Source organism: Dromiciops gliroides, chromosome 2 (genome assembly GCF_019393635.1).
Source record: "Dromiciops gliroides isolate mDroGli1 chromosome 2, mDroGli1.pri, whole genome shotgun sequence".
In the NCBI taxonomy this organism is placed as follows: Eukaryota; Metazoa; Chordata; class Mammalia; order Microbiotheria; family Microbiotheriidae; genus Dromiciops; species Dromiciops gliroides.
The window spans coordinates 279,103,324-279,247,502 of NC_057862.1; the positions used below are offsets into that span (position 1 = coordinate 279,103,324).

General features: G+C 37.8%; 1 protein-coding gene across 1 annotated transcript; it reads right to left on the reverse strand.

Annotated features, from left to right (window-relative positions):
* Positions 1-26,975: 26,975 nt before the first annotated feature.
* On the reverse strand, positions 26,976-93,242 carry SLC25A48 (solute carrier family 25 member 48). The gene is made up of 8 exons (XM_043987098.1): positions 92,899-93,242; positions 88,923-88,966; positions 80,812-80,883; positions 76,145-76,397; positions 51,344-51,601; positions 46,322-46,455; positions 39,025-39,191; positions 26,976-27,376 (listed from the first exon to the last, which is right to left on the reverse strand). Exons 1-7 carry the CDS (start codon positions 92,927-92,929, stop codon positions 39,063-39,065), a joined length of 921 nt encoding a protein of 306 aa, XP_043843033.1. The 5' UTR covers positions 92,930-93,242; the 3' UTR covers positions 26,976-27,376; positions 39,025-39,062.
* Between the last annotated feature and the right edge of the window lie 50,937 nt (positions 93,243-144,179).

Consider the following 144,179-nt stretch of genomic DNA (forward strand, 5'->3'; position numbering starts at 1 on the left):
GTCTCAGCTGGGTCTTCACTGCTACTAGGAGATTCTGCTATACTTTCCTTAAAAACTCATTATCCCTAGGGGCAGCTAGGTGGCACAATGGATAAAGCACTGGCCCTGGATTCAGGAGTACCTGAGTTCAAATCTGGCCTCAGACACTTGACACTTACTAGCTGTGACCCTGGGCAAGTCACTTAACCCCAATTGCCTCACCAAAAAACCCCCAAACAAACAAAACAAAACAAAAATACCTCATTATCCCACTCACTACAGCTCCTCCTCCAAATCTTTCCATTTCTCTTCAAACCTCTAGTGGCTCTCCTTCCTCTACCATCTCAGTTGAGAGCCTCATATTTTACAGAAAAAAAAAATGAGGCCATTTGCTGTGAGATCTCTCTTCTCCCCTCTTCCTTATCTCTATTTTAAAAATTTAATCTAATTTAAATTTTTTAATTTTTTTCCCAATTACATGTAAAGATTTTTCTTGAGTTCCAAATTTTTCACTTACTTGCCCTTTCCTCCCCCTTCCTGAGGCCAGCAAGTAATCTGATATAGGTTGTACATTACAATCATGTTAAACATATTTCCACATTAGTCATGTTGTGAGGGAAGGATCAGAACAAAAGGAAAAAAAATGCAAGAAAGAATAAACAAGAATGATAACAACAACAACAACAACAGAAACCAACAAAAGTGAAAATAGTGTGCTTCAGTCTGCATTCAGACTCCATAATTCTTTTTCTGGATGTGGAGAGCATTTTCCATTGTAAGTCTTTTGGTATTGTCTTCGATTATTGTATTGCTGAGAAGAATCAGGTCCACCACAACTGATCATCACACAATGTTGTTGATACTTTGTACAGTGTTCTTTTGGTTCTGTTCATTTCACTCAGCATCAATTCATGTAAGTCTTTCCAGATTTTTCTGAAATCTATCTGCCGGTTCATCATTTCTTACATTACAATACTATTCCATTACATTTATATAACACAACTTGCTTAGCCATTCCCCAATTAATGGGCATTCCCTCAATTTCCAATTCTTTGCTCCTATAAAAAGAGCAAGTATAAATATTTTTTGTACATGTGGAACCTTTTCCCTTTTTTATGATCTCTTTGGGATACAGACATGGTAGTGGCATTGCTGGGTCAAAGGGTATGTATGCACAGTTTTATACCCTTTGGGGCATGGTTACAAATTGCTCTCCAGAATGGTTGGATCAGATCACAACTCCACCAACGGTGCATTAAGTATTCCAATTTTCCCATATCTTCCCCAACATTTATCATCTTTCTTTTTTGCCATATTAGCCAATCGGATAGGTGTGAGATGGTTCCTTAGAGTAGTTTTAATTTGTATTTCTCTAATCAGTAGTGATTGAGAACATTTTTTCATACGACTGTAGATAGTTCTAATTTCATCATCTGAAAACCACCTGTTCATATCCTTTGACCATGTCTCAATTGGGGAATGACATCCTTATATATTTGATTCAATTCTCTATATATTTTAGGTATGAGACCTTTAGCAGAAACACTGTCCGTAAAAATTGTTTCCCAGCCTTCTGCTTTCCTTCTGCTCTTGTTTGCATTGGTTTTGTTTGTACAAGAACTTTTTAATTTAATGTAGTCAAAATGATCTACGCTGCATTTCATAATGCTCTCTATCTCATCTTTGGTCATAAATTCTTCCCTTTCCCCATAGGTCTGACAAGTAAACTATTTTTCTAATTTGCCTATGGTATTACCCTTTATGTCTAGATCTTGTACCCATTTTGAGTTTATTTTGGTGTACAGTGTAAGATGTTGGTTTATGCCTAGTTTCCGCCATACTATTTTCCATTTTTCCCAGCAATTTTTGTCAAATAGTGAATTCTTATCCTGAAGGCTAGAGTCTTTGGGTTTATCAAACGGGAGATTGCTATATTAATTTACTGCTATATTTTGTGTATCTATCCTATTTCATCTATCTACCTCTCTATTTTTTTAGCCAGTGCCAAATAGTTTGATGATTGCTGTTTTATAATATAGTTTTAGATGTCATACAGGTAGACCACCTACCTTGGCATTTTTTTTCCATTAATTCCCTTGATATTCTTCAATGTTTGTTCTTCCATATGAATTTTGTTATTTTTTTTTAGCTCTATGAAATAATTTTTGGTAGTTTGATTGGAATGGCACTGAATAAGTAAATTAATTTAGGCAGAATTGTCATTTTTATTATATTAGCATGGCCTATCCATGAGCAATTTATAATTTTTCCATTTGTTTAGATGTGATCTTGTTTTTGTGAAAAGTATTTTGTAATTATGTTCATATAGTTCCTTAGTTTGCCTTGGCAGGTAGGGTCCCAAGGATTTTATATTGTTTACAATTACTATTATTATTTTTTAGTCTATATTCAATCAAGATCATTTCTTTCTCTGGAAGTGCATAGTATGCTTCATCATTAACCCTTTAGGATTGTCTTGGATCATTGTATTGCTGAGATTAGTTGTTGTTCACATTTGCTCATAGAACAACACTGTTGTCACTGTGCACAATGTCCTCCCAGTTCTGCTCATTTTACTATACATCAGTTCATATGAGTGTTTCCAGGTTTTTCTGAAATCATCCTGCTTGTCACTTCTTATAACACAATAATATTCTATTACAATCATATACCACAGCTTGTTCAGTCAATCCCCAAGTGATGGACATTCCTTTGATTTCCAATTCTTAGCCACCACAAAGAGTTGCTATAAATATGTTTGTACACATTTTTTCCCTTTTTTCTTTTTCACAGTTCCTATTGTTGACTGTTTCCTTCCATCCTATTCCCTTCCCCATTATATTTACTCTTATATCTATCTTCTTTCACCCTATTCCTCCTCAAAAAGGGATTTGCTTCTGACTACCCCCTCCCCCAATCTGTTCTTCCTTCTTTGACCCTTCCCTCCTATCCCCTTCCCCTACTATTTTCCTGCAGGGTTAAATAGATTACTCCAGCCAATTGAGTGTGTATGTTATTTTCTCCTTGAGCCAATTCTGATGAGATTAAGGTCTTTGAGCCTATTCTGATGAGTGTAAAGGTCATTTACTGTCTTGTATGACCACAGGCATGTCATCCAACTCCAACCATCCCACAAAAAAAGATAAACAAAAAATAAATACTTTGTAAATATCATCAATTCATAATCAATTCCCACCTGTGCCCTCTGTCTAAATTTATTTCTATCATCTTCCTTAATACTAAGAAAGTTCTTGACTTAGAAGTATTATCTTCCCATGTAGGAATGTAAACAGTTTAACCTTTTAACATCTCTCTTAATTTTTTTTTCCTGTTTACTTTTTCTCTAGGGTCTTGTATTTGAAAGTCAAATTTTCCATTTAGTTCAGGTATTTTCATTACAAGTACCTGAAAGTCCTCTTTTTCATTCAAGTCCCATTTTTTCCTCTGAAAGATTATACTGTTTTGATGGATAGGTATGTAAGATATAATGGGCTTTTTGTCAATGCCCAAAGGCCCTAATGAGAGAAAATTTATCTAGACTGATTGAATTAAGTGATAGCAAGAGCTATTGACTTTTCTGATTAGCCTACTTAAAGTTAATTGAATTAAAACCACACCTGTCTGACTCTAAAGAGGGAGTGTTCTCAGAAGCTGTGGACTAGACATCAACTTGAAGGCCTGCCCCTTCTGGGGGACGGAGACAGGAAGTAGGAAGTGAGGCTGGCTCCCTGGATCTGTCCTTTTCATTCCAGAACTTCAGGTTGGTGACTGAAGAGAAGGAGGAGTCCAATCTGAACCCTTGGGTAGATAGGCTTTGCTATCTTTCTGAACTCCACATGTTCTCTCTGTACTAACCCATAATATATTTTAATAAATGCTTAATGCCCAAACTGCTGCTGAAGCTTCTAATTTATAAGTAAATCCTAGCTAGTTCCCCCCCCCCCCCCACACACACACAAACACACACCCACACTGGGGGCAGAAAAAGGTGACCACACACATTAGATTTTAAACATCACAGTTGATTTTTGGTTGTAGTCCCATCTTCTTTGGCCTCTGGAATATCATATCCCATGCTCTCTGGTCCTTTAATGTACAAGCTGCTAGATCTTGTGTTATCCTGACTGGGACTCCACAGTACTTGCATTCTTTCTTTCTGGCTGCTTGCAATATTTTCTCCTTGACCTGGGAACTCTGGAATTTGGATATAATATTCCTGGAAGTTTTCCTTTTGGGATTTCTTTATGGAGGTGATCAGTGGATTCTTTCAATTTCTATTTTACCTTCTACTTCTAGAATATCAGGGCAATTTTTCCCTGACAATTTCTTGGAAGATGATGTCTAAGCTCTTTCCTTGATCATGATTTTCAGGTAGCCCAATAATTTTCAAATTATCTCTCCTGGATCTATTTTCCAGGTCAGCTGTTTTCCAACATTTGTTTTTGTTGTTTTTGCTTTTTGTGGGGCAATGAGGTTTAAGTGACTTGCCCAGGGTCACACAATTAGTAAGTGTCAAGTGTCTGAGGCTAGATTTGAATTCAGGTCCTCCTGAATCCAGGGTTGGTGCTTTATCCACTGTGCCACCTAGCTGCACTGCAGGTCAGCAGTTTTTCCAAGAAGATATTTCACATTGCTCTCTATTTTTTTTATTTATTTGGATTTGCTTTATTGTGTCTTGGTTTCTCATAAAGTCACTAGCTTCCATTTGTTCAATCCTAATTCTTAGGCGATTTTTTTCATCAGAGAGCTTTTCCATTTGGCTTTTCAAGCTGTTGACTTTTTTCTCATGTCTTTCCTGCATCACCCTCATTGCTTTTTCTGTTTTTTCCTCTACTTCTTTGATTGTATCTTCAAAGTCTTTTTTTGAGCACCTTTATATCCTGAAACCAATTCATATTTTTCTTGGAAGCTTTAGATGTAGGGGCCCTGATGTTGGTGTCCTCTTCTGAGGATACACCTCAATCTTCCTTGTCACTAAAGGAGTTTTCTATAGTTCACAATTTTCTCTGCCTGCTCATCCTGCCCGTATTTCATTTGACTTTTAACTCCTTCTTAGTGTGGGGTCCTGCTTCCAGGATACATAGTCCCAAGCTTCAGGGGGTTCCAGGTGTTATGATTTAATGAAGGGCAGTTTCTTCACTTGCCTGGCCCTTTCTCTGATCTATAGATAATCCAGGCCAACTTGTCAATCAACCAGGCATCAAAACTTTATGTGCCTTGGTTGCTGTCTCCTGTGAGCCTGCACCCCTCCCTCATCTGGGGCACCACCACTCAAGGTTTCTTCCTGGTTCTCTGCTGTGGTAGAACATCCAAATCCCCCCTTAGCTCCAGCACATACTCCTGTAGACTCCAACTTGGCCAGTTGTTCAGCCCTCTCACCAGACTGTGAGCTTAGTTCCAGAAGACCCAGGCACTCCAACTGATTCGGAGGCTCTGGGGCAGCCTGCCTGGGGCTGTATCTGTGTTGGTACAATTGTGGGGCTGGACTCCATTCCCAGCTCAGGTCCCCCTTCTGCCAAATTTCTAAGGTGTCTTTAGCTGGAAAATAATCTCAGTTGTCTTTTTGTGGGTTCTGCTGCTCCAAGAGTTGTTTTCTGGCTGTATTTGGAGGGTTTGGGGTTTTTTTTGAGTAATTGTGTCAGGAAGTCTGAGTGGTTACTGCCTTTCCTCCTCATTACCTCTTTCTACAGTTACTTAAAATGGAATTTCTCTTATATCTCTTGCTGCTGGACTTTGTTGGCCATTTATAAAAATATTTTGATGATTTATGTTGGGTTTATTTTATATCCTGCAATTTTGCTAAAGTTGTTAATTTTTTAAAGTAGTTTTTTAGTTGATTCTTTAGGATTCTCTAAGTATGTCACCATATCATCTGACAAGAGTGATAGTTTTGTTTCTTCCTTGCCTATTCTAATTCCTTCAATTTCTTTTTCTTCTCTTATTGCTAAGGCTGGCATTTCTTGTATAATATTGAATAATAGTGGTGATAATGGACATCTTTGTTTCATCCCTGATCTTACTGGGAATGCCTCTAACTTATCCACATTCTATATAATGCTTATTTATGGTCTAAGATAGATACTGTTTATCATCTTAAGGAAAGCTCCATTTATTCCCATATTCTCTAGAGTTTTAACAGGAATGGGTGCTGTAGTTTGTCAACAGCTTTCTTTGCATCTATAACATCAATAACAAAACTAACCAAAATCATACGATTGTCTCAAATCATATGATTTTGGTTAGTTTTGTTACCGATGTGGTCGATTATGTTGCTAGTTCTCCTAATATGGAGCCAGCCCTGCATTCCTGGTATAAGTCCCATCTGGTCACAGATGTATTATCCTGGTCATAAATTGCTGTAATCTCTTTGCTAATATTCTATTTAGAATTTTTGCATCAATATTCATTAGAAAAATTGTTCTATAATTTTCTTTCTCTGGTTTTGCTCTTCTTGGTTTAGGTATCAGCACCATATTAGTCTCATAAAAGGAATTTCATAGGATTACTTCTTCACCTATTTTTCCAAAAAGTTTGTATAGTATTGGAATTAATTGTTCTTTAAATGTTTGGTAGAATTCATTTGTAAACCCATCTGGCCCTGGAGATTTTTTCATAAGGAATTCATTGATGACTTGTTCAATTTCTTTTTCTAAAATGGGCTCATTTAAGAATTTTATTTCTTCTTCTGTTAATTTGGGCAGTTTATATTTTGTAAATACTCATCCATTTCACTTAGATTGTCAAATTTATTGGCATACAGTTAGGAAAAAGAGCTCTTAATTATTGCTTTAATTTTCTCTTCTTTGGTGGTGAGTTCATCCTTTTCATTTTTGATGCTAGTAATTTGGTTTCTTCTTTCTTTTTAAAAATTAGATTAACTAAAGGTTTACCTATTTTATTGTTTTTTTTTCATAGAACCAGCTCTTAGTTTTATTTATTAATTCTATGGTTTTCTTACTTTCAATTTCATTAATCTCTCTTTTAATTTTTAGAATTTACAAGTTGGTATTTAATTGGGGATTTTCAATTTGTTCTTTTTCTAGTTTTTTTTAGTTGCATGCCCAATTCATTGATCTTCTCTTTCTCTATTTTATTCATTTAGGAATTTGGAGATATAAATTTCCCCTAAAAACTGCTTTGGCTGCATCCCATAAGTTTTGGTATGTTCTTATCTCTATTACTCATGTTTCTTCTGCCACTATCTCCTCCTTCACTCCTGTCTCACATGATGAAGTAGCCTAACTCTTTACCATTACCAAAGCCAACCCCTTCTACTTGTTCAAGTGATCCTATTCCTTCAATAGAATGACCCCCTCTATCATTCCTACTCTGTCCCTTTTCTTCTTCTTCTTCTTCTCCTTCTCCTCCTCCCCCTCCTCCTCCTCCTCCTCCTGCTCTTCCTTCATAGTAGCAGCAGCAGCAGCAGTCTCTCCCTGTATACTATGTTATTTTAAGGTGATATACTACAAATGTGCCCATGTTTCCTCCATCCTGGAAAAGCCATCATTTTATCTTTCCATGCCTGTTAGCTATGATCTTATATCTCTTCTGCCCTTCATAGCTAAAATCCTTGAAAAGGCTATCTACAATAGGTGCCTCCACTTTCTTTCTTCTCACTCTTATTTAACCTCTTATAATTTGGCTTCTGACTTTATCATTATTATAACTATACAGAGCAACACCATCCTCTCAGACCCTCAAACTCACAACCTAAGAATCATCCTGGAGTCCTCACCATCTCTCACCCCACCATATGCAGCCTGTTGCCAAAAATCTGTCAATTTCACCTTGGCCAGATCTCTTTAATATGCTCCCTTCTCTCTTCTGAGACTGCTACTATCCTTGTATAGTCCTCCATCACTTCACATCTGGATTATAGCAATAACCTGATGTTAGGTCTGCCTGCTTCAAGTCTCTCCCCACTCCAATCCATCCTCCATTCAGTCACTAAAGTGATTTTCCTAGAGTGCTGGTCTGATCATGTTAACTTCCTATTCAGTAAACTCCAATGGCTTCCTATTGTCTCCAGGATCAAATTCAGAATGTGCTGACTTTCAAAGCCCTTTAGAGCCTAGTTCCCCACCTCCCCCAACACACACACATACATGCCTTTACAGTATTCTTTTTTTTTTTTTTCAGGATAATGAGGGTTAAGTGACTTGCCCAGGGTCACACAGCTAATAAGTGTCAAATGTCTGAGGCTGGATTTGAACTCAGGTTCTCCTGAATCCAGGGCCAGTGCTTTATCCACTGTGCCACCTAGCTGCCCCCTCCAGTATTTTTATACTTCATTCCCAGATGTGTACTCTTTGATCTAGTGACATTGGCCTTCTGGCTGTTCTATAAACAAGACACTCCATCCCTCAGCTTCTGGATTTTTCTCTAGCTATTCCCAATGCTTGGAACATTCTCCCTCCTCCACTCTGCCTAGGGGCTTCCCTGGCTTCCTTTAAGTCTGTACTAAAATCATAGGATTTCTTCTATAGGAAGCCTTCTCAACCCCTCTTAAAAGTGCTTTTTCTTTGTTAATAATTTCTTATTTATCCTGTGTCTGTACATGCATGTGTATGCATGTGTGTATGTGTGTACATGTATGTGTGCATGTATATGTATATATGTTATTGACTCCCCCTTTAGATTGTCATTTTCTTGATGGCAGGAACTGTCTTTTACCTTTCTTTTGGTATCCTCAGTTCTTAGCACTGTACCTGGCACATAGTAGGCACTTTATAAATGTATATTGATTGATTGGTTAGTCTCCCTATCACAGGTCTCTCCCCACTCCAGTCCATCCTCCATTCGGCTCTTCCTAAATCACAGATCTGACCATGTCTCCTCCATACTTAAACTCTATTGGCTCCCCATTACCACCAGGATAAAATACAAAATCTTCTCTTTGTCATTCAAAGCTGTTTATAACGTGCCCCACTCCATTTCCAGTCTTCTTACACCTTATATTATCCCACACCACATACTCTATGATACAGCGACACTGGCCTCCTTCCTCTTCCTTGAATAAGACACTCTCTAACACTAGGCATTTTCAATGGTTCTCCCTCTTCATCCCCATTTTCTGGCTTCTCAGACTTTCTCTAAATCTCAGTTAAAATCTCTACTATAAGAGACTTATCCAATCCCTTTTAGTTCTTGCCTCTATTGATTATTTCTCACTTATCCTCTTATATATGTATGTATGTATATGCATATATGCATGTTTTTGTTTTAGTTGCTGTTCATTTTTTTCCGTCATTTCTGACTCTTCAGTCATGTCTGACCCCATTTGGGGTTTCCTTGGCAAAGATACTGGAGTGTTTTGCCATTTACTTCTCCAGGTCATTTTACAGATGAAGAAACTGAGTCAAACAAGGGTAATTGATTTTTCCAGGGTCGCACAGCTAGTAAGTGTCTGAGGCTATATTTAAAGTCAGGAAGATAACTCTGCAAGCCCAGCACTGTATGCACCTATCTGCTAGATAGATGGATAGATAGATAGATAGATAGATAGATAGAGATACACATATACATATACACTCTATACAGATATACACATATATAATATGTATGTATGTATGTATGTATGTGTACCTTGTTAATTACTGTTATTTGTGTGTTGCATTTCCCATCAGATTGTGAGCTCCTTTACTGTCTTTTACCTTTCTTCCTATCTCCAGCATTTACCACACAGGTCCTGGCACATAGGATGCATTTAATAAATGTTTATTGGCTCCCTAATTTAGTTTAAAGTCATTGATTGTTGGAGGTGTATTCTAACCTGATTAAGGTATAGATAAGGTCTGGCATCTTATCACTTACTTTAAGTGGGGTGATATAATTGTTAAGCCTGACCCTCACTCACTCATACTTATTACACATTTCTTCCTTTAAAGAATTCTTATTTTGGCCAAATTGGCCATCTTGCTGCCACTCACATATGCCATTCAACCTGATATCTCTGTGCATTTGTACAATCTGTCCCCATGCCAAGAAACCTCCTCACCTCTGTCTCTTTAGAAGCCCTTCTTCAGGGCTTAGCTTGAGTGTTTTCTTTTACAGACTTTTCCTGATCCTCCCAGGAGCTAGTACCTCCTCCTTTCATCCCATCAAAGATTATCTTATGGTTATTTTTTACATGCTTTTCTCTACTTCTACATGTACACGTTGTCCTCTCCTGCTTCCCCAAATAGAATATAAGCTTCTTGATGTCAAAGAATACTTCATTTTTGTCTTTGTGTGCCCAGGACCAGGCACATAGTAGGTTCATGCATATAGATTGATAACTACAGGAAAATTCCACAGCACTTAAAATAAAGGATAAAGGTACAGAATTCTAACCAGGAACAACAGTCTCCCCTTTCTTTTATAACAAAATAGATTTAAGTCCTTGCTTTATCACCCCCACCCATGCAATATCCTCTAATTGCCCAAGGTAGGATAATAGCAAGTCCCATGTAGAATGAATTTTCATCCACCTTAGAAAAAAATTCAACACTTCTTCAGACTAAGCATCCCTTCACACCATGGAGGAAGGTGATATGAGGACACTTCTTATACCAAGTATGTAAGAAAACAGGCTAAAGTTAGCCTGTAAATAGAAATAATTTTCAGGGTATTTGAGAATTGCTTTTAAAAGAAAAGAAGTCTTTGATCACTGGGATTATCTGCTTCAAGCTGGCTGGTTCAGATCACCTCCATCACTTTCCACTATGAGTAGATAGTAGCTTAGAGTTGTGTCATATTAAATAATGTGCCCACAGAAAAATCCCATCATAAATCTTCCTATGAAAAAGAAAAAGGTCAAAATAGAAGATGAAGTAAATTACCATATTATGACAGGAAATAATACACTTGTGGTTAACAAGTGTTTCCCGAATAAAACTGGTGTCTTAATGGAAGTAAAGATAGGCATCTAAAACATACTTTTCACTGCAATACATGAATCATCATTGAAGATACTATTTTTCCTGCCATATGCCCTTTTACTCGATTATTATTGCTTTCAGTAACATTATTAGTGCTGGGAAAAAATTAAGATAAATTTAGGGGTCTAAAATGTCACTGATCTGAGAGCGGTAATTATATTATGAGATAGATCATCTGACTGGTAAATATTTAGCTTTAAGGTTTAACAAGAAGTCACTTTCAGAGACTGCCACTCCTGAGGACATAGGAAGTAGGGAGCATAGGTGAGAAAAAGGGCAAACACAGTCAGAGCAAACTTCCACTAAACAAGATAACACTTAACCAGGAGACCAGAACACCAGGTATGTGTCCCCACAGGTCCATCCCTGCCCCCAGAAACCACTGCACAGGCCTCCAGGGAAGTTAGTGCAATGGAAAGAACACTGGTCTTGAGAGTCAAAAAGTTTGGGTTCTAGTCTTCTTTTCTATCACTAAAACTCACTGTGTGACTTAGGGTAAATTGCTTCATGTCCTTGAAAGATATTGTGGGGTAGTAAATAAAATGCTAGATTCAGAGTTAGGAAGACCTGGGTTCAAAACCTGACTCCAACACTTAATAGCTATGTGACTATGGGTAAGTCTTCAAATTTCCCCCTTCTCATTTGGAAAATGGAGAAAATAATACCTATGGACCCTACCTTACCACGTTATTACATGGCTCAAAGGAGTCAAATATTTACATTACAAATGTCTGCAAAGTGCTTTGCAAACATGAAGTACTGTAATTGTCAGTTATTCTTTCTGAGCTTCAGCTTCCTGCTTATAAAATGAAACTGTTGGCTTTGATGATCTTTAAGGGTCTTTTCTAGCTCTAGGATTCATTCCATTTTACCGGTGGGGTATCCACTTTTTAAATTATCTGTACAAATAACCTCTGAGGCTTTGCTGGCCTAGTGATAAGCACAGAGGTAGGCAATACTGCTCAACGTCTTCACTGAAGTCAGTGTCAGTTACACACATGTGACAAGGAAGGGTTAAATGAGATAATATAAGTAAAACACTGCATACTTTTAGGCTAGGGATGATGATGAGGATGAAGATGAGCAGCTATGGTTCAGAATTAGGGTATGTGATCTCTCTGGGTTCTTGGCAGTAGTATTAGTTGTAGTTGTAATAATAGTTGTTGTGGTAGTAGTACCAGTAGCAGTAGTAATAGTAGTGGGTGTTATGGTTCAAAATTTGGGTGCATGATCTCTCTCGGTTTTTCTTCTTATTGTTATTATTTTTATTACAGTGTGCTATGGTTTAGAATTGGGGCTTGTAATCTTACTGGATTCTGGTTAGATTGATTTTTAGGTAGTGTTAGCCTGTTTGGTGGCTATAAAGACCCTGTCTTATTCCTTTTTTTTTTTTTTTAGTAAGGCAATTGGGGTTAAGTGACTTGCCCAGGGTCACACAGCTAGTAAGTGTTAAGTGTCTGAGGCCGGATTTGAACTCAGGTACTCCTGAATCCAGGGCCGGTGCTCTATCCACTGTACCATCTAGCTGCCCCCTATTCCTTTTTTTTTAAAACTCATTCTAAACATGGCAGCTCTATTCATTGAAGAGCAGGACATGAGTTATCAAACAGGAGTATCTCCTGATATGACCATGATGTAAGGAATGATAGACATAAGAAGTCTGAGAAGACTTATGTGAACTGATGCAAAGTCAGCAGAATTAGGAAAACAATATATGTAACAACTACATGATTGAAAAAAACAACAATGAAGCAATTGAAACTGAATGTTGCAGAATTATAATGCATCAGCTTGGTCCCAAAGAAGAGCTCTGAGAAGGCACTTCTCCCCCCACTTCTTTTTTATTTCTTCGTTTTTTTGTGGGGCAATGAGGGTTAGGTGACTTGCCCAGGGTCACCCAGCTAGTAAGTGTCAAGGGTCTGAGGCCAGATTTAAACTCAGGTCCCCCTGAATCCAGGGCCAGTGCTTTATGCACTGTGCCACCTAGCTGCCCCCCACCCTCTTCTTTACAAAGAGAATATCATGGGTGTGAGATACTGCATAGAGTCAGATTTTTTCAATATGATATTTAGTTTTGTTGAATTTTCTTCTTTTAAAAATTATTTATTATAAGTAATAGCATGGGGAAGGAAGAATACAATGGGAATATATATATTTTTTGTAAAACAAAAGATATCAATGTAAATTATTTTTAAAAGGAAGTGCTGTATAGCCCTCTCTAGTGGTATTTATCTTTTTGTTTCTTGCTTTTTTCCTCAATACAGTTATCTTAATGAGATAAAATAGGTTTGTTTTCTTTTTTTCAAAAACAAGTGGATAGAATCATAGAATGCCAATGCCGGACAAGCACGGTGACTTGGATCATAGACTGTGAGAGAGAAAAGTCAGAGATCCTTTAATCAAACCCCTATAGTTTCTATCGTAAATGAGGAAACCAAGACCTACGGAAGAGAAGTATAATCTCTGGCCACACAGTTCTCATGACTGGCTTCATCCTTATTTATTGGAAACATTTTAAATGTTGGCAAAATGGGAATGATTTTCAAATCCTAGGACTGGGGCTATGTTTATTTGTTCTGCTCAGAGCACAGGAACCCAAAACAAACAGATTAATACTCTAATGAATCCTTTTTAGGTGTCTATTTTGCACTTCAGACGGAACTGACAACATTTTCCCATCTGTCTGTCAATTCACACACAAGCATTACTGGCGGAAGGTCAGAAGGAGTTATATATTTGTGAAAATACCTTTTGGGAACAGGACCTGCAAGAACAATACTTAATAATCACAGTGTTACCTAGAGATAGAAACATATAAGAAAGACAGAATATCTCATGATATTCTTGTGGTAAAGATGGAGGAATATGGGTCTGGATGATAGTACAATTTCAGCTCTAGTATGTGTGTTGTTGGGCAAGGCACTTAACTCCATGGCCCTCAGTTTCTTCATCTGTAAAATAAGGGATTTGTATTAGATGACCTCTGAAGTCCCTTTCACCTCTAAATCTATAATCCCATGAGCCTATAGTTTTAGAAATGGTTGGGGCGACTAGGTGGCGCAGTGGATAAGCACTGGCCCTGGATTCAGGAGTAACTGAGTTCAAATCTGGCCTCAGACACTTGACACTTACTAGCTGTGTGACCCTGGGCAAGTCACTTAACCCCCATTGCCCCGCCAAAAAAAAAAAACAAAAACAAAGAAATGGTTGAAAGACTGAAAACCTGAATTGTGTTAAAATTGACATTCAGGGATTTGCTCTTTTATATCATAAAAAAACTGTTATAAAGGTGATCCAGTGGATAGAGTGCTGGGCCCAGAGTCAGGAAAATCTCAGTTCAAATTTGGTCTCAGGCATTTCTTGACTATGTGACCTTGGGCAGGTCACTTAATCTCTGCCTGCCTCAGTTTCCTCATATATAATTTGAGGATTATAATAGCACCTACCTCACAGGGTTGTTTTGAGGATCAAAAGAGATATCTATGGGGGCAGCTAGGTGGTGCAGTGGATAAAGCACTGGCCTTGGATTCAGGAAGACCTGAGTTCAAATCTGGCCTCAGACAATTGACACTTACTAGTTGTGTGACCCTGGGCAAGTCACTTATGAATTTATGGACATCATATGTCTTCCACTCCCACTTGCTCTATAGGGCCTGTCCCTAGAGGATAGCTGAGTACTTATCTCCTCAGGAGTCTAGAAGGAGCTGTTTTCTGTTTCAGTCTACAATGTTGAATGGGCTACTTTTTTTGGCTCTGAATTCCTCTAGAACTCTTCAAATGGAGTCTGTGATCACTTGTTGAATATGCTTTGGAGGTGATTTTTGTACAAAATTATGCTGGACTAGATTGTCCCTTGCAACTGAATTTCAGCACTTATGGTGTGGCTGCTATGTGGAAAATGCGATGAGAGGTGTTGGGGGCAAAACTGTGATTCTATGATGCAGAGATATTTTACACAGAGGCAAAACCCCAAGACTTTCATTGTAGAAAGGCAAGACAAACTGAGAAAAGCACAGAGACAAAGAAACAAAAATACAAAGAAAGAGATGGTGACAGAGATGGAAAAAAAATGAATCAGACTCATACTAAACCACAGTGAAGATGATTCAGGAAAAAAGGAAACCGAAAGAGAAATGTTGACATGTATATCAAAAACAACCATCAGCAATGAGACTTAGTCTTTACTTCCTTTCTTGCCCTGTATGAAAATGCCAGCCTTAAGCAGCTGCTCCCTTTAGATTTTGGTGCCACCATGTGGTTATTTTACAGAATCTAAATAACGGGTCAATTTCACATAGATTTTTGGCAACTTTACTATTCTAATTTTACAATATTTTATTTCATTTATTATTTTGTTATTTTCAAGTATCAAACATTTACTTTTTCCTTGCTCCACTCACTGGGGAAGAAGATAAATAGAAATAAATGCTGTATCATATAAACACAGTCACACAAAACACATTCCCATATTGGTCACAACCAAAAACATATTTTTTATTCTATGTATTAGTGTATCATCTTTCTGTTATGAGGTGGAAAGCATTTTTCATCAATGCACTAGAATCAGATGATCAGACTTCTTATTTCTTTCACATTTTTAATAATATTGATGTTGTGTAATTTAAGATTCTAAATGTGGATTCTAATGTGTTCCCCCAGTTTGGGGGAAACTGACTAAATAATAAACGAGTTTAGGTTTTTAAGGGTTTATTGGAAAATAGAAAGAAAAAGATTGAGAAAAGAATTCTAACAGCCTGGCATTCCTATCTTTCCTCAAATTTCCTGTGAAGTCCTCTGCCGCCACCACCATCAAGTCCGGAAGCCAAAAAGGCCCGCGCTCTCTGCGCAGGCTCCCCTTTCCTCCTTCCTGTCTCCTCCCAGACCATAGGAGGCTCCTCCAGTTGATTGGCTGGTAGACTTGATAGACAGCACCCATGAGCAAACATCATTTCCTGACACCAAGGAAAAGCCACAATGCCTCTGAGGCATTTTCCTCATGGTGGAGCTCTCCACAGCAAGTCTCCAGTAGGTGGCGTCATTCCAATCATTCCAATGTTATGATATAAATATTTCTTCTCTTTCTAGTCAGTTAATCAGTTGACTGGCATTAAGTGCCTACAATATGCAAGGAGTTTTGTTAGGAACTTCTCTCTGCATCTGTTCAGAAAAGTCTTTCCATGTCTTTTTGAAACCATCTTGTTCCTCATTTCTATAATATAATATATTATAATTGATATGACACAAGATAATATTATGCAACACAACATAACCTGACACAATGTAGCACATGATATAATGCGATATTATATGATACAATACAATATAATCAATATAATATACATAATGTAATGTAATATAATATAAATAACATAACATAACATAATATGATATATAATAGTATCATCGTATTCCATTACATTAATATACGACAATTTTCTCAACCATTTCTGGAAAGGTGGGAAACCCCCTAGTTTTATTTTCCAGTTCTTTGCCTCTACAAAAAAGGTTCTATTAATTTCATGTGCACATGTACACACTTGTGTGTACAAGTATATGCTTGTATATGTATGTATGTGTATATATGTGTCTATGTGTGTATACACAGAAACACACACATTTTTCTTTCTGTGACCTAGTAGCAGTAACTTTCTATGAATGATTCCAGATAGCTTTACAGAATGATTGAATCAAGTCAATTCTACCACCAATATTTTAGTGTAAGACTGTTTTCCTAGTCCCTTTAACATGTCTCATCTTTTTTGTAGCTTTGATAATCTGATGAGTGTAAGGTTAAATCTTGTAATTACTTTAATTTGTATTTCTATAATAGTCATTTGGAGTATTTTTTCGTAACCTGAAATTCTTCCCTTGAGAATGACCTATTCATAGTGGGCAGCTAGGTGGCACAGTGGATAAAGCACTGGCCCTGGATTCAGGAGGACCAGAGTTCAAATCCATCCTCAGATATTTGACACTTACTAGCTGTGTGACCCTGGGCAAGTTACTTAACCCTCATTGCCCCACAAGACAAAACAAAACAGAGAATGACCTATTCATATTGTTAGACCATTTATTAAAGAAAGAAATGACTCTTGCTCTTATAAATTTGAATCTTATTGTTTATGTATCTTGAAAACCAGAACTTTAGCAGAGAAACTTACTGCAAATATCCACGTGCATACCCCAGTTGTTTGTTTTCTAACGTTAGTTGTATTGGATTGTTTGTGGGATAACTTAATTTTTTTTTTTAAATCAGGAAGACTCATCTTTATGAGTACAAATCTGCTCTCAGACAATTACTAGTTGTGTGACCCTGGGCAAGTCACAAAACCCTGTTTGCTCCAGTTTCTTATCTATTAAAATGAACTAGAGAATGAAATGGCAAATCACTCCAGAATTTTTGTGAAGAAAAGTCAGACACAATTGAAAAGATTCAACAACAACAACAACAACAACAAAATTTGTCCATTTCATTTAGTGTGTCCATTTGATTAGAATATAATTAGGCAAAATATTTTCTAGTGATTTTCCTTTATTTCTTATTCATTTCTTATGAATTTAAATTTTCATTTTTGATACTGGTGATCAGATTTTGCTTTTTCTTTTTAAAATAAAATTAATGGTTCATCTCTTTTATTTATTTTTTTTTACAAAAAAGCTCTCATCTTTATTTATTAATTCAATATTTTGGAGTGATTTCAATTTTATTAATGCATTCTTTGATTTTCAGGATTTTGTTTTTTAATTGTTGGTTTACTATAGTCATTTTTTTCTGTTGCATGCCCAATTTATTGATCTGTTATTTCTCTATTTTGTTGATGAAAGTGTTTAGAAATATGAATTTCCCTTAAGTACTACCTGACTACATCCCCCAAATTTTAACACATTGTGTTATTGTTTTCATTATATCTATTGATTTTATGATTTGTTTTTTGACTCACCAATTTTTTAGTCTTTAGTTAATTAGTCTCAAATTGATTTTAATACTTTTTCACTGATTGTTACATAAAAGATGTTTAATATTTTTCAGTTTTTTCGGTTTTATGAGTATTTAATAGCCTAACACAGTCAATTTTTGAAAAGGGTACTACACACACAGCAAGGAACACACACACACTACATATATATATATACATATATATACATATATATAATATGGGTTACATGTTATTACATATAATAGATATTAAAATGAACATTCAAATGCATAATAAATAAATATTATGATAAATATGTATGTGATATATTATATGTGAATATATTATATATTCTTATATACTGTGTGAATTATATAATATGTGAATATATATTATGTTTTTATATATAATATAAAATATATTCCTTAATGTTCATGGTACCTTTGAAACGGAATAATATGTGCATGAATATATACATATATGTGTATATAGTAGAGGAGCAGCTAGGTGGTACAGTGGATAGAGCACCGGCCCTAAAATTTGGAGGACCATAGTTCAAATCTGACCTCAGACATTTACTAGCTGTGTCACCCTGGGCAAATCACTTAACACCAATTGTCTTAAAAAAAAAATCTGGGGCCATCTCCAATTGTCCTGATAATATATTTTGCTATTGGACCCATGTGGCTCTGGAGGAGAGAATGAGGCTGGTGACTTTGCACAGCCTTTCTTCACTGCAAGTCACGACATCTGTCATGGTCCTCTACGAGAATGAAGGACAAACAACAATGACAACAACATATACACACAGTTTATTAGAATATATGGTATATTTGAAAGTAAGTTTAGTACTTTATATAATAAACATGTATATGTGTGTGTGTATGTGTGAGTATTCTTTCTTATTCCCATTCAGTAGTTACCCAAAATCTATCATATCTAAGTTTTCTAAAATTCTACTCAGGTCCACAACTTTTTTTTTGGGTGGGGGGTGAGGCAATTGGGGTTAAGTGACTTGCCCAGGGTCACGCAGCTAGTAAGTGTTAATCTGAGGCCGGGTTTGAACTCAGGTCTTCCTGAATCCAGGACTGGTAGTTTATCCACTGTGCTATCTAGCTGCCCCCACAACTTCTTTATTGTTTATTCTTTTGGTCAGATCTCTGTATATCTGAATGGGATACATTGAAGTCTCCACTATCATATATATACTATTTTTTTCTCCTTTTAATTAATTTAGCTTTTCCTGTAAGTATTAATATGCTATACCATTAATTTTTTGTTTTTGTTTTTGTTTTTGTTTTTGTTTTTGTTTTGTTTTTGTTTTTGTAGGGCAATGGGGGTTAAGTGATTTTCCCAGGATCACACAGCTAGTAAGTGTCAAGTGTCTGAGGCTGGATTTGAACTCAGGTACTCCTGAATCCAGGGCTGGTGCTTTATCCATTGCACCACCTAACTGCCCCCCCCCATTAAGTGCATTTTTGTTAAATACTGGTATTGATTCATTGTTTATGGTACATTTTAACATATTGTAGTTTGTGCGTGTGTGCGCGCGCGCGCGTGTGTGTGTGTGTGTGTGTTTGCATCTTGAACAGATGTGGCATTTGTTCATTGGGCTCAGAATTGAGCTAGAAAAGGGCACCAAACTAGAATGTATTTCTGTTTTAATTTTAATAAACATTTTTATGTAAAGTTTTAAGTTCCAAATTCTATCCCTCTTTTCCTCCATCCCCACCCTCTTCCTGAGGTGGTAAGCAATTAGATATTGGTTGTACACATGTAATTATGTAACACATTACCCTATTAGTCATTTGTATAAGAAAAATAGAAGTAAAAGGAAAGGGAAAATAGCATGCTTTGGTCTGTGTTCAATCAATACCAGTTTTTTCTTTGGAGGTGGATAGTATGCTTCATCATTAGTTCTTTCGGATTGTCTTGGATCCTTGTATTGCTGTGAATAATTAAATCATTAACAGTTCTTCATTAAACAATGTTGCTGTCACTGTGCACATCATTCTCCTGGTTCTGCTCTCATTATTCTACATCAATTAAACTAGATTGTATTTTTAAAATTATCTAGCACTTTGAGTGATACCAAGTTGTTTCTTGTGGAAGCAGTCCATCACTTTAACACCAATATTCTCCTAGTGATACTTCATTGCTGTGAGTCATGAAATGAGAAGCATAGGAGAAAGAACATTGACTATAAAGTCAGAGGACCTGGGTTCAAAACTCACCCGTCACTTATTCCCTGTGAGAGCAGACATATCATAACAGTACCAATAGTGGTGCATATGTGATAAGTCGTATGAGAACTCTCTGAAGGTATATATGACTAAAAAAGGAAGTGAGTTAGTCATGTATAATGAAGGAGAAACACCAGTTAGCCACTTTGAATGATGCTTTTTTTGTTATTTTGATCCAGATTTGGGATTTGAATGGTATTCCTTAACTCCTGACCAACAAACTTATGCCCCTAATGCAAACAAGCCCCTGTTCTGTAATGCATAATCTGAGAAAGTTGTTTGTCATTTCTACTTTCAAAACATCACCCATATATACCTACTTCTCTTCTCTGATGTACCACCCTGGTCCCTCATTACCTCATTACCTCTACCTTATTATTTTATTTGCTGATTAGTCTCTCTGCCTTGAATCTGTCCCCACTCCAAACTATCCTCCACTCAGCTATCAAATTGATTTTTTTTGTTTTTTCCTTTTATTTTTACAAATATATGTAAAGACAATTTTTAACATTCATTTTTACAAAATTTGAGTTCCAAATTTTTCTTCCTCCCTTCTTCCCCTCCCTTCTTCCTAAAATGGCAAACAATTTGATATAGGTTTATATATGTTCAATCACATAAAACACATCTCCATATTAGTCATGTTTTGAAAGAATAGAACAAAAAGAAAAAAAGCACCAAAAAATTTAAAAAGTGAAAATAGCATGCTTTGATTTGCATTGAATCCATCAGTTCTTTTTCTGGAGGTGAATAGCATTTTCCATCATGAGTACTTTGGAATTGTCTTAGATCATTGTATTGCTGGGAAAGCTAAGTCATTCATAGTTATTCATCACACAATATTGCTGTGTTTAATGTTTTTCTAGTTCTGCTTATTTCACTTTGTATCAGTTCATGTAAGTCTTTCCAGGTTTTTCTGAAATCAGGTGTTCATCATTTTTTATAACAATCAAATTGATTTTCCTAAGATGTAGGTCTGACCACAACACTCCCCTACTCACTAAATTCCAGTGGCTCCCTGTCACTTCCAGGATCAATTATAAAATTCTCTGCTTGATTTTCAAAGCCATTTATAAGCTGGCCCCTTTTTACCTTTTCCACTGTTCTCATACCGTACTCCTCTCTATGTACTCTTTGATCTAGTGACATTAGCTTCTTTCCTTTTCTTGAAACCCATCTCATAATTCCAAGTAATTTCACAGATTATCCACCATGTATAGAATGCTCTCCTTTATCTAAGCCTCCTAGCATCACTGGATTCCTTCAAGTCTCAGCAAGAAACCTTTTCCAGTCCTTGATCTTACTGCCTTCCCTATGAGACCACCCCAAATTTATCCTGTATATATTGTATTTATACAAAGATGTGCTGTTTGCATAGTTCTCCTTTATTAGATTGAGTTACTGGAGATCAAGAACTGTTTTTCCCCATCACTTAGCACAGTACCTGGTATGTAGTAGGCATTTAATAAATGCTAGTTGATTGGCTTAATGATTGTTACTACCTCTGGGGTATGGCCCAGTATAAAACAAATAAAGAAGATCCTGGGGTTGGAATATAGTGGAAGGAGCTGGTCTAGTCCAAAGCTTCTTAAACTGTCACTACCTATATGGGGGTCACAAAACTGAATGTAGAAGGTCACTAAAATGTTGGCAAAAGTAAAACTACATATATTTGTGTGTGTGTGTATGTATCTATGTGTATATATGTATATATAAATACACACACATATACATATGTATAGTGTGTGTATATATATGTCTATATTGTATACATATATACCTGGGTTGTGTAAAAATTTCTGAGGCGAAAAGGGGTGGTAAATGGAAAAAGTTTAAGAGGCCCTGATCTAGAATGTTAGGGGCAGAGTCAAGATGGTGGAGGAAAGGCAGTAAATGCTCAGACTTCCTGACCCAATTACTCAAAAAAACCCTCCAAATACAGCCAGAAAACAACTCTTGGAGCAGCAGAACCCACAAAAGGATGGCTGAGATTAACTTTCAGCCAAAGATAGTTTGGAACTTTTGCAGGAGTGGGAGCCGGGCTGGGAGCAGAGTCCAGCCCTGCAAAAATGCCAACACAGATACAGCCCCAGGAAGGTTGCCCCAGAGAAATTTACCCCTGAGCCTCTGAATAAGCTTCAGTGTCAACATCTTCTGGAACTAAGCTCACGGGCTGGTGAGAGGGCTGAATAGCTGGCCAAAAGGGAGTCTACAGGGGTATATGCAGGAGCTAAGGGGGAATTAGGTTATCCTACCCCAGTGCGGAACCAGGAATAAACCTTGAGCCATGGTGCCCCAGGTCGGGGAGGGGCACAGTGTTATCTGAGTTAACAACCAACAGCACACAGTTTTGCTTCCTGCTTAATTAGCAAGCTGGCCTGAGGTTATATATGGACAAGAGAAAAGGCAAGGCATGTGAAGAAACTGCCCCTCATTAATTCATAACACCTGGGACCCCCTGAACCTTAGGACAGTATAACCTGGAAGCAGGACCCCACACTAAGAAGGAATTAAAAGTCAAGTAGGGCAGCTAGGTGGCTCAGTGGATAGAGAACCGGCCCTGGATTCAGGAGGACCTGAGTTCAAATCCGGCCTCAGACACTTAACACTTACTAGCTGTGTGACTCTGGGCAAGTCACTTAACCCCAATTGCCTCACTAAAAAAAAAAAAAAGTCAAGTAAAAGACAGGCAAGATGAGCAAGCAGGAAGTTATGAATCATAGAAAGCTTCTTTAGTGACAAGGAAGATTGAAGTGCATCCTCAGAAGAGGATAGCAATGTCAGGGCTCCTACATCTAAAGCTTCCAAGAAAAATATGAATTGGTCTCAGGCCATAGAGGTGTTCAAAAAGGACTTTGAAGATAAAGTTAGAGAGGTAGAGGAAAAAATGGAAAGAGAAATGAGGGTGATGCACGACAGTCATGAGAAAAAAGTCAACAGCTTGAAAAACCAAATGGAAAAGGAGATACTAAAACTCTCTAATGAAAATAATTGCCCAAGAATTAAAATTGAACAAATGGAAGCTAGTCACTTTATGCGAAAACAAGACACAATAAAGCAAATCCAAATGAATAAAAAAAATGGAGGGCAATGTGAAATATCTTCTTGGATAAACTGCTTACTGGAAAATGGATCCAGGAGAGATAATTTCAAAATTATTGGTCTACCTGAAAACCATGATCAAAATAAAAGCTTAGACATCATCTTCCAAGATATTGTCAGGGAAAATTGCCCTGATAGTCTAGAAACAGAAGGTAAAATAGAAATTGAAAGAATCCACCAAGTAGCTCCCGAAAGAGATCCTAAAAGGAAAACTTCCAGGAATATTATAGGTAAAATCCAGAGCTCCCAGGTCAGGGATAACATATTGCAAGCAGCCAGAAAGAAGTAATTCAAACACTGTTGAGCCATAGTAAGGACAGCACAGGATGTAACAGCTTTTACATTAAAGGACTGGAGAGCATGGAATATGATATTCTGAGGGCAAAGGAATTGAGTTTATAACCAAAACCCCAGAAAAACTGTGTATACTCTTCCAAGGGGAAAAATGGGACTTGAATGAAAAAGAGGACTTTCAGGTATTTGTGATGGAAAGACCTCAACTGAATAGAAAATTTGACTTTCAAATGCAAGTCCCTAGAGAAGCAATAAAAAGATAAACAGGAAAAAGGAATCATGAGAGATGTTAAAAGGTTAAACTGTTACATTCCTACATGGGAAGTTGATATGTCTAAATCATAAGACCCTTCTGAGTATTAGGGCATATGAGAAGAATAAATTTAGACAGAGGGCACAGGTGGTAATTGATTATGAAGGAATGATACCTGTAAAGCATTTATTTTTTGTTTCTTTTTGGGGGGGAGGGAGGGGCGGTCGGGGTTGATGAGTGTCTTGTGTCTGAGGACAGATTTGGATTTGGGTATTCCTGGGTCTAGGACCTTTGTCTACTGTGTCACCTAGCTGCCCCATGATGACATCTTTGAAGTAAAATTGAGGGGGGAGAGGAATACACTAGAGAAGGGGATAGGGGAGTGGAAAATGGGGTGAAATCTCACATGAAAGAAGCAGCAAAGGGTGTATGGAGTGGGGGGAGAGATGGGAGAGGAGTGGGGAAGTGAAGGAGCTTTACACTCATCAGAATTTGCTCAAAGACCTTAATCTCATCAGGGCTCAAGGAGGGAATAACATACATACCCAATTGGGTGGAGTAATCTATCTAACTGCAGGAAAATAGGAGGGGAAGGAGATAAGGAGGGAAGGGTGAAAGAAGGGAGGGCAGAGCAGGGGAGAGGGCAGTCAGAAGTAAAACACTTTTGAGGAGGAATAGGGTAAAAGAAGATAGAAAATAGAGTAAATATCATGGCAAGGGAAAAGGGTGGAAGGAAACAGTTATGATGATTGATTAATGATTGATTGATAATAATTGCATGGTACTTACTTTGCTGGGCTATTGTGAATAAAATTCTTTGTCAAGTTTAAGATACTATATAAAAGTCATCTATTACTGTTGCAATAATCAACCTTATGGGTTTATTGTAAAAAAATCTGTCTTTAAAGTACTATATAATTGTAGCTTACTATAAAAAAAATGATAACCAGAAAGACCTGTAGGGACCTGCATGAACTGATTCAAAGTGAAATCTACTGTATACAAAAGAACAGTATTATTGCAAGATGATCTGCTGTGAATGACTCAGTTATTTTCAGCAATGCAATGATCCAAGGCAACTCTGAAGGTCTTGTGAAAAATGCAATCCATCTACAGAGAAAGAACTGATGGTATTTGAATACAGATTGAAACATAATTCTTTTTTTTTTTTTTTGGTGAGGCAATTGGGGTTAAGTGACTTGGTCAGGGTCACATAGCTAGTAAGTGTTAAGTGTCTGAGGCTGGATTTGAACTCAGGTCCTCCTGAATCCAGGGTCAGTGCTCTATCCACTGCGCCACCTAGCTGCCCCCATAATTCTTTTTTGTTAGTTACTTTATAGAAAAGAAACAAAAATAAATGTGATGAACAGAGCAGAGTAAAAAGTAATGTATAGAAAATAACAGCAATAGTGTAAGATGGTCTGCTGTGAAGGACTTGGTTATTTTCAGCAATGCAATGATACAATATAACTCTGAAGGATTTACGAGAATTACAATCCATTTACAGAGAAAAGAACTGATGGTATCTGAAAAAAGATTGAAGCATAATTTTTTTTTGATAGCTCCTTAATCTGAAGTTTTGTTTTTGTCTGTTTTCTTTCATAACCTGGCTAATGTGGAGATGTTTTGCATGACTACTCATGTATAACCTATAATGAATTGCTTGAATTCTTGGGGCGGGGTGGGAGGGAGGAAGAGAAATTGGAACACAGAAATTTTTTTTTTTTTGCAGGGCAACGAGGGCCAAGTGACTTGCCCAGGGTCACACAGCTAGTATGTGTCAAGTGTCTGAGGACGGAATTGAACTCAGGTCCTTCTGAATCCACGGCCGGTGTTCTACCACTGCGCCACCTAGCTGCCCCGGAACACAGAATTTTTAAAAATTGATGTCAAAATTTGTTTTTATATGTAATTTGGAAAATAAAATTCTAAACCAAAAGAAAGAAAGAAAAAAAAAGAAGCCTTGGTCTACTCCTCTTCTTGGCTGGGAGTTTAAAAAACAGAGGGAAAGAGCTTTGCTCTAGAGCCCAAAATCAAAGGGCTCATATATTTGCTTTCAGCTAGAATCCCATTGTACCAAATGTTTGGCCTCCACTCATGGGTACTGTCAACAATAGCAATTTTTTTTTGGGGGGGGAGGGCTGGCAAGGAGGGTTAAGTGACTTGCCCAGGTTCATACAGCTAGTAAGTGCCAAGTGTCTGAGACCCGATTTGAAGTCTTGTCCTCCTGAATCCCGAGCTGGTGTTTTATCCACTGTGCCACCTAGCTGCCCAACAATAGCTTTTGAATAGTTATTTAGAATCACTCAAGGAAAACCAAGGGAGAGTGAGGGAGGTATAAGAATTAAAAAAAAAAAATAACAAGGGCACAAAGATTTCCAAGTTTCTAACAGTTTCCCCAAGGCTAAAGCGATCTATGCAAATTACCAATAGGCTTCATATTCACATTCAAGAAAGAAACTGAATTTGAGGTAATGAACCAAGAATACAGTAATTTTTCTTCTTTAGCAATACAAACAGAAGGACCAGAGAGCTACCATTACCCATAAGCCTGTCACAGCTCACTCAGAATCTCTTCCTGAATATCTTTTTAAGCTGAAGAAAGTTTTTCTTTTCAATGCTAATTTTAATGGAAGAAGGGTAGGAGAAATTTTCTGCACTACTCTTGATGGTCATGATTTTTATAATAAAAGTACAGTTAGGTCAGGTAGTGAATCATTGACATGTGAATATTATGTTAAAAGCTTCACAAGGGAAATTTATGTCTACCTCCAACCCAAACTAACCAAAGGCATCCAGAAAGCAAAATGAGTGAGTTATTAGTATCCTTCATTATTGCTTGCCTGAAAGTGGTTCTTTCTTGGGCCCACAGCTATTTTCAAAGTTTTTTTAGTATAGTGGGAAGAACATTGGTTCTGGAGATAGGAAGATCTAAGTTTGAAACCTATCTCAGATACTGTGAGATCCTGGGCAAGTCATGTAACCTTTCTGTACTTCAGGTTCTTCATGGGTAAAATGAGGGGTTTGGACTTGATGTCCCTTTCAGCTCTGGGTCTATGATCTTATATCCTGCAAACCTTTCTAGCTCTCTAGCTATGATATATGATCTAGGCTTTAAGAAGTACAATCATTGCTCTGGAGTTTCTCAGACTTCAGAAACGAATATGCAACTATGTACATTATAAAGAAATAATCTGTGTGGAATTTTAAATGTTTTATTTCAAATCTTAGTGACAACTTCAAAGTTCACAAAGAGACAAGAGTTTAAGAAGGTTATATATAGTGAACCAGGTCCACCATACGTTGTCAAGAATGACTCTATATTTAATCCAGGGGCCAGATCAGATGGCAGAGTAAATGAATGTCAATAATACTTCACTTCAGAGGGAAGGAGACATGTCCCATTGACTATGTGTTGTATTCCCTGACTCCAGCCAGGGGAATAATGATTGAGGTGCTTAAGTTTTGTGAGCGAAGAATCACGAAAGGGCTGGTTTGCTGAATAATTCTCTGAAGGCATAAATGGTGCAAAGATACAAGTCAGGTAGGAGCTAGTCTTCAGTGGAGGAAGTGTCTGTTCCATGAAACAGTTCTCCAGTCTCCAATTTCAGAGGACAGCCTGCAATTTGGCTCAGGAGAGTAAGGAGTCTTGCTTTAATGACATCACTCCTGAAAAAAAAAAAAAGCAGGGAGTAAGAGAGAGATGGAAAAGAAAAACAGATAAGAACAATCCCATTGGGGAATCTTTTTAATTTCTTCTCTTTGTAAAATAAGAGTGTATGGTGGTGAAAGTAGTACTTAAAGGACATAGATTCAAATCTTGCCTCTGACACTCTATGACTTTGGGCAAGTCTCTTACCATACCTGGTCCTCAGTTTCCTCAACTGTAAGATAAGAACATTGGACTAGATGGCCTCTGAGATACCTTCCAACTCTAGATTTCTGATCTTATGTCTAAAGTGGACATTTTCATGACCATTCTATTCCATTTCTTTTTTTCTTTATTCTTTCAACTGGCATCATTTTAGTAAATGCACACATTGGTTGTATTAGCACAAAATGTCTTCATTAAAGAAACAAACTTTCAAAAAATTTATAAAATTAAAATGTAGATTGTTTTTCAAGATAAACAAGTTTTGATTGATCTATTAAAGAAAAAAAATGTGCAAAAGTTCCATTAGTAAAGTCACAGTCTGAAGGAGAAGTGACAACTAGGTCATTTTTTCATGCAGGGAATAAAAGTGAACAGTTTTAGACAATGCAGTAAGATGTACTTTCCAGAGATGCACAGTAGACAGTTCACTAAATGCAAAAAAAAAATACATAAAAATAAGACAACTAAAATTGAATATTGCAAGATTTTAATGATCCAGCTTGGCCCAAAGAAAATATATGAGAATGCATCTTGTTCCTGCTGTTGAGCAGAGGTGGGGAGGTACTGGCATGGAACACTGATGATAGCTAGACTTTTTTAATATCTCATTTATTTTGCTGAATGGTCATTGCCTATTTTTAAAAAAATGATATGGGATAATTCTTTAGAAGGAGGAGAAGTGAAGGATATATTGTACAATGTAAATGATATAAGGTATTAATAAAAATTCATTCAAAAATAAAATTAAGGGGCAGATAGATGACACAGTCAATAAAGCACCAGCCCTGGATTCAGGAGGACCTGAGTTCAAATCTGGCCTCAGACACTTGACACTTACTAGCTGTGTGACCCTGGGCAAGTCACTTAACCCTCATTGTCCTGCCAAAAATTAAATTAAATTAAAATGTTTTTCCTAGAAAAGAAGTTTGATTGGTTTTTTTAAAAGAAAATAAGGGCAAAAGTTTTAAGAGGGAAACCATGACTTGCAGAAGTTCATTCTTTAAGAGGTTTTCTTTGCAATCAATCAGTAAATAAAGATGGGCAGTTGCAGGAGGAAGGGAAGAGAACACCTATTTATTAAGCATCTACTATGTGCAGCTAGGTGGTGCAGTGGATAGAACACTGGCCCTGAAGTCAGGAGGATCTGAGTTCAAATCTCACCTCAGACATTTACTAGCTGTGTGACTCTGGGCAAGTCACTTAACCCCAATTGCCATCTCTAGTCATCCTGATATATATCTTGCCACTGGACCCAGATGGCTCTGGAGGAGAGAGAGTGAGGTTGATGATTTTGCACAGCCTTCCTCCCTCACTTGAAAATCCAATTCAGTGCATGTCATGACATCACCCTGATGTCATGGTCCTCTTAGAGCATGAAAGACCAATAACTATGTGCCAGGTACTGTGCTAAATGCTTTTTCAAATATCATCTCACTTTATCCTCACTGTGATATATGTGCTATCATCATACCAATTTTACAGGTGAGGAAACTGAAGCACACAGAGGTTAAGAGAACTTTTCCACCATACCAGTAGTAAATAGTTATACCACTAGTAAATAACTGGATTTGAACTCTGGTCTTCTTGACTCCAGGCTCAGCATTTTGTTCACTGTGCCACCTACTGACTATTTTGTAGATAATGTTCTAAAATGTAGTTTTAATAGAAGTACTAAAGCTAGTGAAGGACTAAAGTTTACTCATTAGATTTGCTAGCACTTAAAAGAACATGCTTTATTAGTGAATAATATACTTTATTGACTGTAACAAACATGACCAGAGTGGGTTTAAACCTCTATTCAAAATTTCTTAAGTTTATTTTCCTTGTACTGTTTAATTCTGATTTTCATCTGTTCTTTTTTAAAAACTGATTTTTTTAAAAAAATCAATTAAAAAAATTTATCTTTTGAAACCTGAAAAGACTTATGCAAACTGATGCAAAGTGAAGTGAAAAGAACCAAGAGAACATTACATACAGTGACAGCAATATTGTTACAATACAACTGTGAATGACTTAGCTATTCTCAGAAATACAAGGATCCATTCTAAAAAGCTGATAATTGAAAATGCTATCCACCTCCAGAAAAAGAAAGAACTGATGGAGTCTGAATGAAGATTGAAACATACTTTTTAACTTTTTAATTTTTCTTGGGTTTGTTTTTGTCTACTTTCTTTTGCAACACGACTAATGTGGAAAGATGTTTTGCACATGTATGCTCAATATCAATTTGCTTGCCTTTCTCAAGGAGGGGTTGGGGTGGTAAGGGAGGGAGGAAGAGAATTTGGAATTCAAAATAAAAAAAAAAAACCTTTAAAACTGTTTTTCATGTAATTGGAAAAAATAAAATATAAAATCTTTCACACTAAAAATAAATGACCTTTTCCTACCTCCTCCTTCACCCTAACAAAAAGAAAAAGAAAAACAAAACCCCTGTAACAAATATACATAGCCAAGCCCCACTCCCCAGAAAATTTCTGCATGACCATGTCCAAATGTGTCTTAGTGTACACCATGAGTTTCTAACTTCTCTGCCAAAAGTTGACATTCTTCATCATAAGTCATCTGGAATTATGGTTGATCACTGAGTTTGATCAGAGTTTAGGCCTTTCAATGTTGTCTATCTTTACAATGTTGTTATTATTTAAACTGTTCTCCTTGTTCTGCTCACTTCACTCTGCATAAGTTCATACAAGTTTTCCCAAGTTTCTTTGAAACTGTCTTCATCATTTCTTATGATATAATAGCACTCCATTACATTCATATACCATAATTTGTTCAGCCATTCTCCAATTGATGGGTACTTTCTAAATTTTCATGTTTTTGCCACCACAAAAGAGCTGCTAAAATATAAGTATGGATCTTTCCCTCTTTCTTTAACTTCTTTGGGGTTACAGATTTAGTAATTGCATTTCTAGGTATGAAGAGTCTAATAACTTTTGGGAAATAGTTCTAAATTGCTTTCCAGAATGGCTGGACCATTTCATAGCTTCACTAGTGCTTAAATATAGCTGTTTCCCACAGTCCCTCTAGATTATCATTTTCCATTTTTGTTGCCTTTGCCAATCTTGTGGTTGTGAGGTAAAACATCAGAGTTACTAAATGTACATTTGTCAGATTGTCTTGAGAATTATTGCTTTGTGGTATATTTTGATAATTTAAAATCTTTCCATAGATATCCTTTAAAGGTGTTGATCTATAGTTTTATTTCTCTGTTGAGTTTCCCTAGATATTAAGAACATAATTGTATCATAGAAAAAATTTGGCAATACCTCTATTTTCTTATCTTTTTTTTTTTGAAGAAGCTTATATAATACAGGAATCAATTGTCCTTTGAATGTTTGATAGAATTTGCTCACAAACCCATCTGGATCCTTTAAAAAAATTTCCTCTTAAATAACTGGGTTATTTAATTCTTCTTTCTGATTTATTTTGGGGTGTGATTTATCCAGGTCTGAAAGGGGTATATTGAGATCCTCCACTATCATACTTTTACTATTTTTCCTTTTAATAAATTTTCCTTTTTATTTAAATATTGAAATGTTGTCTCACATTTCGGTATATGTATATCAGAGTGTATATACATATATGTATGTATGTATATATTTATGTGTGTATGTGTTTATTATTACATTAATTCATTGTCTATGGAACCTTTCAGTAAGTATAGTAACCTGCTTATCACTTTTAATTGTCCATTTTTTGTTTCCTTGTCTAAGATCATGCTTACTACGACTGTCTTATTTATTTCAGTTGAAATGTAATAATTTTGCTCTAGTACCTTATTAACCCTGTGTTAATCTGTATGTTTAAAGACTGTTGGATTCTCCTTTCTAATACATTCTGTTCTACTGTTTAAGGGTGAGTATAGAGCGTGGCTAGGTGGCACAGTGGATATAGCACTGGCCTTGGATTCAGGAGGACCTAAGTTCAAATCCAGCATCAGACACTTGACACTAGCTGTGTGACCCTGGGCAAGTCACTTAACCCTCATTGCCCCACAAAAAACAAACAAAAACAAAACAAAACAAAACAAAATGAAAGGGTGAGTACATCCCATTCACATTCACATTTACAATTATGATTGTTAATTATTTATTTTCCTCCATACTATTCTCTTTTGTATTTCTTTCTCTCTTTATACAATCCCTCTTTACAAAGAAGAAGAGAGTGGTGAGGAGAAAAGTTGAATGAATTGACCTAGGATTATCCAGCTAGCTTTTGAGATAAAATCTGAACCTAGGTCCTCTGACTCCAAAGTCAGTATTCTTTCTACTGTGTCACACACTCTCTAAAAGTTTCTCATATAGCTCATCTAATCCAATCCCCTCATTTACAGAGAAAACTGGGACCCAGTGATGTTGCCTAGCATAATTCTTAGCACAAAGAAGATATTAATAAATTGTTGTTTCTGATCCTTCATTTTTTTCCCAGGGCAACGAGGGTTAAGTGATTTGTCCAGGGTCACACAGCTAGTAAGTGTCAAGTGTCTGAGGCCAGAGCTGAACTCAGGTCCTCCTGAAATTAGGGTTGTTGCTTTATCCACTGCACTACCTAGCTGCCCCTTCATCCTTCATTTTCAAAGAGAACCATTGATATCACAGGTGATGTCTTAACTTGCATGTGAATTGGATTTAAGTGAGGAAGAGTTGCACAAAGTCATCAGCCTGTCTCTTCCAGAGACATCAAGGGATGTCTTTGGAATCTCAAGTTTCTGACCAAGCATGTTAAATACATGTTAAATGATTAATTGATTTGTGGGTAGTGAGTTCAGCTACCAGGTTCTAATAACTTATTCTGGGGCAATTTCTTATAATGACATATATCTTCCCCATTCTGAATAATAGATAAGAGACCTAGTCTCTTGAAGTTTGAGATTTTTGACTGCCTGTACCATTGAAAACATAGACAGATAATTAAATTGACAGAAAATTAAAGAGGTTTTTTTCTCTGGCTTTTGACAGCATTCAACAGACTATCTCATCAATCATTCCTTAGCTTCAAGCAGGCCTTCTCAAAACAAAGGGATGAGATCTTAAAGAATTTTTTAAAGGAATTCAATCAACATTTATTAAGCACCTAATAAGTACAATGCCCTCAAGGATCTATCATTCTTCACTCAGATGGCTGATCTTTCCCTTGTGTTCTGCAAATTCATGAACTAATAATGTAGATCATACACATATTGGCTCAGCCAATAGATTCTGTGGCCAAGCTAGTACACAACCCAAACTATTTATTTTTATGTTTTTAGTAGGGGAGACCAGTCAAGATGGCAGAACAGGAAGTAGTACAACTTAGCTCTCCTCTCACAACTATTCCACAAAGATCTAGAAAACACACCAGGCTGAGTCCTGATTGAAAAAGCTAAGGAACAAGATGGGAGTAGGTCATTCCCTCAGCCCAAGTCAGCATAAGGGGACAGAAAGAGGTCTACAGACACTGAGAACTGGATCTAGGCAGGAGTGTTGTGTGAAAGGCATTCCTGCAAAGAGAATGAAAACAATCTGCCTACAGCTATGCACCTGGGAAAGACGAGATCCAAGATCTGCTCAAGCAAAGTCTCAACTTGTGCAGGAGTAAGAATAGGTGCCAATTGGAAGCTCTGTCATTTATACTCTAGGTTGAGGGAAAGGAATCTATATTCAGAGGTGAGGCCTGGTGCAAGAAATGATAGCTGGCTTTTGGCTATGTAATGAGTAAGGTGCAAGCAGCAGTGGATGGAGCTACCCCCCGCAGCAGAAAGTGGTCTCAGATCCAACCTCCAGTCCAGTTGGAAGCTTCCAGTGGAATAACCAGGGAAGGAAGCCTTGACCAAAAAGGAAAGTGAAGTTCTGCCACTCTGAACCTGCAAAGCTTTCCAGTTGGCTAGACTAGGAATCAGAGCACCTAGGTTTTCTCATCTGCAAAATGAAGGGTTTAGTCTCATAGGCTTCTAAAGTCTCTTCCAGCTATAAATCTCTGATCTATGGAAGAAGTCATTTCTCAACCCAACCAACCCCCCAACCCCCATCATCTAGAAAAGGTATTTGGGAAGCCCTCATGGGGCAAAAGCTCTCATTCTGAAAGAGAAACTATGTATTCTTCCTTTTTGTGATTCTAATGACAAAATTAATGATTTCCCATTTTGTGGCCAACTTCCTCCCTTCTGCTGAAGAAGTAAATAGCTAGTGTATCCGCATAAAGAAGTAGTTGTCACCTGAGGGTTGCTCTGGTAAATCTGCTATCTTTCTCAACTTTAGAAACAATTTGGAATTGGATCATAAAACCATAGATTTGTGGGAGGAATCTGACAGTTTGTTGTATCCAACCCCTTCATTTTACTTATTTTTTAAAAAATCCAGATCCAAACACACATATTTCTATATGGAAAGTAGAATAGAAAGAGAAAACTTCTTAGGAAATCTATTTCACAAAGCAACCCTCTTGTTTCCCAGGTGAAGAAACTGAGCCTTATAGAGATTAAGTGATAAGATAGGTATAAACCCAGCATGACATGAGTGGTAAATAATAGAAACAATTTGAACTTGGGTACTCTGAATCCCATTTCTGGGTTCTTACCACTCAAGCCATGCTATCCCACATATATTGGAAGAAAAAAATTGGGTTATATAAAGTTTTTTTTTTTTTCTAAATTCTTTTTGCTGCACTAGGATCAACACAAAATATAAAAAATGCCAATAACCTGGAACTTTCCATTTTCCAGAACTTTTCATTGTAATAGTTTCATGAAAAAGATCAAAGAGCAAGCAAATAAACTAAAATATCTCATTTAAGTTTTTAAAACATAGCAAAACATCTAGAATCACAGAATTTGAGAGTTGGAAAAGACTTCAGGGGCCAACTAACTCTAAAGAGCTACTACAACACTCTCCACAAGCGGTCCTCCAGCCTCTGAAGATTTCCAAGGAGGATGATCCTACCACCTCTCAAAGTATCCCATTCCACTTTTAGACTATTTTAATAGTATGAAGATTTTTCATGACATTAAGTTTAAGTTGATCAATTTCCAAATTTCATCCATTGCTCCTGGTTCTGTCCTCTAGGAACAAACAAAATAAATTGAATCCCTCCTCCACATGGGAGACTCAAAAACAACTATCTTATCCTCGCAAGTCTTGTCTTCTTCAGATTAAACATTCTCAGTTTCTTCACCTGATCCTCATACCTCTGGAAACTCTCCACCTTATAAATATCCTTAAACCGTAGCACCCAGAACTGAACATTACAATACTTCAGATCAGGTTTGACAAAGGCAGAGGGCAGAAGAATTATCAACTCTTGATTCCTGGAAGCTTTGCCCATTTAATGCAGCCCAAGATTACATTGACCTTTTTGGATGTTACATTACACTGCTAACTCTTAGTGAGCTTGTAGACTTCTAGATATTTTTCAGAACAACTGCTTTCTAACCCTAATTGAGCCATCCTGGAGCTGTGAAGTTGATACTCTGTGCCCAAGTCTAAAGCTTTATACTTTACTCTATTAGATTTCATCTTATCTAAGTCAATCTAGGGCTCTCTCTTGACATGATCCTTTTGGATTCTGAAGTGGTCATCCATTGTGTTTTCTATCCCTTCCAGAAGTAGCTGGTAACACAGTGAATAAAGTATTGGGCCTGAAGTCAGGAAGACCTAGGTTCAAATTCAGATTCTGACACTTCACTGACTGTGAAGTCACTGTCAAGTCACTTAACCTCTGTTTGCCTCAGTTTCCTCAAATGTAAAATGGGGATTAATGATAGTACCTACCTCCCAAGTTTGTTGGGAGAGATCAAATGAGCTACTATTTGTAAAGCGCTTAAAAGGCACAGTACCTGGATCATAGAAGGCATATATAAAGGCTTATTCCCTCCCTTCTCTTTGTGTCATCTTCACTCCTATGCAGATTGATTCTTCTGATTAGCTATGATTTAGCGAAGGATTGGCCTAAACCCCAGGACCTCGCTCTCAAAGGTACAATAATTATCACAATGGTGGCATTCATTTACACAGAACTTCACAGTTCACTTCTTCACAACCGTGTCACAAAGTGAAAGGAGTATTGTCCCCACTTTACAGAAGAGCACATTTAGATCTTGAGAAATTAAGTGATCTGCTTAAGGTCAGTTTCTAAGTGTCAGATCCAAGTCTTGAATTTAAATGCTTTGATTTCTAGCCCAGATTTCTTTCGATGGTTACCTCCCTCAGAATTTAAGTGCTATATTGGCTGAGAATACAACATGCTTCATGGCAGTTGAGATTTTTATCACTGAACTCAAAATGTGTAAGAACCCCACTAATATTCAGAATGATGACCTTCCTTAATAATATTGCTCAGCACAAAATCAAGCAGTTGTGCAGGCAGAAAAATTAATTCAGACATTCTAAAAGAATTTTTAACTCTTACGGTTTGGGTGAGGGGGGGCTTCAGTGATTAAGTGAAATAATTTAATTAATGTTTCACTATATATGTAAAGTTTGCTTGTTAAGTCCTATTTAAATTTTTTTTTATATAAGCTTACCTTATGGTATAATTTGTTGGAAATATATAACTATTAATATGATATATATATGGTATATGGTATGAATGACATGACATGACATGATATGATACATATGATATGATATGATTTGTGTGAGACAATAATGTGGAAATTTATTTTGATTTGGGGACCCTACCTTTAGGCTGAGATTAGAAAGCCTTAGGCCCTCAGGGTCTCTTCTGTGTGGGAGCTGCTGGTGCTCTTTCCCCTCTGCTTCAGCTGAACCAAAAAGCCCTGTGGGCTATATGAGACCCCAGGTCAGACAGCTGGGGGGAAAAAGCCCCCAGCTCCCTCCGCCCTGAGTGGAGATATCTGAGAGATCCTGGGCTTGTCCAGGCTGGGCTCTGGCATGGCCTGTGCTGAGGCACGTGATGCTCAAGCGTGCCCCCAGCCCCAGCCGCAGCCCTGACTGGCAGATTAGCTTGGTGTGTGGGTGCAAAAAGCCCCAAGATTTGGGTGGAGATAAGAAAGATATATATATAGACCTGGGGGATAGACTCAGGGGGGCTGCTGACCAGATTAGAAATGTTGGAGAAGACAGAAAGGGGGGGCTACAAGGACACAGGAGGACTGGAGACCGAAAGACAAGATAGAGAGACAGGGTGGACAAGATTAGAAGTTCCAGGCGCAGCAGGTGGGAAAGAGACGCAGTGGAAAGAGACGCACTGCAATGCAGTCAGGTTGTACATTTTATTTCCCTGTATTCTTAATTTTAAATAGTATCTCATAAATAAACTCTGCTTTGATTATTTAGTTGAGGTTTCTTAATATTTTGTTTATCAATTTGGGAGTGGAGCAGTGTGGTGGAACTTTATAAACGGCCCACATTAAATTAATAGCAGTCAGAAAGCCAAATAGTCAAAAGTCCCCAAAAGTCCAGATAGATTAGCCCCCAAATTAGGCCTAGTCATTCAAAATATTTTCACATTTGAATGGCACCCCAGATGGGACTTATGGCCGAATTATAATTTCTCTAAACCTATAATTTTTCATATAATCATAATTTTTCAAAAGGCCAAAATCATATAATTTTCCATATTAGATATAGTTATTGATAATTAATTTTTGTACAATAATTATTAATAATTGTTTTCTAGGAAAAACCCAGACAGTTTTAGCTACTCTCTCCCCTCACACTGGAAACCTGCTTGGGCACCTTAACAAAATGAATGCAGATTGATTCTTCTGATTAGCTAGGGGAAGAAGCACATCTAGATGGTTGGAATTTGAACTCTAGACCACCCCCAAGTCATGTCAATCAATGGAGCTGAATGATGCTAACCTATTAGCTTAGATCAATATATGGTGACCCAGCTCTATCAAAAAGAGGATAAAAAGACTGGGCCATGAGGGGCTTGCTGTCTTCTTCCCTGGATCCTCTTTTATCCTCCACACAACCCTTCCTTGCCTTCTTGGCTAAATAAGCTGGCTATGAAATTGTTTAGGCCTGAATGCTTTTGACTAGTGGGGAAGTCAGGAAGACATGAGGTCAATGCTTTAATAATATGTGATATTAATAAAAAATGCTTAATATAAAAACTGGTACAATAGCCATTATTATATAATTTGTTAATATTTTAGAAAACCTAGCCTAATCCCCCAATAATTTTTTTTTTTTTTTGGTGAGGCAGTTGGGGTTAAGTGACTTGCCCAGGGTCACACAGCTAGTAAGTGTTAAGTGTCTGAGGCCGGCTTTGAACTCAGGTACTCCTGAATCCAGGGCTGGTGCCTTATCCACTGCACCATCTAGCTGCCCCCATCCCCCAATAATTTAAATAACATATATGATATGAAATATAATAATATAATAAATGTGATATGGTATGGTATGGTATGGTATGGTATGGTATGACATAACCTTATGCTAAGAAGGGAGGGTCTCTAAAGAATCAGAATTTTAGTGATGTGACTTGGGGGATAATCTGGTTCAATTCCTTCATTTTATAGATGATGAAACTGAAACACACAGAAGCTTTATGACATTACCATCTACATGGAGGATTATGATACTCTTCTTATTGGCCTTCCCACAATCATCTTTTCCCCCATTCCATTCTATCCTTCATGCTGCTACCAGAATAATATTTTTATACATAGATCTAATTATATCCTGTCTCCATTCCAAAACCTTCAATACCACCTTATCATCTCTTAAAGTCCTAATTCTATTCATCTGTTTATGTGTCCTCCTATCAGACTGTCAGCTCAATGAAGACAAGGACTATGACTCTCAAGGACTATCTCTCTCAGCACCTAGCACAGTGCTCTTCATAGAGTAAGTATTTATCATATGTTTGTTGAATGAATCAGTGAATGAAATAACTTTCCTAAGATCACACAGTGGACTAGAGCCCAGATTTCCTGACATCCATGATCCATGTTTCTAATTATATTACATAGGAAAGATAGAATGGTCAATGGGCATAGAAGGAGATTTTCTTTCAGTGACTTTGCAGTTATGTGCAACTCTTCTACCTGATACACTGAGGTATAAGCAAAAGACACAAAAAATTTTATCAGAATGCATCGAGACCAGGTAAGACTAATCAAGTCAAGAAAAAGACAATGTAGAAAAAGTGGAGTCATGAGATAAAGGAAAGAGAAAGGAGAGAAGGAAATAAAAAGTGAGAAGTAAAAGTAAGAGAGGACTTTCAATCAATACTGCTCAGAGGTTCCAAGACCATAGATTGCTGGACCTTCTTCAAAGGTGTAAAGAAAGAGGACACTCTGAGTGGGTTATAATCTGGTTAGCATCTAGAACACCACTATGCATAGATACACACTAAAAGATGCTTTTGTATGATGATTCCAGTCATAATTACCATATCAAATAGTCAATGTCAGGAAGACAAAGACTATTTGTCACCGCCCCCCCCCCCCCCCATATCAAGGAAATCTTCCCTCTCTAAGACAGACACTTACAAATGAGGGAATGGAGAAGAAGGAAGTTGACCTGGAGCTCAGGGATTTGTCACCGTCACTGTTTGGTCTCTCCTCAATGCCTTGAGTGAAAGTTCATATGCAAGAAACATGGTGGCACTCATTGGGAACCCCCGGATGGCATTCACTGTGATTCCCCTGAAAAACACCTTTGTAGGAAGGGAATCAAGTTATTTCACAGCTTATATATCCCAGGGTTATTTTGACAAACTATTTTACATATGCATAGCCTTTACAATATGCATTCCCACAAACATATCCTCATATACATACATAATAACACAATGAGACAGTTACAACATGTTACATGACAAGACTTGATTTTTAGGACCTTGGAGGGTTTCTTTCTCCCCTTCATTTCCCCCAGTTTCTTATTTCATTGAGCACTCTATTATCAAAGGTGATCAATGAGGATTCTGACTGTTAAGGTTCCTTCTAGAGCTATGGACTTTTTTTGTTTGTTTGTGGGGGGGGGGCAATGAAGGTTAAGTGACTTGCCCAGGGTCACATAGCTAGTAAGTGTAAAGTGTCTGAGCTCATATTTGAACTCAGGTCCTCCTGAATCCAAGGCTGGTACTTTATCCACTGCACCACCTAGCTGCCTCCAAGCTGTGGTCTTCTAGGAAGGGTGCCTATTGTGGTTCTTTGTGGTTCCTTTTTCAAAGTTTTAAAGACAGGAAGGTTGAGCAAAAGAAAAAAAATATATATATATATAGTATCTTTCCCTCAATGAACTCTTTTAAATTGTTCCTTAATCTCCATCAACATAGACAAAAATAGGGTGGGGGAGTTTAAGGGTGATAGTCTCTGCCCTAAAGTGGTACAGAGTGAAAACAGCACTTGGGTCAATCAAACATGAGAAGTATTAGGACAAATATTGTGTTGATGAAACCACTTCCACTGGACCATAGATTCCTTTCTCTGCAAAAAAACAAAACAACCCAGACAAACACACAAAAAAACCCTCTCTCTTAGCACAGGAAAATCTGATTTGCCTCCCTGTCTTTTAGCTATTTATTTTATCCTCATAAACACTGTTAATTGCAGATATTGGTCAGTCTGGGATTAGAATTGGGAGGAAATGATTAAGGGGAAGAATTCTAGGAGAAGAGAGATTTAAAACAAAGAATTTGCCAAAGCACTGACTCTGGTTGAGAGCTCAGAGAAAAAGAGGCAGGGCCCCTCCTGCTCAGAGGATATAGGGGCAGAGGAAATGAGTTGGTGGGGAAAATAATCTTGAGTAAAGGGCATGACTCTCCAGGGTACTCCAGCAGAGAATTAAAAAGCATGGGAAAGGTACAGCTAGGTGGTACAGTGGATAGAGCACTGTCGCTGGATTCAGGGGGACCTGAGTTCAGATCCAGCCTCAGACACTTAACAATTACTAGTCTGGGCAAGTCACTTAACCCCAACTGCCTCACTTAAAAAAAAAAAAAACATGAGAAGGAAGTATAAATTATGTATGTGTGTATGTGCATATCTGTTTATGTACATATGTGTATATTTTTGTGTGTCAATGACATTATTAAAATGAACAATTTTTAAGTATCTAAGAATTCTGATCAATGTAATGACTCAATTATGATTTCAGAGGACCAATGATACATATTATTTACTGTCTGGCGGAGAAATGATGAACTCAAGATGTAGAACCACCCATATATTTTTGGAAATGGATAATGTAAGAATTTGTTTTGCTTGACTATGCATATTTATGTCAACACTGTTTTCTTTCCTTCTTTCTTTTTTTGTGTGTTAAGTGACTTGCCCAGGGTCACACAGCTAGTAAATATCAAGTGTCTGAGGCCGAATTTGAATTCAGATCCTTCTGAATCCAGGGCCGGTGCTCTATCCACTGCACCACCTAGCTGCCCCTCTTCCCTTCTTTCCTTTTTTTTTTTTTTTAGTGTGGCAATTGGGGTTAAGTGACTTGCCCAGGGTCACACAGCTAGTACGTGTCAAGTGTCTGAGGCCGGATTTGAACTCAGGTACTCCTGACTCCAGGGCCGGTGCTCTATCCACTGTGCCACCTAGCTGCCCCCTTCCCTTCTTTCTTAATAGTTATTGGAATGGAGGGAGAATAAACAAATGCTTGTTAATTTAAAAAATATATTTACAAAACGGAATTAGATTTATCCTGCCTAGGGACGGACTTTGAGCAAACAAACAAAAATCTTAGATCATTCTTAAAGTGGAATGAACTGTCCTATGGGGCACTGGTTCCCCATTTCTGGAGTCTTTCAAGTGCATGTTGTATTAACACAGCTGAGGGATGAAGGGAATAGTTCCTGTCAAGTTATGGTTTGTGTTCCAGTGCCCTTTAAGATCCTTAAACCTGTAAGGTAATTTCTATATGTGGCAAGTCAGTGCCTGAATCTCAGGTAGTTTTGGGTCAGTTATTTTCATCTATGAATTCTATAGTCAGTCACTATAAGTTTCTGTGTTTGGGTGAGGAAGAGAGCAAGGTTCTGTATATTTTGGGATGAATTATCTCCTAATAAGAGGAATGATAATATTAGCTAGACTTTACATAGCAAATTAACATTTGAAAAGGGCTTTATGCCTATTATCTCATTTGATCCTCACAATGACCCTATCAGATAACTACTATTATTATCCACATTTCACAGATGAGAAAATTGAATCTGAGAAAGTTTAAGTGATTTGCCTGGGGTGGCAATTTAAAAAATTTCCCAGATAGGATTTGAACTCAGTGCACCGACAACACTTAACTGTCTTTTCTCAGTTCATGAAACTGAAAAAAAGAGTCAGTACCTCCTTCTGGTCCTGTGGTGTGAGATGATTTAGAGCAGGGGTCCTTAATCTTTTTTCTATCATAGACCCCTTGGTCAGCCTGGTAAAACCTGCATATCCTTTTTCAGGATAATGTTTTTAAATGCATAAAATAAAATACGGATTACAAAGGAAGACAACTGTTAATAAATATATTATCAAAATATTTTAAATAATTAAGTCCACAGACCCCAGTTTAGAAATTTATAAAAATGTCACTGTTAGCATTCAACATTCAGTGCATAGACATTGAGGTGGCTTACACAGTGGTGAGTGAAAAAGAAAACACCAGCACTTTAACAGTATTTTGAGAAGCCAACTCTTAACCTTTCTAAAAATTCCACAGGACTACAGATTACATAACCAGTGGTATGTAAGGAGTTGAAACAAACTTGGAGGGGAAAATTCCATCAACTGGCTTTGCAGCTACTCACCTGGTTACCTGGACTGATCCCTGCTCTCAGAGAGCAAAGTTTCTGTCCTATTGAGTCCAGCTAAAGCCACAAGTCTCCCTTTGGCTTAAACAAGGGCACTGGTCACAAGCTCCACACCACCCCAGGCACATGGAAAGTTACAAATCTCTCACTCAGAAGAATGGACAGCCTATTCATGTGCCTACCCATCTGCTCATATTCAGATCTGAAGGATGGAAAAGATGCTAAGAACCGCAATCTCTCTTTTTTTAATGTAATAAACATTTTTATTTATACTTTGGGTTCCAACTTTTATCCTTCCTTCCTTCCATTCCTCCCCTCTCCCTTTCCTGACGAGGTAAGCAATCAGATCTGCGTTATACATGTATGATTATGTAGAACATTACCACATGTGTCATTTTGCACAAGAAAACTTGATTAAAAGGGAAAAATGAAAGAAAGTGAAAAATAGCATGTCTGTTCCATCAATGTCAGTTCTTTCTTTGGAGGTGGGTAGTGTGTTTCTTCAATAGTCCTTTAAGATTGTCTTGGATCATTGTATCGTTGAAGAACTACCATCTCTTAAACTAGACTTCTAGATTCATAGAAAATGGAATGACCAGAGATAGAATATAAGTTCCAAGAAATTTTCTCAAGTGTTGGAAAACTAAAGGAGAACCAATGTTTTATTTAAAATGGAAATGCTGCTATCTAGGTGCTCAATAAACATAGGGAGAAGAGAGAGACTAAGAAAAAACAAAAACAAAGAGTCAGACATAGAATGATAGGAAAGAAACAAAACAAAAAAAACAAACAGAAAAAGAGAAATAGATAAGGAGAGAGAAGGGGGTAAAGTCCCCAGAAGCAGAGACATGTATAGGTGGATGTATATATACACAAACACATGCAAGACTTAGAGTGCAAAATTACCTCAAGCTATCATATATACATTTTAAAATAAAATTTGCTCAAAGAGATCTTCCAAAATGGAGGTTATCCTTGAATATAGGACCCAAACCAATTTCCTTGGAGAAAAAGTTCTATCATCTTTAAAAGGAGGGAAAACATATGGATGTAGTCTTTCTTGAATCTACTGAAATGCATAGATTTTCTCCTATTGAAATCCTACTCAAGCAAGGAGAAATTATCAACAGCTACAGGTTCACACGACCTTGAGGATCTTTGGGGCTTTCTACACTTATCCCTACACTGATATTCCTATCAAACATATCCCAAGAGTGTGTATAAATTAAAATAGCTGCTTCAGAAACCAAAGCATGAGATATCTATGCCTCGGGCACTAATTTCAATGTTTATAGTACTATGAGGTGTACAACAGCTTTCCTCATACCAACCCTGTGATACAGGTCAATATTAGTAGCACCATTTTACAGATAAGAAAACTGAAGCCCCAAAAGGGGAGACTTGCTCAGAGTCACTGCCCAATTAATGAGTGTAGAGTTGAGAAAGAAGAGTTAGGAGGACATGGTCAGTTCCTTCGATATGGATAGACAAGGGATTCAATTTGTCTTATATGGACTCAGAGAATAGAACTAGGATCAATGGGTAGAAATGGTAGACACATAGATTTCAACTCAAAATAAAGAATTATTTCCTAACAACCCAAGTGATCTAGTAGTTGAACAGGCTGACTTAGGAGGACATGGCATCATAGAGTTAGAACTGGAGGGGACTTCAAGCCAATCCAGTTGTCATACCCCCTCATTTTATATCTGAGGACACTGAATCCCAATAAAGTAAGTGACTTGCCCAAGGTCATCTAAGTATGCGAGGCAATACTTGAACTCAGGTTGTCTGACCCCAAATTCAGTGCTCTTTATACTATTTCTTCCCCCCCCCAACCAGATGCTAGCACCTTCTTCTCTGATGTAACCTTTCATCAACTTTGTATATAACTCATGTACTTAAGAACTTGTATGTCCATCTTTCTCATTAGAATGTTTGAACTTCTTAAGGACAAGAGATGGCGTGCCCTTTTCCCCCCAGTATCTACAAAGCAGTGCCGAGCATACACTAAGCACTTAATACATGTTTGTTGACTGACTATGCTTTGGAGTCTGAGCTCAGTAATGGATGCTCCCTATCCTTCTCTTCCCTCAAAACTACCAATCCTTTGACATCAGGTAATGCCATTTTTTCTTTCTTAGACTCCTTTCAGGATGTGATTGCTCCTTTTTGGAGCCACTCTCCACTATTGTTATCCATCTCTCCAGCCCAAATTGCATTCTGCCTCATGTCCCATTTGTGTGTGGCTCTGAGTCTTATGTTCCTGCAGGATTGACAGCTCCCTGATTTGAGTCTTGATTGCCAGTGGAACCATTTACCCTCTCTGGTCACCTCTGGAGCCTTCAGTCTCTTCTATACACTGAGCACTGAAGGAGACTAGATTAATTTTAGGGGCTTCCCAACATTCTAGGTCACATTCTTGGTGACAAACATAAGAGAAGCAGAGATGGGAACTTCAGGAGGAGGACCTGACTGTGAAATAACCATACAGGCATACACAGAGACAAGCATATGTGTACACATAGATGCAGATACCCACATGATCCGCACAGAGCCACATAGACAGACCTGAGTACACATACATAAATATACAGATGTATATGGACACACTGGAGGTGTCTCTAGGTATAGCCTGAATTTATATCCCAGATCTGTAACTGACATACCTGGGGAATGTTTCAGGGGATGGTGATAAGGAATATTTGGAAATACCCCAATACAGCGAGCTCAGTATCCCCCAACTGTGACTTTCTTGTCAGTGTGGCCAGACCCTGGGTAGAGGATGGGCTAAGAAGGAAAGGAACCTCCTTAGTCCACTGTGGTTCCTGGCTCAGATATGGGGAGAGGCCTCAGATGTGGGACAAGGAGGGAAGGAAGAAGCTATAGGATCTGGGATGAGATCTATGATACTCCTTCTTATGGCTAAGCAAAGGAGTCTGCATACTGTAAGTAATTAATAAGTGTGTTTGAATGAAATGGAAGATCTGAATTAGGAGGAAAAAAACACTGGGTTGGGGTGGCTAGGTAGCGCAGTGGATAGAACACCCGCCCTGGAGTCAGGAATACCTGAGTTCAGATCCGGCCTCAGACACTTGATACTTACTAGCTGTGTGACCCTGGGCAAGTCACTTAACCCCAATTGCCTCACTAAAAAACAAAAAACAAAAAAAAAACCACTGGGTCTGATTCTTGGCTTTGCTACTTAATGCTTGCAATACCCATTTGTCTGGACTTCAGTTTCCTCATCCATAAAATGGGGGAATAGACACTGATGACGTCTCAGGTCCCTTCCATTTTCGGGGTAACTGTGTCAGGAGCTCTGCGTATTTGTCAGGTCCCTTTCAGCTCTAAGTCCTATGAAATTTCTCACCTGTCTTTTGCTTTGTGATAACAATAGCCTACATGGATGTAGCACTTTAAACCTTTCAAAGCATTTTACATGTTTAATCTCATCTTTATTGACAATATTGATCAATTATTAGAGATGAGAAGTAACATGGAGAGAGGGTCAGCCTTGAAATCAGGAAAATCTGGATACAAGTTACAAGCAGTTGCCCATGGCAATTATCTATGAGTTGTACATCTGCACGGTGAGGGAAGATTTCACACTAGGAGTTCCCTGAACACATCACAAATTTAGTCCTCTTCCTTCCCTCCCCAGTTTAAAAAAAAATCACGGTATGAAATATTTAGAATTAAAAGGGGCCTTAGAGATCATTTAGTTCAACTCCCTGGCTTTTCACAGGAGAAAACAGCTCTGAGTGATTTGCTCAGGGTCAATTCCCTGAGGTCAGTTACAGATCTGGGATATAGACTAAGATCTTTTTATTCCAAACCCAGCACACTAGGTAAAACTAGGCTTTAGAGAGGTTGAATGATTTGCCCAAGGTCACAGAGGAAACCTGTGCTGGAATACATATTAGATTCCTAACTCCCTGACTGTTGTATATCTCCCATATCCCCTTTGTCTTAGTAATATTTTTTAACTATGGTATTTTTAACATGAAGCCAAGTACCCCACAAAGTTTTACTTCAGTATTGCTTACTTTAAGTCCTTCCTTCTGGTAGCTCTGGGAGATACAATCCATGACACCTTTGTATTTATTGTAATAGACCCCATCTGCTTGGAGTCGACTTTTTACCACATCCATGGGAGTCGCCGTTCCCCATGAAATTGCTCCTACAAAAAGAAAGAAATATATACACAAGAGAAAGTTAATATGATAGAGCCTACTGCAGAGTCAGTAACCTGATCACATATGGGATTCAGTTGGGGAGAGTGAAGAGAAATTTTTGGCTTGAATGATTGATGAGCCCATTTACCTGGCATAGAGGAGTTGTGATATGTATCAATTAAATCCATGAAGAGATCCTTGAACTATAGCTGCAGTGAAAAAGGGTTAGACTTGGAGTTAGGAGACATCAGCTGAAATCCTGGCTCTGGCACTAGCTGTCTGATAATGGATAGGGGTAACATCTCACAAGATTGCTCTGAGAGGAATGATATGGAAACTCTAATGTGCTATGGAGACATGGATGCGGTGCTAGCAATTCTAAGCAACCTACTGGCAAGTCTACTGGAAACAGGGCTGTGCTGGAAGCAACCAGCACTTTAAAATAGATGTGTGTATACACATACATAAACAATGCATACATGTGTATATATACACATATGTTTGTACATATAAATACACCTATAGGTATATACACAATGCACTGTTTTCCATTAATTCTAGCAGCTTCTTGGCTTGTCTTTCATACTCTGTCTTTTTTTTTTTTTCTTGCAGGCCAATGAGGGTTAAGTGTTTTGCCCAAGGTCACACAGCTAGTAAGTACCAAGTGTCTGAGACCAGATTTGAACTCAGGTCCTCCTGAATCCAGGGTCAGTGCTCTATCCACTGTACCACCTAGCTGCTCCCATACTCTATCTTGATTACAATCACAACCATGTCAGATAAGTGTAAAATTGGGGTCAAGCCCTGATTTCTAGAATTTGCAATTTCTGAAGTGCAAATACTAACTGTAAATTTAACAGTTGGATTTCACAAGCATGCATGAGCTGGTTCCAACAAACCTTTGAGTGGAAAGTACTGACTTTTATTTCTTACTACCCGTATGACTGGGAAAATCATTTACATTTCATAAGCCTCAATTTCCTCATCTGTACAATGTGCCATTTGAACTACATGGCCTTAGAAGACCCTTGCAGTTTGAAAGCTATCATTCTTTAAGTTAAAAAGACAGTTGGATCATTACATATTTATTTGTATACGCATGAATACAAACCTAGCTGTACATAAATCTAGATACACATATGCCACACATACATATGCGTATACATATACACACCTATATGCAACAGAAACTCATACAAGGTTTTACTCAGAGGTGGTAACTTGACCGTGAGAGGAGCTAGCACTCATCACGATGGTCACATTGAGCCCCTATACACTTTAAAGCTAGAGAAGTACCTTTCCCCATTCTTTGAAAGACTGAGCTAGGTATCATTCTCTATTTTTGAATGGTGAGGATAGTGGTTCTCAACTGCCGTCTAAGGACTCCTGGGTGTCCTAAGTCCCTTTCAGGAGATCTATAACGTCAAAACGATTTATACAATAATATCAAAATATTATTAGCCTATTAAAATGCTCTTCCCTTTTCCAAATATATACATATGTGAAGCCCGATTTTCTTTATATATTTCAATCAAAACAAAAGATTGTAAAAGATCTAAACCAGAAGATGTGGGAACCCAGCTGCCTTCTATTAATCCAGACATTTAAGAGATATGCAAAAATTTGTAAAACAGTGCCATTTTTTTTAGTAAATTTTTTTGTTTTGGAAAATAGTTACTTTTTGTAAAAATGTGTGATCTTTGTTAATATATAATGAGATTATTTTCATAGTTTTAAAATGTATACTTTTAATTTCTAACGTGGTAAATATCAATAGATATAACCCATTTGGACAAAAGTTCTTTGGGATCTTCAATAAATTTTAAAAGCACAAAGGAGTCCTGAGACCAAATGACCGAGACCTGTTGAATTAGAGCATACCCTTATGTCTCTATATTGTCTTATAATTTTCATTCTTTTCTTTTTTTAAAAAAATTATTATTATTATTATTATTATTATTTTTTTTTTTGCAGGGCAATGAGGGTTAAGTGACTTGCCCAGGGTCACACAGCTAGTAAGTGTCAAGTGTCTGCGGCCGGATTTGAACCCAGGTACTCCCTGAATCCAGGGCTGTTACTTTACCACTGCGCCATCTAGCTGCCCCAATTTTCATTATTTTCAATGAACATCATATTACTTTTTATCAAAGTGTCAATAAAATGTGTTGGATCACAGAATGTTATAGCTGGAATAGGCTTTTATGACTCATTTTACAGACCAGAGAAAGCAAGTGACTTGGGACTAAACGGATTAGAACCTAGAGGGAGGGAGGGAAGGAGGGAGAGAAACACAGAGAGAGAGAGACAGACAGACAGAGACAGAGACAAAGACACAGAGACAGAGACAGAGAGAGACAGAGAGAGACAGAGATAGAGACACAGAGACAGAGAGAGAGAGAGACACAGAGAGACAGAGAGAATCTGTAATAGCATTTTTGGTTTTTAAATGATCTTTTTTTTAAGGTCCACAAAGGAAACACCATATGCCGCTTTCTGCTTTTGCAAAGTCTTCTCTAGTTAACTGGTAGATTTGACATAGAAATTTCCCCTGGGGGCAGCTAGGTAACTCAGTGGATAGAGCACTGGCCCTGAAGTCAGGAGGACCTGAGTTCAAATCTGGCCTTAGACATTTGACACTTACTAGTTGTGTGACCCTGGGCAATTCATTTAACCCTCATTGCCCTGAAAAGAAAAGAAAAAAAAAAGAAATTGCCATCAAAGGCTTTATCATTTCAACCAGATTAACTAGGTCTGAGTAGAATTGCTTTCCAGAAGGGCTACTATGTGGGAGGAGAGAAAGGACCAGCCCAGTAAAGTCACTGACTTATCTCATAGGCCTCTGCTTCCCCCAGATGTAGTGGGCATCTGATATTTTAAAAGTAATGTTCAGCAATCATTGCTTTTGAGCTGCCAGACAGCCTGGTTACAAACCAAAAAGACAAACCTTTCCATTCAGCAAATTCAATGCTTCTTTTAAACCCCCCCTCTTAGGCTTCTGTGCAAACATAGAAACCATTAAATTCATGGGCAGGGAGAGGGAAAAAAGAGAGAATTGATGCCAAAGTCCGAATTTTGCAACTGTTGCTTTACTGGTTCCCTTAATAACAAAACTAGTGACTCACGGAGAGTTTTGTTTTCTTCACAACTCTCTGTTGAACTAAGGATGACAGCTATTCTCCCCATTTTCCAGCTAAGGAAATAATTTTGCTGAGATTGTTTTACTTGATCATTGTCACAGATCTAGATATCACAGCCACAACTCAAATCAAAATCTTCTGACTGTGGATACACGGTTCTTTTAGTTCTGTATGCTGAATAAAATAAATCTAGACCTCTTGGAGCCTCCCTGACCCCCAAGCTCCTATTATTGCCAACATGCAGAGGCTCTATATGATCCTTGTTGGAAGTTCCTTACAGCAATGATGTCACAGGTCTGATTGCAGAGAGAGAGAGAGAGAGAGAGAGAGAGAGAGAGAGAGAGAGAGAGAGACACACACACACACACACAGAGCAAGCACAAGAGAGCGTGTGTCAAGGTAGTATGTCCTCAGAAAGACCTACAGTGATAGCAGTTTGAGACTGAGACACATGGAGATTCACCTTATGATATGGATAAAATAGATCACAGAAACTGATCTACTGGGATCCATATTCCTACTTAAATTCTAATCAGAAATAGGAAGAGGCATGGAGCCAGGCATATAGTTAGGAGAAGAGAAGGGAGTCAAGCCTCTTGAATCCCATAGTAAGGATACTCCAGTCCTCATAGTTATAGAGACTCCAGGGGCAGAAGGAAGAGAGGGAGGAGGAGCTAAATGGCACAGAATTTAGAGATGAAAGCAGCTTTAGAACATAGAATGTATCACAATTGAAAGAGAACATAGAGATCACCTCATTCAAATACTGTATCTTACAAATAAGCAAACAGCTCCAGAAGGTAGGAAGTGTCTTGTCAAATGCTACACAGGAGGCAGTAGAGGCTCTTTTAATCCAGGGCTCTTTCCATTCTCCCCAAACCAATGCTCTACACCTTCCCCAACTTCTGAATTTCATCTATCTTTGATCCTACAATTTTTTTGACTAACATAGGAGTATGGGACATGTATTGCCAAGCTGCTCGACCCTATTTTTCCTGCTGGGTGCTCCCTATTGTCTCCACCATGTATGCATGCCAGTATTTCATGGATTCTGGCAGCCAGAGGTCAAGGGACCTCTACACATTCAACTCGCTCTGCTTGGCCCAGGATGGTAGAACTAGAAAGGACTGGAGGAAGGCATGGTGTACAAAAGTGGAATGGGCTGCTTTTGCAGGGAGTGAATTTTCCATAGCTGGAGGTCTTTAAGCAGAGGCTGGATGACCTTTGTTATACAAGGGACTGCTTGTTCAGGAATCCTTCTTAGGATTGGACTGTTGTTGTTTGTCCTTTGTTCTTGAAGAGGACTATGACATCGGGAGGTGATGTCATGACTTGCACGGAATTGAATTTAAGGGAGGGAGGGCTGTGCAAAGTCATCAACCTCACTCTCTCTTCCAGAGACATCTGGGTCCAGTGGCAAGATATACATTAGGATGACTGGAGATGGTCCGGGGTTGTTTAAAGCAATTGGGTTTAAGTGACTTGCCCAGGGTCACACAGCTAGTAAGGGTCTGAAGTGATATTTGAACACAGTTCCTCCCAACTTCAGGGCCAGTGCTCTATCTACTGTGCCACCTGGCTGTCCTAGGATTGGACCAGATATCTTTTAAGTCCCTTCCCACCAAGTGTCCATAACCTAGTGATTCCTCACTGCTCTGTTAGGGGAAATGAAGGTTAAGACCAAAGTCTGGCATACAGTTCACCTATTAGTCCATCTCTTTCCTAAGATGAGTTAAAGAAAGGGGATTATTCGTACCTGCAATGCCCCCTGCCAACCATACTGTATAGGGATTGGCATCTGTGTAGTTATCAGGAGTGATCCATTCGCAGATAAACACATAAGGGATGAAGTAGAGGCAATAGCCTGGGACATCCCTGAGCAGCATGGCATTGGCCCCCCGGTAGAGTCCCATTAAGCCATCCTTCTGGACAATTGATGTCACGCAGTGAACAGGCCCCTTGTACTTAGGTTGGTTCCAAAGGTCCTTTGCTTTGGGCTTCAAATGGAGGTTTGCTGCACATAGAGGGGAGAGAGGATTGCAGTTAAGTAAATGGTCATCACAGTCACCCATACTTGCTTTGTGTCACTCACTCCTATTTGCCTATATAATTTCAATACCATTCTCTGAATCTTTGCTAGAGACCTAAGGGTGATTATTTACTGTACCTTTGTAACCACCGGATACTACAGCTGTTGCTTTTGTTGCTGCTGCCAAACACTGATTTTGGCATTCATCACTCTTAACACGTGCCAAGAAAGTCTTCAAAGAGGTGAGACTTCTGACATTTAAGGGAAAAAACATTTTTTGGTGTTTTTATTATAATTATCAATGGAAGATAGGAGCACCTAAGAAGAAGGCAGATTCGGGAAGAGAACAGCTATTGAACAACCAGATTGCATCTTTCTCAGTCAATACCACTTTTGAAGAAAATGTTGCTAAATATATGTCCTAAGACAACTATAAAAATGTCAATGAAAACATCCCTAAAAGGAAGGAAAACCCTAAGTAACTGAAAAAACAACAACAGTTGAAGGTCCTGGGGAACCTAAAATGAAAAAAAAAAAATCATGCCTCACTCACAAAAGAAAAGTAGAAGTCCACAAAAGAGAATATTGCATGCATTTCCAGACAGAGACACTGATTTGGATGTTTTTATAAACTGTTTTTTTTTTGTTTGTTATTATTATTTTTTTTTTGTCAGAAGGAAGGATTTCATGAATGGCCAGGAAGAATGAATGTGAGAATATTCTGCTGCCCTGAAAAAAGTCATTAGGAAATTCACTTCTCCTCTGCATATTTGTGTATAATTTATCTAAGAAAAAACAGTTTGAATGAATTTAAATTTCTTAAAAGAAATTTTGAGTGATGGGGCAAAGTAGAGGAAACGCTTGAGGCTTAGGTGATAAGAGGATTGCTCTGATGCCTAATCAATGAACTGGAAACAGTTTCAGAGTTTCACTAAATGATTTTTTGTTCCCAAGAGGAAAACTCCAAGGAAAAGCTCAGGTAGCAAAGTCTTCAATAGACATACCCTCACACTAACCCTTCCAATGACAGTTCAACCTCCAAATGCAATTCAACCAACATTTATTAAGCCCATACTATGTTCAAGGCCTTGTCCTAGATACTGGGTATGGAAAAACAAAAATGAAAGCAAAGGGAGAGACATAACAGGCACACAGTTAAACAAACACAAGGCAAATTGAGGAGGAAGAGAACACTCAATTCTAGCACCATATGGGGGGGGGAGGTGGGCAGGATGGGGAGGGGCCAGGTACAACAAACATGGAAAGTTAAACATCCTCCTGGGCTTGGCCTTCACTGCAGTTCTCAGCAATTCCTTCTCAGTTAGTGGGAAGGAAATTTTGAGGTTGTGTCATTTTATTCAGTGAAGAAAATCTTTTTAACTTACTGTTTTATCATTTTTTTTTAGTGAGGCAATTGAGGTTAAGTGACTTGCCCAGGGTCACATAGCTAGTAAGTGTTAAGCGTCTGAGGTCGGATTTGAACTCAGGTACTCTTGACTCCAGGGACGGTGCTCTATCCACTGTGCCACCTAGCTGCCCCCTTACTGTTTTATCATTGTGTCGAGTGGCAAAAGAACCAAGACAAGCAGCACTTCTACTCTTTACCATCCCCTAGCTTGGAGCCATATACACAAGGAATGAATGGATGAAAGACTATATAATTCCTTCCTTCCTCCCTCTCTGGCCCCTCATCCTTTACTCTTATATTCCTCTATAGGCCTTTTCCTTTTGCTTTTTTTTTCTTCTCTTCTTCTACATTAGGCTTCAAATGGCACCAAATGGATCCTACTTTCCCACGAAAGGCATTCCATGAACTCGAGGTCTATGAGCCTTCGAGACAGGTTCTAGAGTCTCTGATTAAGCATGGCAGGTTTCTCCTTGTTGCTCTGACATATGCTAGCCCTAGACCGTTCTTGCCATTTCTTGTCTCATTCCCAATATTCAGTTTTAAGGGCAGCCAAGCTTCATAAATATTAGCAGAGTACAAAGTTTAACAAATTATATGGTCCATAAACAGGCATTAGCAACAAAGAAGATATCCAATGATTGGGAAATGACTAAATGATTGTGGTACATGAATAAATAAGATACTATTGTCCTTTAAGAAATTATAGATATGGTGAATACAGAGAAGCATGAAGTCTTCCCATTTCAACTGGTGTGAAGGGAGGTAATCAAAACTAGAACAACATACAGAATGACTAAAGCGATTCAAATGGAAACAACAACAACAACAAAATGCTGCAAAACTATAATGACCAAGTCTGGTCCAAGGAAGATAGGACACCTCCTCCCTTCTTTGAAGAGGTGGGGACCAAGAATGCAGAATATTGCATATAATGTTTTACCTAGTGCTTGTTTGGCTTTACTAAACTAGTGGCGGGGTTTCCCTTCTTTTTTCATTTTTTTTTTTTGTTACAAGAAATGGCAGGGAGAAGTGCCATATTGTGAAACTTCAATGATATATAAAAGAGATAATGTCAATAAAATATTTTAATGGCCAATGTTCTTTGTCTTTTCACAGTCAACTAAACTCAAAATCTCTCAAAACTCACAGTATTTACAAGGATGAAATGGAATATGACAGTCTCAGTTGGAATTCTGGTCATGGGCTCAAACTGTACTTTTACCTGTCAAAGTAAATAGGTTACAGTTGGAGGGGGATTTTTTTCATTGATCTCTGTGCCTAAACAAACACATTCTGTACCTTTTGTTCATATTTTTTGAAGCTAGTAAATGATAAACACCTGTACTCAGCATTATCCCTATAGTAAAGGGCACTGAACTGTTTTGAGTCCAATTCACCTGTCTTTCCACAGTGCCTCACTGGATCTCATCAAATAAACAGCAGAGGATACAGATGCACCCAGAATCCTCTTTTTGAAGTTACAGGAAGAACAAAGGATTGGGCTGCACTGATTATTCCCAAAACACTTTCCTTTACCTCCCCCAAACTTCCTCTGTAGAAGCTTAATTTATTAAATGAAGCAGATTTCATTGCCTAAAATGGTAAGCCTCACCTACATAATATTCATTTCAAAGTAATAATAATAATACGACTCAGAAGTCAAGGTACTCAGAATCAGCTGTTAGCACATTATAAATTTTCCTGGTTACTCTGCTTGAATCAAAATGCTCTTCCTTAAACTTCTTGTTATGATGTTCAAGTAGATAGAAAAACACTTGCTAGCCTTGGAAACTAACAACTGTCCAACAAGAATTCAGTTTTCCTTCTCCTTATATGAACCATAAGGAAATTCTTTCCAGCCACTCTAGGATAATAATGTGTACAATCAGCTTTTATTGCCCAGAGTTATCCAAGCAGTCATCACTTTTAAAGGACTTTAATTGCCATAGGGACAGTTGCTGCCCAAAATATTGACAGCTGTTAAACAATGTCTCCAGTGACCTCTTCCTGAATGCAAAGTAGATGTCAAGAAATAATGTTGAGAAGAATGGGAGCCAGCACAGATAAGGGGAGGAGGACCATTAATACTTAGAAGTAAGTTACAGGCATGAGTCTTTTCCTTTAGAAAGTTAACTGCATATGCTGAAGAAAATAACATCCTTGCATTCCAAGGAATAAGGAAGGCCCATGGAAAGAAAAGTCATCCAGTAAGGGTCAAAAGAAGAATTAATGAATTAATACTATTAATGCTATGCACCAGCCACTGTGCTAAGTGCTGAGCATACAAAGACAAAGATGCAAATAGTTTGTTCCTTCCAGGCGTATAGGATTGTGGATCTAGAGCTGGAAATACCCCTCAGAGGCCATTTAGTCCAATCTCTTGATTTTACAAATGAAAATGAGGCCAAGAGAAATGAAGTGATTTGTTATGTTCAATCCCAATCATAAGAAGTAGGATTTGAATGTGGGCCTTCTGACTTCAGACACTGTGTACTTTCTATTGTGCCATGGTACCTTTCCCAAAGAGGTTGTTCTGACAAGAGGTCTGCAAGTAGCTGTTTGACAAGACTCTTGTGATAAAAAACTCATCTGTCTTTCTTGAGGCATGAAAGTAGGATATTGTCAAGGAATTACCAAATTTGTTTAATCTGATGATCTCTATCCACTTCTGGTGATGAAAAAATGAAGATAAATAATATTGCAACAAGGACCATACCATCACTAGGGATTATGAAGATCTGGGTAAAATACTTTAGTCTTTGGGAACAGGAGTGGTGTTTTTATTATAATTATCGATGGAAGATAGGAGCACCTAAGAAGAAGGCAGATTCAGGAAGAGAACAGCTGTTGAACAAGGAGTTTTCTTAGAATGTTATACTAACATTCGGTTCTTATTTAAAATAAATGAATCATGAGCTCTTGGTCAAAAAATGGACTGCAGCTAACAAGATCAGGCAAAAATACAGCTGTAATTTTATAAATCTGATCAAAGGGTTTTCAAATGAAAAGGGAAGGTATATAGAGAGAAACTGCCCACATGTATTTACTAACCAAGAGAGCACCAAGGGAAAGTATCTACAACATAGGAGAAAAAAATAGCAATAAAAATAGCAATAAAATATCACCCAGCAATAAAATACATGGGTACATTTGTCTCTATAAAAATATAGCATAGGTAATAAGAAAGGCAAGAAGAAAATGAAGTAGCATTCATGACTGAAATAGGATTATTCAAAAGGAGCAGACTAAATAACTGGGGGGGGGTGCCATATAGTATTGGAATTTAAAAGATAAAATTCAGGAATCTGGAAGGGAAAGCAGAGCAGAAAACATCTGGATGGGGATCAATGACATTAGAAACAACCTCAATTGTCATGGCATTTCATTCTTTCAAAGAAAGAAGAGCTGCTAAGGGAAATTGTAATTTTAGACCTGATTCTGACCAACAAGGAGAAAGAAGTTGACACAGCAATTACATGAAATTCAGAGCTTACTGAACATTATGCAGTTATCTTAGAATTTATGAGGGGGCAGTTAGGTGGCATAGAGGATAAAGCACCAGCCCTGGATTCAGGAGGACCTGAGTTCAATTCCGGCCTCAGACACTTGACACTTACTATCTGTGTGACCCTGGACAAATCACTTAACCATCATTGTCCTGAAAAAGAAAAAAAAAAGAATTTGTGAAATGGGGAAAAACACCTAACAAAATATACCCTAGCTTTTGGAAGAGCACGGTTCAAAAGGGCTCAGAAAAAAAAAAAAAGGATAGCATCTCGTTATATGGAATTATATAGGAGAAAAAAGTCTAAGCATGACAGGAAACTCAAGAATAAAATTCTGAAGAGACAATGAAAAAATGTGAAGTTATTTAAATCAAATGATGTGGATGTGCAGGAAATACACTGGTTAATGTGTGTGTGTTTTTAGTATAGAATATGAATGCAATGGAAAGTAACAGGACTTCTACAAAAGGGTTTCATGCATGGCCCAGGGGCAGTCATGAACTGTGTCTCCTTGGGCACTTTCTTTCCTAAAATAGACCCAGAAGAACTGAGAAAGTGTCTGATTCAGATAAGAGGTATAAGATCAAACACATTCCTTGCCCTCTCATCCTATTAGCCTGGTTTGATGTATAAGGTATGACCTAGGACCTAGGTTCTTGCATACGGTCTTTTATGCATTAATTTATTACCTACCACTGATTACCATATCTAATTTCTCTCTTTGTCTCTCTCTGTCTCTCTCTGTCTCTGTCTCTCTGTCTCTCTCCCTCTGTCTCTCAGTCTCTGGCCTCAGACATTTATAAGCTGTGTGACCCTGGGCAAGTCACTTGGACTTGTTTGCCTTAGTTTCTTCATCTTTAAAATGAGCTGTAGAAAGAAATGGCAAGACACTCCAGTATCTTTGTCAAGAAAACCCCAAAAAGGGATCATGAAAAATCAGACATGACTAAAAATTAGAAAAAAACAAAACAAAAATCTAATGAACTGCCTTAGGAATTACTGAGTTACCCCTCACTAGAGTTTGTCATGTTAAAGCTGGATAACCACTTGTTGACTATGTTGTAGATACACTGAACTCATTTTTCTCTGAGGCTCCATCTAATTATAAGTTTCTCTAATTCTTTTATTCCATGATTTTTTTCTACCAGCTAACATGCTTCTTTATCTCCTGTGGAGATTAGCCAGATTTCCACAATGGCTCTCCTTCCTTTGCAGATCTAAATGGATCAATACCAGTTGTTTCTCAAAACATTGATCTTAATCAAAATGTTACTCCTTCAGGATCTTGAATTTCCTCATGACTGTATCTTCTTAATTACAATACTACTTGGCACCCTGGATATCTAGTCTGTTCCTTTTGAATAGTCATGGGTACCATTTCACCAAGTCTCAGTGATACTAGATAGACAGAGAGAGAGAAAGAGAGAGAGAGATGATAGATAGATGGATGGATGGGTGGATAGAGCATTTATTCAATACATACTATGTGCCAAGGTACTATGGTACTATGCCAATTGTTAAGGATTGAAATACAAGCAAGCAAAACAATTTTTGCCCTGAATGAACTTACATTATAATGGAGGAAATGAAGAGGGGAGGGAAATATCCAGTCTGGGACTTGGAGATGAGTCTCTTGGAAAGTGTCATGGAGGCTTGAATCTGAGACAGATAAGGCAAAAGCTCACCTATCATTACTGAAGCACCCTGGGGCAAAGTCCAAGTTTCTATTGGGATGGAGAACAGTGCCATGGTGAGGAGATCACTCAAGAGGTATCGTAGAGACCTGAGCTCCAGCATGTTACTGAATGTGCCTTCTTCATAAGATTTTCAGATGATTCCATTTGGGTTTTAGAAAAGCTCTGGAAATATCGGCTGGTATCAGTGTACTTCTTATCATCAAATTCAAACCCACTATTGATGAATGTTCTTCTAGGCCCTCTATATTTTTAAGGGTTGAAATAAAATCTAAATTCTAAGAGAGAATTTTAAAATAATTATGGACTTGGGGCGGGGGCAGAGCCAAGATGGAGGAGGAAAGACTGTGACTGTCCCTACTCCTGACAAACCCATCAACACACTCCAAAAATAATGCCATAAGACATCTCCTGGAGCAGCATAACCCACAAAAGAACAGAGTGAGACTAGTTTCTAGACAAAGATGGCTTAATTAGGTGACTGGGATCAACTGCTGTTCAAGCTGAGAGGAGCTCAGCATGGCACAGATATAGTCCCCGGCATGCCTTGCCTCCAGAGCCTTGGAATATTCAGCAGATTCTTCTGAAACAGATCCAGGAGAGATAATTTGAAAATAAGTGGTCTACCTGAAATCCATGATCAAAATAAGAGTTTAGACAGCATCATCCAAGAAATTGTCAGGGAAAATTGTTCTGATATTCTAGAATCAGAAGGTAAAATAGAAATTGAAAGAATCCACCAATCACTTTCTGAAAGAGATTACAAAAGAAAAATTTCAAGGAATATTATAGACAAATTCCAGAGATCCCAGGTCAAGGAGAAAATATTGCAAGCAGCTAGAAAAAGAGGAATTCAAATACAGTACAACTACAGTCAGGATAACACCAGATCTAGCAGCATATACATTAAAGAACAAGAGGGCATGGAATATGATATTCCAGAGGGCAAAGGAACTGGGACTACAGCCAAGAATCACACACTCAGCAAAACTGGATATAATCTTTCAGAGGAAAAAATGGGACTTCAATGAAAAAGCGAACTTTCAGGCATTTGTAATGAAAAGACCTAAACTGAATAGAAAATTTGACTTTCAAATGCAAGACCCTAGAGAAGCATGAAAAGATAAACAGGAAAAGAAATCATAAGGGCTATTAAAAGATTGAACTGTTTACATTCCTACATGGAAAGATAATACTTCTAACTCATAAGAACTTTCTCAGTATTAGGGCAGCTGAAAGGAATATACTTAGACAGAGGGCACAGGTGTGAATTTAATATGAAGGGATAATATCTGTAAAGCATTTATTTTTTGTTTATCATTTTTTGTGGGGCAGGCAGGGTAGGGTGGCTTATGTCTGGCTCTGGATTTGGGCTCAGGGCTTCCTGGGTCCAGGGCTGGTGCTTTGTCCACTATGTCACCTATGACCCATGATAACATCTTTAAAATAAAGTTAAGGTTTAAGAGGAATGCACTGGAGGAAAGGGAAAGGGAGAGATGGAATGTGGTAAAGTAGCTCACATAAAAGAAACAAGAAAAAGCTTATGGAGTGGAGGCGAAGATGGGGAAGGAGTGTGGGTGGGGTGGGGTGAGTGATCCTTACTTTCATCAGAATTGGCTCAAAGAGGGAATAACATACACACTCAAGTGGGTATAGTAATATATTGTTCCCTGAGGGAAAGTGGGAGGAGAAGGGGATAAAGTGGGGAGAGGCAAAGGAAGGGGAGTGCAGATTGGGGGAGGGAGCAGTAAAAAGCCAAACACTTTCGAGGAGGGTGTAATGATTGGAATGACGCCACCTAATGGAGACTTACTATAGGAAAGCTCCACCATGAGGAGAATGCCTCAGAAGGCAAGGCCATGCAGCTTTTCCTTGGCATCAAGAAGTGACGTTTGCTCATGGGTGCTATCAAGGCTATCATCCAATCAACTTGAGGAGCCTCCTATTTTCTGGGAGGGGACAGGAAGGAGGAAGGAGGGCCTGTGCGGAGAGCTCTATGTTTTTTTGGTTCCTGACTTCATGGTGGTGGTGGTGGTGGCAGAGGACTTCACAGGAAAATTGAGAAAAGATAGGAATGCCAGGCTGTTGGAATTCTGTTCTCAATCTTTCTCTTTCTATCTTTCAATAAACCCTTAAAAATCTAAACTCATTTTATCAGTGATTTTAGTCAGTTTCCCCCAAAACTGGGGGAACAGATTAGAACCCACATTTAGAATCTTAAATTACACAAGGGATAAGGTGAAAGAAGATAGAAAATAGAGTAAATATCAAGGGGAGGGAAAAGGATGGAGGGTAATACAGTTAGCAATAGTTATTATGAAAGAAATGATGAGCAGGATGATATCAGAAGAATGTATGAAAAATGCAAACCATCAACAGAGGAAGAACTGATGGCATCTCTACAGATTGAAGTATAATTTTATTTGTTAGTTCCTCTTTCTAAAGTTATTTTGTCTCTTTTCTTTCACAACCTGACTAATGTGAAGATGTTTTGCATAACTGCACAAGTATGACTTATATTGAATTGCTTGATTGCATAGGGAGGGTTGAGGAGGGAGGGAGGAAGAAAATTTAGAACACAAAGTTTTAAAAAATTAATGTGAAAATTTTTTTAACATGTCACTTGGGAAAAATTCTAAATAAAAAAAATAAGAAAGAAATAATTATGGACTCAGTGCAGAGATTATCTTTACAGTAAAGCAGGGCCATAATAAGCATCTTTCGGGATTGGATAATTCATTTGGAGAAATGAAAGATCTAGAATACCAAGGTAAATAATCAAAAGATATAGGGAAGAAGGAGGAATAGCACTTCCTCACCTCAAACTACATTATAAAGCAACAGTCATTGAAGCCATTTGGTTATTATTTTTAAAACAGAGTAGATAAATAGAATATACTAGACATGGACTGATCAGAAAAAAATAGAATTCAATAAACCAGTATTTGATAAAGCAGAAAACATAAAGTACTTAGGGGTAAAAAAAAATCCCCCATTTTACAAAGAGTGCTGGGAAAATTGGAAAGCAGTCTTGCAGAAATCATGCTCAAACTATCACCTTACGTTATTCTTTTTTTTTTTTTTATAGGACACCCTTTATTTTCACCTGGTGAAAAATACAAAATACAAAGAATTTGTACTTGATCTTGTTTGATTGGCTTGGCCCGTAAAAGTCAACAACTCTTCTTCCCTCTCTAATGGTCTTGTCTTTCTCCACTGGGTCTATTCTCAGTTTGAGGTCTCTCCACCCAGGGGAAAGTCCTTTGGATTAGCAGAACCCACCCCTCTCCCTTTGTTGGGATTGACCTTATTACTCTTCTTAAGTCTCTATGTTGGAACGATGATGCTTGGAAAGGGTTCACTGATCGACTCTAGCCCCAGAAGTTGATTTAGACAAGTTTCCACCAGGGACCTTGGGCCACTTTCTGTTGAATGCCGTGTTTATACTTTGAAACTTCTATGCAGCTTTAATCTTTTCATCCAGAATATTTGGAAGTCTTCCATTTCAATAAAAATCCATGTTTTCCTCTGTGAGATTATACTATTCCACTGGGTAAGTTATTTTGTTGGTAAGCTTATATTCTTTGCATTCCAGAATGTTGTATTTCTAACTCTCAGCTCCTTTAGAGTAATGGCTGAAAATCCTTTGTATTCCCAACTGTGATTCTTTGGTACTTGAATCATTTCTTTTGAGGCTGCTGGCAATATTTTTTCTTTGACTTGTAAACTTGGGATTTTGGCTTGTAATGTTGCTGGGAATTTTTCACTTTGGAGAGTTCTTTCTAGGAGTGACCTATAGATTCTTTCCATTTCCTCTTTGCTTTCTGGTTCTAAGAGGTCTAGAATATTTTCTTGTTTGATTTCTTGAAATATTATATCTAGACTCTTTTCCATGGCATAGCTTTCAGGTTGTCCAATAATTCACAAATTGTTATTTCTTTATCTTTTTGCCATGCCACTTGTGTTTTTATGATATACATTATCAATTCTTTCTTTTATAAAGAATAAGTTTTCATATTTTTGGGTATGGTACATCACCCTAGTTATCGTACTTATCGTTTCCCACCCCCCTCCCAGAGGACCATCTGATTAGTATTTTTAAAAGAGAAAAACATAACTCAGCACAGCTAACTGATAAATTGAAAAAGTCTAAAAACGTGTAGTCTGTAACACATGTGGATCTCTTTATCTACACAGAGGGGTAGGTTAGAGGTGTGTTCTTATAACTCTTCATTTGAATGATGCTTGATATTTATGATTTTGTTACATTTACTTTGAACTTTTGGTGTTTTGTTTCCATTTCTTTTGTCGTGGTTACTGTGTATGTTGTTTTCTTGGCTTTGCTCTTATCACTCTGCATCAGTTCATATAAATCTTTCTGTGCTCCTCTGTATTCATAAGTATCATCACTTCTTACAGCATAGTAATGTTACATTACATTCATGTACCACAATTTATTTATCCATCAGCATCTATTTGTTTCCACTTGTTAGCTAGCACCAAAATTCTTTGCTATAAAGATTTTGGAGAATATAGGGTCTTACTTCTTCTCATGACTTACTTGGGGTACAGGGTCAGTAATGGAGTCTCTGATTCAAAGTATATGGACATTTTGGTTGCTTTATTTGCATAATTCTAAATTGCTTTATGAAATGGTTGTATCATTTCATAGCTCCACCAAAAACATATTCATGTTCCTCCCAAGATATTCATCCTTCCACAACCCTTCCAATTTGCAGAGTATGGGATGAAACCTTGATTTTTTTTTTCATTTGCACATGAGACTTTTGAGAGCATAAAATATGGCCTGGGTGGGAGGGAATGAGATCCAAGGGCAGCAGCAGGAACAGGCAACCTCACAGCAGGGGGCCTCGATAAATTCTAAAAGGATAAATTCTCTTAATATTAAAGATCATACCATAGAAAAATTAGAAAAGAAACAGATTATAATCCTTTCATAGCTATGGTAGGAGATATATTCTTTTTTTTTTTTTTTGGTGAGGCACTTGGGATTAAGTGACTTGCCCAGGGTCACACAGCTAGTAAGTGTTAAGTGTCTGAGGCCAGATTTGAACTCAGGTCCTCCTGATTCCAGGGCTGGTGCTCTATCCACTGCACCACCTAGCTGCCCCAGAGATATCTTCTTAACAAGGATAAAGACAATTACAAAAGATGAAATGAAGAACTTTGATCATATGCAACTAAAAAATTTCTGCACTTAGGATTAATTAATGCACTTAGGATAATAAGTAAGGGGAAAATTCTTTGTATCATATTTTTCTGATTAAAGTTTGGTATCTGAGATATAGAAACAAATAATATACATATATGTATTTATACATGTATGTGTGTATATAAACCTAAAACAGTTCTCAAAATTGTAAGTTTTTAACAATTATATGAGAGAATGCTCCAAATCACTAATAATAAAAGAAATGCAAATCAATATAATTCTGAGGTTTTGCCTCATACCTTGCAAATTGGCAAAGATGAAGTGATGACACATTGTCGTTTCTCCACTTTTTCGATCACTTCTGCATCTGGTGGTCTTCTTAGATTATTATTGAAGTAGTTTGGGTGGGGGGAGTAATGGGGAGACAGGCTGTACTACTTCCTCCTGCTCTTCTGTCTTGCCTGATTCCCATCTAACTGACATAGAGTAAAGTGGGTAGAACCAATAGAATAATTTATACAATGAACAAAGCATTATAAAGAAAAACACCTTTGAAAGCTTTAGGAACTCTGATCAATGTAAAGACCATCCACAATTTCAGAGGACATGCAATGAGAGGTGTGGAGTGACATATGCATTTATAGATAAGTCAGTATTTGGAGCTGTTTTGTGTAACTATGTTATTTTGTTATCTAGTGGAACTCTTACATTTTTCAGATGGGTAAACTGAGGTCCTGATATAGTAAGTTGTTTACCCAAGGTAAACAGTGTCAGAGGAGGTATGTATACCAAGCTCTTCTGACTCCAGATGTCTTCTGACAAAGTTGAAATGAATGATAAAGATGAAGAGCATGATATGGGGATCAGGAAGAATGTTTTTGACAAAAACTAAAACAGTCTGCCATAGAGAGCTTTCAACTGAAATTTGAAGGGAAGGGAAAAGAATGCCCCCCAGGAAAAACATTTTACCACCCATCCTTCCAGAGGTGAGGGACTATGGGTACAGAACCTTGCTTTTATTGTCAGACTTACTTAATATGTGGGTTGGTTTTGCTGAAGTGTTTTTTTCTCTTTCTTTTTAAAATCTTTGTTTTAAGGGATGGATGACTGGGTGAGGGATGGGGGGGTATATTCAGAAATGAAGGCAATGTAAAAACAAATGACATCAAGAAAAACAAGATTTAAAAACAAGAAAATCCCAGAGCACAGGTAATAAAACATTTATCTTCCAACAGAAGAGATTGGGGAATTACAAGGACAAACTTTATGTACATCATCAGATGTGGTCACTGTTCAGTCATTGTTTTTCTTAATTGTTTTTCTTGTTCACAGTGAGTGATTTATTTAATCAGAAAGGATCAGGAAGTCTCTAGAATTGACTGAAGCATAAAGAAAAAAGTTACCAATAAACTTTTTAAAGAAAGAAGAGAAAGTAGGAAGCAAGACAGCAATTTAAAAAAAGGAATCTCTTGTAGAGCAGATTTTGTGCCCATGGAGAGACCCTCATCTATTGTAGTCCTCTCCTTAGACTCACTTAGGCATAAATGCCTGGTTTTCAATGGTTCATCACTCTCCTTCCAATTTTATTGACTGCTGATGGGAGAAGGCTGTAGTGTATAAGGCTGCAGCAGTCCAAAAACATTTACCAAATATCTTTTTCATGCTCTATAACAGACTTTCTGGAAAACTGCAGGACTGAGAAAATATTTGTTCATTTTATTTTGCTGCCACATGAGAATTTTTGAGGTTTCTTGATGAGAAACTGTTTCATTAAGCACTGAAGGAGTAGCCTCATAGAAGCATCAGGGTTTAAAAGTGACTTAAAAGTCTCCTCCACACAAGGGGGAAAGATTCACTTTCAAAAATTCGGAAATGTGGTATAAAATGTTCTGTTCAGAGAACTTCATGATAGGACCATTATCTACCAGATTTTCTCTTCCCCCTGCAACAAAGATTACTTTTCTCTAATAGACAAAACCATCCCCAGGACCCTGATTGACACCTGCCTTCCATGACAGAGCTTTCCTGGTTATATAAGGGAATGAAAAGAAACACCCATTTGGAATGGGAGTTGACTTGGTGGAGTCTTTGATTTGGTAGATGTCTGAAGACAATGCAAATCCATTCACCCCACTGATCAGATTCATTTGAATAGTAAGATAAGGACATTAGTTTCTATAAAGAAGTTAAGTGACACTAATGTATTTTTGGTGGAGTTGTGAAATGATCCAACCATTCCGGAGAGCAATTTGGAACTATGCCCAAAGAGCTACAAAGCTGTGCATACCCTTTTACCCAGCAATACCACTATTAGGTCTTTTCCCCAAAGAGATCATAAAAAGGGAAAAGGACCCACATGTACAAAAATATTTATAGCAGCTATCTTTGTGGTGGCAAGGAATTGGAAATTGAGGGGATACCCATCAATTGGGGAATGGCTGAACAAATTGTGGTATATGAGTGTAATGGAATACTATTGTGCTGTAAGAAACAATGAGCAGGCAGGTTTCAAAGAAACCTGGAAGGACTTACATGAACTGATGCTGAGTGAGATGAGATCATTGTACACAGTATCAACAACATTGTGTGTCGATCAACTGTACTAGACTTGACTCTTCTCAGCAATACAATGGTCCAAGACAGTTACAAAGGAGTCATGATGGAAAATGCTCTCCAAATCCAGAAGGAAAGAACTATGGAATCTAGATGCAGATTGAACCATACTATTTATATTTTTTGTTTTTCTTTTTTGAGGTTTTTCCTTTTTGCTCTGATTCTTCTTTCACAGCATGACTAATGCAGAAATATGTTTAATGTGGTGGTACATATATAACCTATATCAGATACTTGCTATATTGGGGAGAGGGGAGGAGGGAGAAAAATTTGAAAGCAGAAATCTAATAAAAACAAAAACTGAAGACTATCTCTACATGTTACTGGAAAATAATAAAATACTTTTATGAAAAAAGTTAAGTGACATTATACACTTATGGGATGTGCTTACTACGTTTGGGTTAGGTAAACCTCCTTTTGTTAATGGTTTGATAACTTATCAAAGCTTCATTTCATTCCAGAATTGAACCTGAATTAACAGGTTACTAGCATAAGGCCTTCCCCTAACATTTTGTAATAATACTTCATTGAGTAAGGGGAAGGGCACTACAAATATGGAGAGTGTAGTGATCAGATTTTGGTAGCAAGAGGTCTTCTAGTTATACATGGGGAGTCCTTGCAATGGACCAAGAAGGTTCCCATTCAAACAGAAAGCAGTTAGCTCAGTGGGTGCTAAAGGAGGTTGCCTGAGAGGGTAAAGAAAATTTAGAGTCCAGAATTCCCTAGTTGTTGTGTTGAGCATCTTGCATAAATTGGACTGCCAACACAACACATCTGAAAGTGAACTGGCTCAACAATCTGAAACCAGAGAAAAACTTTTGGCTTCTAGGGACTATACAAAGAGAGCTGAGAAACAACCAATGGAGCTATTAGCTGTGCAACTAAAGTGATCTTTCTTATTGGAGGGGGACGGGGAACCTGATAGGCCCACATATATCAACTCTGAGCCAGAGGTTTTAGTTCCACTAGACCCCACTGATCCATGAGACCAGAGAATGAAAGTATAAGTGAGGAAGAGACTTGGGGAACTACCAATGGTAGGAAAAATAACAACTTCAGACTTATCTTATTACTATACCTGGGAGGAAGATGATTTCCTTCCTGGAGGGAAGCAGAATGGACTGGACTTCACCTTCAAGGAACTAGTTAGCTTGTATAAGATTTTCAACCAGAAAACTGATGAATCAGTAGAGCAGTGAATCTTAGGGGAGGGAGTCGAGGGAGCCAATGATTAAACACACAGCAGCTGAGTAAGGCTTAGGGAGCTATCTGATTTTTTTTTTTTTTTGCCACACAGCTGTCCTTTGTCCCTTTTTATCTGGCTAAGATGGGGTTATTCACACCCAGCACCATAAATATGATTTCTAGTCATAGTCAGCTCTCCAGCGGGAATCTGCAAAGGCTGAGGTGAAATTCCTAAAGAAAATGGGTTTGATATAATGGGTCTATATGCTTCTCCTCCATGAGTCTCCCCTACCATAGATAGATAGATAGATAGATAGATATAGATAGATAGATAGATAGATAGATAGATAGATAGATAGATAGATAGATAGATAGATAGATAGATAGACAGACAGACAGACAGACAGACAGACAGACAGACGGATATACAGATGGATGGATGGATGGATGGATGGATGGATGGATGGATGGATGGATGGATGGATGGATGGATAGATGGATGGATGGGTAGATGGGTGGATGGAGGCCAATGAAACTGTTTAAATTTGAACAGGAGGCCAGAATACTCATGACTTGGGCAAATACATCTGTCAGTACAAATAGAAATTTTAGAGATGGGCAGAGGAATAAAAGAGTCTCCTGATCTCCTAAGCAGACAGAGGGCAATGACAACCTCTGGCAGTTGGAATGCGGAAAGGAGCTCGGGGTATGGCTCCTAAAACATGATAAGACATGTTAAGCAATTGATTGCCAGTTTATGGGGATACTAGTGAAACCAAATGCTGAAATTCAGCATTGGGACAGTGGGGGCCCTTAAACCTCACCCAAGGCAAAAGCATCCTCTAATGTTCCTGCCCCATTTGAATCATTCATGAAAAGCTACAGAGAGCAGACCATGGGAGAAGGGGGTTGCATGGACTCTTTTTTTTTGGCAGGGCAATTGGGGTTAAGTGACTTTCCCAGGGTCACACAGCAAGCAAGTGTCAAATGTCTGAGATCAGATTTGAACTCAGGTCCTCCTGAATCCAGGGCCAGTGCTCTATCCACTGTGCCACCTAGCTGCCCCAGCAATTAAATGACTACTGTTTTCTTTCTTTCTTTCTTTCTTTCTTTCTTTCTTTCTTTCTTTCTTTCTTTCTTTCTTTCTCTCTCTCTCTCTCTCTCTCTCTCTCTCTCTCTCTCTCTCTCTCTCTCTCTCTCTTTCTTTCTTCCTTCCTTCCTTCCTTCCTTCCTTTCTTTTTTGTGGGGCAATGAGAGTTAAGTGACTTGCTCAAGGTCACACAGCTAGTTAAGTGTCAAGTGTCTGAGGTTGGATTTGAACTCAGGTCCTCCTGAATCCAGAGCTGGTGCTTTATCCACTGCACCATCTAGCTGCCCCTTCATGGACTCTTAAAAGTCAGTATCCATGCTATCTCCTTAAACATGTTACTATTGGTAGGTCCAAAAAGACACCCTTATTTCCAGTTACCTGAAGCATCTCATGTAGTTAACAACAAACAATATCAGCTCCAAGAAATGTGGGGGAGGGGGCAGTGGGGTGAAAGAGATTTTTTTCTCTAGTGATAGAGATGAAATAATCTGGTGCACTTCATTATACTGATTATTCTTACATCAACCTAATGCTGCCTGTGAAGAAGGGAAATGGCATTTGGCAGCTTAACTATGGGAGCTGAACAAAATTGGCATGCCTATTAGTACAGCTGTTTTTTTTTTTTTACTTCATTAATGTTGTAGACCAGGTAGCCTAGGCCCAGGGTGAGTGATACTGTAGTTATTGACCTCACCAATGCTGTTTTCTCTTTTCCTTTGGATGAGACTAAAAAGGAGCAGTTTGCTTTCACTTGGGAAGGAATCCAAGATACTTTCACTGTCCTTTCCCAAGCCTACCTGAACTGTCTTTCATACTGCCACATTATGGTCTTAGGTACAGACCTGAAAGAGTTCCCCCTTCCAGGTCTAGGAGTATCTAATCTCAAACTCTTACAAAAAGCTGTAATTGTCCAAACAATTTGATTTGGGTAAGAAATAAATAAGGCTGATGAGTGGAACAAATGAGTTACACAGAAGCAAATGAGCATAGTAACCTAGTCTTTAATAAACCCAAAGATCCCAGCAATTGGAACAAGACCTAACTATTCAACAAAAACTGTTGAGAAAACTGGAAAACAGTCTGGAAGAAACTAGCTATTGACCAATATATAACACTATATACATATACATATGCATACATACAGTATATATATATATATATACACACACTATGATAAGCTCTAAAAAGGTATATAAAAAGTGATTTGAGGGGTGGCTAGGTGGCACAGTGGATAGAGCACCGGCCCTGGAGTCAGGAGTACCTGAGTTCAAATCCAGCCTCAGACACTTAACACTTACTAGCTGTGTGACCCTGGGCAAGTCACTTAACCCCAATTGTCTCACTAAAAAGAAAAAAAAGTGATTTGATAGAGGAGAAGCATGGAAGAAATTAACTGTCAGATTTATGAATAGAAGATGGATTCAGGATGAAACAAGATATAGAAATGTTCACAGGAGGTAAAACAGATAATTTTGATTGATTTTAATAATTTGATAAAATTAAAATAAACCATTTGCACAAACAAAATCAATTCAACTAAAATTAAAAGAAAATCAGGAAATTGGCAGGAGGATTTTTGTAGCAAGTTTCTCTGATAAAAGTCTTATTTCTAAGACATAGAAAACTAAATCAAATTTAAAAGAATAAGACTCTTTCCCAATTGATAAATGGTGAAAGGATATAAATAGCTAATTTTTAGAGGAAGGAATGCAAACTATCAATAGCCATATGAAAAAAAAATCCTCTAAGTCACTCATTATTAGACAAATGCACATTAAAACACTAAAACACTAAAACAATACTTATCAGTTTGGCTAAGTTGCAAAAGAGAATGACAAAAGCTAGAGAGAATGTGAGAAAACAGATACCTTAACACACTTTTGGTGTAGCCGTGAACTGTTCCAACCATACTAGAACAGGTTTGGAACTATGCCCCCAAAGCACAGTTTAATACTGTGCATATCCTTTGACCCAGTAATATTATTACTTGGTCTATTCCCCCCAAAAGAAAAAGAACTCATATGTGCAAAAATATTTATAGCAGCTTTTTTATTATAGCAAAAAATTGGAAACTAAGGGGATGCCTATCAATAATGTCATGGCTTGACAATATATGAATATGATGAAATACTATTATACTCCATTTCATTGCACAGTCCTAAGAAATAATAAATGAGTTAAAATGAGAAAAACATGGAAAGAATTGATGCAAAATAAAGTGAGCAAAACCAGCAGAACAATTTACACAATAACAACAATACTGTAAAGATAATCAACCCTGAAAGACTTGGGAACTCTGAAAAGTACAATGATCAACCATAATTCTAAGGATTAATGATGAAATATACTGTCTTCCTCTTGTAGAAATGTGATATACTCAGAATACAAAATGAAATTTATCTTCCCTTCCTTCCTTCCTTCCTTCCTTCCTTCCTTCCTTCCTTCCTTTTTTATGGACATAGTTCAGGAATTTGTTTTTCATAACTATGTATATTTGTAGTGGGTTTTGTTTTCATACCTTTTTAATTAAAGGAGGGAGAGGAGAAAAAGAGAATTCAAAACTTAAAATACAATTTAATTCAAAAAGAAAAAAAAATAGTGGCCTTCCTTCCTGAAAGCATTGATATACATTACTACATTGATGAAATGATGTTGACTACACCAGATGAGGCAATGGGATGGTGGGAAATATGAAAACAAGGGGTAGGAAATCAACTCTTCAAAAAATCCAGCTAAATCACATTCTGAGGAATACAGCGGATAAGGAAAATCCATGTATAGTACAGAATATGCTATTGGCATTTACTTCCCTACAATCTAAGACAGAAGGACTGGATATTTCAGGTTTTAGAGAACCCACATTCCTCACATGGATGTCCTGATGGCTTCAATTTACTAAATTTCCTCCAATTCTGCCTCTTTCAAAAAGGTCCTGAAAAGGTTAATCTGCAAGATCTAGTGGCAGCTAGGTGGTGCAGTGGATAGAGCACTGGCCCTGGAGTCAGGAGGACCTGAGTTCAAATCCAGCCTCAGACACTTGACACTTACTAGCTGTGTGACCTTGGGCAAGTCACTTAACCCCAACTGCCTCACTAAAAAAAAAAAACAAAAAAACTCTCCAAGATCTAAAATAGGTTCTCCACCTATCTCTCTCCTTGGGACCTTATGACCCTACAAAGCCCATGTTTCAGGAGGACTCTGTCCATAAAGACCAGAATAAGTAGAGCCTTTGGTATACACCAAGAGGTGCCTAATATAAGTTGGGCTTCTGGAGCTCCAGGTTTCCCAGAAAGTCACTCACTATACCCCTTTTGACAATCAGGTGCTCACCTATTACTTGGCCGTAGTTGCTACTGAACAGATAATACAATTGGATGCAATTATTCTCTGTTTAGAGTAGCCTATTATGTACTAGATGGTATAAGATGGTATAAAATAGCAACACAGGTTGGGAAAGGGAAGCTTCTATTGCTAAACGGAAATTGTACATTCAAAAATCATGACTGTTCAGGTCCCTGTTATGTTAAGTGCCCTTCATTAAGCTATTTCAACTATGCCAGAAACTAAGGCTTCCCATTAAGACCCTACAGCCCTGCCTCCTCTTCTAGCAGAAAGTCAGGGGAGGGGGGGAGTTTTACAGATATTTATCAGATAAAGGCCTTATATTTAGATAATATTTCATATTTAATAATTAATAATTTTTCACAATATTGGAGTAACTTTGTCAAATCTAGAAGAATATGAGTCATTCCCCAGTTGATAAATGGTAAAGGATGTGAACAGGCCATTTTCCAATGAAGAAATCAAAACAATTTATAATCATATAAAAATACTTTAAATCTAATGATTTAGATTAGATTTGATTAGAGAATGATGATAGAAATGCAGATTAAAACAACCTTGAGAGATCATTTTTACACCTACTAGATTGGCTAAAATGATAGAATGGGAAAATGACAAATGATGGAGAGGATGTGTTTGTGTGTGTGTGTGTGTGTGTGAGAGAGAGAGAGAGAGAGAGAGAGAGAGAGAGAGAGAGAGAGAGAGAGAGAGAGAGAGAGAGAGAGAGAGAGAGAGAGAGAGAAATATCATATGTTAAACAACCACATTGGAACGGTTCCAAGAACAGTAGAGGTTAGAGAATGGGTCCATTGCCAATATGGATATTGAGGTCACAATGCCATGTTTTTGCTAGGCACAGAACCATGTGATCCCTCTAACTAAGGCAACAATTCTTGCCCACTTGAGCGCCTTGTGTCAGTAGGAACATGTATGTAACCAAATGGCCTTCGATTTGTCCCCAAATGGTAAAAATAGGACTCTCCCATCTCAGAGCAAAAGGTTTGCCACTGCTAATGAAGAGTTCATTATCATATACTTGACCAGGCAGGGCAAACGTCTAACATCCCAGAAGACACGCAAGTGACAAATCAATGCCCCTCAAGCAAAGGGAAAGGGCTCTCTGGTCCTGTGTTTCTGGGATCCAGTCTCTACAAAGACATATGTGACAAGAATAGATTGTTTTTGAGAGGACATAGTTCTAGTTTACCCTCTCTGGTACGTCTTTATTATCTCCTCTGTGCAGAGCTACCTTGGTGTCAAGGTCTTTATCCTATCAAACTGCTCCAAGTACTATGAAGGAAAAACTCAGATCCTCCTCAACTGGCAAGCTTTTTTTCCTCTGGGATGGTTTGAATATCCCGTCCAAGAATGGACTGAAGGGACCAAAAGGTGGTATTGTTGGATGGTACCTCACTTTTTTTTTTTTAAGTGAGGCAATTGGGGTTAAGTGACTTGCCCAGGGTCATGCAGCTAGTAAGTGTCAAGTGTCTGAGGTTGGATTTGAACTCAGGTACTCCTGACTCCAGGGCTGGTGCTCCATCCACTGCACCACCTAGCTGCCCTGGTGCCTCACTTTTTTACAGTATGAAGGATGTAAAACTGTTGCTTTATAACTATGGTGAATATGTATTTACTTGTATACAAGTAAATATATTGTATTATTGCTGCATGTCCTTGCTATGTTATAGCTAAGCAAATCTCCTTTTGCTAACTCTTCAATGATTTATGAGGGCCTCCCTAGTTAACCTGGCAATGATTCTACATCCCTGGATGAGGGTGGGGAAGACAGGCCCTTCACAGAAGTCTCTAAGTGGGCAAAAATTTTGTACCCCACCCCCCGATGCGGCTTTTGGGGAAGGGGATATTTTGGTGGGTGACCCAAGGAATGACAAGTGGATAACAGTACTGTGACAACCTCAGTATCAATGTAGATGTCCAAGCAGGCTACATACAAGAGGCTTATGACCTAATTTACTACAGATGACCCTGATCTAAAATGAATAATTATTGACTAGGCCAAAAGTGTCATCCAAGCTGCAATCTTGTTTGCGGTGCTACTTTGGCTCCTAGATATTTGTTCCTCCTTTACATTAGGAGTGTCATTGGGAAATATCAAGACTCACCATCACTCACCACGTGAACCGGTTTATTAAGATATGAAACTCGGTCTTTCAGGATAGGGGACAAAAAGGCTAGGATTTCTGGCTTGTGTCCTCCACATTTTTTCTTTCTTTTTCTTTCTTTCTTTCTTTCTTTCTTTCTTTCTTTCTTTCTTTCTTTCTTTCTTTCTTTCTTTCTTTCTTTCTTTCTTTCTTTCTCTCTCTCTCTCTCTCTCTCTCTCTCTCTCTCTCTCTCTCTCTCTCTCTTTCTTTCTTTCTTTCTTTCTTTCTTTCTTTCTTTTTTTTTTTTTGGTGAGGCAATTGGGGTTAAGTTACTTGCCCAGGGTCACACAGCTAGTAAGTGCCAAGTGTCTGAGGCTGGATTTGAACTCAGGTCCTCCTGAATCCAGGGCCAGTGCTTTATCCAATGCACCACCTAGCTGCCCCTCTTTCTTTTTCTTTATGGTGACTTGTGTGTAGTGACCAAGCCAAGATTCTCTTTGCCTTGAAAGAACTTAAATGGTTGAAGGTCCTCTAGAAGATCCTGAGCACCATGCTACCACTGGGATGGTATGTAATAAAATCAGTATCTCCCAGGCTTTCCACCCTCCACTCCTTCCCCCACAAAAGGGATTAGTTTTCCCTAATTGGCTTCCTGCCTCACTTGAGCCAGCATGCTAGTCACCTAAGTCTTCTCTCCAGTGCTTTGTGTTTGCTCATCTCTCTTTGACCAGTGACCTGACTTTGATCCTCTAAGATGGAAGCTCTATAAGGAGGTCTCTAGTTAGTTAGGAAGGATATTAATCAACCAGAATCATCCACAGAAGGGCAGCCATGCCACATAGCACCCTGTTTCACTTTCTCTTTCGACCATCAGCATGTGGCACATAGTAAGTGCTTAATAAATGCTAGCTTGATTTATTGTGAGATTCATAGACTCACAGAGTATTACAGTTAGAAGGTACCTAATGGGTCACCTAGTTCAATCTCTTCATTTAACAGATGAAGAAACTGAGGTTGAAAGGTAAAAGGACTTGCCTTTTTCATATAACTAGCAACTAGCAGAGTTTAAAATTCCAGCCTAGGTCTTCTGGCTCCAAGTCCAAGGCTCTTTCCATTGTACAATATGGTCCCATCTACCTCCATGTTTCATTTTAGCTCTCTACTATGAAGCAGTTACATCAATATTTTGTTCTATTTTTAGTTCTCATTTACATGATTTTTACCTGTTAGTCAAAGGAGCCTTCAGGAGGATTCAATCTCTTGCTACTGGGTGAGTTTCAGTGTTCACAGTGAGTTGGTCAATTACACATATGGAAAATATTGTTAAAGAACATCACTGTTTGTTTTTACTCTTGGTCCCTGAACTTGACTTGAGGTTACTAAAAGACTCTTGATTAATTCTCCCTTTTACCTCTTCCAAAGAAGCATCGTGAACTTCTCTACACACTTACCAACACATTTTGTCTTATATTGTAATTATATTCTTTTCTTATCCCCTTGCTATGCTATGGGTATTCCAAGGTTAGATATATTGTGTTATTCATCAGTATAATACTGCACAGTTTTGCTTGAAGAAATTACTCAGCAAATTCTTGTTGAATTAATGAATGATAAATTGAATAAAATAAAATAAAAGTAACATCTATCTTTTTCAAATTATAACAGAGAGTTAATAGATTTAAAAGATGGAAGAGATTGTTTTACAGATAAGGAAACAGGCTAATTGACTTGCCTGGGGTTAGTAGGTACAATGTAGTTAGGTGGTACAATGGATAGAGTGCTGGGCCTGAAGTCAGGAAGATTCATCTTTCTGAGTTCAAATCTGGCCCCAGACACTTACTAGTTATGTGACCCTGGATGAGTCAACCCCATTTGCCTCATTTTCTCATCTGGAAAATGAGCTGCAGAAGGAAATGTTAAACCACTCCCAGTATCTCTGCCAAGAAAGCCCCAAATGGGGTTATGAAAAGTCAGACACAACTGAATATGGCAGAACAACAAGAAGAGCTGGGATTAGAACCCAGATTTTCCGATTCCAGAGTCAACATTCTTTCCACAATATCATTTAAAATAAAGTCCATATTTAAAATATAAAAATGAACGATAAAATAATGATTCCATTTAACAACTGTGAGATTTAAAATTGGATATAAAAGCATTAAACTCCCCTTTAACCTTTAGTTTGGCAACCATGAAGGGATGGATGATCTTTTGAAAAAGCAACAAGAATACTATCCATTGAGAAAGAAGCACCTTAGCACCTGTGATCTGCTGGTCTGAACATGGAAGAGAGAAGCTAGACTTTATCCTTATTATTTCTTCACCAACTCACAACTGAATCATAGACAGACATTCCAAATCTAGAAAACTGTCATATAGGAAAAGAGAAATATAACGAAAACTTGGTCTTCCTACCTTTAAGAAACGGCTGTGTTTGCATCTGTAGCCGTATCTTAATCAGGTCCACAGGACCTCCAAGTCCGACTGAAACCACACCTGATAGCATGCTAGCCAGAATTAGATCTGACAAAGACCGTGAAGGTTGAGACTCTCCAGAGCGGTACTGGGTAAGGAACTTCTGGGTATTGCTAAAGACACCGAACACCACAGAGTTGTAGACAGCGATGCTTGCCAATGGAAAAGACATTCCCTTAAAGAAGCCAGCCACCTAACAGTGAGATAAACCAAAAATTAATAGGAATATAGGCTTAAGTTAGATCCCAGAGAAGGGGTGAAAAAAGCATCTTCTCTTTTCTTCAGGAGTCAGGGACTATGAGTGAAGTAATGTGCATACTTGTTAGACATGGAGAATATGTTGGTTACTGTAGGGAAACTGCTTTATCCTTTTGCTTGTTTAATCTTTGTTAAAAGAAATAATTTGCTAGGAAACTGAGAGGGAAGGGAAATATTCAGAAAGTAATGTGATGTAAAAACAAAACAGCAATAACTGGATATACCAAAAATGAAAGAATTCAAAACTTGTCTTGTAGCCGTTTTCTTTCCAGAGGCTCAGAAACCATCAGTTTGTAGTCTCTATAATCTCTATAATCTTCCACCTTACAGGGTAGTAGTTGTGGTTATTTGACTTTCATTTCAAAGAAGACAACGACATCATAGGGGGATGTCTTGACTTGTGTGTAAGTTGGATTTAAGTGAGGCAGAGTTGCAAACTCTCTCTTCCAGAGTCATCAAAGCTCAATGGCAAGACAAAAGTTAAGATGATTGATGATGGCCTGAGATGCAGTGGAGAACCTTGGTGTCTTTGATGTCTGACCAAGCTCTAAGCACTCCACAGTGTCTGCTTCAGCCGCCTTCATGGCTGTTAGAACAAACTGTTCTCATCTACCCATTCTACCAGGGGAAGTCTTTACATACTTGGAGTAGACAACCGCCTAGCCCATCAGTTACTCTCAACCTGGTTTGGCCTGTCTGTGGAGACAGTTTTACTGGGTTATGGCCACTGCTTATGCTACAGCTTCTTGGAGCCACAGGTAAGACAAGTGGACACCAAGGGTAGATGAGCAGCCCTGAAAAAGGCTATTACAGGATAGTTAGTGCCTAGTCCAAGGAGTAGTGGGGTGTACCAGGGGCAGCTCACACTGGCTTACAAGATTTTACTATTAAATTTTCAGTATGAGCACTTATCCTTTGGAAATCAGCAAATGCTCCAAGTGATTTGTTGTTTTGTTGATTGTGTAGACTTTTAAAAATGCTAGAGAAAATATCAATAATACAGATGAAAGTATTTTGGGCATACTTTTTTTCCTTCAGAGATCTAGTCATTACACATATACCAGGCACAACCCTAATAGCAATCTGACCCTATGAGGTATGCAGAGGAAGCAATTTGCCCTTTAGCTATGGAGCCAAAGGTGTAGCACCTGACTTTTCTGCATTACTATCGCCAGTCTAGTATGAAGTCAAGGGCTGAACATCTAAGTCTTACTAACAGTTACTTGCCCAGTGGAAGAAATGGTACTTTAAAGACCAAAAAACCATGTCAACTATATCCATTTGGTCCCCTATACACTTTCTTATGGGGGCTTGGGAATACCATTACATTTGTATTCACTTTACCAAAGTGTCTTTGATATAGATGTAAAAATAAACATGATATGAGTGTCCCAGGCCTCAAAAAACGCCCCAGTAGATCTATCTACATTGTTTCCATGACAATATATTTGTGGGGTAGACTTAATGCTCTTACTTTCTATGTGAATATTTTTATTCTCTTATGGGAAGAGAGTGATAGGTAGAGAACTATCTGTGCAATCAGGATGACCTGAATTTAGGTGTTGCCTCTGACCCATATGAACTATGCCCTTATGCCTCTAAATCATAACTTCTCAAATTTCCCAAGGTAACTCTCTAAGGTAGTAAATTACAGATGACTGCTAATCTGTATCAATAGAAGGAATTCCCATACTGTGAGTTCCCTGGACAGATGAAATTACAGGGTCAAGATAATAAAAATAGCAGGAAATCTTAAAGATGACGTAGAGATGAGAGTGGGGAAGGAACTTATCAATAAGTACTTTTTTGGTTTGTTTTCTTTTGTTTTTGCAGGGCAATGGGGGTTCATTGACTTGCTCAGGGTCACACAGCTAGTAAGTGTCAAGTGTCTGAGGCCGGATTTGAGCTCAGGTACTCCTGACTCCCGGGCTGGTGCTTTATCCACTGCACCACCTAGCTGCCCCATAAGTACTTATTAATATTAGAAAGACCACACACCTCAATTGACGTGAAAATAATATAACTTTACTTTGGAATAAAAATCTTCATCCTATTAACTCTAATTTCTTCTCATTGTAGATTTTTAAAAATGTACTTCATCAACTGACGGATCCCAGTCTTAAATTCTCATTCTAGTTTTAAACACCTATCGTGTTCAGCACAGAATGTGCTCTAGGCCTTGGATATACACATAGATAAAAATTAAATGGTCTATTTTCATCCATTATAAGAAAGGACACTGCTTGTGGGGAGGATCAATGGGTATGAATGGAGTTTTGATGAGGTCTAAAGGATGAGTTGCTGAATTATTGCTGAAAGCTATTTTTAGAGTTATTGATTTTATCTGGGCTGTGTGATCATCAAAGGTACATTTTAGTTAATTTTTAGTTCCACAGACTCTACATGATGAAATGAAGTAGAGATATAGGTTTACTCTTCTCACTAAAGATAACAAAGATATTGGGTTATACCCATTCACATTAATCTGTGCCCACATGGACTTTCCTGTATTTGCTAAATTCAGGACAGGAACATACATATACACACACTCATGTGCATGTGTACACACACAGACATATAATGTAAAAAGAGCTAAGACTTTTCAGGGCCTTTTCTAACTGTGAAATGTTACTTTTCAGTTAAATTCCTCCCTTTTTATTTATCTCCACAGTGGGAGAAAGCCAAAAACAGAGTTTTCAGTGGGCATGTCATTTACCTTGAGTGAGTCTGTAGAAATGGCCAGAGACAAGAAATACCAGTATTTCTGAGGACTCCCCAGTTACAGAATGTTATGCTTTGTGAGTGGAGTAAAAGTACAAGACAGACATATAATTTCATTGCTCAGTTTTAGAAAGGGAATGACCTTCACAAATTGAACTATTTTGCTTCAGCCTTTTAGAGACATGTTATTTTGTATGGGTATTCCCACTCCCAATGCAAGCCATAGCCACCTTCACATTAGTAGAATGTTTTAATACATTACCATGGCTGAAATAATCTGGCACCTTATAATAAAGTTTCTAGTAATGAGTCTTTCCAAATAACATGTATGGCGCACATTGCCTCACTGACCCTGTAATTGGGCCTATAAAAAGAACTATAAACACTTAACAAAATAATATATGTTTCATCCAATTAAACTAAATGGCACAAAGCAAGCTATTTGACAGGTCTAGGCTACCATCTTTTGACTAAATAGATCTAAATGCATTTTAAATAACTACATATTTTCCCAAGTTATTCAAGAAAATAAGAGTTTGCCCTAAGTGCCTTAAATCTTTAAAAAATAATCTTCGGAGGGGCAGCTAGGTGGTGCAGTGGATAAAGCCAAGGCCTTGGATTCAGGAGGACATGAGTTCAAATCAGGCCTCAGATACTTACTAGCTGTGTGACCCTGGGCAAGTCACTTAACCCTCATTGCCCTGCAAAAATAATTAATCATAATAATAATCTTTTTCATTTACATTAAGTTCATTTCTTAATATATTTCTTTTTCCCCTACTCTACATAGAAAGTCATCCATTGTTCACAAAGAATAATGGAAGAAAGAAAAAAAATGCAATTTAGAAAAACCAGCCAGCTCTTCAACTGATATTTCATACCCATGATCCTCTAGCACCTGCAAAGAAGGGAAGGAGGTGAAGTGCTTTAAACCTGAGAGTACTAAATACCAACATATAGCAGCTTCCACGAAGTACCTACTATGCACCATGCTTGGCAGTGGGGAGACAAAGCCAAAGTGAAAAATGGACCCTACCTTCACGGAGATTACAGTATGCATATTTAAAGTCTCATAGTTGTGTGGGATGGGGCCTTGCGTGTTTTCTTGTGGTATATTCATTATTTAAACAGTTCTATCCAATATATAACTTTGGGTTCTTGTACCCCAAGCAATCCCATGAATGATAATCAGTGGGCCTTGCTCCAGAAGTTAGGAATGAAAAGTACCTGCCCTAGGAATCCTCCTGCCCAGAATGAAGAGAAGATATTAATACACAGTTCAGGCCAATGGCTCAATTAAAAACAAAACAAAACAAACAAACAAAACCTGCATCAGGATGAAATAGCCAAAGAAGACAAACTTATTAAACCTTCCAAAGCAATGAGCATGGATGTCACTATGGTAAAGAACATTCCATGCTGCAAAAAGTCCTTGGACATTCTGTCACTGTGCTGCCTCTATGAAACGCTGTTAAAGATTTCAGCACATCCACTTTCAGAGCTCTTTTACTCAGGCACATACATTATACATGCACACATGCTCTCTCTCTCTCTCTCTCTCTCTCTCTCTCTCTCTCTTTCTCTCTCTCTCTCTCTCTCACACACACACACACACACAAGGTACTTACACTTTCCTTTTTATACACAGTGAGGATACATTTCAGTGTGTTTCCATATCCCGTTCCTGCTTGTAAGCGAGTCTGTTGAGAGATTTGACAATAATGAGAACTTAGAATTAAAAGATTATGGAATGTTAGAGCTATCACGTTAGACATAATTAAGTCCAGTTCCTTCTTTGTCTGGATGAGGAAAGTAAGGTGCAGGAAGAGGAAACAAGTTAGGTAAAGCTACCCATATAGTAGCAATGGGGGAACTAGAACTCCAACTGTGGAAGGGATACAAATTACAATCTCTTTGGGAAGATGAAATGTATAAAAATATGACCAATTAGCTAATAATTAAAAGCATCTATGGTAACTTTAAAATATATAAAACTGTAAAATGAATGAAACTGACAATCTGAACAACAGGAATTTAGATAAAGGTAATATCATTATGGTCTAGAGTTGCTAAGAAGCGCTTTATAGAATTAGTGGGAATTCAATTGGGCCCCGAAATTATCTCACCTTCAGCCCCCAAACTAAATGCAATCCATCATCTCAGTGGTGAATAAGCTATTCCTTCTGTTCTAAGCACAAGATGTAGTGACACCCTCCTCCTACTCCCATCACTACCAATGGCGGTGGCCTCACTTTTATCTTTTTATTACAGCTCTCTCATTCTATTCCCTTTCCCCCAACTGTTTGCCCTCTATTCTTCCTCAATTTCTTCTTCCTCCCCTACTTCTAATCTTCCAGTGAAACAGATTACAATTGCTTATTTCCACTGGTATAAAAATAACAATAGTAATAATGATGGTTTGATAATTAACATTTACATAGTATTTTAAGGTTTGTAAAGCTCTGTACATACTTTACTTCAAGTGTTCCTTACATCAATACTGTGGGGTACATACAATAGGTATTAAAGAGTTGATCATGAAATTTCAGAGTGGAAAAAAGACTTATCCAGTAGAGTAGCCTCCAGAGATCTGTTTCTAGTCCTGTGATATTTCATGATTAGCAATGATTTAGATAAAAGCAGAGATGCTATGCTCAGCATATTTGCAGGTTACAGAACATGACAGGATAGGGGGGGAAAAAAGGAAAGGTTCAACAAACAACTACTCCAAACAGATCTAGAAAACACACTAAACTAAATCCTGTTTGAGAAATCCAAGGGGGAAAAACACAGGGAGTCATTTTTTTCTGGCTCAGGTTGGCATAGGGAAACAGACAGTGTTTTCCTATTACATAGGGGTGGAGTGTATCCAAGAATGGCTTCATGTAGCAGTCCAGGGAAGGGAGAGACTGTGCTCTAGGGCACAAAGAGATACTAAATCCAGAACAGAAGATCTAAATGTATGTAGGGCTCAGGAATGGCTACCAAATGACAGCAATCTTGTTCACTACCCAATTCTGGGTCATAGATCCAGGAGAGAAGGAGGATCTGAGCAGTATTTCAGGGTGAGGAGTGCTTGAAAGTATTAGGTTGTGCACCAAGAAAGTAGTAAGTTCAGAAGCAAATAATAGATGCATGGTTCTCCATCTAGCAGTAGAACAGGATCTCAGTTCCAGGTTCCATCGCAATCTAAAGCCTGAAGGAGAAATGAAGGCAGAAATCCAATATCAAAAGAGAGGTTGCAGTTCTGTAACTGTGAACCAGCAAAGCTGGTTCCAACAGGATGAGAGTAGCTGAGTCCTGCAGCAGTCTATTGGAATTCCAACTGGGGTATGTTACTCAGACATAAACTCAGGTCAGGAACTCATAGAGCTCATAGTAGGAAGACAGAAATAAGATACTGTCCTGGATTAGACCATTTTGGAAGCAATGACAGCTTGTAGATCCTCAGCCTAAAACCATCTCTGAAATCCTGTAATAACACAATGTTCAATACGTAAGGGAAACTGCAGCAGGACCAGCCCACACATTTCTTCCACTAGAGTATAGAACTTAATCCTAACACAGAATCTGAAGTCAGGAAGATAACTGAAAGAATTAATAATACCCCAAAGATGAATTCCACCATAAAAATTAATATGGTAACAGGGACATTCAGGACACAAACCCAAAAGAAGAAAATGAACCCAAAACAACCACAAGTAGAACTGCAAATAAAACCACAGGTTGGGAACAATTTGAACTAGAATCTTTGGTAGAGGTAAACAAGGGTTTTAAATAGATTAAAATGTTTTTAAGAAATTAAATGAGTAAGCTAGGTTAAAAAAAGAGAAAATAAGAGGAAGAATGGAGGAAAGACTAAGAAAAGGAATTAATAGCTTGGAATAAGAGATGTAAAACCTTACTCAAACAACAAAATCTCTTAAATGAGAATGAACCAAATAGAAGTCACAATTCTATGAGACAACAAGAAATATCAAAACCAAGTCAAAAATGGGGGGAGGGGAGGAAGGAAATGTAAGACATCTTATTGGAAAAACAATTGATCTGGAAAACAGGTCAAGGAGAGAGAACTTAAGAATCATTGGACTACCTGAAAAAATGTGACCAAAAGAAGACCCTCTGTATCATATTACCAAAGAAAAATAATAATCATAAAATAAAACTGCTCCAACCTCTTAGAGCCCTAGGGGCAATGTAGAAATCAAAAGAATCTGTTGGCTATCTACTGAAGGAAACCACAAAAAGAAAACTGCCAGAACACTAAAGATAAAATCTAAAGCACCCAAGTCAAGGATAAAATTCTGCAAGAAACCAAAAAGAAAGAATTCAAAGGATATGAACAGGCAGTTTTCAGATAAAGAAAACAAAGCTAGCTATAGTCATATTAAAAAACACTCTAAATCACTTATTGATTAGAGAAATTCAAATTAAAACAACTATGAAATACCACCTCACACCTATGAGATTGACTAATATGACAAAAAAAGTAAAATGATAAATGTTGGAGAGAATGTTGAAAAACTGAGACACTAATGTAGTGTTGATGGAGTTGTGAACTAAGCCAACTATTCAATTTGCAACTATGATCAAAGGGCAATCACACTTCATACCCTGTGTTTCTACAATACCAGTACTATGTCTACATACCAAACAGATCATAAAAAAGGAAAAGGACCTACATGTGTAAAAATATTTATAGCAGCTCTTTCTGTGGTGACAAAATATTGGAAACTGAGAGGATGCCCACCAATTGTGAATGCCTAAACAAGTTGTGGTATATGAATGCAATGGAATACTGTTGTATAAAAAGAAATGATGAGAAGGCAGATTTCAGAAAAATCTTGAACTGATGCAAAATGAAATGAGCACAACGAAGTAAATTCTGTACACAGTAATAGCAACATTGTGTGTGATCAACTGTGAATCACTTAGTTCTTTTCAGAAATACAATGATCCAGGACAATTACAAAGGACTCATGAAGGAAAATGCTATCTATATTCACAGAAAGAATGGATAGAGTCTGAATGCATATTGAAACATTATTTTCACTTTCATTATTTTTTGTGTGTTTTTTCCTTTTGATGTTTCTTCTTTCACAAATGTGACTAATATGGAAATATGTTTTACATGATTGCATATATATAACATATCAAATTGCTTACCATTTTAGGAAGAAGGGAGGGAGAAAAAGAAAAATTTGCAACTAAAAATCTTGTAAAGTAAATGCTAAAAATTATCTCACATATAATTGGAGAAAATAAAATAATATAAGAATACAGTTAAAAGAAAAAAAGAGTCTATGATGGAGCCCAAAAGAGAAGCTACCTAAGACCTAAGGGTAACATCCTGCCAATTCAGCAAAAGTATTTTCAGAAACTGTGCTACTCCTTTCAAACATGTGTTCTCTATGTGTGTGTGTGTGTGTGTGTGTGTGTGTGTTCTCTATTCTTGATCCCACTTGTCATAGACTCTGAATGTACTTGTAGAAGAATGCTTCAGGCTTCTTGAAAGATGTTTTGTACCAACTGCTTAGTAAATATCCCTTTCTAAAAACTACTTTTAAAAAAGATTAAGAAAGAATTTAAGGATAAAATACATTTTAACAGCCACCACTATAAAGAATTGGAGTGCTTGGTACAAAATATTCCAAAAGGCAAAGTGTAAAGGTTTAAAAATAACTTTCCCAGAAAAACTGATCAGGGAAAAAACTGCTCTTTAATGAACCCAAAGATGTTTAAACATTCCTGATGAATAGACCTGAACTGAATAAAACATTTGAAATATGAACTCAGAAGTCATATAGAACAGAGATTAGACTTATTCTGTGTGGCCCTAGAGAGCATAACCAGGAATAATGGGTAAATGTTGCAAAGAGTCAAAATTAGGCCTGATATTAAACAAATTTCTATGAATTAGAGCTATCCAAATATGAAGTGGACAGCCTAGAGAAGTCTTCCTTTCTAGGAGTCTTCTAGCAGAGACTGTATGATCAGTTGTCAGGTATGTTGTGGGCAATGGGGTGGAGGGGTTGGGGAGGGAAGGGATTACTTTTGTATGGCCAGAGGGCCACAAATCCATTCCAACTAAAATGCTGTGAAACAGTGATGTTAAGTCTAGGGAACAGAAGACTTAGAGTGTGCAAGATTTTTATCTTAAAACATTTGGAGGTATGCAATAGAGAAGTGGTAGCAGATTGATTCTGTTTGGCCACAGAAGTAGGATCAGTAGTTGAGCCTTGGAACGAGGTCAGTTTAGGGTTAACATGTTAACAAGAACTTTTTGATAATTAAGGAAGTCTCTCCTTTGAATGGTCTTCTTCATAGTTTAGTAAGCTTCCTGTTACTGGGGATATTCAAACAGATGTTAGATTGCCAGTTGTAGGAATATCATGGAGGGCATTCCTGTACTATGGTAGAAATTTTATTGAGTGACCTTTGTGGTATGCCCAAACTCTAAGCTTCTATTAGATGATCTTGTTCATATTCTGCTTGTTGTATTTAGGCTTCTGGTTGGCTTCTATCATACATATATTGAAATTTACTAAAATGAATTCAATAACCACTAATTAGGTGACTATTATGGGAATGCCCATTGGCAGATGGTACTCAACCCTCAAGAAGCTTATATTTTGTTGAAGGAAACAAATCCATACTGCTTTTAAAATGGAAAAAAATGCAATAGTTTCAGCAGTGGTTATTATTTTTTTTTAGCATTTTTCTCATAATAACCCTATAGGAGCACAAGTAGTGTTAGATTCATATTTTTTTTGGGGGGGAGGAGGGTCTTGTTCTAGACTTGATTTCATCTGTGTAGGGAACTTTCTCTACCAGTGAAGATTAGTAACTTATCCTCCCTGCCACTTAATAGTGGTTTATTTTTTTCAAATACATGTAAAGATAGTTTTCAACTTTTGTTTTTGAAATATTTTGAGTTCCAAATTTCTCTCCCTCCCCTCATCCATCCCTAAACAGCAAGAAATTTCATATAGGTTATAGGTACAATGATGTTAAATATATTTCCATATTAGTCATATTGTGAAAGATCAGAACAAAAGGGAAAAACCACAAGAAAAGGAAAAAAACCCAAAAAAGTGAAAATAAAATGCTTTGATCTGTATTCAGATTTCATAGCTCTTTCTCTGGATATGGATAGCATTTTCCATCATGAGTCTTCTGGAATTGTCTTGGTCCACTGGATTGCAGAGAAAAGTTAAATCTATCATAGTTGATCGTTGCACAGTGTTGCTGTTACTGTGTACAATGTTCTTGTTCTGCTCACTTTACTCAACATCAGTTAATGTAAGTATTTCCAGGTTTTTCTGAAATCTGCCTGTTCATTGTTTCTTATAGCACAATAGTATTCCATTACATTCATATATCACAACTTGTTTAGCCATTCACAGTTGATGGCATCCCCTCAATTTGCAATGTTCTGCCATGACAAAAACAGCTGCAGGCAAGAGACGGCAGCAGGAGACACACTGTTGTACGTGAGGGATAGCTAATGAGCAGGTGTTGCTGGACCACAGAGTACAGAAAGGGAGCAATATGTACAAAATCCAGAAAGAAAGTGAGAGCCAGGTTGTTTGAGGGCTGTAAATGTCCCAAAAAGAAGTTTGAATCTACTGTGCTACTGACAATAAAATGGTGAAACAAATGGTGAAGGGAGAAGCAGATAGGACTTGAGTCCTGACTCTGCTAACTGGACAAGCTCTAAGTTCCCTCTCAGATCAAAATCTCAAGCACTGATTCCAGGATTCTGCAAGGAATGTATTTGGAAAACCTTTTAGATCTTACAGTGTGATGTAAATCAGAGATTGCTGCTATTATTTCAATTTGACCCCATCACTATTTGAATTTAGACTGTCACTTTACTCATCTGGTCCTAATCTTTTTCATCTATAGAATGAAGATAATGATATTTGTACTTACTCCACAGAGTTTTTGTATGGATAACATGGATGTAAGGTGAGAAAGAAATGTGTGACATTATAATTATTAGCAATCATGAAGGCCTGAAGGGAAAGGCTAAATCAGCCAACTAGTCCACTACATTAAGTACCTACTATATTCCCATTACTACATTAAGTGCCTAGTACGTGTCAGTCACTGGGGATACCAAAAGTGAGGGAAAAGCATACCTAATCTCAAAGAACTCACTGTATAATGGGGGAAATAACATACCAACAACTATATTCAAACAAGATATTACAAAGTCAGTTGGCAGTAATCTCAGAGGGAATGCGCTAAGGAGGACTAGGACAGGCTTCTGGCAGAAGGTAGGACTTTATCTAAGGCTTGAAGAAAGCCAGAGAAACCAAGACCCAGAGATGGAAAGGTGAGAATTACAGGCATGGGGGGCAGCCAGTGAACATACTTGGAGTAGGGGATGGAGTATATTGTTCAAGGAAATGAAAAGAGAACAGTGTCACTGGATTATAAAGTACATCTAGGAGAGAGGAAGGTATAAAAAGACTGAAAATGTAGAAAAGGGCCACGTCGTTAGGGACTTTTAGAGACAAACAGAATTTTATGTTTGATTCTTCAGGTAATAGGGAGCCACTAGATTTTATTGAATAAGGGAATAACATAATTAAACCCATGCTTGTAAGAAAAATAATTTGACAGCTGATTATAGGATGGATTGGAGAGAGAGAAAACAAGTCAGGGAGAGATGATGTAACAAAAGCCTGCACCAGGGTGGTGGCAGTATCAAAGGACAGATGCTACAAAGGTAGAAACAACAGGACTTGACAGGTGATTGGATATGAGGGATGAGTGAGAATAAGGAGTCAAGGATGCCTGACATCTAGTTTATAAACTCAGGTGAGTGGGAGGACAGTGGTACCCTCCACAGTAATAGGGAAGTTAGGAAAAGGAGAGGGTTTTAGGGAATAGATGATAGCTGAGGACAGATATTTTTCCATTCTTTCCCCATGATGAGTGTACTCTTATGCTCCACCCTGAAAACACTAGTAACTGGCAATACCCTCCTCATCCACCAACATTTCCTAAGTTTTTCAAAAAATCAGGCATACTGACTAAATAGTTACCTTTTCTTCAGAAGACATTTTTCTCAAGTCCCCACTTACATCCTCTTCAATAACAAGGCATCTAGGTGGTGTGGTTAAGTCCTGGCTTGGAGTCAAGAAGCCTCGAGTTTGAATATTACCACAAATACTATGCTACTATGGGCACAGTCACTTAAGCCTATCACTTCATTTTTTTGTAGATAAAATGAGGGGTTACATTTATTGACTTCTAAGGTCCCTTCTATCTCTAAATCTGTGATCCTTTGTTTGAAAATACTTTTGGAAAGGGATTGAGAGTCAACTTGAGAATGCTCACGAAAGGGACCTTCTAGACAGCAAGTTCCTTTGAGTCTTATAGGGAGACATTCTGGATCTGAGCTCCTGTAGCAGGCTATGGGACCACCCCGGAGTTTCTCACCTACACCTCTTAGAAGTGCCAGAAAGCGGGGCAGCTAGGTGGCGCAGTGGATAGAGCACCGGCCCTGGAGTCAGGAGTGCCTGAGTTCAAATCCGGCCTCAGACACTTGACACTTACTGGCTGTGTGACCCTGGGCAAGTCACTTGACCCCAATTGCCTCACTAAAAAAAAAAAAAAATAAAAAAAAAAGAAGTGCCAGAAAGCATTAGGTCAGTAAGAGTGTCATCCTGCACAGCAGTTATTCTTTACCCTTCAAAATGGCCATGGGGAACTGCATCCTCCATACCTTAACTGTGTCCAGAGGATGACCCACAACAACACTTGAAGCACCTGTAGATGAAAAGAAAAACAACACAATATGGTGATTCCTTACTGCTTCCCACTTAACTCACAATGTCCAAGTACAAATCAGGTTAGAATTCATTCACAGAATCCACAATGCGGAAGCATTACAAAGAGGAGGCATTTGTGTCCTAAACTGTAGTAGTTGGTACTAAGGGTAGCTTTAAAATACCATTAAAAACGTGAATAATGCGAAGACCAGGAAACCAATTCTACAGTAACTTTTTAGCTATCATATCTAAAGGATGATGAATATGAAATAAAGAACCTGTGACCAAGAAAAGCCAGGTCAAATTAACACATTACAAAAGTCAAAGTGATTACTCTGTTTAGGAGATCTCTTCCTAGACACAATAAAACTTATAACCTACATTTGGGCCTTTGATAAGTCAAAGGGGTGAGTATCCTGAGGGATATTACAGCCCCCACCCCTAATGAAGGAGATTCCATCAAAAGGGCCCCTAGACATTAATTATCTATTAGCTAAAAATACTTTGCATATATATATATGCTCTACTTCTTTATTTGTATTTCCCCCTAGTAAAATGTAACTTCCTTGAAGGCAGGAATCTTTCCAGGCCTTCACAAATCTTTTCTTCCCCAAGCTAAACAGAGAAGCTAAAGTAAGATTCTTTCCCATTTGTAGTTACTTTAAAAAGTATTTTGAATATATAGTATATCTACTAATATATGTATATTTTTTGTCCCCCCAGAAGAATGTAAAATCCTTGAAGTCAGGGATTAGATTTCTACTGTCCTTGAGTTATCCTTAAGTGGCAGAGGTAAAAAGATCCCAGACACAGGGCTTCACCTTGCCCAAAGACATGGAAATTGGTATTTGAATGTAGGGATATTGTAGAGATAGTATAATAACAAGAAATCTAATATGGTGGGACCAAACTGAGTAAAAAGTTGTAATGTATGATAAATTTGAAAAGGGAATGTGAATCCAGGTTACAAAGCATCTTAAATCCCAAAGAGAGGGGTTTATATTTTATCCTAAAGGTAATAGGGAAGCACAAGAGTTTACTGAGCCAGGGAGTGACATGGCCACTGTTGCTTGGAAATATTTTTCCTCTGCTTTGGAAATAGCATTCTAACAACTGTATGGAGGATGGATTGGAGAGGAGAAACACTCGAGGCAGGGAGAATAATGAAGAAAGTACCACAATAGTCCAGACCAGAGATAATGAGGGTCTGAATTTGGGTAGTTGTGGTGTGAGTAAAGAGAAGGGAATGATGAAGGAGGTATGGACAGAAAATTTGAGAAGTCAAGGATAACTTCAAAGTTGCGAAACTTAGTGATTGGAAGGAGAATGGTCACCCTTGACAAAAATAGGTAAGTGTGGAAGAGGGTTGAATTCTGAAGAGACGGTGAGTTCTATTTTGGATATATTAACTTTGAGATGCCTAGACGACATCCAGTTGGAAATGTCCAACAAACAGTTGTTGAGGTGGGCCTGGACCTCAGAAGAGAATTCCGGACTAGATGTACATATTTGGAACTATAACTCCCTGCATAACAGATAAATACAGTCTAACATGCTTTAAAAGTGTGGGTTGTATCCCCAAAAGAGAAAATGACTCACTTGTAGAAAAATATTTTTAGCAGCTCTTTTTGTAGTGGCTAAGAATTGGAAATCAAAGGAATGCCCATCAATTGGCGAATGGCTAAACAAGTTGTGGTAGATGATGATGATGGCATATTATTGTGCTATTAAAAAATAAGAAACAGGATGACTTCAGAAAGGCCTGGAAAGACTTGTACGAACCGATGTATAGTGAAGTGAGCAGAACCAAGAGAACACTATGCACCGATATAGCAATATCGTTTGAGGAAGAACTATGAATGACAACTATTCTCAGCAGTACAATGATCCAAGACAATCCCATCTCCAGAAAAAGAACTGATGTTGATTGAACACAGACTGAGGCATGCTATTTTTCACTTTCTTTCGTTTTTCTTTTATTCAATTTTTCTTATGCAAAATGACTAATATGGTAATGTTTTATATAATTGAACATATATAACCCACATCTGATTGCTTATCACTTCAAAGGAGGGAGGGGAGGAAGGGAAGGAGGGATAAAATTTGGAATTCAAAGCTATAAATAAAAATGTTTATTATTTAAAAAGTGTGAGTTCTTATTATGGTTGTTTTTTTCCTCCTATAAATTCCTATACTTCTCTTGACATCTTGTATGTGCTATGTAGGCACAACTGAGGAAAACATCATGGTAGTGTGGAAAGAACACTGAACATAGAACCACAAGATCTGATTTCATATTCCAGTTTTGATACTTAATCCTTATGTGACCTTAGGCAAGTCACTGCACATCCCTGTACCTCAGCTTCCTTATCTGCAAAATGGGTGACCACCAAAGCCTCTTCTAGCTCTACATTTGTAATTCTCCTTAACTTCCATGTAAATTTTAACCACTCTAGAGGACACCATCTTCAGGGTAATCGGAGTGCTTGCTAGGGGGCATCACAGGGTGTAGTGCAGGCTAGGAGCACTTTCCTGAAGACAGGTGCTAAAGAGTCTTTCTCTTATGAGGTGAGTGAAGGTAAAAGTGGGAAAGAGAAAAGTAAGAAAGGGGAAACGGGAGTGGAGGACACAGTATAAAGAAGAGAAGAGCCAGAAAGGACCTGTTCAAGTTAGAAGAATTGTAAATTAATCACTGAAGAGGGAGAGGGAGGTTAGTGAATAATAGAGAGCACAGAAAATGAGTCCAGTCTTCCTAGTGTCCTTTTGACTATCTTCCAGACATATTTTTCTCCTCTATTGGAGGGGAACAGAGCCATGGGGAAGAACGGGGAATAGGGCCAAGTGTGCTTGAATGAATAGTGATTTTAGGAAAAAGAACAAATGAGGGCAACTAAATAGTCCAGAGGTTGCCAAAGAATAGTCTTGAAGAAATATTGGAGAAAATAAAAAGGCTTAAACAAGACTAACAATGGGAATGGAGGAGGGGGAAGGAGAAGAGGAGACGATAAATGGGGAAATGGTAGAGTTTTCTCAAAGTGAACAGGAAATAAGCAGGTCTGAAAGATTTCTGAGGCTTTTAAAAATGTCAGACCAAACCCCCAGCTACTTCAGTAACAGTTTGAACAGTTAGATAATTTGGGTGCATGAAAGGTATCTCCTTGCAAGGTTTCTGGGCTAATTCATTCGGATGATATAACTGGCTATATCTCACACTTAGCTCCAACCAGCTTGCTCAGCCCTCTGACTCCATCAGTCTCCCAAGGGGAGCACTAGCTCTTCCTTGCCTGTAACTACTAGGAAATGGGAATTCAGAAGGCATCCTGGATCCTGGTAGCCTCGCCCTTTGGCAAAGGGTGCAGTCAGCTAGAAACATTGTCAAAACACTCATGTCTTATTTCTGTTGAGTCAGAACACACACTTATCAAGATTTCCCACTGGCAATCAGATATGTCCAGTCATAAAAGGGTGTGAACTTAAAAAAAAATCTTATTGGTTGAGGACTCTTACTAGGAGTTTAATAATTACACTATCAATCCACACATGTGGGAAATTTTAGTTAAACCAGTAACGGTTTAAAAACAGGTTTAATATTTTCCTTTTTTTTCTTAATAAAGGTAAAAATTTGGCAAGGTGACCTCCTTAGATACAACACACAAATATCCCCTGCAAGGGTGGGCACGGGGCATAAACATCTAAATGCCTAAGCCTATGGAAAATTTATGCTGATTTACAACCTATTGACATATTCAGTCAAGCTTGCTCTGAAATGCACATGTGCTCAAAAACTTCCACCCTTGTCGTCTATTTCATAAGAGTGATTCAGGGTCAGCTCTCCTACCCCGTCAGGGTCAGCGTTCAATAACATCACTGTCCCACCTCCTCCCCATTGCTGATCTTTAGGTCCCGGGAGATTCCAAAAGACAAACTTACCCCCGACCCAGCCAGCCAAAAAATCTTCCATAATTTAGCAGTGCCGTTCCAACTCCACCTGAAGATCTATTGTGATTGTTTATTTTAAAAGGGTGCAGGGAAACAGGATGGGCAGATGAGGGGCGGGGGACGACGGGGGAACCTTTAAAAGTTTACAAGCCCCATTCAGCTTCCTTTGCACGTGCTGCCGGTTAGAGATCCAGCCTCCGGCAGCTGTGATAACGCTCAGGGGTTTCTCCAAATCCAAGGGCAGCTCGGAGCTATCCCAGCCCGTGTCTGATTGTACAAGTTTCGAAGAACTTGAAACTAGCAGAGCAGGACTCTTTACCTCTCCCACAGCATGTCTCAAAGTAGCTCACCGCTGGGGTTACAGAACGCCCCTGAACCTTAAAGGCACAGTACACAGACCCAAGCAATGACCTGGGCAGGGCCTGTACAGATCACCCCTTGGTTCACAGTCTACATTGAAAGAGAACTTCAAACAAAGGCTAATGCTATCCCACTGAAACTGGCATGCCTGTAAATCACTGCAAAAAGAAAACTCCCACTTGTAATTTGCAGCTCAGTAGAGGAAAAAAGCAGAGATTAAGATCAAACCTCTGCAGGGTTAATTTCAGATGGTGGTACAGTGGTGAAAAGATTATAAAACATCTTTCTCCTCATAGCAGAGAGGGCAAGAACTACTAGAGGAGAAAGTTGCAGTTTCAGTTGTCAGATGGAATCAGTAGATCAGATCTTTGGAGATTTGTTTTTCTTGATTAGAAGGTAAAGGGATTAATTTCGGAAATAACTTCATTGTAAAAGTCTCATCAATAAAACCTTTATCTAATGGATTTTTTAAAGGTCAGGAGGTTCTTGAATTCTGATATTGGATGTTTAATCAAACAAAAATACCTTTGTGTCCTTGTTTACTTTTGAAAATATCACATTCTGGGAGATGATAATAGTACCAACCTTACTCCTAGGAGTGTTGTGAAGATCAAATGAGATTATACATATATACACATATAGATATAGATGATAGAGAGATAGAGATATGTAACACTTTGCAAACCTTAAAGCATTTGTATAAATGTTTATTATTATTGTTGTTGTTGTTAAATTAATGTTGCAAACTGGAAACCAGTTAGTTGCCTATCCATTTACAGAATAGCTCAACAAATTGTGGTATAGGGTTATTGTCCTTCAAGCTCCAAAGAGGACCAAAATGATGTCACTATGTCAGGGGTCAAGGTACAATGTTTCTGACTATGTTTGATTAGATCAAAATGAGCTCAGAAGGCTTTACCACAGGTTGGGCACAAATAGTCCATATGAACATTTGGAGTGGAGATGTCTCTAAATTTGTCCATCTCCCATTTCTTTTAAGCTATTGCAATTTTGCTATGCTCTATGAGCACAGTGCCTTCTTTGATGTGAACACAACATGTTGGGTGGTCTTATGCCAGCATCTCCCACATCTCACAATCAATTCCAAAGTTCTTCAGAGAGACCTTGAGAGTGTCCTTGTATGAAGTGATTCTTTCAATTACATTCCATTTTATATTCATCCATAGACAAGGAGGTCAATGCAACCTTTGCCAGAGTTAGCTTGGCGTTTGGATAAATATAATGGAAATGATGAACCTGATCAATAGGGAAGCATGGGATGACTTACATAAACTGTTGAAAAGTAAAGTAGGAGGAAACAGAAAAAAAATATACACAATTACCATGGTAATGTAATTGAAAGAACAATAGCCACAAAACTATTTAAACTGAATGTTAAGAAAAACCTTACCCTAAAATAAAAGATATGGGAAGTTACCTCCCCATGCCCCTTTGCAGAAATGGGATATAGATCCAAAAGCATGAATCACATAATAAAACTCTAGTTTCTTGTATTTTGTACAGATGGGACTGATAAAATTATTTGCCTCTGAAAGCTGGTTCTCTTGGAGGTTTTTGATTCCTGTTCTAAGCAGATACAATCTACCAGGTTCTTGCTCTGGGCATGAAAGTCTCCAGAGGTTCCTAAAATAGAGAAGTATTCCCAGGAAGGATTATAAATTGGGCATTTCCCCAGCAGTGTTCATCATCCATGAGCTAGGTGGCTTTTTGGTTTGGAACATGGCTCCATTCTACCCAGGAAGAGTAAGGGCAGTGGCGTGTTTGGCCTGTTTGAATATACCTTTTGTGTCATCTGATTTATCTGGCCCTTCATAGGAAAGATCAAAGCTAAACCCTCTTGTTTGTTACTAGCTGTACTTATAAGAAATAGGAGGAGGAGGAGAAGCTGAACTGGAAAAGGGCCTGAGCCAGACATTCAAATTCCTCTTCCAAACAACTGATAAAGATGAAAGACCACATCAAAGTTAAAAAAGAAATCACAAAACAAATGAGGATTCATGACAGAAAACCTGGGAAATTGCCACACCATTTAGATGATAACAGAGGGAGAGGTTCAGTTCTACATGTAGCAGTTCTAGATCTGCCTTCAGGAATCCCTTAAACACAGATGAGAATTGGTGTTGGGTCTTCACTGAGGCTAGAAGGAAGATTGTGATTTCAGCTTTGCTGGTCACAGCTAAGAATGGCTTGGTGCTCTATCCACACATTTCTAAGCCCATGGAAAACTGTATCTGAACTAGACCCTTCCTGAAAATGGGAAATTTTGAGAGCTGAAGACTCTGGCCTCCCAGGGACAGGACAAAAGAACTGAATCCAATCATTACGGAATAGCTGAAAGATGTGGCCAAGAATCCCTTCAGGAGTCTCTCATGTGGGGTGTTTATGTATCCATGCATTGTATCTTTTTTCGGAGCAACGATGGTTTGTTTTTTGCGGGGCAATGGGGGTTAAGTGACTTGCCCAGGGTCACACAGCTAGTAAGTGTCAAGTTTGAGGCCGGATTTGAACTCAGGTCCTCCTGAATCCAGGGCTGGTGCTTTATCCACTGGGCTACCTAGCTGCCCACATGCATTTGTATCTTACAAGCCGAACCTTTATAATTCCATATGAGGAGATTTATACTACCTTTGTCAAGATGGTAGCTTTCTCTTCTATTCAACATTTATAACCAATAATATTGTGAGACTAGCGGGTTGCATTAGAAAAGAGAATGCTTCCATCTTTTGTTACAGTGCATGCTACAAATTAGGGCTTTAGTTTTGAATAAAGACAAACTCAAGTTTTGATTTTCCAATTTAGTGAGTAAAGAAGTTAAGTCACTAAAATCTCTCCTATATAAGATAAGTTTGTTATAATGATAGGAATTATATCTTATAATAATGATAAGAATTAGAGTTAAAATGATAATTATTAATATTCTGAAAGGTTTTGTTGTATTTCTCTTTTCATATTTGACAGTTTTGTAGATTTGGTAAATCTGTCTATGATTTAGTTGTTAAATCATTCTTTATTTCCATTTTTTTGTCTTTTAAATATGTCCTTTATTTTAAATGCTGTAGTGGAAGGAATGATGACTCTGGAGTCAGAAATTTAATCCTAGCTCTTGTTGTTCGGTCATTTTCAATATATCTGACTTTTCATGACTCCATTTGGGGTTTTCTTGGCAAAGGTACTATGAGTGGGTTGCCATTTCCTTCTGAAGCTTATTTTACAGATGAGGAAATTGAGGAAAATGGGGTTGAGTGACTTTATCAGGGTCATATAGTTAATGTCTGGTTAGTGTCTAGGGCCAGATTTGAACTCAGGAATATGAGTCTTCCTGAATTCAGGACCAGTACTCTATTCTCTGTACCACCTATCTACCCAGTTAGGAATATACTAGTGTTAAACATTTGGATAAGGGAAGGAAGATCATAAACTGGCTTAGGAGTTAAAGGATCATGGGTTCTGTTTCCAGATCCATCTCTACCATTTATTGGCTGTGTAATCTTAGCTGGATTAGATGATCTCTAAGGTGCTTTACAACTTTAGCATTCTCTGGTTTTGTAAGCAAGACGTGTTAAAATAGAGTGTGTTTTCTGGGATAAAGCAATCAAATGGGATAGTAAAGATTTCTGAGTAGTGTTAAAAGATGGAGACAAAGAAGAGGTTCTACTTTGATGAATAGTGTTACAGCTAATTATTGTGACTGTGATAATGTTTTAAAAAGAAAAAATAAAAACCACATTCTGCTTAAACTAAAAACTCACAAAATATTTTTTTTCTGACCCATAGACTAGAATGTACAGAAGTCCAAAGGCTTAAAAAAGCTCACTAGGAAGTCCAATAAAACAATAGATTTGAATGATTCTAACCAATTAGTTTTGAGCAGTGTGGAAGGGCCGCTTCTCCTCCAGACCCAGAGGAAGCTTCCACAGACAGATACCCTCTCAGACACATGGGTGGTGGAGGACTTTGAGAAAGAAGGAAGGGGAGGGGCAGAGCCAAGATGGCTAAAGACATTAAACACACAGAATTCCTTACACAATTACCTCCCAAACAGCAATAAACCAATCCCTGGATCAGCAAAACCCACAAAAAGACAGACTGAGATTATTTTCCAGCCAAAAACAGATCAGAGGGGGCCATGCTGGAATGCAAGAAGAGTCCAACCCCACTTTCAAGCCAACACAAACCCCAGGCACATTACACCAGAGGAACTTAACCTCAAGCCTCCAAATCAGCTGCAGTACCAGGCATCTTCTGGAACTAAGATTATGGTCAGGTGACAGGGCTGACCAGCTTGCCCGGGAAGGGGGCGAGGATACAGGGATGTCTGTGGGACCTAAGGAGGAATTTCATTATCTCACCCCAGCTAGGAACCAGGAAGAAATCATGAACAGTGGGATGCCTAAGTGAGGGAGGGGTACAGGCTTGTCAAAAGTGTACAAAAATTAATTATTAATAACTATAACTAACCTGGAAAAGTTATATATAATTGGATTTATGAAAAATTATGATTATATGAAAAATGATAAATTTAGAGAAATTATAATTGGGCCATAAGTCCCTTCATGGTTGCCATTAAAATGTTAAATATTTTTGATGACTAGCCTAATTTGGAGGGCTAATCTGGGGACTTTTGACTATTTGGCTATCTGACTTCGTTAATTTAATGTGGGCCGTTTGTAAAGTTCCACCACACTGCTCCACTCCCAAATTGATAAACTAAAGATTAAAAAGGCTCTTAACTAAATAATCAAAGCAGAGTTTATTTATGAGATACTATTCAAATTAGGAATACAGGGAAATAAAGTACAACCTGACTGCTTTCCTGCAGTCTCTTTCCACTGTGTCTCTTTCCCACCTGCTGAACTTCTTGAATACAATAAGGGCCTTAGCCACCTCCTGTCTCCTTGTCCGAACCGAACTCTCCTTTGTCCTTGTCCGCGCTCCCCTCTAGCCTTTCTAGTCCGTCCTCTAGTCAGCCCCTCCTCGCTCCTTTAGTCCGTCTCCTCTCTAGTCTAATTCCCAGGTCTATATATACCTTTTCTTCTCTCCACTCAAATCTCGGGGCTTCCTTTGCCCCCACAGACCAGGCTAATCCGCCAGCCAGAGATGCAGCTGGTGGGGGAAGGGGGGGGGTGCTCTCGAGCCTCATGCCTCAGCACAGACTATCCTTCAGATAGCTCCACTCAGGTCGGAGGGAGCTGGGGGCTTTTTTTCCCCCCAGCTGTCTGACCTGGTGTCTTGTATAGCCCACGGGGCTTTTTCACTCAGTTGAAGCTGAGGAGGAGGGGGAGAGACCCTGAGGGCCTAAGGCTTTCTAATCTCAGCCTAAAGATAGGGTCCCCAAATCAAAATAAATTTCCACAAAAGCTAAGAAATATAGCACACAAACTTTTGCGGGCTGGTTAATTAACAATTTGACTTGAGGTTATCTTCAGACTAGAGAATAGGCCAGGTGAGAGAAAAACCTGCCCTCCCTCAAACTGAAACACCTGGGAACCTCTGAAGCCTGGGACAGTGTATCTTGGAAGTAGGGCCCCACTGTAAGAGGGAGTAAAAGTCAAGTAAAAGACAGCAAGATGAGCAAGCAAAGAAAGTTGAGAATTATAGAAAGTTTCATTAGCAACAAGGAAAATTGAGATGCACCGTCAGAATAGGATAGCAACCTCAGAGACACTACATCCAAAGCTTCCAAGAAAAATATAAATTGGTCTCAGGCCATGGAAGCGCTGAAAAGGGACTTTGTAGAGAAAGTAGGAGAGATAGAAGGAATATTTAGAGAGGTGGAGGAAAGAATGGAAAGAAAAATGAAAGCAATGCAGGAGAGTCATGAGAAAAAAGTCAACAGCTTGAAAAGCCAAATGGGAAAGGAGATAAAAAATCTCTCAGAAGAAAATAATTGCCTAAGAATTAGTATTGAACAATTGGCAGCTAGTGACTTTATGAGAAACCAAGATAAAGTAATCTAAATCCAAATGAATAAAAAAAAAAATAGAGGGTAATATGAAACATCTCCTTGAAAAAACAGCTGACCTGGAAAATAGATCCAGGAGATATAATTTGAAAATCATCGGACTACCTGAAAACCATAACCAACATAAGTTTAGACAGCATCTTCCAAGAAACTGTCAGGGGAAATTGCCCTGATATTCTAGAAGAAGAAGGTAAAATAGAAATTGAAAGAATCTCCTGAAAGAGAACCTAAAAGGAAAACTTCCAGGAATATTATAGCCAAATTCCAGAGCTCCCAGGTCAAGGAGATAATATTGCAAGCAGCTAGAAAAAAAGGAATTCAAATACTGTGGAGCAACAATAAGGACAAAACAAGATCTAGCAGTATCTACATTAAATTTCTGGAGGGCATTGAATTTGATATTCCAGAGGGCAAAGGAACTGGGACTACAGCCAAGAATCACATACCCAGCAAAACTGAGTATAATCTTTCTGAGGAAAAATGGAACTTCAATGAAAAAGAGGACTTTCAGGCATTTGTGATGAAAAGACCTGAACTGAATAGAAAATTAGACCTTCAAATACAAGACCCTAGAGAAGAATAAAAAGGTAAACCAGAAAAAGAAAACATGAGGGATATTAAAAGATTAAACTGTTTAAATTCCTACATGGGAAGATAATACTTCTAACTCATAAGAACTTTCTCAGTATTAAGGTATCTGAAAGGAATACAATTAGACAGAGGACATAGGTCTGAAATGAATATGAAGGGATGATATCTGTAAAGCATTTATTTTTTGTTTATTCTTGTTTTTTGTGGGATAGGCAGGGTGAGATGTCTTATGTCTGGGGCTGGATTTGGGCTCGGGGCCTCCTGGGTCCAGGCTGGTGCTTTGTCCACTGTGCCACCTAGCCAACCCATAATGACATCTTTAAAGTAGGGTTGAGGGGTAGGACGAATAGGCTGGGGGAGGGGGAAGGGGAGAGGTGGACTGGGGAGAGGTAGCTCACATAAAAGAAACAAGAAAAAAGGAGTGGGGAAGAGGGAGAAGGAGTGGGGCAGTGAGTGAACCTTACTATCTTCAGAATTGGCTCGAAAAGGAAACATACATACTCATGTGGGTATAGTAATATATTTTGCCCTGAGGGAAAGTTGGAGGGGAAGGAGATGGGTGGGGGGGAGAAGAGGGGAAGGAAGGAAGAGCTGATTAGGGGAGGGAGCAGTAAAAAGCAAAACACTTTCAAGAAATGTGAAGATGTTCTGCATAACTGCATATGTATAACATAGTGAATTGCTTGATTTCATAGGGAGGGTTGAGGTGGGAGGGAGGAAGAAAAATTTAGAAGACAGAATTAGCTCAAAGACCTTAATCTCATCAGAGTGGGCTCAAGGAGGGAATAACATACACACCCAACTGGGAGGAGTAATCAATTTAACCCTACAGGAAAGTAGGAGGGGAAGAGGATAAGGAGGGAAGGGTGAAAAAAAGGAAAGCAGAGCAGGGGAGGGGGCAGTGTGAAGTAAAACACTTTTGATGAGGAATAGGGTAAAAGAAGATAAAAAATAGAGTAAATATCATGTGAAGGGAATAGGGTGGAGGGAAATAACTATGATGATTGATTATAAGGGCAAAACTTATGGTACCTACTTTGCTGGGCTTTTATGAAGAAAATTCTTTGTCAAGTTTAAGGTACTATATAAAAGTTATGATGAACAGGATGCTATCAGAAAAACCTAGAAAGATCTATATGAACTGAAGCAGAGTAAAATGTACTGTATACAAAATAACAGCAATAGTATAAGATGATCTGCTGGGAAGCAGGTGGTTATTTTCAGCAATGCAATGATCCAATATAACTCTGAAGGACTTATGAAAATTGCAATCCATCTACAGAGAGAGAACTGATAGTATCTGAAAATAGATTGAAGCACATCTTTTTGACAGTTCCTTAATCTGAAGTTTTGTTTTTATCTGTTTTCTCTCACAACCTAGCTAATGTCAAGATGTTTTCTATGACTACTCATGTATAACTTATATTGAATTGCTTGAATTCTTGGGGGTTGGGGGTGGGAAGGGAGGGAGGAAGAGAAGTTGGAACACAAAGTTTTAAAAAATTGATGTCAAAATTTTTTTTTACATGTAATTTGAAAAATAAAATGCTAAACAGAAAAAAAAAAAAAAAGAAAGAAGGAAGCCGGACTGAACTTTAAGCTTGATAGGCGTTCTTAACTTTTTGAGCCACGTGTTCTGTCTTTACTAATATTTGGTATGCTTTAATAAATGCTTAAGGCCCCCCAAAAATGCTCATTAGGGGAAAATAGAATAAGATGTTTCTGTTTTCAGCTTTGAAACACTTGAAAAAGAAACTTTGCAAAAATTGACCAGAATTAGAAATTGCAATTAGATATGTTTGTATTGATGCAATTATAATGGATATTCACTACACACACACACACACACACACACACACACAGTCCCCTTGTCCTGCTATCTCTAGTCATGGTGCCATGCAAACAAGGTTTGTTTGATTAGATTGAATCAGATCAATTACCCAGAAATCCTGGAAGGGCTTGTTTTGCCTGGAAAAGAAAAGAATTAGTGAGAACTAAAGTATTTTCAGTGCTCTACAAGAGATTTATTCCATATGGCTCCAGAGAAAGACACATCTGTTCCCCCTACCTTGACAGAGTTCATTGCTCTCCTACACCCCAAATATCTGGCTTTCCTCCTTTCCCAAATTATCTTGCGTTTATTTATCTCTATATATGTATAATGAATGCTCTTTGAGAGAAGGGACTGTCTCCTCCTCCTCCTCCTTCTCCTCCTCCTCCTCCTGTCTTTGTATTCCCATTGCTTTGCAAATATAGGAAGATCTTTTTTTACTGACCTTCATTTTATTGCATTTCACAGATATTTTAGGTTTTTTGGTTTTGCTTTTTTACAAATTGAAGGTTCACAGCATGTGCTCACCTCATTCTCTGTCACATTTTGGTAATTCTTGCAATATTTCAAACTTTCTTTTATTACTGTGATATCTGTTATTGTGACCTGATCAATGATCTTTGATATTATTATTGTAATTGTTTGGGGGCACCATGAACACCACTCATATAAAATGTGAATCTAATGAATAAATGTGTATGTTCTGACTACTCTATTGACCACCTGGTTGTTCCCCATTTCTCTCCCTTACCCCAGTACTGCTTATTCCCTGAGGCACAAAAATATTAAAATTAGTCCAATTAATAACCATACAATGACCTCTACATGTTTAAGTGAAAGGAAGAGCTAAGTGATGTGACAAATTTGTTGGCTTATTTTAAGAAATTTCTACAGCCACCCCAACCTTCAGCAACCTGATCAGTCAGCAGCCATCAACATCTTGTCAAGACCTTCCACCAGCAAAAAGAATCCCATCTCGCTGAAAGCTTGGATGATAGCATATCTTAGCAATAAAGAATTTTTTAATTAAGGTATGTACATTTTATTTTTTTTTAATTTTTTAATTTTTTAATTTATTTTTTTTAGTGAGGCAATTGGGGTTAAGTGACTTGCCCAGGGTCACACAGCTAGTAAGTGTTAAGTGTCTGAGGCCGGATTTGAACTCAGGTACTCCTGACTCCAGGGCCGGTGCTCTATCCACTGCGCCACCTAGCTGCCCCGGTATGTACATTTTATACATAATATTATTGCACACTTAGACTACAGTATAATGTAAACATAACTTTTATATGCATTGAGAAACCAAAAAAATTGTGTGACTCACTTTATTGAAATATTTGCTTTATTGCAGTAGTTGGGAACCAAACTTGTAATATCTCGAAGAAATGCCTTTAATAATCTATTAATAAGAATATACTCAGGGGGCAGCTAGGTGGCACAGTGGATAGAGCACTGGCCCTGGATTCAGGAGGACCTGAGTTCAAATCCGAGCTCAGACACTTGACACTTACTAGCTGTATGACCCTGGGCAAGTCACTTAACCCTCATTGCCCTACCAAAAAAACCAGGATATACTCAGTTTATTTAAATCACCTTTTAAAACTAATATAGCAATCCAAAGACAGTTTGTAAATTTTACAATTGGGAAATTTAGAAACCAAGCTTTGTCTGAGCTCTGGGTCAGCTAGGTAGCATGGTGGATAGAGTGTGAGATCTGGAGTCAGGAAGATGAGTTCAAATTTGACCTCAAACTAGCAGTGTGACCCTGGGCAAGTCATTTAACTTCTGTTGGCCTCAGTTTTCTCATCTACACAATGGGTATAATGATCAAAAAAGGTAATTGTAAAGCACTGTGTAAGTACTATTAATGATATCTACACTGACTTTCACATAATTACAGAATCCAAGATTTGAAAGATCACAGGCATCACAGAACATATCTAGTCCAATCTCTTCCTCAACAAGAATTGAATAACCTCTTTCGCACTCCAGTCTGGTAGTCAATCATTCTTTGCTTGTAGATTTATAGCAAAGAAGAATTCATTATTTCCAAGGTCCCATTTTTTATGTTAATACATAAGAAGCTCCATTCCCAATGGTCTCAATCCCCTAGGAGTTTTTCAACTATTCTAAAATTTTCTAAAGTTTGCTATTCTAGCTCTCTACATTCCTAAGAGGTTAAGTGACTTGTAATCAACCAGTACGTGCTATGGGCAATACCTGAATGCAAAGCATTGTTGGTTTTGAGGAAAGCTCTCCAGTCCTAACAACTTGAAATATAAAGAAATAAATAAAAGTAAATATAAAGTATTTATACCCAAATGATGACACTAACAGGAGGATAAGGAAAGCCTGCATGTAGAAAGTGGTACTTGATCTATGTCTTGGAGGAAGAGAAAGATCCTCTGAAGGAGAAATGAGAATGAAGGGAGTGCATTCCAGGCATAGGAGATGGGAAATGGAGTATCATATATCACTGGTGGGGACTTTTGATCTATAGTTCTGGTAGTGAATACCCACAGTATACCCTAGAACACAGGAATAATAGTCAAACTTTTGGGACCCCTTAAAGTCTAAGTGTAAATCTGGCGAATGAGCCCAGAAGGGGTGATAAATAAGAACGTATGAACTTCTATTATGTAAAATTTAAAAAGAGAAACATATATATATATATACACATACACACACACACACATATATATACACATATATACACATGCACCTATATACTTTTATGTATATATGGGATGCATAAAACAGTTTACACACATATATTATGCATATAGTAAATATTATAATGAAGACTATATAATATACATATAATGGTTTATGTGTCATATGTTTATGGTGTGTATGTTTATATGTATGTGTGTATATAAACACATACATGCACACATATGTGTATATCTAGATACACATATACATATATACACACATGTGTGTATACATACACATATATACATGTCTATATAGGTAAGTGTATGCATACATGCAAACACACACATATATATGTATATATATATGTATGTGTATATGTATATATATATATATATATATATATATCACAGTAGATGGAGAGTTGGACTTGAAGTCAGGAATATCTGAGTTAAATTCTGGACTCAGACACTAGCTGTGTGACCCTGGCCAAGTTACTTAACCTCTGTCTGCTTCAGTTTCCACGTGTGTAAAATAGGAATAATAATAGTTTTTAACTCCAAGGGTTATTATTAAAGTGTGATAATTTGTAAAGTTTTTTTTTAGCAAATCCAATTGACATCAATCAGCTTTTACAAAGGCATTTGACTGTGATGATACATTAAGATCCAAATTACAAAACTGTCCACCCCACCCTGCAAAACCTGGACACACTGAACACTCTCTTCCCTCTATCTTTCAATTCCTAGGGAGAGTGAGTTCAAACTAAAAGTGATAGCCATAAACCTTCTTTCTTTCCTCCCCAACCATATCTGCTTCCAAATGAGGCATAGCCAATGGATGAATTGGTTGACTTGCTTGTAGAACAAGGTATTTTTGACCCTCTTGGTTCACTGATAAGCTGGGTCATCGAGGTGACTCCAAGGTTTCATTAGCTCTTCAACAGGCTCAAGCTGTTGTCACTGGTTAAGGTTATCTAAGGACTATGACTGCTGAACCTTTGGTGGTTCCTCTGAATTTTCAAAATTCACAAGGACACAGCCTTGTTCATTTTATCTCAATACTCCTTAGAGCTTGAAAGAACACAAAGGCAAAGAAAAAAAAGGAGTCATATGTTCGAGGCCAATTATTAGCCTGACCGTGAATGTTAGCTCTTTCCCACCTTGGAGGCTTGTTCCTGTTGTACCCATCAAGGAAGAGATAGAAGATTTGTTTTGTACCTTTTGTATGTATCTTCAGTATTTACCTCTCAGCATCAATTAAAAGACTTTTCTTTTTTAAGTAAATGAAATAGTCACAAAAAGCCTGTATCATCCTCTCATTCGGGGATAGAGCCCCTCCATTACACACCATCACTACTTCCAGAAGCAAACTCCTCCCCCACACTTCTCCTCATGTAGGTTGGCAGCAGACAGAGCCTTTTCTTTGTTGTTGTTGTTGTTTGTTTGTTTTGTTTTTTGTTTTTGTTTTGTTTGGCAGGGCAATGAGGTTTAAGTGACTTTCCAGGGTCACACAGGTAGTAAGTGTCAAGCATCTGAGGCTAGATTTGAACTCAGGTCCTCCTGAATCCAGGGTCAGTGCTTTATCCACTGCACCACCTGGCTGCCCCCAGACAGAGCCTGTTCTGAAGACTGGATCCTTCATTCTAACACAAGTTATTTAAGAATAAAAATGATGTCATATACTGTTTCTATATATTCCATGAAGCACTTGATGTCTTATTAGGTTATGTTATTATCTTATGGTTGCTAAGTAGACATTAAAATCAACCTCATCAGTCAGTTGAACTGACTGCTTGCAGAAGGAACCCCCAAGAGACAGGAGGTCAGTTAATAAGTCACCCTGGGAACAGTCAGCCTCCTTCCTTGTTGAATCTAAGGCTAAATATTTTAATTTCTTTTGAATGATTTTTCACACAAACACTTTTGTATGGGTCACCATGTTTATTCTACAACAGTTGGTTAGGCTGCCTCCAGGACATTGCACCAAGAACAATACCCTGCTATACTTGATATTTTAAGAGGATATGTTGGCTAGAAATCAGGGAATGTGCATGTTTAATGAGAAGATACAACTGAGCAGGGCCCTTCAATAAGGACTCTGAATTACAATCAGGCCTAGTCAAAAGGCATTGTCCTAACCGTTTTCTTAATGTTTGTACATACAAAAAGCACATCACTGGTAGATAAAATATTTCTTCTAATCTCAAGATAATGTAGTAGGAAGTATTGTGTTTGAAATAGAGAATCTGGTTCAAATCCTTGCTCTGCCACCCAAAAACTGAATGACATTGAGCAACTCACTTACCTTCTTTAGGCCTTGGTTAACTGCAAAATGAGGAAGTTGAATTTGCTATAGAAGGATCATAATTTTAGCACTGAAAGGGACCTTAGTGACCATGTAGTATAGCCATCTTATTTTCTAGATTCCAAGTCACACAGGTTATAAGTGACAGAGCCAGGATTTGATCCTGCCTCCTCTGACTCCAAATGCTGGGTGCTTTCTATTTATACTATACAAAATTTCTTCTAACTCTAAATCTCTGAGTCTTTTAACATGAATACTTGAGAGAAATTTGAAATGGATCTTTGAATTTGACTCACCCAGTCAATAAGTATTTATTCATTTGTTGGGAAGCAGTTGGGTTAAGTGACTTGTCTAGGGTCACACAGCTAGCATGTTCTTGAGGTCATATTTGAATTCAGGTCCTCCTGCATCCAAGATCAGTATTCTATCCACTGTATCATCCACCTGCCCCTCAATAAGTAATTTATTAAATGTCAACTAAGTACCTAATGCTATGACAGAAAGATGAAATCAGACATAGTTCCTATCTTCAAGAAGCTTTTTTTTTTAGTCTAGACCTATAGCTTTCAACAAGTGCAGATTGCCATGCTTTCTCTCTTATGTGGGTTATGTGGGTCACTGAGAGTGTAAGTGACTTGCCTAGGGTCCTCTTCCAGTATGTTTACCATACAGGGTATCTGTGTGTTGGGAGGAGAAGGTGGGATGGGGGAAGGTTAGAGGATGAGAAGTGCAAGTGATTCTCACACCAGTGAGATGGGAAAGACAAAAGACAGGTTCCATTCCAACTGAGAGGAATTTCAGTGACTTGTCCAAAGTCCAATCCCTGAGGAATCCATGAGAAAGTAAAGACCACAACCAGATCCTAAGAACTTTGCTCCCACTTTAGGGAGTGAACAAAGAGACTACTTATTGCACAAGGTTAAATTATTTCTCGTGTTCATCCAGCATAACACTCAGCCTGTTTGTTTATTCAATACTACTTTTTTTTTAAATCTCATTTTTGTTTATCTTCTATTTCACATTCATTTTCTTTTTTTCTTTTCCTTTTCTTTTTTTTTGTTTTTTTCTGATTTATTAAGATATATTCCACAAGATTTCTTCAATTAGAAATTCTTTGAAACAATACCATCATGTTTTGCCTGTTGTAGAATAGAATCATCAGATTCTCCCATCTTACAAATTGCTCCACAAATTGTATAAGCTTTAAATTAGCCAATGAATCTGCCTGTGTCCTCTTCAACCTCGGCCATGTTCATCTGGACGGATGCATGGTCATTGGCCCCAATGATTCTGTTATTCGCTGAGCATTTCCACAGCACATACAGGTCCACGAACTTGCCAGCGTTGTTCTGCATGTCAGAAACTGAGGGAACCTGCCCCACCACCTGCTGGTTGACCCTGGAACTTGGTTGGTGGCTGAACCCCACCCCTGGACACTGGGCCCCAGCCCTGGAAGCCAGAAATTACCATGGAGAAGGGGGAGAGCTCACATTCATTTTCAATTATATTCCTCCCTCCTCCCTTAACCAGTGGATAATCTCTTGTATCAAAGATTAAAGAAGAAAGAGAAAGAAAAATAACTGAAACATGGGTCTAACCTGAAACCGTATATACCTCTGTAATCAAGGCTGGGCAGTACATTTTCTCAACTCTTCTGTGGTCAAGCTTAGGAATCATAATTACATGGAATTCATTTGTTTGTTTTTTATTGTTCTATCTAGTTACATTGCTATAGTCATTATGTCTATTGATTTCTTGGCTCTGTTTACTTCATTCTACATCTTATTCATCCAAGTCTTCTTATGTTTTTCTGAATTCCTCATGTTCATATTTTCTTGCAGCACAGTAATATTCCAACACATTCTGCTACCTCAGTTTTCCTAACCATGAAGAGGTTAAGTGACTGGCCAAATTCAGGTGTTCTGACTCTAATTCTAGAACATTTTCCATTATGTCAAACCACTAATTACTGGAGCTCCCACCAGAGAAGAAGAAAGGCCTTGGGCAGCATCTGGGTAGCCCCAACACAACCCTGCATATGATAGCCTGGGAAGGGACAGAGGAGATAAGACCAAACAGTTTTTGCAGAAAGTGGGTAATAATCTTAGTCACTATGTTGTGGTTGTTCAGTCATGTCCAACTCTTTGTGATCCTGAGGACTATAGCACACCAATGCTTGTCCATGGGGTTTCCTTGGCAAAGATACTGAAGTGGTTTGCCATTTCCTTCTCCAGTGGATTAAGGCAAACAGAGGTTAAGTGACTAGTCCAGATTCACACTAGTGACCCTAGTCACTATTGGGTGTCTGAGGAATTATTTGAACTCAGGTCTTATTGATTCCAGGACTAGTCTTCTCTCCACTGAGCCATTAGCTTCCAAAGCAGAGGTTAAAAAACTTGCCTAGAGGGGGCAGCTAGGTGGCACAGTGGATAAAGCACTGGCCCTGGATTCAGGAGGACAAGACTTCAAATTGGGTCTCAGACACTTGGCACTTACTAGCTGTATGAACCTGGGCAAGTCACTTAACCCTCATTGACCTGCAAAAAACAAAACAATGACAAAAAAAAAAAAAAAAAACCTTGCCTAGAGTCACACAACAAGTAAATATCTGAGTCTGGATTTGAACTCAGGTCTTCCTGACTCCAAGCCCAGTGCTCTATCCACTGAATCATCAATCTGTCTCTCTTAGTCACTACACTCAGGACCAATGGGGATAATTTTGTTGTGCCTCAGACCTTATCAAATGGGGAGAATAGGAAGGGTATCAGGCAGAGTCTACTACAGAGGACACAGTGGATGGAGCACTGGCCCTGAAGTTGAGAGGACCTGCATTAAAATCTTACCTCAGACATGTACTAACTGTGTGACCCTGGGAAAGTCACTTAACCCCAATTGCCTTAAACATCCAGGGCCATCTCCAGTTGTTCTGATATATATCTTGCCACTGTACCCAGATGGTTTTAGAGGAGTGAGGTCAGTGGCCTTGCATAGCCCTCCTTCATTTAAATCAAATTTAGTGCAAGTCATGACATCACCTCCTGATGCTCCATGGTCCACTTCAAGAATGAAGGGCAAACAGAAACAACAACAACAACTACAGGGGGCATCTCCATATCCCTGTGAAAAAAAAAAGGAGCCCTGTAATGGGAACCCAGCATGAGTGGATGTAACAGCTCCTGAGCCCAGCAGTAGAAGGGAAGGGACTATGGCAACAGTGAGCCCAGTAACAAACAGAGCAGCCCAAAAGACTGTTGAAGAAGAGGCCTAGTTTTGGCCATCACATTCAAGACAAGGAAAGGCCAGCCCACTCCATTTAGGAAGGCAGGAGTAGAATCTGATTAGAGCACACACCCATATCAATCTAGACACTGAAATGAGCAAACCAAGGAAAACACCAAATAATTTAGGGAAATGATTTGAAATGGCAAAGAAAAACAATACCTTAGAATAGATTAGGGGAAACATCACTGAAGAACTGAATGTCCTAAAAGGTAGAATGAGTTATAACAAAACAAGAAACATTAAAGCAAAATCACAAAATTTAAAAACAAAAAATGAAAGAAATATATCAAAAGCAACTGTCTGGGGAAACAGACCAATGAGAGACATGATCAACAACAACAAAAACCTGGATACCATATTTCAGGAAACTATAAGTCAAAATTCTCAGAATTTCTAGAAGAAAAGGACAAAGTGAAGCTAGAAAGAATTCAGTGGTCATCTCAGGAAAGAAAACTATAAATGAAAACTCTCAGGTACATCACAGCCAAAATCCAGAGAAAAAACAGTACAAACAGCCAAAAGTAGTGAGTTCAAATACCAAGAAGCCTCAAGAATAAGCACATAAATTAGGCAGTTGCTATTTTAAAAGAGAGAAGAGCTTGGAATCCAATATTCCAAGTCCAAAGTAAGATGAAATTACATAAAAGTAAAATGAAAGTGATTAAAATAAGATAAAAATTACAACCAAGACTAACCTATATAGCAAAATAAAGATACTCTTAGGGGCCAAATAAACCTTTAATATGAGCGTAGAATTTCTAAGTATTCATGATGAAAAGGAATTTTGAAGTGGAAGTGCAGAAGGAAAGAAAAACATGGAAAGATATTCACATTTGTTCAGTTGAAAGAGGATATATGGGGAGGAAACTTTTACATACTAATGAGGCAATTAGGAACAAACATATTCTCTGAGCCCATATATCTTCAGGAGTTACAGGGACAAACAAAATACGATAGACAAAGGACCTGTCTATTAGATTATTTTTCTCTATTTTGATGGTCTTAGGAAAAACAAAAACAAAAAAGGGAAAGAGAGGTAGAGACTGGAGGAAGAAGGAGAAAGAAATTACTACATTAAACTCATAAGGGAAATAGGAGACAGAAAGAAAACAGGAAAAGGGAAAGTTCAGGATAGGTAAAGGTATAGTAATAAGCAAAACTAACTCAAATATTGGAGAATGAAATAAAGGGAGAGTAAAATGAAAGGAAAGGAAGGAAGAGTAAAAACATGGGATGAAGAAAAGGGTAAAAGGAATAAGAAAGGAACAACAGAGAAGAAATAGTCCATTTCACTTATAAATCACAAGTGTCAGGTAAACTTTATTTTTCCAACCATCTTCATTGTAATAAGGTGGGTTGGAGTAAAAGAAGAAAAAGAGTAATGGATTAGAAAACAATCAAATAATATATTGCTTACAAGAGATAGACTTGAAAGATAAAGATTTACATAGAGTTAAAATTATGAGTTGGAGCAAAATCTATTACATTTGAACTCAATAAATCAGGGTAGTAAACATGATTTTAGATAAGGATACAGTAAATATAGATATGAATAAAAAATAAGTTAGGAAATTGCATTACACTTAAATGCAGTATAAATGACAAATCAACATTGGTACTTAATATATACCAGTAAATGGTCATCAAAATACAGGGAGAAATAGAAAGGCTGAAATAGTAAATTACTTCAATGTGCTTTTTCTAGACATAAACAAATCTGGTCAAAGATAAACAAGAAAGAAATTAAGGATCTGAACAGAATTTTAGAAAAATTATGGATCCTAAATCCCTAATCAAAATAGAAAGGAATTTTCATGATCCTCAGCTATCTATGAAACCTTTTAAAAAGTTTACCATGTATTGGGGCATAAGGCCTCAATGAAAATGTAGAAAAAATTAAACATATCATATACTATCATAATGTAATACCTTTCTACTTAATAAATGTTTTTCAAAGGATGATTAAAATTCATTGGAGACTAACTAGTTCAGTTGTAAAGAATTGGAGGATCAATAAAATTATGAAATAATGGAAAATATCATAAAAGAAAATAATGGGATATAACTAAATGATTTCTTATGGGGAAATCCATCTCTAAATATTTTTATCAACCTAAAAAAACCAAATAAATAAGTGAATAAATGAAGTAAGTGAATAAATAGGTTAAGTAAATGCCTAAAAAACAAACAAATAAATAGACAAACAAATAAATAAATGTATTTGGCATGCAACTACAAATAGTAAAACAACACATCAAAACTATCTGAATAAGCAACAAAATAGAAATTTTGAAAATAAAAAATATTAATAAAGTGAAAAACCCTATTGACATTAAATAAAACTCAGAATTATTTAAAAAACTACTCTGTAGATAGGTGGCTATGATTTTTTTTAAAGGTGGAATATCAAGTCATGAATTTCAAATATTTAAAAGAATTCCCCAAAATTTAAAAATGAAGAAAATTATTAGAAACTGCCATATGAATACATTAAAATTATGAAACATGTTAATAAAAGAAGAAATAGATCATTTAAATAATTCAACATATAAAAGAAATCCCTCTCAAAAAAAAAAACAACTTTAAGGACCAGATGAATTACAAATAGATGAAATTTAACAAATTTCCAAAAATCAATCAATTTTGATATGACACAAATTATTCTCAATAATGGGGAGATAGTTACCTGTGATAGGGTTAGTTCTACTACACTCTCTTACTTTCTGCAACAGAGATTTGTTTTCCTTAAAAAGAGATAAATATAATCTGGAACCCGATTGGCCTGTGTTTCTCTGACACAGCTTCTTGGTCACCTAAGAAGATATATTCTCTACATTTAGTAGAGATTCCAATCCGCGCCCCCCCCCCCCAGCCCCCACCAACTTGCTGGATTTCTGAAGAGTAATTGAAACACCATGTCCTCAGCAATACTCTGGCCTTATGACAAAATAGATTTTCATATGAAGATAAAAAAATTGTATTCTCATTGCAAATCATTGTTGCATTGGGGCAAAGTAAACCTTTTTGTTATTTGTTCAATATTTTACAAATGTCTCATTTTGTTCCAACATTGAACTTGAAACTGAGAGTGTTGCCACTAGAGCTAGCTCTTTCTATGATATAAATATGGTCTTGTAGTTTCTTTCTATGATAGGAATATGGTCTTGATTCCTAAACTTGGGAGAGAAAAGGCAATGAAAGGAAACTATAGATCAGTGGTAACAAATTAAAATAGAAATGGGGGAAGGGTCATAAGAATTCTGGAAAGCAATTTGGAACTATGCCCAAAGAGCAATAACATTGTGCATATTCGTTCATCCAGTAATATCACTACTGCACCTGTATCCTAAAGAGATTTTTAAAAGGGACAGTGGGAGACCTACTTGAAATAAAAAATATTTATAAGAGTTCTTTTTTTTTTTTTTTTTGCAGGGCAAAGGGGGTTAAGTGACTTGCCCAGGGTCACACAGCTAGTAAGTGTCAAGTGTCTGAGTCCAGATTTGGATTCATGTACTCCTGAATCCAGGGCCGGTGCTTTATCCACTGCGCCACCTAGCTGCCCCTATAACAGTTCTTTTTGTTGTGCCAAAGAACTGGAAATTGAGGGGAGTTCTATGAATTGGGAGGCTGAACAAGTTGTGGCATATGAATATTATGGAATACTGTTGTGCAATAAGAAATCATAAGCAGGATGATTTCAAAAAAACCTGGAAAGACTTAAATAAACTGATTCAAAGTGAAGTGAGCAGAATCAGGAGAACATTGTACATAGTAACAGCAACATTGTACAATGATAGACTGTGAAAGACGTAGCTCTTCTCAGCAATGCAATAACCCAAGACAATTCAAAAGGACTCATTATGAAAAATGGTTTCCATATCTAGAGAAAGAACTTATGGAGTCTGAATGAATATTGAAGCATAGTATTTTCATGATTTTTTTCATTTGGTTTGTTTCTTCTTTCACAATATTACTAATAGGAAAATATGTTTTATATGATTGCAAATAATTAACCTCTATCAAATTGCTTATCATCTCAGGAAGGGAGAAAGTAAGGGATGGAGGTAGAAAATTCGGAACTCAAAAATTTTTTAAATAAATGTTAAAATTTGTCTTTACATGTAATTGGAAAAAATATTATTTTAAAAAATAAATGGGGGTCACTAATCCATACACAAGGATCTCTATGAGTCACAAATTGACTTGGTTTTAAAATATAATGTGATCTATGCTTTAATATATTTTTATTTTATAATATACTTCCCAATTATATTTTAATCTGGTTTGGGTCATACTTAGGAGTTTTGGGGTCATATATGGGCCAGGTGTTTAATAGCTCTGTGGTAGACCAATACAAATATTGATCAATGAACATTTATGCAGAAATTTTAGATAAAATATCAGCCAAGAGATTAGAACAATATGTCGTAAAGATTAGACACTATACCAGATTGAATTTGCAACAGGAATACAAGGTTGGCTCAATATGTAAAAGACCATAAGCATCATAAACCATATTAATAACAAGGTTCTATGATAACTTTAATAGATTCTGAAAATATTTTTTATAAAATCCAGTTCCTATTAATGTGAAAAACTTTAGAAAACATATGAATAAATTGACCTTTCCTTAATATATTATCAATAATTCAATATCAAGAATAAACATTGTATGTAATGAAGAAAAGTTAGAGGCTTTTCCATTGAGAATAGGAGTGAGGCAACGTTGCCAATTATAATTTAAAATAATGTCAGAAATACTAGCTATAGAAATACAAGAAGAAAGAGAAATCAAGGGGGAAAGCAAATCAAAGAGGAAACAAAAAAAATCATGTTTTTGCAGATGATATGATTACTTAGAAAACTAGAATCAACCAAAAATGAATTTAAATAAGTGATGGATTCAGTGAAGTCACAGGGCATGAAAAAATTGCACATAAATCACTATTCCAATATATTGTCAACAAAACCTTTAAGGAACTGATGAAAAGAGAAATTTCATTCAAAATAGCTACGGAATACATAAAATATTTGGGAGTCTATCCATCAAAACACACTTAGGAACTATAGGAATCCAACTAAATAAAACTACAGAAGAAAAGACAAAATCAAATAATTGGAAAAATATTACTTGCTCATTGTTAAGTCAAGCTAAAATAAAAATTACTAAAAAGTGAAAAATACTACTGAAATTAACTTACTTATTAATTGCTATATCAAACTACCAAAAGACTTTTTCATCTAGCTAAGAAAAATCATAGTAAGATTCATATGAAATAACAAAATGTCAAGAATTTCAAGAAATATAATTTTTTTAAAATTTGGAAAGCAGCTATAATATAAACCATACTACAAAACAGTAATCATTTTAAAATTTGGTACTAGTTAAGAAAAATAGAGAAGTAGAGTCATTTAGGTTCCCAACATACAGAAGATTCAGAATAAGACATATATATTGGAAAAGGCCAATATGGAGATGGTTTTTCTATTTTTTGCTGGGCTAGGCATGTTTTTCTGATAGCATTCTTTTAAATTAGTTAACAAGGGAAGAGGAATGGGAAGGAGAGGTCATAAATGTAAAACATTTTAAAACTTTTTTTTTATTTTACAGAAAAATAATGGCAAAGCATTGCCCCCTTAAACTTGGGGTACTCTTGCAGTTACACAAAGGATCAGTGAGAAGTTAGTACACTTGTCCACATTGAATACAATAGCAGAGAGACTCCCACTTAGGAACACAAGTGAGTGGGGGAGGCAACTCAGACCTTCATCTCTTCATGGCCCTAATGATCTTTCCTTTGTCTGGGATCATCGTGCTTCTTTCCCTGTATTTTTCCAGATGACAAGAGTTGACTCTTGACTCACAGAACCCAGGTTCCTCAGATGTATCTCCTGCTCCCACTCTCTTCACTTTTTTGTTTTGTTTTGTTTTTGCAGGGCAATGGGGGTTAAGTGACTTGCCCAGGGTCACACAGCTAGTGTTCAAGTGTCTGAGGACAGATTTGAACTCAGGTCCTCCTGAATCCAGATCTGGTGCTTTATCCACTACACCACCTAGCTGCCCCCAAGGGTGCCTTCACTTTTAAAGGGCCATGAGGTTTTGGCTAATGCTTCCGCCAGTCAATGGTTAGCTAATTTCATTAAGCTTAACATAAGAACCTCTTTATATCTTACTTTGTTTAAGACTTGAATACCACACTATTTCCTACCCTGGACATTCTGTTATTTTATCATGTGAACTGAGGGAAAATAAGTTGATTCTGCTTATACTGATCAGCCATTTCTCCTGCCCTGTGAAATAGGCAAAATGAAAATAGTCTCTGCCCTCAAGAAAACAATGCATTAGATTTCCTTCATAGTATGCTAGGAAGTGTATATGTGTGTGTGTGTGTGTGTGTGTGTGTGTGTGTGTATATATGTGTGTGTGTGCGTGTGTCTGTATACATACATGTGTATACATGCACATATATGTATATGAATATACATGTCGATGTGCATAAATATGTTTGAATGTTTTCATATGTATGTATGTATGTTTCCAGAGGACCTAGATTCAAATCCTAGCTCTGCTACTTGCTTCTTGTGTAAACAGGAAAATCGTTTGACTGCCCTTGGTCTCTGTTTCATCTATAAAATGAAGAAGTTGGATTAGATCATTTCTAAGGTTTTTTTTTTTAATATATCTAAATCTATGATCCTTGATAAATGTGAGGAATAAGGATTAAAATTTTAATCAGCTCTCTTGGCCAAGAGAAACACAGGGCTTCATTTCAATTTAATTTAAAAAGTATTTATTAATCAACTATTATGATGCTCCCACTCTTCTTAGTACTGAAAGGAGGATGTGATGGCTCCCATGTCACCACAGAAAGGTTGTTGAAAACCACCACATCTTGGATAGCAGCCCAACTTCTGCAGGCACAGTGCCACCTGGTGACCAGACATGCTGCTTTCCTAGCAGCATGACCACTTGGGCTTTTTCCACTGCAAGAGATGCTATGCAAGGATCCTAACTTACTCAAGATTGCTCAAGGGCCCCTGTTTTCCAAATAGGTCAGTCCTGAGAGAATAGTTGTATTAGAGAGGTTCACTGATTTCAATACCCCATCCAGATTAAACTATTCCTATTTTCAAGTACTTAAAGAAAAACAAATCCTAAGACTCTTGGCTATACCTACAAAACCAAATGAAATGAAACAGATGATGTGTAGATTTGGCAATGTATATAAACAAATATAATAATTTTAACCTGAATGACCTGGCTTTAACCAAATTCAGGTGGAACTTGCTATTACTCCATTTCATTAATTGCCTTGTACTTGGTCTATGTATCACACAGGTAGTGAACCAATCACTGTTTAGGTGTACATTAATTCTTTCAGATCAGCACTGAGTGTAAATATATAAACTTTCTTCTTAGAATATATTGTTTCAAAACAAGTGAAAAAATAACTTTCAAAAATAATATTGAAAATTCTAACAGGAAAAATTATTTTTTACTTGGAATTAATTTGGGGAGGATTCCTTTTGGCTTAAAATACCTCTATCAGTAATTCTCAGAGTTTTTGGATCTTAGCCTTTTTGGAGATGGACTGGAAATTTCCTCTTGGAGCGAAGTTCAGAGTTTTGATGTTCCAAATCTCCTGCTGGGAGGAGCATTTTCTCTACCTTTCCTAAGGATTGCATTGGCAGAACAAGCTTTGCCTCTGAGTTTCCCAGCCATTCTGCTGGGAAGCTCATCTTCTACTTGGCTAAGCAGGACCCTGACCACTGTCCTGAAAGAGAAAGGAGGCATTGTACATGGAGTTTTTCAAAGGGATGGTCCTTCTGTCCCTCAGAAACCTAGACACAAACCCCCAAAAGACTATTCCTGTCCTCCTGGGTTGCCTCAAAGCTAATTTCTCATTCTTTCCCCAGTTCCATTCAAGACAATCTGCTTGTCATATCATCTACTTGTGACCTATTTAACCTTTCCTCTATGTCTTTTCCTGTGCCAGTCCCCTACATAATCTCTGCCTTTCACCTTAACAACCTGCTTTCACCTTTTAGAAACCTTCTCTGACAGAACATGCTTCTGCTGATTGTGCTCCATATAAACATTCAATGGCTGATCACCTCTGTTTTCTCACTTGTAAAGTGAAGGAAGCTCTAAGCTCTAGAGCTATGTTATTCAATTTGAATATAAAGTCCAAACTCATTAGCCCTTTCCAATTTGGCCCCTTCTTTGTTTTCAGTATTATTTCTTTTCCACTAACCCCCTCCCCATATTATATACCACATCCAGACCGGTCTTATCATATGCACATACACATTCTCATACACATACACATTCACATACACATAAACATACATAGAATAGTAATGGTAATTAATAGTAATAATAATAATATCTAGCATTTATATAGCACTTTAAGGTTTACAAAATATTTTATAAATTTTGTCATTTAATCTTCAAAATAAGCCTGGGAGGTAAGGCTTATTATTATCCTCATTTTACAGTGAGGAAACTAAGGCAGGTAGTTTAAATGGCTTACCTAGGGTCACACACACAGCTAGTAAGCATCTGAGGAAGGATTTCATCTTAGGCCTTCCTGACTCCAGGTCCATCCCATTATGCCACATGTACTCAAGGTTCCTCTAGTCTTTTGAAAAGCAGACATGTGAAATAAAATATCTTCCCTCCTCCCCCCTTTTTCATTCACAGAATCACAAAATTTGAGAGATGGAAAGTGCCTCAACTGTCATCTAGTCCAACCCATACATGAAAGAAATTTCCATTATAACATACCTGATAAGAGGTCAGCCTCTGCTAAAAATCATTGTTCTCCCAATGGGCCATCAAGTTTTCTGCCATTGTGCATGAGCATACACTGTGCACTCATGGGTTCTTTTCTCTTAGAGAGATGTCTTAGGATGTTTTTCCCCAATTCCATCTGTTTAACTTCTAAACTTCTGTCAAGGCCCAACTCAAATGCTAGTTTTTGTTTGAAACCTTCCCTGATTCCTTCACGGGGAACTGGCTTCTCCTCAGAGCCCCAAAGCTTTGTGTTTTTATCTCTACACTTTGAAAGAACTAGACATTGGCACAGCAAATTCCTGGAAAAGGAAACTCATTCTACCAATGCAGTTGGACATGTTTTCTGCAATGTCATAGTGTTCAAGAGTTTCATAGAAGACCTAGACCCTCCCAGGGTCACACAACTAGTGTGTGTCAGAGTTAGGACTTGAGCCCAGATGTTCCTACCTTCAAGGCAGCTCTTTGTCTACCATGCCACATTCCATCTTGTGTGCCTCACTATTTTTGTATTTCTCCTATCTCCTCCACTAAAGCATGAGATCCCTGAAGGTCAGGCTGGAATTACCATCATCTGTCTCCTCTTTAGCATATCCATACACAAAATTTGAAGTGGAGTGCATACAGAGTAGGTGTTCAATTGCACTGACTCTTAGCTCTTCAGGATATATTCATTTATAGAACCAAGTCTAGGATGTGTGTGTATGCAACTTCTGTATTTGCAGAGGGATATGTGATTCCTAATTTGTGGAGAGGAAGTTGAGGTAATGCTGCCTAACTGTGGATTCGGTGCCCAATTTTCCTGTGAGACACACGTGATTCTGGAAACCTTTTCAGGGAGAAGAGACTTTTTGGGAAAGACATGGAGAGTGAGTGAAAGCTTGTGAAAACTGCAAACTTGTAGGGAAAAGTGGGTCCTCAAGAGGTCCCTGATTTTGAGCTTCCTTTTCTAAAGATCTCATAGAGAAAACTTCCCCTTAAATAAAATTGGGCCCTCTCTCTTGGTTTGAACTAAGATATCATCTCAATCATACAGAATGACTCTAAAAAGAGCTCATAAAGATCTCTATCCCTTATGTATTTTCTGGAATAATTTAATTTGCATAATTTTTCCAATTTTTGTTTGCTCTTTTCTTAGGTATATGGGTTTACTTGCTGTTCACTATTTTTTTTTTTTCGTGAGGCAATTGGGGTTAAGTGACTTGCCTGGGGTCACACAGCTAGTAAGTGTTAAGTGTCTGAGGCCGGATTTGAACTCAGGTACTCCTGACTCCAGGGCCGGTGCTCTATCCACTACGCCATCTAGCTGTCCCCGCTGTTCACTATTTATGGTTATCTTTTATATAGCTGGCAATTCATGGGAATGAGACAAGCCACTGAGTGTAAGCTTTGTTACCTTTCTCACCATTTCTATTTCCTAATCTGTAATTCCTGACATTTCTATTTCTTAATATCAAGAGTTAGAACCTACCAGAGCTTGTGCTCCACTGATATAATTTTTAAGAACTCATCATGGCCTCCATGCTATGGCCCCAGTATAAGACTTTTGTGTATGTTTTCTATATATTTTCCAGATTTTGTTATTGTAAGCTATGATTTACATAGTTGTAATCTTCAGACTCTACTCTTTAACTACATTACTTAACACAAATTTTTCCATATGAAATAATAGGGTGCCCCAGCAAAAGCTGGAGCTCTGGAGAAGCTACAAGACAAAGACAATGAAAATTGAAAGGAAAATCCTTTAGAGGCAGAAATAAAATTTCCCTGCCCTAGAAAAGGTTAGAGGCCACAATACAGTGAGCTTTCTCTAGGGCACAAACTGAATTCCTGCCATTGTCCCTAAAAACTCATCTTGATAAGATCCGAAAATGAGTCTGGGAAATGTGACTGACTGAATTGTGACTGATTAGGAAGCATGAGGAAAAGACTGTTGAAGAGGAGAGACTAGATCTTCCCCACCTCTTGAAGATAACAAACTTCAGAGTGGAGCCTCTGAGGGACTCAAAGAGAAGTGGCTTCAGTCACTCTTAGGCTATGAGTCATTGGCCTAGCTGCAAAAGCATTATAGTTCTCTGGTTAACACGATATCATAACACCCCAACATGAAATAACACCCAGTTTAGCCAATGACTGAAGGTGGAAAAAGACTGAATGAACCCAGGGAGTCCAGCAGTTCAACCAGGGAGTCCAGCAGAGATGTCACCCCCCCTGAGAAGAGCCCTAAAGAAGTCGAAGAACCTGCCCAACAGCAGCAGCCTAGCAACAGAGTGGTTTGTCCAGGCTTATCCAGCAGCAGCTGTCCAGTGGTAGATTAGCCTATCTGGCCCTATTAAGCACAACAATCCAGAGACTAAGAGACTTGCCCAGTCTAAGTCATCACCAGGTGAGCTAAATGTCGTGCAATCAGGTGACCTTTTTGATTCAGCCCAGGAGCGATCTCCACTATGTCTGGGGATAGATGTATCACTGATGTTATACCATCATTTTCATGAGTACCCTCCAAAGAAAGAAAAGATATCTGAGCCCTACAGCTGCGAGTGGTGTTGGCCTTGTAGTATTCCCTACATGTGTGCCTCACAACCATTTTACTTTAAGCTTGTGACCACTTTTCTCTCTATATGTGTGTTTGTGAAGAGTATATTCCAGGTTTTGAGAGAAAAGGTTTTGTAACTGTTGTTCTTGCTCTGCATTGAACCTGCCAGGGCTGGTGCAGGTTAGAGAAGTAAGCCCAGAAGGGATTGTTGCATATATTTATAGTCTTAATATTTTTTTATTTCTTTTGGCATAAGCTTCAGCCTGCTACAACAGGCTCTGTCTGATTTCTAAAACCAAGCTAAGGACAGAAAGGCTGTCATCAGTACATTGGCTGTAAGGTGCTGAAGGCTAGCCACAGTAAGTTGTGAAACAAAGAAATCATACAAATTGACCTCTTCATCCTATGTGGCTTTCTTCTGATTTTTCAGTGATACTGAAAGAGACGTCAAAAAAGGGACAGAGGGTGCTAATAATCAATGGCCTATGTCTGAATAGTAATTTAATTCTTGGTATTCTTAACATGACTAAGTTGGCATAGTCCTAAAGGAATGGAATCTTTTTTTTTTTGGTGAGGCAATTGGGGTTAAGTGACTTGCCCAAGGTCACACAGCTAGTAAGTGTTAAGTGTCTGAGGCTGGATTTGAACTCAGGTCCTCTTGACTCCAGGGCCAGTGCTCTATCCACTGTACCACCTTGCTTCCCCAATGGAATTATTTTTGATATAAATGAAACCAGAAGGTATATCATCAAAGATACATCTACCAGAAAAATAGTTAGGTAGACCATATAATGAATTCAAGGGATAATCCAGTGGCAGACCAAGTGTTTCACTGAGATGTAGATATTACCTGTAGGCTTAGAGCAAGGCCTCTCCTGTTCCTTGTGATGATTAAAATCTGATGTGTGTGTCCTTACCTGCTGCCCCACCCCTCCCCCAGTGTGTGTGTGTGAGGAACTAGTTAGGACTTAATTATAAATTCAGGAGCTTCAGCAGCAGTTTAGGCTTTTTTGGGGGGGGGTAAATGAGGGTTAAATGACTTGCCCAGGGTCACACAGCTAGTAAGTGTCAAGTGTCTGAGGCCAGAGTTGAACTCAGGTCCTCCTGAATTCAGGGCCGGTGCTTTATCCACTGCGCCACCTAGCTGCCCCAACAGTTTAGGCTTTTAAGCATTTATTAAAGTATATTAGAAGTTAGGAAGACAGAGAGAGAGAGAGAGAGAGAGAGAGAGAGAGAGAGAGAGAGAGAGAGAGAGAGAGAGAGAGAGAGAGAGAGAGAGAGAGAGAGGGAAAGCACATGCCTCTGAAAGAATGGAAAAAACCCTATCTGAGATCTATGCCTGGAGAGAGAGAGAATCTTCACCTAGCCGTCCATGCTTCCAAAGAGAGAGAGAATCCCACTCAGTTACCCCAGAAGCCCCCTGTCGAACAGGAAGAGGGGAGGTCCCCACACACAGCTCCAAGATAATTGGCTGGTTGCATTCAAGTCCATTGATTGACATGACTTAAAGGCAGTCTATGAATAGAGGCAACTTCCAGGAGCCAATCTGACCTTCAAAACTTCAGAAAGGTCACCTCATGTCTTTCTCAGCAGGGGGCCGGGCCCCTGGTTCTCACATCCTGTAGAAGAAGGTGTTACATAGGTGGTTGTTAGAAATAGAAATAACAAAGGGATTCATTGACATAGCATTGATGTATGACCTGGCAACATTCCGTTACATGCATTTAATCACATATTCTCATATACCACAACTTATTCAGACATTTCCTGACCTTGTGTTAGAACATCTGTATTGTTTCTAATATTTGTTGCTATTGCTGACTATCCTATGAAAAACGTTTTTGTATAAGTATTTTTCTCTCAGTAATATCTTTAGGGTATAGTTTAAATAGATAATCACTGGATCAAAAGTTATGAAAAGCTCTATGACTCATTGTATTACTCAATACAATATCTAAATGTCTAATCTCTAAAGGAGTATGCCAGTTCACAATCCCTGATTCTTTAGATTATGTCACCAGGATTCAACATACACATAGAAGCCCATTTACACATTGTTGAGTTCTTCTTTGAACCAACTTGGGGAAGGGCCCAGACTACCTATGCTTTTTCTCCAGACTTAGCCATCATACCCCATGTGAGTATCTTCTCTCCTGCTCCTCACTTTTCAGTTTCCTTTTATGTGTCTTTTCCCCCATCAGCATGTAAGCTGCTTGAGAGCAGGGACTGACTTAAAAATTTTTTTTTCTTATACCCCCCCAATTACATGTTAAAACAATTCTTAACATTTTTTAAAGTTTTGAGTTCCAAATTCTATTCCTCTCTCCTTTCCTTCCTCCCTCTCTGAGACAACAAATAATTGGTTATACATGTGCAATCGTGTAAATTAATAAAGAAATATGTTTGTATTCACACTGTCTGACATGGAACAGGTGCCAAATAAATGCATGCTGACTGACAAGTCCAACAGTAATGTAGAATTCAATTAATCATAAACATTCAAATAAATCAATAAACATTTATCAAGCACTTACAATGTGCCAGGTACTATAATAAGCACCAGGGATGCAACAAGAGGCAAAAGACAGTCCTGTTCTCAAGGAATTTACCATCTAATAGGGGAGATAACATGCAACCAAATGTATACAAAGTGAGCTATATTCAGGATAAATGGGATATAATTAAGAGAGGGAAGGCACTAGAAGTTTTTTTGTTCAGTATTTTATTATTTTCCAGTTACCTATAAGGATAGTTTTTAACATTTGTTTTCATAGGATTTTCAGTTCCTTCCCTCCCTTCATCCCCTCCCCAGGACAGAAAGCAATTTAATATAGGTTATATGTGTGCAATCACATTAAACATATTTCTGAATTAGTCATATTGTGACAGAAGAGTCAGAACACAAGGGAAATTCCTCAAAAAAGAATAAAAACAAACCAGCCCAAAAGTAGAAACAGCGTGGTTCAACCTGCATTCCTAAACCACAGTTCTTTTTTCTGGATGTTGAGAACATTTTCTATTATGAAGTTCTTTGAAATTGTTTTGGACCATTGCATTGCTAAAAAGAGCCAAGTCTGTCACCATTGTTCATTACACAATGCTGCTGTTACCGTATACAATGTTCTCCTGGTTCTGCTCCTCTCAGTCATCATCAGTTCATGTAAGTCCTTCCAGGTCTTTCCAAACTCCCCCGCTCATCATTATTTTTCACATTGATTTTTTTAAAACGTTGTGTTCTAAATTTTCTTCTTCCCTCCCTTCTCATATCTCCCTATGAAATCCAGCAATTCAATATGTCATACATGTGCAGTTATGTAAAACATCTCATTAGTCAAGTTGTGAAAGAAAATAGACAAAATACCTTTAGAAAGAGGAGCAAACAAAATTATACTTAAATCTGTATTCAGATACCATCAGTTCTATCTCTGTTGATGGTTTGCATTTTTCATATGTCCTTCTGATAGGATCCTGCTCATCATTTCTTTCACAGTTACTGTATTATAAACTGTATTACCCTCCATCTTAATCCCTCCCCTTGGTATTTACTCTATTATCTCTCTTCCTTCACCCTATCCCCCCTTGAAAGTGTTTTGCTTCTTAACTGCCTATTCCATTGCCTCTCCCCCCATCCCCTTCCCCTCCCACTTTCCCACAGGGCAAGATATAATACTATCCCCTCTTGAGTGTGTAAATTATTACCTCTTTGAGCCAATTCCGATGATAGTTAGGCTCACTCACTCCCCCAGGGAAGGCACTAGAATTAAGAGGAGTTGGGGAAGGCTTCTTGCAGAAGGTGGGATTTTAGTTGGGACTTAAAAGAAACATGGGAAGTCCCTAGGCAGAGTGGAGGAGGGAATGTGTTCCAGACATGGGAACAGCAAGAGAGAATGCCCAGAATCAAGAGATGGAGTATTGAACGGCCTGGAGGCCATTATCACTGGATCAGAGATGGGGAGCAAGGTGTAAGATTGGAAGGGTAGGAGGAGGGCTAGATTGTGAATACCAAACAATGCATTTTGTATTTGCTTCTGAAGAGTGGTGACGTGATTAGATCTGTACTTTAGGGAAATTACTTTAATGGCTGATTTCTTCCCCATAAACCTAGTAATTTCATTTTTAAACTTTTTTTTGTCTAGATCTATGGTTTTATTGGTATAGATAAATCCATCACTAATGCAGATTGTCATCTGATTTGTAACAGTTTTAGACAATTGTACAGGTCACTGAGAGTTTAAGTTACCTGCCTGAGGTCACTCTGCCCATATTTGTCAGAAGCAAGACTTGAACCCATGCATTGAGTCTGCTCCCTGATTCTCTATCTACTAGCTTAGCTTTCACACAATCTTTGCCATTTGAGTAGGAAACATAAACACATTTCTAAAATAATTGGAAACTATTTGGATTTTATGGTTTTGATTACAATTATTTTAATCACGTTTTTCTTAGAATGTTTGCTTTTATTAATACTGATTGAATACAAATACAAAATAGTAGACATAAATCTTTTGAAAATAGTGATGACTCCAAGCAGCACCTCCCCTCCCCGAAGCAGCTTTAGGACACAAAGGCTGTTTGTCAGGTCTGGGACTTGGCAGGAATTCTGGGTGGCAGTCTAAGCCAACTGAGCAGAGACAGAGCTATGGCTGGCAATGTTAATGAGTTTAAGTAGAATAAGTAATTTGCTCCCTAGGAAACATCATTCTTAGCAGTGGGGACTTCCCTGGAAGGAGATTTCCAGCATCACCCATCATATAAGGATTTCATAAAGACTGAGTACACTAGTGGGAAGAACCCTGGTCTGGCAGTCAAGAAACCTGGGTTATAGCCCCAGCACTCCAAATATCTAGCTCTGACCCAGGAGTTCCTTGTGTCAATGAAAATCATAGGTCCAGTCCCTATCCCTAGTATTACAAGATCCAAGAAAGAGAATTGTATAAAGCACTGTCTAGATTTAAGGACAAGTTATGGCTAGTAATTTACCTCCACCTCTACTCAAACATTCTAACACACTGTCCTCTCTTATTTACCCTGAATCTAAGAGAAACCTACAGTAATGAGAGGACATCTGGCCAGCTACAGTACAAAGGTAAGACTGAAGGCTATGCCTGGAGGCTCAAAGATCACAGGGTAGTAGAGCAAAGCAGAAAGACAGGTCAATTAAGATTCAGATGGCACAGGCATTTTTATCACTTTTATCTTGAATCTGAATAGGCTTTTTAACTTTATAAATCATATTGCCTTCTATTCTCTCTATTAACTCAATACAGCATCCCTTTGAAGAAGAGGACACATGTCTGATTATATTCATTTCACAATTAGAGAAACTGAGACCCAGAGAAGCGAAGGCTATAATGTAAGTAAAATTATATCTATAGTTTAAATATAAAATGAAAGGTTGCAATGTAATATAAAACATGATATGATATATGACATGACATAAAATCAGATCAAATAAGATAAGGATAAGGACTGGACCTGCTATATCATTAGCATATGGAACTCTTGGGTGAGGAAACCCCTTCAAATAATATGTCAGCACATTCCCTGTACTCATCTTATAGACTTATCTAGAGCACTGATTAATAGGATATAAATATTTTGTTTCCGGATCACAAGGCTCTCTCCTGTGTTTAGGAAGCAGCATGTGTCAACCAAGTCAAATCGCCACCACTACCACCTTGACCCTCATTTCCTTTCATATCCTGAAGCAACATTTGTTCCCTCTCCTACCAGAATTGCTTCCAAGCCAGGCATCGTTGAAGGGAAAATCATTATAGAGATGGGGCCCACCTTGCTCATCAGCATTAACAACTGCTGACCATTTGCCACAAGAAGGGTACATCACCCATATTAACAATCCTGCTTTCAGCCCAGCCCTCATAGTCACCATCCGAGGAAGCAGTACTTGTGGAGGAAGGGCCATCCAACACCACCAATTGCTACACACAGGGCAGGCAAACCAGCCTAGCTGAAGCAGAAAGGCACCCTGAGGGAAAGACAGGAGACAAGTCAAACCACCAGCACCATGTCTACCATCTTCCCTTAGACCTCAATGGAGACAGCCCAGGATGCTGAACCCCAGAACCTTGGGAATAGCAGTGCTTCTAGCCCAGAGCCTACAGAAATCATTCTGGGAAGAAAATCCTGTATATATAGAGAGAGCCTGGTAACTGCAGACACTATAGCAACATTTATTGAAGGTCTAGGAAAAAAAAGTTACCATCACCAAAATCTGTGGCACTGTCTAATGGTTCAACATCAAAAGTTGTTATGATCTTGTCAGTGTAAATGGCATTAAAGAAGAGGCATTCTCATTTACTTTACCACGACACCCTAAGAACCATGGGATTTTTCTATCTGACTTGCAACTGCAACCTTCTATATGTGTTGTCTCCTCCATTAAAAGTGAATTATTTGAGAATAGGGAGTGTTCTACTTTTCTATTTGTATGCCCAGTACTTAGCACAATGCTTTGTATAGAGTAAGTGCTTAATACAAGCTTTATTCATTCATTCTTATGCTTTCTTCCCTTCCTTTCCCTTCCTCCTTCCTTTCTCCCTTCCATTTCTTTCTCTTTCTCCTTCTCTTCCCCCTTCCCTTCTCTCCTCTCCTCTCCTCTCCTCTCCTCTCCTCTCCTCTCCTCTCCTCTCCTCTCCTCTCCTCTCCTCTCCTCTCCTCTCCTCTCCTCTCCTCTCCTCTCCTCTCCTCTCCTCTCCTCTCTTCTCTTCTTTCTCTTTTCTCCACATTTTCTCCTTTTTAGTAATTTCAACCCATAGGTTCAATTATACACATCACTCAAGAGAACCTTCAAGCTAATGCTTCATAGACCTCTCAAATTAAAGATTTCTAAAACTAAACTTATTTATCTTTCTCCAAAACTATACCTTCTTCCCCAATTCCTAATTTCACTGAGGACACCTTTATATTCATACAGCTGAGAAAGCTTGATCTTTGTCTCCTGATCCTTCCTCACCCTGCATACCCAATCAGTTGTCATATTTACCAGTTCTACCTCTTCAACATCCCATGCACCTACCCTGTTCTTGTAACTCAAACAGTTACCACTTTCAGGTCACAATCACCTATTGCAAATACTGTAAGAATACCTTCCCAACCGGTCTACCTGCCTCCTCTTTTTCTTATTCAATCTATCATCCACAGAATGAACAAAGCGATATTGCTAAAGCATGAGTCTGATTGAAACACTTTCTTGATCAATAAACTCTAATGGCTCCATGTTAACTCTAAAGTCAAACACAAACTCCTCTGTTTGGTATTTAAAGATATACACAAAATGGCTCCCCTGCCTTTATAACTGCATTATATATTATGTTACTTAGAGAACTCTGCATTGCAGTCAAATTGGCCTTCCTGGTATCGCTCACACATGATATTTCACCATCTTTGTTATTTTGCACAGACTTTCCTCCATCCCTGGAATGTGTTTCCTTCTTATCCCTCCTTTTTTTTTTTTCCTTTTTTTTTTGGTTGGGCAATGAGGGTTAAGTGACTTGCCCAAGGTCACATAGCTAGTAAGTGTCAAGTGTCTGAGGCTGGATTTGAATTCAGGTACTCCTGAATCCAGGGCTGGTGCTCTATCCACTGCACCACCTAGCTGCCCCTAATGTTTTGTTTTGTTTTCTTTTCTCCCTTTAAAATCCCTTGTTATCTTCAAGACAACTTAAATAACACTTCCTAAATGAACCCTCTGCTGATGTACTGCAACTTTTGGTGCTAGACTACCCTGCTAAACAAAATTACCTTGTATTTATTTTATATATACTTAATACACATGCATGTTACGTCCTCCAACTGAATATAAGTTTCTTAAGGGAGACCTTTTTTTTCTTTTCTTCTTCTTCTTCTTTTTTTTTTCACTTTATATCCCCAGCACATAGCTCAGTGCCCTGCTAGATAATTGTAATTTTTTTGTTTGTTTCTTTAAAGGAGCTTTTTAGAGAGGTAATTCCCTCTACATTAACAACCCTTTTGCAACATATACTTTTTGAGAGTTGTATGTCAATCACTCCATCACATTTAATCAGTGAGAAGACTTCTTTTGAATCAATAAATCAAAGGTATTAAACTATGACTTAAAAGTTCATAATAAAGTAATAAGTAGTGACCACATTTGTATCATGGAAAGAATTTGAGAGAACTTCTTTACCTATTTTTTCAAACAGTTTATATAGTAATGGAATGAATTATTTTTTAAATGTTCAGTAGAATTTGCTTGCTAAACCCATCCATATGCCCCTGGGTTTGTTGTTGTTGTTTTGTTTTTATTTCTTAAAGAGTTCATTCATGAACATCATCCTCATTGGCTGTTAAGTCACTGATTTTTTTTATTTTAGTAATTTGGTTTTCGTTTTTCTTTTTTAAAAATCAAATTAGTCAGTGGCTTATGTGTTTTATTTTTTTTAAAGTCCAAGTTTTATTTGTTAGTTTAACAATTGTTGGTTGTTTCTTTTTTTTTTCAACTTTCACTTGTGTTCATCTCTCCTCTGCATTTCAGGATTTCTATTTTTGTGTTTAATTGGAGAAGGAAGATTAATTTGTTTGTTTTCTATTATTTTAGTAGCACGCCCAATTCATTGATCTTTTCTTTCTCTCTTTCATTAATGTAAACATTTAGAGATTATATATACTACTACTAAATAGTACTAAATAGTACTAAATAGTACTTTGGCTGCATCCTACAAATTGTAGTACATTGTCTTATTGTTTTTATTATCTTTAATGAAACTATTGATTTGGGGGGCAGGGCAATGAGGGTTAAGTGACTTGCCCAGGTTCACACAGCTAGTAAGTGTCAAGTGTTTGAGGCTGGATTTGAACTCAGGTCCTCTTGAATTCAGGGCTGGTGCTTTATCTGCTGCACCACTTAAGCTGCTCCCTTGATTGTATTTTATGATTGGTTCTTTGACCCACCAATTCCTTAGGATTACGTTTCCAAATAATTTTTATTCTATGCTTCAAAGGTCCTTTATTGAATATAATTTTATTGTGTCATAGTCAGAAAAAGATGCATTTAATATATATGCTTTTCTGCATTTCTTAAGTTTTGTGTCATGCACAACTGAAAAAAGTAAGGATACTCTTTTCTATTCCCATTAGGTATTCTCCAAAGGTCTAGCATATCTAACTTTTCAAAAATTCCTCTCTTTCATTTCTTTCTTGTTTGTGATTAGATTTATAGGTATGGAAAGAATAAATTGAGGTACCTCACTAATATAGTTTTACTATTTCCTCCTGTAATTCATTTTTTAAATGTTTAATTTTTTTCCTGTAATTCATTTTAACTTTTCCTTTAAGTATTAAGTATTAACTGTCTATGGTGATTTTTAGCAAAATGTATTTCCTTGATTATCTCTTTTCATTAGGTGCATTTTTGCTATTATTTGTCTAATATTATGATTTCCCTAACTACTTTCTTTAACTTCAGCTGAAGCATAATAGATTCTGTTCCAACCCCTTATTTTGATTATATATATACATATATAACATACTTGAATATATAAACATACATGAAATAGAAAAATTATATATGTATATATAATCTTTCTATTTCAAGCATGTTTCTTATAAACAACATATTATTGCATTCTGATTTTTCATCCATTTTGATAATATATTTTGTTTTATGAGTGAGTTTATCCCATTTACTTTCATACTTAATATTTTAGCTGTGTTTTCCCCTCCATCCTATTCTTTTACACTTATCTATCTCTTTTTTACCCAGCTTCTCCTTTTTTTCCCCTCAGGGTACTTTGCTGCTTCAACTAGGCTGACTTGCCTGCTTGTTGGTTGGCAGTTAACTACAAGTAGTATGGCTAATAATAATTAGATTGACTGCTAAGTATCTATGAGTACTTAAAAAGACACGCAGGCTTAGGAATGGGAGAAAAATTTTATTTGTAAGAGTAATGAACTTGGACTTAGATAGTATGGAGTCTGAATAGTGTCTCTGACACTTACTACCTATGTCTCCTTGGACAATCTCTCTGTTTCCTTCTCTGTCACAGGCTTTATTGCCATAAAATTCCCAGAAGGAGTAGCTTTATTTGGAGAATGTTAAGGTGTGTGTGTGTGTGTGTGTGTGTGTGTGTGAATCTTTTCAGAATTTAAGTGGTCACATTTGCAAATGAAAATGCCATGAATTTGAGTGGTAAACACAAATAATGACCCTGTCTTCTTCCTCACCCCAGAAATCTACCTCAGTAATGTTTCACCAATTCATTTACATTAGAAAATAGGAGAAACTTAGAGTTCAAGAACTGGGGAATCCCAAAAGTATTTTGTAATTATTAGGTAAATAACTATGAAGTAGTGTTATTGTTATTAATTTATTTTAAGCCTCAGGGAAATATAATAGTCCCTAAATTTTTCATATTTCCTTCCTCTGAGGTTTTAGGGAGTTTATTTTAAATGAAAAGTATGGTTGCAATCATAATTGCTATGAGCCCCCATGGGAAAATTCTAAACAATAAGGCAGAAGTTTGGCTCTCTGCCTCAATTTATATTTATATCTTTTCCTAGTTAACCGCTGGGCTCTGTGTTTGAAGCAAGATTCAGGTGGCTGTAAATATTGGGGTAATAAAGCAGTAGATTATATTATAGTGTCTGTGGATAGATAGTCACCAGGATTAGAAATTGGAAACATTACAAACTTTTTGATTGGAACTTCCCTCAGTTCTTGAACAAGTTAGTATTACTATATTACAACTGTATTACAACTATAGCTAGAGGCTTCTTCTGGCAAGAAACCAGTAGGGTTGTTGTCCCTCCTTAATGATTTCCTTAATATCTGCCTTAGCTCAGGCCTGCCTCATGTTTCTCCATTCACTGGTTGGTCCTGCACTGTCAGTTCTTTCTGGCTCAATTTTATATGACTTCCATACCTTCCTCCATGCTTCCAGGCCCTCAACATCTCTATCTGATTCTGAGATAGCTCCTTTTTAAACAAGTTCCTCAGAGTCTCTTGTGCAGTGGCTTTGGTTTATTCAAGGCCCTGTTTTCATTCAATCAAAATTACCTGACAAAGGTAACTACTTTCAAGTGAATGGGATAATCAATAGACATTTTCTCTCTAGTTTTAGGATTTGCTTTCTTCACTGTGGTTGACGCCTTGGCTTGTGCATGAGTTGGATTTAAAGGAAGCAGAGCTGCACAAAGCCATTAGTCTTACCCTCTCCTCCAGAGTCATCAAAATCCAGTGGTAAAATAAAAGTCAAGACAACTGGAAATGGTCCAGGTTGCAGTAGATGACCTTGACCTTTCTGAATTAAGGTCTCTCCTGGTCTTGGTTCCTCTGAAGCAATGCCTATTCAATAACTAAGGTCTCAGTAACAATTGAAACAAAAGATGGCCTAATTTATCATCACAAAAATATCAATCTGGCCAACACAGAAAACAATTGCTGTTTACACTAATTGTAAGCTATCAAACTAAAGAATCTTAGGAAAAGTCTGTAACATAGTAATCAAATTGAGTAATCAACATCCTTCTCTTATCTGAAGTTTTAAATTTGTATTATTACAGAGGAAAATCTTCTGTGCTCTAGTTCCAATCTTGAGGTAGCTTCCTATCTTCCCAAGATGAGAAGTATAATTCCTAGAATTTATTTTATTGTTTTAAATCAACATAGCCCTCACATGCAAAGCAACCAGTTCAAGTTTTGCTGGAATGACTTATATTTAAGTGATAATAATGTTGGTAGGCTGTGTAAAATAGTCAAGTTACGTGTGCATGGCTGACAGTAAACTAGGCATAGTTAAAAACAAAACCTATATAATACATATTAGTATAGTGTTAATAAAAAGCAAATAAATATACAAGAGGAAAAATGAATATCAATCAGTGCATGTAATTACATGCAAGGTACAGGCTGCATTGGTAAACACCATCATTATTGGCTGGCTATGGATCATTATTTCTTCTGTTTTGTCTGGGATAACATATTAGTCTGGATTGTAGTCAGGTAACCTTTACTCTTCTATGACTTTCTGGCCTATCAACCCCTATACCAGTGCTGGCTGGTATACTGATTAATCATAGTTTTCATCAGAAGTATATTCCTGAGCAGCTAGGTGGCTCAGTGAATAAAGCATGAGCCCTGGATTCAGAAAGACCTGAGTTTAAATCCAGCCTCACACACTTGACACTTACTAGCTGTGTGACCCTAGGCAAGTCACTTAACCCTCATTGCCCCACAAAAAAAAAAAGTATATTCCTGTCTTCCTAAATCTGAGCTTATAGAGAACAATGGCCACCTAACCAAAAAATAAAGAAGAAAGAAGCTAAAGTTCTAAATAGAATTTTAGAAAATGCATATATGATAGCCCTCTGGTTATTAATGAAAGGAAAAAATATATATACACATATATGTATGCATGTATATATACATATACATACACATATTTATACATATTAGCATCTTTGACATTTTTATAAAACATTTATCATTTTTTAGGACAAAAATTACAAATAAATGCAGAAAAGCATGTATATGTATATGTATATGTATATGTATATGTATATGTATATGTATATGTATATGTATATGTATATGTATATGTATATGTATATGTATATGTATATGTGTATGTGTATGTGTATGTGTATGTATATGTGTATGTGTATGTATATGTATATGTGTATGTGTATGTATATGTGTATGTGTATGCATATGTATATGTATAAGTATGTGTATATGTATATGTATATGATGTATATGTATATGTGTGTCTTTTACTTACTACAATGTAAGTAAAATTCCATTAAACAAGTAGCCACTGGGGAGAGGAATATTAAAAAATCATCTGGACACTAAATATCCTAAATAATTGATTGTCAAAGGACAAATCATAGAAATGATCATTTTTATTAAAGGTAATGAAAATAATGAGACAACATAGTAAAATATTTGGGATGCAGTTAAAGTAGTACTTCAGGAAAAATTATGTCTCCAAACACTTTTATTACCAAAAAGAGAAATGGTAAATCAATGATGAAGTGGGGATGCAATTAAAACCCCTAGAAAACTAACAAATAAAAACCCTCAATTAAACAACAAAATTAAAATCCTGATAATTGAAGAAAGGATGAACAAAATTGAAAACAAAAATTCATTAAATTAGTAAATAAGATTAGAACTAATTTTTGAATAAAATAAAATGGACAAACCATTAGCTTAATCCTCCTAAAATACCACTATTGCTATATTTTTTCCCCTTTCCAAAAATTATTTGTGGTGATTTGATTAAACATTGATTAAGCATTAAGTCCAAACTCCTCTTTTCTGATTTCTTAAAGTACCTTTTCAACTAACATGTTTGTGCTTTTTCTCCTACCCCCACTGAAAACAGAGACAAAGTCCTTGTAACATCTTATTCATAGTCAAACAACACAAATTCCCATGTTGGGCCATACCCCAAAATTTATATCTCATTCTACATCTTGAATCCATTACCTCTGTCAGGAGGTGGGCACTGAGCATGGAACAACTGACTGGTTCAAGATTGGGAAAGATGAACGACAAAGCTGTATTTCATCACCTTATTTATTTAACTCCAAGGCAGAGTACATCATGTGAAATGCCAGACCAGCGTTAAGGTTGCCAGGAGAAATATCAACAGTCTTAGATATGCAGATGCTACCACTCTGATGGCAGAAAGTGAAGAGGAATGAAGGGTTGAAAGAGGAGAGTGTCAAAGCTGGCTTGAAGTTTAACATTTAAACAAAAAACTAAGATCATGGAAACTGGTCCCATTACTTATTGGCAAATAAAAGGAAGAGAAATGGAAGCAGTGTCAGATTTTATATCCTTGGACTCAAAGATCGCTGCAGATGGTGACTGCAGCCATGAAATTAAAAGTCAAGACTTGCCCCTTGGAAGGAAAGCTATGGCAAATCTGGCCAGCCAACTAAAAAGCAGAGATATAATCTTGCTGACAGACGTCCATGTAGTTAAAGCTATAGTGTTTCCAGCAGTGATGACTGTGCAAGTGGTGCTGGAGAAGACTTTTGAGAATTCCTTGGGCAGCAAGGAGATCAAATAAATCAATACTTCAATAAATTCACTCTATTCACTGGAAGGATAAATACTGAAGCTGAAGCTAAAATACTTGGGTCACATAATGAGAAGACAGCATACACTGGAAAAAGACTCTGATACTGGGAAAGACTGAAGACAAAAAAAGAAGAGGGTGGCAAGGGATGCTAAGGATAGATGGTGTCATGGGAGCAATGACTATAAACTTGAACAGACTTCATTCAGGAGATAGTGGAAGACAAAAGGGCCTCACATGCTATAGTCTACAGGATTAGACACAACTGAATGACTAAATAAGAACAGGAGATAGGCAGCATGCTGCATCATTGATCCTGTGGAACCATAGTTGTTCATTGCATGGATTAGAGTGATTGTCTTTTGAAGTTGTTCATTTTCACAATGTATTTGTTATTATATAACTTCTTCTCTTGGTTCTTCTTTTTAAATTTTTCATCAGTTCATGTGAATCCTCCCAGTTTTCTCTGAAACTGTTCCTATAATTTTTTTTTATTGTTTTGATTATATTTTTGATTGAATTTTATTTTTATTTTCAGTTTTAAATTCCCTCCCTCCCTGGACCCTTCTCCCATCCATTGAGAAGGCAAGAAATATAACGTCCCTCATACATGTGAAGTCATACAAAATATAGATCCACTTTAGCCATATTTCATTGTTTCTTAAAGCATAATAGCATTAAAACATACATATACCATTATTTCTTCATCCATACTAAGTTAATGTGTACACTTTAAATTTCTAGTTCTTTGCCTACAAAGAGTGCTACCGCAAAAGAGATACCATAAATACTTTTCTACATGTGGGTCCTTTTTCCTCTGTGACCTCTTTGGGGTTAGAGGCCTAATAGTGGTATCACTGGTTCAAAGAATATGGAGGGTTTAGTGTCTTTAGGGTCATAATTCTAAATTGCTTTCCAGATTTTTATCAGGGAAACTTGCTGCAAAGATTTTTCTCTGGTTAATTATTTCTATTCTAATTTAGCTTCGTTGGTTATGCTTATACAAAAAACTTTAAAGCTTTTATGTAATTAAATTAAGGGTAAAATTTCCGTTTTACCTTCTGTGATCTTCTCTATGTCTTGCCTGGTCATGAAATTTCCCCTTAGCCATAGATCTGAAAGAAAATTTCTTTCCCTGTTTTTATAATTTATTTATGATGTGACCTTTTATATCTAAATCATTAACTGATTTGGAGGTAATCTTGGCATAGAGTATGATACATTGGTCTAAACCTAATTACTTTGAGATTATTCTATTTTCAAATGTACAAGGACCTCCATAATCTAACCGTAACATACCTTCATAAATGTATTTTCCACTACTTCCAAACATACTTTATAACAGTCAGGCTAGACTCTTATTTCCATGTGTCAGGCTTAATCCCAACTCTTTATCTTTATTCTCTTCTCTCATCCAAATCCTACTTATCCTTTATGGTGCAATTCAAATTCCTTCCACACAACCTTCCTTAACTACTTCACCTTCTTCTGAATATCTGAAGCTCTTGTAGTCTCCACCAATTAATCAACCAACCAACATGGATTGATTAAATGTCTACTCTGTGCCAAACATTGTTCTGGGCATTGGGGATACAAAGACATAAGTGTAATAGGCCCTATCTCCCCCTACAGAGGAGATAATCTCCTTGAATTCTATGGGGGAGATCATACACACATATATGTATATATGTATGTACATATATGTGTAAATACAAAATAAATGCATAAGATGTACACAGAATATTACAAGGTGACTTTTCTGGGGAGAAGCAGTAGGACCTTGTAGGAAAGGGAGGAAACCAGGGATTCTAACAAGTGGAGGTAAAGCAGAAGTGAATTCCAAGCACATGCAAAGGTACAGAGATGAGAGATGGACTATGAGGTATGAGGAACAGCAAGGAAACTATTTAACTGGAATGTAAATTGTTTGATGTATTGTTAAATACAATAAAATTAGAACGATAGGTTAGAATCAGGTTGTGAAGGGTTGTTTTTGTTTTTGTTTTTTTGCAGGGAAATAAGGGTTAAGTGACTTGCCCAGGGTCACACAGCTAGTAAGTGTCAATTGTCTGAGTCTATATTTGAACTCAGGTCCTCCTGAATCTATGGCTAGTGCTTTATCCACTACACCACCTAGCTTCCCCGTGAAAGGTTTTAAATGTCAAAGAGAGGCTTCTGTATTTGCTTCTTCAGGTAATTGGGTAACAATGGGGTTTATTAAATAAGGAAGTGATATGGTCAGTCTTGTGATTTAGGAATATTACTTTGTCAGTGATAGAAGATAGATTATAGATGGAAGAGGCTTAAGAAAGGGAGGCCAACCAGGAGGATGCTGCTCCATTTTAGACAGGAGGTGATATAGGCTTAAACTGCTTAAGACTTCAAAATATAATTTCAAAGACTACTCTCTCATCCTGTATGTTTCTCATCTCCCAAATGAGGCTGCCATTTAGTAGGAGGAAGAAACCAAGTTTTCTTCTGTCCACCCTCCACCTGCCTCTCCAACCTATCACAATCCTCAGCATATGCTAAGTATTCAGTAAGCACTTGTTTGGAGAAGATAATAACTCAAAATTATCTAGCACTTGAAAGAGCTGCTGGTGGTAGGATTTTTCCCCTTCAGTAATATTAGAATTAGCATGGTACATGAGATAGAGGGTCAATCTTAAATTCAGGAAAACTTAGGTTCATGTCCTATGTCTGTTATATATTGGCTGTGTGACCCAGTCACTTAATTTTTTTAGTGCTACAAGCACTAAGATTTTAAGTTGCAGAGATATTCTTCATTGGTAGAAGGGGTTTCCTTATCTGAAAGTTCTCAACATTAATGAATTCATAGGTCCAGTCTCTATTTCCCTTGGCAACTTACAAAGTGTTTTCTTATATACAGGGGCAGCTAGGTGGTGCACTGGATAAACTGTGGGGTGTGGAGTCAGGAAGACTCATCTTTCTGAGTTTAAATCCAGCCTCAGACACAAGCTGTGTGACCCTGGGCAAATCTCTTAATTCTGTTTTTCTCAATTTCTTCATCTGTACAACCAAACTATTAAAACATTATTTTATAGATCTATATAAAATAATAACAAAATTCATCTGGAAGAATAAAAGCTCAAGACAATCAGATTTCAAACTGTATTATAAAGCAGTAGTTATCAAAGCAATCCAGTATTGGCTAAGAAATAGTGGTGAATTGGAACATTACATGATAGCAAATCACTCTAGTAATCTAGTATATGACAAACCCAAAGATCCAATCTTGAGATTGAGTTCTTTAAGCCAATTTTGATGAGTGTTAGGCTCATTTACTGCCCAGATTAAATAGATTACTCCACCCAGTTGGGTGTGTCTGTTAGGCCCTCCTTGAGGCAGCTCTGATGAGTTTAAGATCTTTGAGCCTTTTCTGATGAGTGTAAAATTCATTTACTGCCCTGCTCCTCTCCCATCTCTTACCCCACTCCATAAGCCTTTTCCTGTTACTTTCATGTAGGATTTCACTTCTGCCCTTCCCCCTCCCCCAGTGAATTCCCTTCACCTCTCAATTTAACCCTAAAGATGTTATCATCTAGCTAAGTGACACAGTGGACAAATCATCACCCCTGGACCCAGGGGGATCCCAGCCAAAACTCGGCCTCAGACACAAGACAGTCACCCGCTGTACGACCCCAGGTATGTCCCCCAACTCCAATTTTTTTATGGTTCTCTAGGGTCTTGTATTTGAAAGTCAAATTTGCCATTCAGTTCAGGTCTTTTCATCACAAATATCTGAAAGTCTTCTTTTTCATTAAAGTCCCATTTTTTCCACTGAAAAATAATGCTGAGTTTTGATGGGTAGGTGATTCTTGGTTGTAATCCCATTTCCTTTGCCCTCTGGAATAACAAATTCCATGCCCTCCGATCCTTTAATGTAGAAGCTGCTAGATCTTGTGCTATCCTGACTGGGGCTCCACAGTACTTGAATTCTTTCTTTTTGGCAGCTTGCAATACTTTCTCCTTGACCTGAGAGCTCTGGAATTTGGCTATAATATTCCTAGGAGTTTTCCTTTTGGGATCTCTTTCTGGAGGTGATTGGTAGATTCTTTCAATTTCTATTTTAGCTTCTTCTTCTAGAATTTCAGAGCAATTTTCCCTGAGAATATCTTGGAAGATGGTGTCTAAGCTCTTTCCTTGATCATGGTTTTCAGGTAGACCAAGAATTTTCAAATTATATCTCCTGGACCTATTTTCCAGGTCAGCAGTTTTTCCCAGAAGATATTTCACATTGCCCTCTATTTTTTATTCATTTGGATTTGCTTTATTGTGTCTTGGTTTATCATAAAGTCACTGGCTTCCATTTGTTCAATCCTAATTCTTAGGCAATTATTTTCATCAGAGAGCTTTTGTACCTCCTTTTCCATTTGACTTTTCAAGCTGTTGACTTTTTTCTCATGTCTTTCCTGCATCACCCTCATTTCTCTTTCCATTTTTTCCTCTAATTTTATCTTCAAAGTCCTTTTTGAGCACCTCTATGGCCTGAGACCAATTTGTATTTTTCTTGGAAGCTTTAGATATAGGGGCCCTGATGTTGATATCTTCCTCTAAGGGTGCCCCCTTGGTCTTCCTTGTTACTGAAGAAACTTTCTATGGTCCTCACCTTTCTCTGTCTGCTCATCTTGCCTTTCTTTTACTAGACTTTTAGCTCCTTAAAGTGGGGCACTGTTTCCAGGCTGCAATATCCCAAGCTTAAGAAGTCCCAGGTGGTATCATTTAAGGAGAATCAGGTTCTTCCCTCGCCAGACCTGTGCCCTGGTCCTAGATGACCCCAGACCAACTTGCTAATCAACCAGCTTTGTGTGTTGTGGTTGTTAGCTCAGATGAGCCTGTGCCCCTCCCCCACCTGGACCACTGCTACTTGAGCCTACCTCCTGGTTCCCAGGAGGGGTATAAAATCCAAGTTCTGCCTTAGCACCAGCATAGACCCCTGTAGTCTCTCCCCTGCCCAGGGCTCAGCCCACTCACCAGACTGTGAGCTTAGTTCCAGATGACACTGGTGCTTCAGCTGATTCAGAGGCTCTGGGGGTCTCCTTCTCTGGTGAGGCCTTCCTGGGACTGGATCTGTGTCAGGGTGACTGTGGGGTTGGGCTTGACTCCTGTATCAGCACAGCAGCTCCCTCCTTCTGACCTTCCAAGCTGTTCTTGGTTAGAAGATGATTTCAGCACATTCTTCTGTGAGTTTTGCTGCTCCAGGCATTTTCCTATGGCGTTATTTGCATGTTTTTTGGAGCGGTCGTGTCATGAGTTCGGGAGCTCACTGCCTTTCTTCCACCATCTTGGCTCCCTTAAAGCACTCTCAACTCAAAACTTTCAATAAAAATGTTAATTAAAGAATAAAATGAAGCAGTTCCACAAAACCAACTACCATAATCACTTAAGACTGACTGTATGTACAATGTTTCATACACATAACTTAGTCTTATCCTTATGATACAAATAAACACTTATTAAGCCCCTAAAAAATGAATGAGCTTTTCTTTGCTGAAAACACCCAAAATGAGCTCAAGAAGAGTGGGACATTGGGGGCAGCTAGGTGGCGCAGTGGATAGAGCACCAACCCTGGAGTCAGGAGTACCTGAGTTCAAAACCGGCCTCAGACACTTAACACTTACTAGCTGTGTGACCCTGGGCAAGTCACTTAACCCCAATTGCCTCACTAAAAAAAAAAAAAAAGAAAAAAGAAAAAGAAGAGTGGGTCATGACTGAAAACAACTGAACAACTTATTTAAGGCTTACAAACGCTCTGTGTGGCAGAGGTAGTGAAAGGAACCTGGCTAGAACTCTGATCTGGGAGTCCTAAACTTTGGGTTCAAGTTCTGATTCTGTGGTGTATTGTATGTATGTATTGTATGTATTGTGTGTATGTGGTGTAAGAAGCAGGTGAGGTCCAAAGTATGGAAGGGACTAGCCTAAGGTCATATAAATAGTGATTACTCACCAGTTTCAAGCTGTAAAGAACCCTAAAGATCATCTCATTCAAATCCTTCATTTTAGAGATAAAGGAACCTGGAGGACAAAAGAAATTAGTTGACTTGCCCAAGTTCACACAGGTAAGTAGCAGAGCCAAGATTTGCATCCACATACCCTGACTCCAAAAGTGCTCTTTCCACTGCATCCTAACTAAATCTCAGGTCTTCAGACTCCAAGTCTAGTTTTTTTTTTCATTCTACCATGCTCTCTTTTTTTATCTCAACCCTTTTCCCCACCTCCCAAATTATTTGATGTGTTTTTAGGCATGGCAATAACATTTTTCAAGAAACTGAGAACAATACCTTTTATTTAGGAAACAGGCCTTCTAGAAAGTGTTTGGGACTTGAAAAAGAAGAAAAAAAGAGATGGAAATGGGTTGTAAGAATATCTCCAATCCCATTCCATGGTTCTTAAATTTCAAATGCTGCCCATGGCACTAGGCTTTGCCAGTTTTCCCCAAACCCACATTCTACCTAGATACAGAGAAAGGGAAGTTAATGGGAACACACTGTTCACCCAGCCTTGGGTTGGCTCAGCCAGAATAAACTTCAAAGAAAATAAGTTTAGCTCTTTCTCATTTTCTGGGTGGGAGCAGAAAATTTGGTGAGTACATTTGTATATGTGCTTTTTTAGGGTCAAATCAGTTACTAAGAAGTCAGAGAGAGAAAAAAGGAAAACTCATGTTTCTAAGACACAGCTCTGAATCTTCAAAAGATCAGTGAATAACAGCTGCTTAGTGTGTCTCCAGTGTCCTATCCTCTATCTTCTGGGGGATTTCTGTATTTTGATGGAAGGATGATCCTTCCCCCAGAGATGACACACAGGCAATCTGATACATAGATATTTCCCCATATTTTAAAAGAATGTGAGAGAAGGTGGGTGGAGCCTCTGGATATTATTGCACAGAATATTATTGTTTTTTGTCTTTCATATGAATTTCCCATGAACCCAATAGAATAGCAGTAGACAAATATAATACTATGATTAGGAATAGTATGATCTACTAAAAGCATAAGAACTTAGAAATGCTTACTTCAGAACTGAAACCAAATTATGTCAATTCCCCATTTTATAAGACCTCTTCTTCTCTAAACCTCAAACCAAAATGGTCCCTGCCCAAACTCCTTTGTATTTATCTCATTGTCCCCTACATCATAGTTTTCCCATGTGTTTTCCTTCAGCTAGATTGTAAGAGCCTTGCCAGAAAGATCTATATCATAACTATATTTGTATTCAAGCACCAAGAACATAGCCAGAACTATTACTAGGTTGGAGTGATCAGGGCTTTCACTCAGGATGCCAAAATTTAGAGGGTCCTATTAGTATTTGCTGTTTTTAGACAACGTAGAAGAAATTGAGTTTAGCATTTAATTAGCAAGAATAATTACTTATAATAGGACATGGTCGAATGGTATATTTCCTCTCTTCATCAGGTACACCCCAGGGGAGTTCCTTCCAAGTCTTTCATGGTCTTGTTCCCCTCTAACTTCTCTCTAACTCTACAGTTAGAGGGGCTCAAAGCACCTCAGGGCTCAACTTCATATACCATTTGAGACAAAGCTATTATGATGCCAATAGGAGACTGCCTTGTTATCTATAGGATCAGTAAAGTAAGAGTATTTTCTAAATTACCTATAAAGAAAGGGGAATGAGGAGCAGGAAAGTAGGAATGAGGAATAAGGAAGTAGGACACATAACTCTAACCATTCCAGCAAGAGACTGAGAAGTGTTAATGCCTAGTCTCTGGGTTTGTTAGCCTTGGCATACTCACATCCCAGAGGCTGGGACCTCACCAATCAAACCGGTTTTCAGTGGTTGATAATCTATCTTCCCCATCCCCACCCTGGTTCCAGTATTTCATCATCAAATCAAAGCACTACCATACACAGTGGATTGTGATCAGGATTAAGGCTATGCCCATCATGCAAAGGACCAGAATCTGGAAGACACATCAGATCCGCCCATCAGATGTTGGTTGGAGCCAGTTGACAAATCTGTCTGCTGTTGTTATTATCAGTTGAAATTAGGTGCAGAAAGGATATAAATGTTAGTAGCCCCACAATGATGTAACCTCCTGGTGTGTGTTGGAGGTGAGAAGACAACAAAAATAAGAATCCCTGCAAATATCAGGATTTAGTTGCCTCTGCTGTATAGGCAATGGCCAGATTCAAAGGTCAAATAGAAATCAACCACATTAACAGGAATAGACAGAATGGAGTCAGTCTCAATTAGTTCCCATCCATTGTCTGGTGTTCCTGTGGAATAAAATAAAAAGTGTAGCTCAGGGGGCAGCTAGGTGGTGTAGTAGATAAAGAACCAGCCCTGGATTCAGGAGGACCTGGGTTCAAATCCAGCCTCAGACACTTGACACTTCCTAGCTGTTTGGCCATGGGCAAGTCCCTTAACCCTCATTGCCCAGCAAAAAAAAAAAAAAAAAGTGTAGGTCAGACTCTAAGGTTTCACCTCACCACCAGCCCACATCCTCCCTTTTAGGTCTATTCACTTCCACCTATAGGTGGCCTGTCTGGTGGACAGAAACCAAAATGTTTCCCTAATACCCTGCCCCATTTTCTCAGCTGGGACACATAACCACTTGTTGATTTATGCCATATTGCTCTCTCCATCTCACTTAGGGACCCCACTACTTCTGTGACATCCCTTAGGAATATGAAGTGGAGGTGATAAATGGATTTAAGGGATTAAATCTAGTAGATAGAGTTCCCAAAGAATCATGGACAGAAATTGATAGTGTTGTACAAAAGGTAGTAGCAGGAACATCAATATCAACAACAACAACACACATTCCAAAGAAAAAGAAAGCAGGAAAGCAAAATGGCTAAGAAAAGAAAGAAAGGGAAATAAGA

Coding starts and splice junctions, on each gene's coding strand:
- SLC25A48 (XM_043987098.1), bottom strand. CDS start 92,929: ATGGAAGATTTTTTGGCTGGCTGGGTCGGGG. Junction 80,884..88,922: donor ATCCTCTGGACACAGTTAAG/GTATGGAGGATG, acceptor ATCTCTCAACAG/ACTCGCTTACAAGCAGGAAC. Junction 51,602..76,144: donor AACACAGCCGTTTCTTAAAG/GTAGGAAGACCA, acceptor CTCTATGTGCAG/CAAACCTCCATTTGAAGCCC.